The sequence below is a fragment of the Agelaius tricolor genome, unplaced genomic scaffold, assembly GCF_023055355.1.
Source record: "Agelaius tricolor isolate 1412-34295 unplaced genomic scaffold, bAgeTri1.0.p SCAF_1, whole genome shotgun sequence".
Classification (NCBI taxonomy): Eukaryota; Metazoa; Chordata; class Aves; order Passeriformes; family Icteridae; genus Agelaius; species Agelaius tricolor.
Genome location: NW_027269261.1, coordinates 62,339,964 through 62,447,820, shown reverse-complemented (window position 1 = coordinate 62,447,820; position 107,857 = coordinate 62,339,964). Strand labels below are relative to the sequence as shown.

General features: G+C 41.0%; 2 protein-coding genes across 8 annotated transcripts; both read right to left on the bottom strand.

The window, feature by feature from the left end:
- Positions 1 to 39,122: 39,122 nt before the first annotated feature.
- On the bottom strand, positions 39,123 to 60,896 carry KIAA0408 (KIAA0408 ortholog). Of its 3 annotated transcripts, none has more exons than XM_071437174.1 (7): positions 60,757 to 60,896; positions 54,016 to 54,122; positions 49,869 to 50,104; positions 46,829 to 47,170; positions 46,408 to 46,487; positions 43,840 to 45,214; positions 39,123 to 42,037 (listed from the first exon to the last, which is right to left on the bottom strand). In XM_071437174.1, exons 3-7 carry the CDS (start codon positions 50,001 to 50,003, stop codon positions 41,867 to 41,869), a joined length of 2,103 nt encoding a protein of 700 aa, XP_071293275.1. In that variant the 5' UTR covers positions 50,004 to 50,104; positions 54,016 to 54,122; positions 60,757 to 60,896; the 3' UTR covers positions 39,123 to 41,866. The 3 variants fall into 3 exon arrangements, with proteins under 3 accessions (XP_071293275.1, XP_071293265.1, XP_071293284.1); XM_071437164.1 differs by having other exon boundaries at positions 49,869 to 50,065; XM_071437183.1 differs by lacking the exon at positions 54,016 to 54,122 and having other exon boundaries at positions 49,869 to 50,065; positions 60,757 to 60,895.
- Positions 60,897 to 60,928: 32 nt separating this feature from the next.
- On the bottom strand, positions 60,929 to 92,902 carry MTCL3 (MTCL family member 3). 5 transcript variants are annotated; one of them, XM_071437113.1, is made up of 7 exons: positions 92,420 to 92,902; positions 89,312 to 90,258; positions 88,768 to 88,992; positions 85,258 to 85,416; positions 64,160 to 64,231; positions 62,384 to 63,559; positions 60,929 to 61,093 (listed from the first exon to the last, which is right to left on the bottom strand). In XM_071437113.1, exons 2-7 carry the CDS (start codon positions 90,182 to 90,184, stop codon positions 60,983 to 60,985), a joined length of 2,616 nt encoding a protein of 871 aa, XP_071293214.1. In that variant the 5' UTR covers positions 90,185 to 90,258; positions 92,420 to 92,902; the 3' UTR covers positions 60,929 to 60,982. The 5 variants fall into 5 exon arrangements, with proteins under 5 accessions (XP_071293214.1, XP_071293241.1, XP_071293222.1 ...); XM_071437140.1 differs by having other exon boundaries at positions 62,393 to 63,559; positions 92,420 to 92,548; XM_071437121.1 differs by lacking the exon at positions 92,420 to 92,902 and adding an exon at positions 90,391 to 90,503.
- Between the last annotated feature and the right edge of the window lie 14,955 nt (positions 92,903 to 107,857).

Below are 107,857 nucleotides of genomic sequence, written 5' to 3'. Positions count from 1 at the left end.
TAAGGCAAACGCTCTGTGCTATGACAGCAGCGTGACCTTGTGGTAGGACGTGGCTTGGCTTATGGCTACAGTCAGCAGAAACAAGAAGAAAGCACTCTCCAGCTGTGGGGAATGCAGGTTTATTGGGTCCCACAGGAAGCCAACAAAGAGAAAGAGGGAGGGGTTGCAACAGCTTATAAGGAGGGAGGGACACAGGGGAGGAGTCAGTCCTTGGACGAATAGAGTTTTAGAGGGGAGTGGGATACAAAAGATTGACATAGGGAGAACACCAATGGGGATAACTTGAGGGTGGGGCCCCAGCCCCTGAGCCAATCACTTTACGCTCTAGCTGGAAGTTTCTAGAGAGTTCTAGAGAGAAGGGTGGGAGCAGCGAGTGACGGACAGGGCACTGGGGAGGGATTTGAGAAAGGGTACATTGATCTCCAAAGCAACTGGGGAGGAGTTGGGATAACTGGCAGCACAAGGGAGGGAAGGGAGAACCAGGGCAGAACCATTGCATGATAGGGGGAACAGAACAGTCCAACTTATACAGACACAACACAACAGAAGGGGAATTCATTTGAGTCCACTCAGCTGATTTATCTGAAACTTCCAGGAATCTGAATACCTTTGAGACTTGGAGACCCCATCAGACTTGGCTGACATAAAACAAAGGGTTCAGAAACTGTAAGGGAAGTGACTGATGTGCAGACTGCATAATTTGCAAGATAAAAATCATAGTGAAAAGAAAGGGACGTTCAGACATACATTGTATTTCTTTATCTGGATTCCTCAGATCTGAGGAATTTGGATCACATTTTTAAGAATGCTAAAGGAATAAATTGAACTTTAAAAATTAAAAATTGATAATCTTACATGATTATATGACTTATGTTTGCAAATTTAAACTGACAAAATTTCTGTGTATAAAAAATTTCCTGCTTTCCCTATTCCCCAGTATATCAAAGTCTTTTTGACATTTTATTTGCAGTGTCCTGTCCTGTGCTCGGAGAACCCTTCCCAGGTGCACTCAGTCTGATACATGGAGACTTGTAGCTTGCAGCAGTTCACATCAGGCAAAGCCTCCACTTTTTCCTACATAGGCAGCATTTGTGGTAAATATAGCTGTCCTCTGACACCATGCTTACACACTTAAGGCCTGCACTGCATCAAAGGACTGCACCCATCCCTGTCACCTTGCAAGCAGGATGAGCTCAGAGAAGAAATTTATTGCTGGAACAAGTTCATCTGCCCAAGATATTCAGGACTCCTTGGCAGACTTTCCAGGATATTATAGCTTATATGATATGGGTAGTTTAAGGACTTTAGCTGCCTTTTTTTGCTCCCCTAGAAACACAATATGGTAGCCTACAACCCAGGAACAGTGTAGGTTTCATCCCCATGTAGTAATAATATTTATTTCTTTCAAGGGGGCTGCAACTCCCTTCTTGCCTTATTAAGTCAAAGCAGGAAGGAACAAGGAGCAAGGTATTACTAACAATGGCAAGTTTATACAGTGAAAGCAGAAGGGAAGTGTCAGGAGAGAAAAAAAAAGAAGTTGAGGGGAAGAGGACGGATGAGGTGCTGTGCACAGATTGCTTCCTTCGTCTCACCAAGACTGGAGACAGTCAAATCTATTTGCAAAGATGGTATTGTCTGGTTGACACTTTTGGCACAAAACAAAAGGATCCCTTGCTGTGGCCATGCTTTTTGTGGTCTCTGCTGCAGGACTTGTGCTGACGGGTAGACACTGTCTACATCATATATCAATGCCCAAGTGTCATCCTGTCTATGACAGCTGTAGGACAGATGTCATAATCCATTTACTGAGGCTTGGCTGAGAAAACCAAGATTAATTTCTCTAGCATGTAACACTTCACAGTCACCCAGCTGGACAAGAAAGAAAGCAAAAGATAGATAGATAGATAGATAGATAGATAGATAGATAGATAGAGGTGTATGCCAACAAATTATATTGGCCCAGTTTGACCTCCCATGCTCATTGAAATATTGTCATATTTTCATAATCTTGAGGTACCTACTCTACATAGCCTTGCCTCAGCATAAAACAAGAATGGCAGCTTTAGCAACAAGACCACCTTAGCCTGAGACTCTCTTGAGTTAAGGGTGGGTGCTGAGAGTAGACACAGAATTACTGTTCAGGCACATCCTTTAGCCTCACATTCAGGTGCTGCTCTGATTTTCTAGAGGAAAATGCAATGAGAGTCTGTTCTTATTCCCAGAAACTTGAAAGTCATGGAAACAGTGTGATTCACAGAAACATGTACTGTGTGATTTAGCCTACATTTGCCCCAGAACAGAGGTGAAATTGCCCTTTCTTTCCCAGCAAGAGCCACTGCAGCCATGGCAGATTGGGTGTGAGCTTCCGGTATGACTACCCACAGCTCATGAGGGCCAGAAACAGAGGCTGCAGGCTCTGGTACTCCTGCTGTTTTGTCTGGGACTATCATGGCCTGGGTCTGGGACAATCATGGGTTTTGCTTTCAAAGAAATAATGAAGGAACTTCTAGTCATCTCAGCATTTCTTTCAGATAAAACAGTATTATTAATCATCATTAGTAGTTATATGCACTCCCAAAGTAACTGTGAGTGATACTTTAGCAAAACAAAGCAGAAATACAGTATTTCTACAATAATAAGCCAGTTGAAATTCCCTGTAGGGTCAGACAAATGGGGAAACCCAATTTTTGCAGCAGGATGGAGGAACATAGGACATCATAGCTGACACTGTGTTGATGTTTGTGATACAGCTTCAGGTAAGAAAACACATTGATCAAAAGTGATTTTAGTTTAGCCTGGTATTCCCAGGACAGGCTTTACTTCAAGAAGTAAATAGCATGAAGCCTTGTACCTGAAGCTTGCCTCAGAGTGGAGACTTCTGGAGTTGCAGCTTCTTGATAGGAAGAGACCCCACCTCCTTGCTTACTGCTGCCTTCACCTGTCTGTGAGGGGTGTCCACCCTTTCTGCAGCAGAGATGCCAGAGCAGTTGCACTGACAGGCAGGTCCCTGGGGACAGCTGGTGCTGAACAGGCAAGGCAGGCAGCCCATGCCAGCAGCAGGGGAGTCACATAGAAGCCAGGCTGAGGCTTGTGCATCACCTATGCCTTGGCTCAGTTCTGTCATCCTCATGCCTGCACCAGGAGGAGGTACCAGCTTCCTTTGTGCCTGCAGAAAAAAAGTCATGGTGTGAACTAATATGAACCAGTTAATATCATGTGAAAAATCCTTCATGTTTTAAGGTGAAAAAATAGACATCATTTTTTTAAGCACAGGGGTGGAGTGAGGAATTAGCTGTGGGAATAAATGCCAAGAGAACCAGTGAGGTTTTTATCTCTTCATGTACATTTCATTCACATATCTTCCAAACAAGTTCTCAAATAGCTACACTCAGTGCAGGGATAAGAGGGTGAAATGCAAGTTTTGTTTGGTCAGGTGGTCAGATGAGCCCTTTGTCCTGGGCTCAGAGTTTATAAATCAGTGTCCAGTACCAAGTGCCTTCTTGAGTACACTGTGCTACAGAAGGATAAAACCAAGCACTTGAAAGCATATCACTGTGAGCAAGGAATGTGTGATGCTCTACCCTAAACTTCAGTCAATGGTGTCCCAAACTGCAAACTGTGACTGCCCTACAAAGCCTGTGTACAGCTGTAGCTGCCAGAACAGCACCTGCCAGTTGTATCTCTGCAGTCCAATAATCCAGTATCACCCCCACAGCTGGCTTGCCTTCACTCACACCATCACAGACAGGCAACAGAAGCTACATCACCCTAATTATGAAAAGGCATGGACACAGTCATCAGATAGAAGCAGATATGTCTCCATCTTACTGGAGATATGATATTCCAACACATGTTCCATGAAATGTGTTTTCAGCTGTCTTGCAGGAGACTATTTCCAAGTCCAGTTGGGGGAAGGAATCAGCTGCCTGCTGGCCATGAACTGCTCTTCCAAGGTAATATATAGAAGGTGACCAACTTTGATCAATAGCACAGGGAAACTGGTGCTATATAACCCTGAAAAAGTTGACTTCTATGAGGGATTTGCAAAATGAGCAGCTGCTTCCACCTCCCTGAACTGCACTGCCTCATCCCAGCCTTGGCTTTTCTCTTAGTGATCCACCTCCTCGCTATGCCTAGTGATTTGACCATAAAAGGTGACCAAAAATGCCAATTTTCTAACATTTTTGTGTAGAACCCATATGTCTGTCATTTTAAGGTGAGATTTTCCAAGCTGCAATGTTGGGGCCAGTTCCTCTGTGTCCTCAGCTGTACTCAGTTAATGAGCTGAGACTTCCACCAACACATAGCAGCTACAAAATGCATTTTAGGCTTATGGACACTGTATTTGTGGTGCTGCAAAACAGCAGACCAGTGGATCTGACCAACATAGTAATCAAAGACATGGGAACCTGTATGGGAACAAATAGGATAGTGTAAGAAAACTTGATTATGGGCAGGGATTTTTGAGAGAAGTAAGGAAAAAATATTCTGCAATGGTGAAAACAGATGATATTTTGAAATTGCTCATAATGAAATTCAGTTCTTGCTCTGCAGATCTATGCCAGGGAATACTCTACTCTCTTCCATACAGTTACTAGGGAAATTAAATAGGGGGTTGTTGCTATTTTAAGACTCAGAACGAAAAATAAAAGCGCTGGTTTACTGCAGCACAAATTTGTAGGGACTCTCCAGGCCAGGCTTTTGAAACAGACTGAGAAGCGGAGGGGGTTTTGTTGTTTTGGGTGGGGGTTTTTTTGTTTGTTTTCTTTGGGGTTGTTTTTTTGTTTTCATGTCAAAAGTACACTTAGGCTCTGATTTTCTGAGGAGGAAAAATTGTAGTGGAAATGTGTGCCCCTTACCTTGTCTGCAGTGTGAAGTGAAAGAAAAATGTGCAGATGCTATTCAGCTCTGCCTTAGTTAAAGGTGTTGCAAAGACTTTGATGGCAGGAGTACTTTCCTGCTGTTAAATTACTCAATGCCCCATTTGTAACACCCGGTAGTTACTCTGACAGCTACACACTGATATAGTGAAGTCTTCAAGAGAGGTTTACAGCAGCTCACAAGGCTCAAGGATGGGCTGGGGCTGAAGGATCAGAGCTTCAAACAGGAGTTTCTGTGACATGAACCAAGAGCAATTCCTCTCCTTCTTTCCAGGAAGTCTGTTTTCTTTTTCATTACAAACCTAAAAGAAGCTCAACTCTTTCTTAAAAGCAAGATATTGGGGCAGGGATCTGGCATTAAATAATGAGGATAAATGTGGAGAAGCAGACCTATTTGCTATACAGACACATTGCTCCAAGTTCCTACAGGAAAAGCAGTGGTGAGCAAAACCCTTCCCCAAGTTATATTTTGATAACTTCGTAAAATGAATGACACAGTATTATATCCTGAAATTCACTTGCAGTTTCTCTGAAACTTGTTCTCTGCACTGCAATGGCACATTGAAAGCATCATCCTCTGCCATTACTGCTCCAAGTCACAGGAGTTCATGATCTCCTGTGGGGATGTAGTGGGATAGGATATAAGTAAATAAAGGTGGTATAGAATGTGATTTTACCCCCTAAAGAATTGCAGCTGGGTTAATTATTAAAGATTAGGAGCAGGCCTGATTTTAACAGGCCACAGCTGTAGCCAATCAGAAGAGTGTTATAAAAGAGTGGATTGGTCGGTTGAGGGGAACTGGAGTCAGTGGCTACAGTGAGGATAAGGAAGAGTCAGTGCCTAGAGGAGCTGCCTACAAGAAACTTCAAGGAGGTATGAAACTCTTGCAATAAGGAACTCTTGCAATGTCATGACAATAGAACTCTTACACTATAATGATAACGTGGGGAGCCAAACCCCCACTGCTTTGCCAGTCTATCAAATGGCAGAAGTCCTTGGTGGGTTGTGTTTAAATGAGTGTCGAGGGATGAGGGTAAGAAGAGCACGTTGTTTCTCAGGGACTGCTGAGGAGTGGCTCTTCTCTGCAGGGATGTACTACCTTGGCTGATTCCAGCCATCACTGGGACAGCATGGAGTTAGCCAAATGGTATCACTGGTAGAGCATGAGTCCTTTGGGAACAGAAGAGCCACTCAGCAGAGCCACACACTGCCCACCAGGCCATGCACTGCCCAGCGGCTGGTGTAGCCAGGCACTGCCATACCTGAGGTGGAGCACTGCTGTGCCCTGAACGTGTGTCAAAAGTGACTCAAGTCATCTTCAAATTCTGCCTCAGACCTCTGCTGTCCTCCTCTCTCTCCCTGCCTGTAGCTACAAATGTAACACAAGGGCTTGTGCCTGTCAGCTTTGCAAAATATTTACCATAAACATCTCAAATTGTGATTCTTGCTAGAAATGCCACAAGGGGGAAGAATTGGGTTATTTACAGGGCAGCATTTACTTAAAACATTTGGTTTGTTCAGTTGAATTAAGACTGAGACTGCTCTTCAAACCATTTGTTGGGAGAGGTAGGGAAGGAAAGAGGAGAAGGGATAGCATGAAACTAAAATCCAAGGAAAACTCAGTTAAAAAATTCTGGGTTTGTGTCTAGATGGGGCATACTGAAGTTTTACATTGTATTGGTTAAAAAAAATTTGGCCCTTGCCAAATCAATCCCTTTCAAAAGGGCTCTTGAGCAAACTATTTTTCATTAAGCTTTCCATTAATTTGTTCAGCAATAGGTTTAACAGACTGCCCAGCTCTACACCTGACTGTGCTTCCTCTGGCTTTAATAATAAACCACTGAAACCAGCCACAGTAAAATTGTGTCATGGCAGCACAGCTAATCAAAGTGCCTGCAGATTCACTGGGTTTAATTCTTGTTTAAAAAGTTTTTATCCTCATCACTCTAATGGCATGTAAGCGCCTTGGTGGAAAATGAAAATCCCAGTCACCCATTTCAGGTTCATTTCAAGGCAGCAGTACTTGCTTTGCCAGCAGAGCTGTGCCTTGTGCTAACACTGTGCTCCAGAGCACATCCATGTCATGATGTAGTGCTGGGTTTTTACAGAAAGGAAGCAGAGGCCAAAACAACCTGCTTCAGATTAGCACATTGACTTTGCAACCACAAAGCCATAAGTGCTAGCAATGTGTGTGTATGTGAGCACTGTTGTGCTTATGGGTTGACAGAATGAAGACAGGCTTCCATGACGGTGTCATTTGGATGCTCTTGGAAATCTGAGCAGTTCAGGGAGACAGTATAATGAAATACAGAGTGCAAATTGCTTTTAAATAACCTTGGATGTTCCCAAATTTTTGCCTGAGTGGTTTGGAAAAAAAAAAAAAGAGAAGTACTGAACCAGCATTCCTAGGAAATGAATAAACTGTTGCAGCCCAACAAGGAAGGCAAACATAACATTTTCTCTCCTCGGGAAGTAACGAAAACTGACTTCATACTGCAAAACATAACGAGGGGTGTTTGTCATAAGTAAAAAAAATCAATGAACTCCAGCTGTTCCCCTAGTCCTGGAAGCTTCATTCTTCAATGAAGGAATATTTTTCTTACAGGACCATTCCAGAAAACAGACTTCACCTTCAGTGACAGTTGTGGAAAGTCAAATTGGATGGAGCATAACTTTCCAAGCTAGTAGACAGGCTTTCTGATGAGCCCTTAAAATAAATTGCTATATGAGAATTTAGCCTAATTTTTGCAATTAGAAAATTAGCAAATGACAGTTTCCTCCTCTTCTGAACAGAGGTTCAGCCTCTATTTCAGATGCTGTCTTCTGGTTTGCCAAGGAGCACTTTCTCTCATCAATGCATCATGCTGAAATATGCAGGAGACAAATCAACCTCTGGCTTGAACCATACTGCCTTAGGGTGTTTATCAAGTAAAGCATTTACTTATCTAACCAGGAAAGTATCTCACTAACCAGAACAGATGGAACATTACAGGATTTGGCTTCTCCATCTTCTAGTCTGGATCTGCATCCTCTTTATCTCTCAAGAAAGTCTTCTGGTCAAGTGTCTTTCCTCTGTCCCCTTTGAACAGGAAGAGTTGCCTTATCTCTCTTAAGGCATGTTAGGGCTCTGGATCTCCAGTTCTGCTGTTTATTCCTATGGACATTGCAATAAACTTGTGTGATGGTGAAGACTAGAAATGAAATACAATCTGGGCACCCAAGCAGTCAATCTGACAGAATTCTATTTACTGTTGGAAAAATGTCCCGTGTTGAGCTGGTTTGGGTAGAAATGAAATGATTTAATAGTTTTTGGAGTTCCTCATTCCTATTTATGTCAATGTCTCCCAAGGAAAAAAAATATCAACATTCTAGTGAGATTTTTAAAATGGAGTTGGAGTCAGCCAGCCATCAGAAACAATCATGTCACTCCTGAGAGCAAGCACAGCAAGAAGCAGTGTGAGGGAGAATGGCTTCTGTGCCCAGCTCTAATAATGCCAGCTCATGGGACTTTAGCAAAGGAACACAGTAGGACTGTGACACAAAGGACTTTAGACTTTGACTTTAGCAAAGGAACACAGTAGTAGAAACTCACCTATACTGCAGCAAATAAAAATCAAATTCATAGAGCAGTTTGGTTGCTAGCAGTTATTCACACATTGTGAGTAAATGATTGTGTCAACAGGAAAGAAGACAAGGGAAGTTACAGTTAGATCTCATTTTCACTTTTTTTTTTTTGAGAAATGTAAACCCAGAATAATTTTTAAGGACTATTCCTGAAATTTCCTGAAATATTCCTAAGACTTCCATCTATCTAGCATTTATGCAAAGAATCCACAACTGCAAATTTGAGCCATGACTTCCCAGCAGTATAAGTCTCATAACAAATTAAAATGCAATGTTTCACAAGTTTTATCTTCTTCTAATGGTGGTGCAACCAAAGGATTACATGATTTCAGCTACAGTGCTGAATTTAGGTACCACATTATCTGTATTAAAGGGTAAGTGTAAATTCAGTGCATTGATTTGCATGGTAAAGCTATTAAAAATGGAAGAGGGTTTTTTCCCCTCAGTTTCCTTAAGCTGCACCTTTTTTGTAAAGTTTATTCTTGTCACAAACTGCAGTAATAAGCAGCACTTGCCTACAAATACATTTTTCTGATGTCATGGATTTGGATTTAGCGGTCCTGCTTTGGAATATGCTACTACAACTGAATTAAATTTAGGAAACTAATTAAGCTGACTATTTTTAAACTGTAACCAGTGCTCCTCAACAAAGCACAACAATTTTGCAATCAACATATGCACAAAATGTTCCAGAAAATAATAAAATAAAGGATATTTTTTTTTAAAGCCTCAAGTAGGATTGTAATCATCCAAACATGCATTACAGCCTGGATCTTGACAGCTTTCCTCCAGGAGTCATAGAAAGAAAAAGCAACAGAAGATCAATGGCCTTCTGTCAGTATCTCTAAGTCATGGCATACTTGAGAAAATCCCGAATCTGGAATTTTCTTCTGTGTTATTTAAGCATAACACAGAAGAAGATTCAAATAATTCAAATAATGATGTCACATTTAATGTGGTATGTGTGGGTGGTGTCAAGTCATGAAAAATATTTAGTGTAGGAAAGCCCTGATTTCACCCACTGAAGAGTTTAGTTGATAAAAAGAAGCTTGCACATATGGAGTCTTAGATTCATGGATTCATTAGGTCAGAAATGGCCTTTAAGTTTATCAAGTCCAACTGTAAACCCAGCACTGGGGTTTGTGCCTAGTCCAGCACAAAACCATGTCCCTAAGTGTCACATAGAATGATGCAATCATTTGGGTTGGAAGATTGGGTTAAAGATCACCTAATTCCAGTCCCCCTGCCATGGCAGGGCTGCCCCCCACTAGACAAGGTTGCTCCAAGCTGCATCCAACTTGGCACTGAACTCTCCAAACATGGGGCATCCACAACTTCTCTGGGAAACCTGTCCCGGTGCCTCGCCACCCTCAAAGTAAAGAATGTCTTCCTATTATCAAACCTAACTCTACTCCCAGTTTGAAGCCATTTCCCCTTGTCCTATCACTAGGGGACAGTCCTTGGGGATAGCCTCTGTCCATCTCTCTTGTAGCCCCCTTTAGGTACTGCAAGGCTGCTATAAGGTCTCCCCGGAGCCTTCTCTTCTCCAGGCTGAATAACCCAAACTGTTCCAGCCTCTGATTATCTTTGTGGCCCTCTTCTGGGCTTGTTCCAACAGGTCCACCTCCTTCTTATGTTGAGGGCCCCAGAACTGCAGACAGTACTCCTGGTGGAGTCTCACAAGAGTAGAGTAAAAGGAGAGAATCACCTCTTTTGAGCTGCTGGGCATGCTGCTTTTGATGAGACAAGATGAAAGAAATCAATCAGAAGATCATGCTAAGATTGGTAAGCATAATGATCTTGACCTCTTGGTAAACTGGAACTATTCACTGAAAATAGCCTCAACACAAAGCTTCAAAGTTCCTCTTTAAGAAAGAAGAGATACAAGCTAGGAACTGTGCTAGGGAACAAACAAAAAAAACAAGCAAGCAGTTAAAATGACCTGATGAGTTCAATCATGACAAAAAGGTTGTCATGGTTTCATGGTGACACTTCGTGAGAAAATACATCAGGTTTGAATTACCTCTCGTTGTGTAGACATAGTGCTACAGTAACAGTGGCTGGAAAATGAAGCCAAAGTAATTGATGTGAGAAATCAGATCTATACCTGTAACCTGCCTTTGTGTATGTGCATGTGTGTGTGTTTGTGCAGATACCAACAGAAACCAAACAATCCTGAACACACTGAGAGGTAAGGCAGGTTCTCCATCTCTGTGGTCTTTAGTTTCTTTCAGAAGCCTGATGTAAACACATTACTTTTGCATCAGAAATTAGGTATTGCATTCAGTACAGGAATAGTGGATGAGGTGTAATGGCCTGTTGTTTTACAATAAGCCAGGTTTGAAGATCTAATAGCTCCTTTAAATCACCAAAGCAAAAAATTAGCCCTGTAAGCAGGAGTATCAGCAACCATTATTCAAAAAACTGATCCCAAGCTAAATATTCAGCCAGCATAAATGGATGCCCAAAAATTGTTCCCTGGAAGCACCATGATATGGGAAATTGTGGTCACATGTTTAGAGACTCTCAGTTCCTCTGTGCCCAGTGAGAGATTAACTCATGGATCTACCTTATTTTTTTTTTGTGTGTGTGTCTTTTTACCCTGTGGCTTATGAAATAGCTTAGCTAGGTAGTGTGTACTGAGTCAGGGACTGCCCACTGCATTGCAGAAGGCTGCACAAGCTTTTTGCAAGAGTTAGTTTCTTATAGATTTTATTTGCACATATTGATTCAATGAGAAAAATTATTTGTGAAAATCACAAATGCAATTTGTCAAATCTAAACAGGTTTTCCATTTAAATGGACAAGCAGCAGAGATGTGGAGAAAGGCAAAAGATAAAAATCAGAGGAGATAGGCTGTAAACTGTGTCATCCTCAGTGTGTTGCTAAACAATCCTGTCAGGGTTCTTCCTGACAGGATTATTACCTATTACCTTAATGTCTTGCAACAGTAACAGTAATCCTTCAGAATATAAATCTTTATTATATATACTAAAGAGCTGACAGAGAAAGGCAAAATATAAGCACTAGGAAATCGCAGGTGCAGAATGAGATCAGAATTTTTCTTCATGTAGGCAACATGATTGTAACTGCAGCAGCTGGCATCCTCTAAAAATCCAGGCCATCGTGCACTCTGATATCTGCTTAGGTCTTCAAATATTGCCTCAACACTGCTTTAGGTTTGGCAGTGCTAGAGGGGTCTGGTTTGATGGGAGTACCCAGAGTATGATATCACCATTTTAAAGAAGACTTTCACAGGGTAGGAAGTTAATAGAAGCTCAGGGCTGAAGCTGGGTTTCCCAGGCAGATAGTGAAACCCAGCAGCCAGGAGATGGAGCAAGTTCAGAGCCCATTTCCTCCTGCTCCTGTTTTCCTGATTGCTGGCTGTAATAGAAATGCTAGTGAGGAAATTGATCCAGACATTCAGGGCAGAATAGAGCAATTTGGACTGTGATGCAGCACAGGTGCATAGTAAAACTCTCAAACTCCACTGAGCTATCCCCTCTTCACTGGGTCCCACTTATTTTTATTTTTTATTTTGCAGACCACACAAGTTCACTATCATTTTACAAACTTTTTATTTCAAAAAGCTTCTCTCCTATGAGGTCATTTTATTCAGTCAATGTAAATGTCAGCTACCAGTTGTAAGTATTATTATGTATATGGGTCTGTCAAGGAGTGAGGGGGAAATGATGCAGGCAGCTCACTTCTGTCTTACCTCCTAGGAAAGGAGCCTTTCAAAGAGGGCTGTCAAAGCCAAACTGTCTTTCAAAATCCATTCTGTAGAAACAGTGCAAGAAAGCACATGCTTTAAAGCCAGCCAAGGTAGGGCTGATATGACTGATTTCTTTTTCTGATGTCAAAAAGCTCCATTAGTGACTACTAGTGGTGCAAGAACCCAAGGCAGCCAGAGAATGGACAGAGCTCACGCCAGTAATTGCATCCAGCTGCATTTTGTTTGCTTTGGGGATTGAATTTTTTAGCCTTCTGTTTGACCTAACCTACATCTGAGCAAATTTCTTCCTCTGATGAACATCCCCACATACCCCCATTTCACATCCTTCCTGAGTTGCCAGGACATGGAGTGGTTCTCACACCACAACCTGGATGGGAACAGAGGAAGATCAGGATGTACAGCCTACAGCTTTAAGACTGAGGGGTAGATTTTGTCCTGGCAAGCTTGGCAAAGGAATATGGCATGAATCCAAGACAGATTATAGCACTCGGTTGTTGAGAGATTGACCAGAAATTTTATAAGTGCAAAAAGGAGATCTCTTCACAGAGGTTTGTCTCAAATCTCCAAAATACCTAGGTGCCTAATTCCTGAGGATATCAATAGCAATTAAATAGTTAAATGTTCTGCCAATTACATAAAAGAAGCTGAAGGAAATTACATTAGCTCTCCTATAGGAATTGCTCATGCAGTTCTGTGAAAATCTCCCTAGGGGATAGGATTAAAGGAGGAAAGGCAAATTCCAGATGAATGCCATGAAAACATTCTAGGTATCCAGAAGTACTTTCTCATGAACATCCCAGTCCAGAAATGCTCTGTTTCAAGCATGGTGAATTCCAGATTAATAATTCCATCTTCCATTTTTTTTTATGTCACCCAATTAAAACAACAAATCAGGAAACATCTCCCTGAAGACATCTAAAAGTGACAAGAGACCCCCTTACTACTGCTGCTACATAATACTTCAAGGAAACACAAATGAGCAGGGCTTTATGATCTCTGTCCACATCAGTATTTACTGCTCTGTCCCCTCCTTAGCCAGAACTGCATCATTTAAGAAATGGGCTCTGTCCCCAGCAGGATATGAGTGAAATCATATAGGAAGAGTGAGTCCCTCCCTCCTGCTCCTAGTTTTTTGGTCTGAGGGGAATGCTGAGCCAGACAGCATGGTTACAGAACCTTGTCCCTTTACCATGCCTATTTTTAATTTATTGGTGTGCTCAGCTGTTCTTTTTCCCCTTAACTCATGACACACTGGCATCTCAGTTTCTGAGTCCTGTCTACAAAATTCAGACAGAAAATACTGAGACAAAGACGTGCTAATTGAAAAGTTTCATATGAATTTTAGGCATGTGTTGCTATGGGACAAAATCTTAAGGAACAATGTGAGGTATTTAACTTGGAGATGGAAGAGTTTGTTTTCACTGCTGTTTCTGATTCTGCCATAGGAGGTCCTCAGGAGCAGAAGTATGTGAAGAAAGACAAAAGACTACTGCCAGAACACATTTTGGATGAAGTTATCGTATCTCGGAAAGTTTGTGGCTTGTTTACCCATAAAGCTGTTTACCCTTTGACACAGATTTTGTCTTTGCTAGCATATATTGAAAGCTGGGAAGACTTGCTGGAAGCTGTGCTTATGAGGGAGAAGAAATGCTGATTCTTTGGTTCCTCAATGCTTTGCCCTCAGCTGTGCCACCTCTGGCCACCCCAGCAAGCTGGACATCTTCCTGCAAGAAGCAGAAGCTGGTCACCATGGCTCCTCATCTTCCATCTGGAAAGGGAACCCCTGCAAGGGCTTGAGAGAACTACCTAGAATTTGCCAGGGTTTCCTGCAAGGTGCAGGACAACTCCACCACCCACCTGTGCCAATCTTCACCTCTTCACCCATAAAATGGGACGAGGAGCATTTATCCACCTCATACCCCAACTCTTTTTAAGTCATCCTTGTGTAGGATGTACTTTAGCTTAAGGGTTCAAGTATCAAGTCCTATCCTTTCCCCTTACCATGCCTGTTTTGGATACTTATCCCCAAATAATTTTATCTGAAATTTAGTGGTCCTCTGCTTTACTTATTCTCTGAGAATGTAGAGCATTTTTATTTTCTCTGTTCCTCTCCTTTTTATTTTTTATTCCCTCATTCTCCCTTTCTATGATCTTGGGCTCTTAGTCTCCAGTCACAGCTCTTGGCTTCTCTCAAAACTGAGGTTTCATGATAATTAGTACCAGACCTGGACACTACATGTTCAAAAAGGACAAATGAGATCAAACATTCCTGCCAAATTAGCCCAAGCCTATAGCAATGGTTTCTGGCAGCCTGAAGCTTTCACATGAACTTCATATGAGGGAGAACAGGCAGTACCTGAAGGTGAAATTAAAACAGCCGGTAAAAGCTGAACCTGTCAATGTCCTTTGAATGAATGCATAATGGAGAGATTTTTACTCTCAGATTGGTTTCAGGGAGCTGGAGAGAGCTTTTGATCCAGTGCTAGAATCCCAAACTTTCCTAATCTTAAAAGTTTTCTGCAGACGTATCCATGTAAACTCACCAGTTCCTTCCTTCTCCCTGCCTCTTTCCACTGGTGAGCTGCACCCTTTCCCACATCCCTACCTGGCACTGCTGCTGTGGGGGTGAGAATGGGTGATGAAGAAAAGCAATGCAGGGCAGAGAGCAATGAAAAGGCTTTCACTGATAGTGCAACATCTGAAATTTTATTTAGCTATTGCTCCCTCTATAATTAAGAAATAAATAAAAAGGATCAGGACATTGAATCGAACGGCACTGGTCAAAGCAAGCACTGTTGTGGTTCATGGAGGTTAGTGCATAAAAGTCCTTGCCAACCCTGGGACACTGCTTTTGTAACTAAAAGGAAAACCAAAATTGCACAACCCTACAGCTCTGATTTATTGTAAAGATGGATTTTTAGAATAAAAAAAAAAAAAGAATTTGGGTGAAAGAGTTATTACCAAGAGAAAATTTTCATATAGATTAGTTCTGTGGGCAATTTAGTAAGCTTGTTTAAGAAAGGAAATTAATCCATTTAAGATGCCCACTCAGCCCTTTCTTACAAATAAAATAAAGCATCCAATCACATTTTGACAGTAGGAAACACTATGTGTGTTGCAAGTTGGTCTGGCTGAGACCAAGTTAATTTTTTAGCTATTCCTATGTCTTTCAGATGTTCTGATACACTTACCACAGGGAAATCACTGCAGACCACCCTTTTATGATAATCCAGGAGAACAAGCCACCACTTTACCTGGTCCTGTGTGCTGTCTCCCCATTTCCCTGACCTTGAAAGTTGCTTTGCAATCTTTTTGCAAAGAATCCAAAAGCCAGCAAAAATGTGGATTGCCTTGCTAGAGGCTCTGCAGTGTGTGGGGGTGTGTGTGCTTGCACAGAGAATATCCTGAGCAGGCAGTTTTTTATGTCTTTCTGGCTCTGACTGTGCTCTGACAGCATTGATGGTGTAAATGCAGTAAATAATTCTGAGCAAAGGTCTTGTCTAAATTTTGTGCAGGATCTTTCTACAGCAGGAATCCTTCTGACCATCATTTTCTGCAGAGAGCAAACCAACATGGACAGGATTACCATGGAGTAGGATCTTTGGTGTGTAGGCCAGGTAGACATGAAAGCAAAAGCTGTGGGGAGAAAGGGAAAAAACAATTCTCCATGACAATAACAGGTAAGACAGGAAGTATTTAAAAGAAGTTCAATATTAGATGTCTTGTTTAGCCTTTGAAGAACAGTGTCCCAATATCAGGGATAACAAAGCATGGAAAAGGAGCTCTCTGAGGCAGTTCAAGTTTAGCTGATCTTGCCTCAATATTTGAGATTCTTCCTGAAGCTGCTCCCATCTCTATTTCCTATGATTTTATGAACTGCAGAATGCAAGTAGTTTTCCTAGTATTAAACTAGCCAGAGCAGCAAAGCTATCCTCTGTTTCAGGCCTTGTGCCATGCAAATAGAATTTTTCTTTTATTCAACCTCAGAGCAACAGGGAATTTCCCAGGCTGTTCCATGGGCAAATAGTTTTTGTGTCATTCACTTATGCCTGTACTTCCCAGGGAACTCCTGGCTTGGCAGCTAGTCATGTATTAACTAACAGGCAAAAGTGCACAGGAAGTATAGCTAAGGGTCCATGTCACCTGTGTATGGCCACGTACTCATACAAGCTATTAAGCTAATAAGGGAAACAATGACAGCTCTGTAGCACACTGACAAAGCCACAAGGATGGCTCACAGGCATTCCTTCAGAAAAGAAGCTGAGCTAGCCCAATGCTTCCCAAGTTACTTTGTGTTCAGAGCACCAGGTATTTCTTACAGTAGAAGATCTTTTTTTCTCACTTTTGTTTGCTTTCTTTTCCTTCTGTGAACCCCTCAAGAATGATGTACACAGTTGACCCTAGATGCTGCCATGGGAGACACCTAGTTCAGATTACATTTATGAGCTAATTGGAGATCCCAGGATGCAGAAGGAGGGGATGGGCTAGCAGTTTCCATGGCAATTCCCTAGTCTATTAAAAATAATCAATATAACTATAGTAACAAATAGCAACTTGTTAGCACAGAGCAGTGAAGCAGGGAGCAGGTTCATTCTGTCCACAGTACACCAACGGGGTGTTCTTGAGATACTGAAATGGAAACAGCAAAACAGAAAACTGCATTTGACCTGATTTTTAATTTTAAAAATGTTTCTGCTTCCAGAAACATTCCTGACATGAGCAGGAATTGCTTGTTATCAGCATCTCTGAAAAACAAGTTCCTGACAAGCATGTGCATGAACAGAGTATCAGGACATGGGCAAAGATGCAGCCTGGTCGTGCACAGGGTGCACAGTCTGCCTCAGTCACTACATCTCCATCTCTAATGAGATGCCAGAGCTCAGACTGTCTTCCAAGAACACTTACATCAGTAAGGAAAGACCAATAAAACCAGATTAATATCTCAGGAAGTTTGTTTTATGGCATTATAACCTTGACAGTTATGAAGTAAACAAAGCTGTTTTCACATCTGTAAGCAGAGATTTTCAAGAGCTAAATATGCTGAGAATTTTTACTCTTAGTATTCATACTATTTTTTTCTTGTTCCATAGAGCTCATTAGATCCATGCTTTGTTTTAATGTTGTTAAGTGGTTTTCATTACGTCTTCATGGAACAAATGCCTTTTCTTCCTGCTGGATATCCAAAAGAGCTTGCTGCTCGGGTTGTCTGATTTTTACAGAATTTTACTTTCCTCCTGTCTTTAAAGGAGTCACTGCTGTGAGCAAATGCCTCCCCATGCAGCACCACAGGCAGGTTTTTACCACCCCCCTAGTATGTTTGCAGGGCTACCACATTCTCACCAGATACTGGCATATATACCTCTTTGAACATGACATCAAAATGTGTCTTTTTAATGTCACATGCAGTAAACAAGTTATTTAAAATGCAGGGAGAGAGTACTTAGTTGCTGTATTTCCTAATGCTTTTTAAAGAGTTCAACACATTTTAGAACAGAGAAATTCCTTAGGAGGAGAGCTGCAGTGTGTGGTGTCAGCCTGTGCCATCTGCTGAACTGTACTCTGGGGTGCTAAAACAAGCAGCTTTTGTCAGGGATGTGCATCCCCATGGGCAGAAGCAGAAAGGCACTGGCACAGCTGCTGGTGGCTTTCCCTACCAGACAGGGAAGGGTTTGTCCAGCCTGTGGTCAGCCACACTCACTGCATGTCCTTGGTATACATTTCAGGGCAGATGTCCTCCCAGTGATGGGGTGGGGCCACAGAGAAGGGGGTTTGCAGGGCATGGGGTGGAAGCATACATGGCACTGACTGATGCCACTGGCAGAGCCCCTGCAGTCCATCAGGCTGACTTGCCTCTGCACTGCAGCCATGGCTGTGCCCTCCTGCCACCCACCTTCTCCCATCTGGGCTTCAGCTGAGAGCCTCCAGGGACAGCAGCTGCAGGAATGAGCCAAAAAACCCCACCAAAAATGTCACGTGCATCTCTTTTATATGCAGCCTTTCCTTCCCTGTGTGAGGAATGGCACAAACTGTGAACTGGAGAGCTGGAATTCAAACACCTGGCATAAGGAGCATATAAGAGATTAAAAGCAGTGTCATGCCATCAGGTGAAGCTCATGCCAGCAACTCACATGATGGAAAAACTTCCTCCCAATGTCAGCCTTGCTCTCACTGCTTGCATGCAATAAAGTGTCTGCTCTGTGAATTTGGCAGTGGTGGTGGACACAGAGTTGGCTGCTTTAGGGGCTCAATTCCCTTGCCTTGGTTCAGCCTGTGAGGCAGGAGAAGCCAAGCCAGTGGGAAGTGGCTGGAAACCATTCCCCTATTCCAGCTGGCCCGTGCCTGGCAGAGACCTCTGGTCACCCAAGCAGGGTGGGGAGACATTGTTCCCATCCCAGGAGGGAGTCTGCTCCTCCCCTCAGCTGCCCCTCTGGGAGTGCAGCCCATCCAGGAGCACTGCAACACCAGGCTGGCTAAATCCACTGCAGAAACTGCTCCTTGGCTCCCTGCCTGCTACCCAGTGATGTACAGCACAGGCATGGATGTACAGCATCCCAGTGCTACTCCATCCATCAGCAGGCAGCACTGCAAACACAGCTTGGTTAATTCCTTATCACACTTACTACCCTTATCCTCCCCAGTGACAGTTAATAAACAAAAAATACTAGAGTGATCCTTTAAAAATAGTTCTGCTCTAAGAGCATGTGGTTGTAATTACTGAATTTATGGACATGTCTATTCTTTTTCTTTCCTTCCATCTCTGTGTAATAGGAAATGTGCCAGTTTTCAAACATTCTGCTTCATTACTATTAGAAAGAAGTTTCCAAAATTCAGAGTTTGTTTAACACGGGTTCCTGATTTCATCCTGAGGGTCACCCTCAAAAGCTGGGCTGGAACAGATTTGCATGAACTGAAATTTCTGAAAGTCCTGGGCAGTTCCTTGCCTCTTCACTTTCCTTCTTTATCTATCTTTATTACACTAATTTGCTGCACACTTTCTTTCCCTTTTTCTTTTTCTGATTCTTCTTATGCAAAGTCCAGTGTCCCTTCTCCTTGTCCCCATTACCTTTTCTCTTTTGCCCACAATTTTCCTGTCAGTCCTCATGCTGTCTCCACTGCTGGTCTGCTCCCCAGGTACCTCTCTCACCCCAGACAATTCCTTTCCTTTCTCAGCACCCCTTCTGGGTGTTTGAAATCATCCTCTCCCTTTTTTTCCCCTCTTTTGTCCCCCTTTCCATAGTTTTCCATGTCACCATCTTTTCCCCTTCCTATCCTCTTCTTTACCGTGTCCTCCACTCTCCATCCCTCAGTGGGATGCCCTCCAGCATCCCACTTCATGCCTTTTCATCTTCCTGGGGCCTTTCTTTGTGGAGGTCACCCTCTCACTCCCCACTTCCTTCACCCAAACTTTCAGCCCTCTCTTGTGCCTTCTTCGGTTGCTTGCAGAGCTGGGTTCCCATCCAGCTGGGCTCTATGACTCTCATCAAAGCATTAGCTCATGCTTTGAGGGGCTGGCACCCATGTGGCAGAGGATGTGAGACCTGTGAGATCTGAGTGGCTTTCTGGGGGGCTGCTGCTGTGCTGGAGTGTTGGCACTCACTTCCCACCCCCACCCTGACACAGGAAATCATTGTCAGAGCCAACAGGCACAAGGCAGCACAGGCTCCAGATCTACTGGGAGAGGTTTGTTTGTAATGGAAGTAATCCTGGTGGATTAAGGGAAGCTGTCTCTTCCAAAAACCACACAATATTTCAATATTAGATGGGGAGAAGTGGCCAAAGGAACATGACCCACGAAATACCTTTGAACTTTTAAGGTTTTAGCACAATGGCAGTGGGCACAATGTTGCATTCAGCCACCTCACCAGTCCCTCTTGCATGGCTAAAAATCACTGCTGCTGCTGCTGCTAGGGGTAACCACAGAGCCCTGCCTCCTGCCAGAAAATTTCAGAGTGCAATGCAAATAATTAATGAATTATCACAACACTTGGGACAGATATATGCTTTTATTATTCTGTCACATACAGGGATTCCAATCAGGCATAGTATGTTTTTCCAGTGGCACTCACTGCCTTCATTACGACATCACTTTTTTACAAGGTAGTCTAGCAGGTTAGCTTGAGGCTTGACAATCTAGGAGAGGGGAATGCTGGGCAGGCACAGGAGAACACAGAAAACTAAAATGCTTTTTCTGTAGCAGTATTTTTTGTTTAGAGATTTGGGGATGATGATGATGATGATTATTATTATTATTATTATTACTACTACTACTACTACTACTATTATTTTTGTTTTGACTGACAAAACCTGAAAATGCAAATGTCTGTATTTAGGATATTTTTATGTTCAAGAACTCAACCATTTTTAGGGGAAATCTCACCTGATACAATGCAAGACTTGCATCTGCCACCTTTGGTGAAAGCACATTGTCACATGGCTGTCACATGCATAGATACGTGCACACACTGTCAGAGTGCCCCGCTCAGGTAATGCAGTCAGTGCAGCCCATGAAATTAATTCCTAGTATTTGCAGGGCCAGAACTGATCATTAATTCATTTAAGACATTTATGTCTTTCTAGAAGAGAGTAGGAAAAATTGAAAGCAAATGGAAAATATTGGAAGAGGAAATGTACATGCTTCTAAATTTCCAATATTATTTTCTTTATTGACATAATTTATTATCAAAAACTGTTGGCTCAAAATGGTTTGAATTTCTGGGAAGTTCTCTGGCCTCTGACTGACCATTACTGGCACTCTCCATTCTGTGCGTGTACTGACATTCCAAGTGTGAGCACAGTTTTGCTGCAGTTCAAAACAGCTTCAAGAAACTGGGCAACCCCAGGGCCAAGGCAGTAACAAATGAATGGGCATGCAGGGAGAGGGGTATGAAGGGCTGCACGTGGAAACAGCAATGGGAGCAATAGGAAATGACACATCCCCGGTAGACAAAAGCACAATGGAAAGAAACAAAGTGTAGTGTAATGAGAAAATTATTTGACCAGGCATGTACAAATGAAAAAGAAAACCAGAATACCAAAGCTTGAAGAGCAGAAAAAATACACAAATACAAATAAATACAAGTACTAACCACAGGGATGCTCAGAGCAGACATGAGGTACTTATCACAAACATGCTTGTTGAGTTAGAACCAATTGCTGCCTTTTATACGAGAGGGAGAGAGGACTGCTCCCCCTCCCATCACAAGGTGCTGCAGGGATTAAACATCAGGAAATCAGCCTCTGGAAGATCTGTCTTTGAGAGTGCATGAGTCGTGACAGTTTTGACCATCTGCTACAAGACATGCATGAGAGACATGACTGCAAAGCAGAGATGTGGCGGGCACTTCTCCTGACTCAACAGGAGCAGACACCAGCTGCCATTAGCAAAACCTCATGAAAACAAGAGAGGCAACCAGGGAAGGCTGCACAGCATGTTGTGGTGCTGAAGTCTGCCGAGTCACAAGCTTTGGATGAGCATATGAGCTAAAGACAAGTGTATGTTGACAGCAAAAACCAAAGAGAAAGGATGATGGGTCTTCTCAGGAGGCACAGAAGCTGGGCAAAGAGCTTGCTGGTGTGGCAAGCCACAAAACTAATACTTATTTCTATTTCAGTCTAAAAGAACAGTCCAGAAAAACAGTCTCCTTGAAACAAACCCTTGAATGCTGGCCTAAGTCTGACTTGTATGACCCAGTCTGGGATTTCATGTGCACAGATCTAATTTCACACTGTCACCAAAAGGGACAAGACTGGCCCCGCTGCACATGTCGAAAGCCTCCCTTGCACTGTCACCAGCAGAAGTAGAGACCCGTGGCAAGCTGAGTCAGGGAGTGTCTCAGGCTGAACATGAGTCATTATTTTTCATTTGGGTTGGTTTTCACCTGCACCTTTCCCCAGATCCTGCCTGCTGAGCAGGGACACAAGCATTAGCCCTAGGAATGCGTGGCTGGCAGTGAAGTCCCCTTTGGCAGCAGCACCAGCTGCAGCCTGAGTCAGCAGCACCACCTGATACTGGTGGCATCGCAGGGCAACGCGAGTCCGAGGCACCTGGGGACGTGTGTGCCTGGGCTGAGCATGTGCCTGTGTGTGTGTGACCTGCCCATGGGTAGGTCCTTTCTCACAGACAGCAGAGCTGTCCCTGCAAGCATGGAAACTGGCACACACGTGACTTTTGTCCTGACTTGGCAAAGTTTCCCCATCCTGCTGCCATTAGTGCATTTTTTTCCTTTCAGTGGTCCAGCCCTGGAGACCACCCTGAGCTTTTCATGGGATATGTTTGGCAGCTACAATGTTTTGCATGCCAGCTGGATTATATTTTCTATATCAGCAGCCTTGCCTGGAGCAGTGCCTGATCTTCTGGCTTCCTTTTGTGGTGATCTCCTCTTTCGTTCAACGTCTGTGTGCTCTGATGCCCATCAGCCTGTTGTGTGCCAGGGAAGCAGCAGCACGACAGAAATCCCCTAAGGATTTTTGTTTTCCCTTTTCACATGAATTCAGGCACAAGGAGGTTCTTGAGGAGGCCTTTATGAACAATTCAGCACTTGTTAGACAATGTCCTCCAAGTCATGCAGTGGGCCAGCACCGGTACAGAACCACATGTTCTCCTGAGGCCCATAGGAATCTGATATGAGGTAATCCATCATGCTCTACCCGTTCCTTCACCCCCTCCTGCACTTTTCCCTGGGCACTGGGAGCAATATGCATTCTTTCCTCTAGATATACAATTTACTTATAGTCTGGAGGTACCTGAGACACCTTAGCAACTAGAAGCTCATGGGGGACCACTGCCACTAAAAGTGTGGGATGGAAGTTTTGCAGGGAAGAGGCAGGAGCACGGCTGCACCGCTCCATGGTCTGTTCACAGGCACCACTGAGGCTGCAGGGAACCGAGGCAGTCAAACACATCATTGAGAAATGCATTTGCCTTTGGCACATTCTACCCAAAGCAGAAAGTGTGAAACACCTTGAAGCAGTCATAAATTCTGTTTCAGCTTGATTGGTGTTTTTACTGCCCATTTTGCTCAAAATGACAGCCAGGCCTGTCCTGTTGTGCCATACCATGAAGGACAAATAAAAGATCTAGTCTTGCAAAAAACATTTAATACATTCGGAAGAATCTCAACCAACCTTCAGTGGCTCTTTATAACAGGTGCCCCTTGCTTTGCAGTGCTCTGAGGTCTGGGGTCTGCTCTAGCAGAACCTGAGCAAGCTGTATTTGTTCATAGATAGTAACCAGCAGTATTTATTGTAGGTCTTCTTCCACTGCTGTTTGCTACTCACTTTAAAATACTACTCACCTTCTTTGCCAGAAAACTACACAATAAGTACCAGCAATTACTACAAGCAATCCCAAGAAGTTACACTTCTAAGACAATTTCCACTAAAATGGAGACCCCTCCAGGGTGAATTGCTCCAACACATCATGGATGTGCTAGGCTGCAAGCAGGGGAAAAAAAGAAAGACTATACTGGAGTATAGGAATTTGTTAGGATTGTCATGTTTCTAGCCACATGCTGCTTTTTTTTCCCCCTGCTTTTTCAGTGGAATGTTCCCTTGCTATCACCTTTTCCAACCTTTGGCTCCAGTTCAGTGAACTAGTTGGGCACATATTTAACTTCAAGCAGTTAGTCATGTGCTTATGTGCTTTGCCCTGTTGGGACTCTGGTTGTTAACTAGCTGCTTCCTATCAGGAAGGAGGGCTCTGTATGACAGCAACCTCATCCTTGGGGCTGTGGGAGATTACTCCATACCTTAGACCAAAGGGACTTGTTCAAGAGCACTATGATTGCTATTTTTCCTGGGAACACATCATGCTGTCACACCATCAGTCTTAGCCTATATAAACCTCATTCTTGAGATGGTCACTTTCTGTGCCCCTGCAGAAAGCAGACTTTAAATCAGAGGCTTCCTGTGCTCCTGCACTATTACCAGCCTCCAGCAACAGCTCTGAAGGCAGCAGTCTCAAACTTGAGCCCTCTATGGCACTCAAAGCAAGGGGTAGGAAGAGTATTTTGCTAGCACAGTAGTTTTTCTCTAGTTCTGCATGCAGCTGCACTGCATCAACCTAAAGGTACTTTCCTGGTTACGTGCCTGCTAGCTTGCACCTCGTTGAGCTGACTACAGTTTAAAATGAATTTGGCCTGGCAGAGCATAAGCCTTGCTTTCCACTGCAAGCCTCTTTACTGAAGGCTCTCCTGGGACTGCAGATTCCTGGAGGGAGTAGAAGAAAAGCTGCAGAGCTGGGCACAGAGCCACTTTTGCAGGGAGAAAATACTGACATAGTGCCATCTGCCCTGTAAAAGTTGTTGGCACTGTAAACATGCATACCACATCTTCAACGTGTAGAATGCCCCATAGAAAGAAAGTTAACATCCCTTGCTAAATCACACCCCTTTTCCTTTGGATTTCACTCTGCTTGCTTAGATTCTTACAGAAATGCTTAATATTATGTTGTCTGGCTGACTTTACCCCCTGTCACTTTTGACAGGCTCAAGTTAGGGGGCTAACTGGAATGCATGTTTAATGCTTTGTTCATGATTGTGCAATGAGGATGGAAAAGCTGTAATGACTGTTCCATGATGCAGGGCCTATAAATAGAGTGCATGGAAAAGGGTGCTCTCTAATGCATTATGTTCTAATCAATAACAAGCTGACTCCAATTATATTTTATTGTCTCTGAGAAAAGTATTTACATGGCATAACAGCTGTGAGTCACAGCAGTGGTTTAGTTAGGAGTCAGATTCACTTAGAAATACTTGAGGCTGATTTTGTTTTCTGCACTCAGGCACTGCACAATGGACTGCTCTTGCTGCAGTTAATATTTAATCCCTTCACTGAACTTGCACTACTTACCTCTAGGTGTGCCTCACAAGAGTACCCTCTAAGGCCATAGGAATGAAAAGGTTTCTAGCTGGAAATGAAAACCCCAACAATCTTATTAATTCTTTGTATGGAGAAGGTGTAGAGATATCAAGTACATAAGATCCTTCAAGTAAATGAGAAAGAGAATAAAAGTAAAAGTGAAGAAAGAAAGAAAGATGACGGGTCAAAGTCACTTGTCCAAAGTTGCACAGCAGACGATTGGCAGAGAGGGGAGAACAACCCAAACTCCCTAAGCTCTGCATTGTTAGGTCTGGCTGTAGACCTTGGGTTTCATTTTTTGTTTTCTCTGTGGTCTGAGTTGTTTTTGCATTACTTTGTGGCTGTTGAAGACTCACAACAGGTACATAAAGGTCCACTAGAGATACACAGGTGTTGTGAGTCACACGGCAAGTAACCAGAATTCAGTCATATGGCACAGATCTTATGTACATAGGAGCTTGAGGAAAACCTTCACAAATCAATCAGTAGACTTCAGATACTCAGAACATGAAGAAATCCAAATACTGTGTACTTAATGAGAACTGGACCAGGGAGAAGCACATATTTTCAACTTTCAGCCATTTTTCCTCTTCAGAAATGACAAACACTGTGAAAAGATCTTTTGTATCTGTTTCCCAACAGATATAAATCATACCAAAAAAGAAAGAAACCTTCAATATATATACTGCAATATGGTAAGTACAATGGTAATTATTTTAATTTGATGGATCTAATTTTCAAGTGGCATTTACATCCCTGGTTTCTTCAGAACACTTAATGCTTTCTGACAGCCAGTGAGGATGATATCTTGAAAGATGGAAAGCTGGGAGGCAGAACAACTTTGGTGTTCCAGGACATCATCTATGTGGAGGTAGCCTAATAGCAACTAATAGTATGAGGTTCCTTTTGTCTCACAAAAGGAAACATTTTGGGAAACTTGCTTGTGCTTTCTTGCTTTTTTTTTTTTAACTGCCAGAGAAACATGAGAAGAGATAGACTGAGATTCAGTGGGAGTAATAGGTAGCAGTCAAGACCAAAAATATAAAGTAACCCCAGAGATAAAGCAGAGTCATTTATCTCTTGGACACAACTATCCTTTGGTGAGAGGAAGCACGTTGCTGTCAGTGAGTTACAGACATCAGAAGCCAGGGCCCAGAAATACCCATTAGCACATTATTGTAAGGCTGGATCTCAATGTAGCTCTGCCTTTGAGAAAGGTGAGGTTGTCTTGCTCTTGTCTGTGCCTCTTGGCTGTTGAGATTTTGGACTCTGACAGTGTCCTGGGAAGTTGCTAATGTCTGGAGCCTGATTTCCAGAGAAACTGCATTATAGGCATGTATGTTTTGCCAAAAGTTGTATCTTCCCTTTTGTAATGTCTTTGTATTGCTCAAGTAGCCCGAGCAAGCACCAGGTACCAAGTTACACTTGTGCTTGGATGGTCCAGTGGTTATTCTGACACAAAATGGGAATTCACATTAATCAAATCACTGCTTGCTCAATGCTTTGGGGATGTAACATTTTGCATAGCATCAGTACTTGACTCTCATGGTCAGTTGGTCACATCCTTCTCCTCCATTTCTGACAAAGCTATCCAGTTTCACAGGCCAAACTGAGGGCCATAGAGATGGAATGACCACTGCTGTGTAAATAGAATCACCAGGGTAAATCTGTAAACATGCAATGTTAGGAGGTTGTCAGATCTGATACTTCCAATACCAGACCATAGTTAGTACCTCTGCTATGATCTAGGCATGCAGAAATGAGTCATTGCTGACCTTGAACTTGGTAAGTCCATGAGCTCACAGGAAAGAAGATTTATCTCACTTTGCACTAAAAACTTTCTCAATATTTGCAGTCACATGAAATGCAGGGTGTGGGATGCCTCTTGGTGTGATAAATTGCTCTGGAGCATTTGAAGATTCAGTAGTTACACTTTTGATTATAATAATTCCATGCACTCAAATTATAATCATTGTGTTTGTCTGACACAATGCAGTCCAAATCTTTCCTGATGCCTCCAAAAAGTACTCAACCTCATTTGTGTTTCTAACATCAAAATGCATGTGTATTTCAATGTTTTTAAACAATTACCCAGGAAATTATTACCCTCCTACTTTATTTCATCTACCCTATTTTACAGGGCATCTCTTTTGGAACCCTGCCTTGGCAGAATACAAAATACACTCTGGTAATCGAAGACAACAGTTCACTTCCTGAAACAAATTTATCCACTTAAACACTTCTCAAACAAATCCAGGAATCAGGAGCACTAAAGAGGATAAAGGCCTAAGCAATAGGATTCTGTGTACTGCATTTGCATTCTTTAATTATCATCTCCTTTAAAGGGAGAGAAGGTCTTATTTTGCTAGACAAGATAGCTGCCAACCTTAATGAAAGTGTACTATACTAATTTCCAAACAGTTTGGAGGCTGCTCCTGAGCAGATGTGCAAGTCCAGCCAGTGACCTTCTTATGAGCAGGACTTTTACATATATGTCTCAAGAACAGCTTTCAGCTATTTTTTTCCCTCTGATATTGTTGTGCTCTTTGTTTGACCCTAAGGAACCGCTAGTATTTCCACTAGTCATTGGCAAAACTCCCACAGACTTCAATGCAAGTTAAATTTGTCTGCAGAAAGAGACATGTCATTTAGTCTGTGGTTTGGTCTCACATTAACATGTGCTGCCCATTGCTATGCAAAACAAAATAACAAGCTTCTAAAAGGAAAGTTTATTCTTTTGCATATGTGCTTTCTAACCACATAAGAAACAAATAAAGATGGTAATTTCACTGGCTGCAAGTAAATGTCTGGAGCTTCTTGAAAATGGTATTTCAGAGGGACCACATGAACCTGTAGGGCTCACTCAGACGCAGGTGCTAATTCCATGACTAAGCTGTGTTGAAGTGACTTGAAGACAACTGCAAAGTGACATTCAATGGCTTACCATCTCTCAGGTCAGTGACTGCCCCAGTTCCTCTTTGTTGGGTGGATGTGCCCCAGGGCAACTGTAATCCATGTTAGGAATTAACTTGGTGTTGGTTTAGGGTACCACAAAAAAAAAAAAAAAAAAAAGACTGCCCAGTCTGCAGTGGTGATGACAAGAGCTGATTTTTGTCAGAATACAAAAAGAAGGTGATGGAGAATAGTATGAAATATGCTCTGTGTCATTTCATAATTCAGGGAAAGGTTCTTGTGCAAAACATATTTTTAATCCTACTCTGAGAGAGCAGAATGGTACTGGAGACAATTCCAAAGCATAGCTAGGGGCAAAGCAAAATTACCCTTAATGGATGCTTGAAAAGTGTGGGATATAAAATGTTTGGGAACAAAAAAAAAAACTAAATAAAAATAAACAAGACTGAAAGCATATAAAATGATGCAGACAGAAGTTAATCAGGAAGACAATGAAGGCAACTTCTTGAAAGGAAGTTTTTAACCTTTTTTTTTTTTCCTAAATGAAAGAAAAGCAGGTAAAAAAAAGTATATTTTCACCATATGCACAGCTAACCTATTTTTCTATTAAAAGAGACTCCTCTTAATGCAGAAAGGCAAGTTAAGTGTATTTACAGCTTAAAGCAGTGTCCAGAGTTGTAACAGGACAAGCATGCAGGGCTCCAATCCCAGTCTTGGTGGGAATGCAGATATAATGGGGGATGTGAGAGGTGTAGGTTCAATTTCCTTCTCCACCATGCAATCTCAGTTTGGCCAGGGAGGGATGAAAGACAGTAGCTGGGCAGATGTTGAAACTTGGTTTGGAGACCAGAATCCCACACAAATTCTCTGGAATTACATAGCTCAATGCCTTTTGAACATTGGTCTCTCAGTGCCTCTGCTCTCCAGCTGCAAAGTGGAAACAATGTCTCTGCATCCCAACCAAAACATATGAAAGAGACAACCCATCAATGTGCACAGATACATACTCCTGAGACTGACAATCAGAGAAACATTATCTCCAGAATGAATTAACTCATGTTCCTACTTCTAGGGATTATTGTTGTTATTTGGTTGTGTTGTTTTCCTTTGTTTTTTTCCTCTCCCTCCCACAAAGTACATGAAGCTGCTGACTGCTGCCAAGGTCAAGCTGGGCTTGTAGTGCAGCTGCAGCCCTACTCCTGGAGGAGTTTAGTCAGATGCCAGAGTGTCAGGAGGGCAGGAGCAGAGCTTGATGATTCTTGCCTGCACCTCAGCATTCTTCTCTTCTGCCTCTATTTTTTAAACTCTGGTCATTGAACCCATTCTTTTTTTCCAACAAGGGCCTTCATTGACAAAGCATCAGACAGGGCAGCAAAAGTGACCTCAGAGTGAATCTAAGTATGAACTATTGTCAACAATGTGTCATTCTTTTACTCCCATATACTGTTACAGTCATGAAACTACAATTCCCAGTGTGCAATAGCACAACTTTATCAAAATGGACTATTGGTTGCCTAGCAATTAAAAATATTGGCATCAAAATATCTATGCTTAGGGCTACAGAAGCAAACATTATCTGATTTGGTATTGTTTCCCACTCCAAACTGTGTTTTATATAGCAGTACAGCAAAATTCAGAAGTCAGAAGGTTCAGAGCACAAAAACTACTAGATTCACAGCAGAGGAGACACAAAAGGGATGCAGCACTTTTTGACTGTATCCTGCAGTATATACTGATATATAAATCACACAGCAAATATCAGAAGATGCAGTTTGGCATTATGTCCGACCATGCTTGAATAATCAGGTCAGTTTTATTTGTTACTGCTCCAATCTCTCCCAAATACTAGCTTCCTTGTTTTATTCTGATTCACACAGGCCCCACAACCATCTGTGATTTGGCAGCTTCTACTGAGTCAGAAAATGTCAGCAGGAAAGGGGAGGGGTGATTAAAGAGAAGAGACAGAAACTTTTCCAGCCCTCTGCTTGCCTGCCTTTTTAGCATTCTCTGTGTGAGCTCTGCTGGCAACACCTACAGTTCCTTTCTTTCATTAGAACATCTGATTGTGCTAACAGGGGCTGCCCAGCACTTGATTAAAGATGTGTTCTTAACCAAGAACAGTGCAATTAAATGTGAGAGTTGTATGGATCCAAGACCTTAATCAGGGGCAGGAGAATAAAGTATTGCAGATTTAGAACCTGATGCATGGAATCTGTTAAATCATACTGACAGTCACAGACCAGTCCAGCTTGTAATCCAATATGCCTTATATGGTAAATTCAGCAACATTTTAATAACTATCCACTAGCTTGGTAGTAAGTTCTTTTCATGACAGTGCAAGTGCAGTTCTTTTCATGCACTGTCAGAGCCAACCTTTGGGACACTCTCCTTTTCCCCAGAACTAGGATTAACACTCAGGAAATTTTGCCAAAGTGTAATTGGGTGATATTTGTTAGTCAAACGAAATAATTCCGTTTTTGTCTGTTCAGGTCCTTCTTTCATGGCTTGTCTCTCACAAATTTAGTGATAGGACATGCTAGGTAAAAGATTGATCTTAAACACATACAGCATATCCAAGATAGAAACGACTTCTAATGATCTCAGTGGACTTTGGATTTGTTACTGTTCTTTCTGGGCCAAAAAGAAGTTCCTGTTGTCTCTCTTCTATGTCTGCAGAGTGAGTAACATAACCTAAAGAGAACAGTCAGCCAAAGAAAGCATTACTATAACCATTGTTTTGCACAAGAGGAACACAAGCTGAGGCCCACAGAACCATGAAAGTGCCTCACTCACTCCAGCAGAAATAAGCAAGCCCTAGGTCCCTATTTGAGAATCTCACCCAGTGGTTTGAGCCAGATCAGGTCCTGGTAGATCAAAAAGATGACAACAGGTCCCCAGAGTCACAGTCCCATAATCCATTTTGTTACTGTTTCTGTTCTCTGGTTTAAAGCAGGAAACTTACTGTAACATGCAGTCATTAGACCAGACATATACGTATGAGGAGGTGCTGCAGGAGAGCATACATCCATTTTGAAAAAAGACTCTTAAGATTGTAAATAAATATTTATAGAACTATTTGCCCAATTGCTACACAGTTTGAAATGTAGAATAAGCTTGACAGAGTTATCAAATTACTTGGGATAATGACCAAATCTCTAAAAAATTATTTCCTTGCAAATCTATGAAAGCAAATACAGGCTGTACACAACCAGTAAATTACTCCCTGTGAACTGACTCTAGGCAGAACAAAAGGTACCTCCTCAGTCTTCAATGAGATCTACTGCTAATGCAATGTAGTCCTGATATTTCATGCTGGGGAGGGAAGAGAGAGAGGCCTAAGAGTCTGAGGTCCCCCATGGAGAAGCAGGATGCAAAGCCCAGGCAAAAGGTCCTGTCTTCTCAGCACCTGAGCCAAAGATGTGCCACTGGCCCTTGGCTAGGCTGGTACAGCTCACTGGGAACTGGTTTCTGACCTCACCTGCCTGTTCTGCCTTAGACTGTGACAAACCAGCCTGCTGCAGTGTGTGCCCAGGAACACCTTCTGTGCTGTTTCAGGCCAGGATAGTCTGAAATGGGGATGGATTGTTAGATTTGACCAATTTTGCTGGGCAGTGGTGACAGAAAGTCTTCTGCACCACAACAAAGGCATGTTAATGGCAGAGTAATATCCTTGGACTGGAGCAATGTTGTGAGCTCCAGTGAGCACAATTGTTCTGGCTCAGTAGCACAGATCACTTCTCACCAATTGCTTCCTTTGACACTGCAGAAGGCATTTACTTTCCCAGGATGAGCCTCTGGAATGAACCATAGAAGTTCCTCACCCAATTCAATGCAAAATCAGCTGGGTTTTCCCTTCCTCAGAATCAGGTGGGTTTACATCTGTCAGAGTGTTTGGCCTGTAAGGTGGGAGCAGGTTTCACCCTTTCCCTCTTCAAAGAGCAGTAGAAAAGAGCACAGACCATCTTACATTGCTACAGCTGTGTCTGCTTCACTTCCTTCCTCCTTCTTACCCCCAGAAAGTCAAGAGTTCCTTGCTATTTCTTTTTCAGCTTCATTTTTCTGCACTTCAAAACTAGGATTGTTTATGCTTGCTCCACAGGACTGCAGAAAACACTAAAACAGTGCAATGCTCTAACATCTCATATCCAGCATGCTCTCACACTGTAAGCTACTTGCAAAGAGAAGAGTGGTCTTCCCAACCTCCAAATTTATTACTTAGCTGGATCACAATCTTTTATTCTACTTCCAAAGTGTAGTGATCAGAAGTACTTCTTGTGTGATAGCATTAAAGAATTTTGCAGATCAAAGCCTGTCTGAAGTGATGGAGATGGTGACTACCCCCCTCCTCTAGATCCAACTTAAAAATAAAAGCTGTGTGTGTAATGCAAACCAAATTGTCTGTGTCTCTGCCAAAGAAATAAGAAAAACCAGAGTGGCATTTCCTTACTCCGGACCTGTGGCAGCTGGCCTCTCTTGTAATATGGAAATTCAGTGGTGGGTAATATCAGAGTCATGGAAAACAGTTTTAGTCAGCAGTGAGTGGGTGTGTACACTGTTTCAGAAAGAGAAGTTAGCTGTTGGACTCTTTACGGTGTTTAGGACAAGTAACATTGTGAGCTTTAACCTCAAACAAGCCTAAACTTGCTGTGGGTGTCAACAAGACCCTTCTTCCTGCTGCCTTTCTTGGTTAGTAGCAGCAGCAAGCAGTCCTGCAGCAAAGATGATAGCTAATGATATCAGTACCCACTTATGGCACAAGAGCTGACTTCAATTCAGCTCTGACACTTGTTGCTCACTCAGGAAAGTCAGTGCAAACCTGTGAATCCAGCTATGAGCACAGAGAAGTTCATCTATTGCTCCTCTATACAGGAGGAAGAGACCACTCCTTTTTTATATCCTTCTATAGCAGTAAATCATCAGAGCTAAAGCCTGTGCAGCAAAGCTGGTGGTATCTGCTTCCTTGTTTTAGTAGAGATGTTCCACATGTGGCTTTTTTATGCAAGGTTTTTTTTTGTTTTGTTTTGTTTTGGTGTTTTGGGTTGGTTTTTTTGTTTTGTTTTGGTTTTTTGGGTTTTATTGTTGGGTTTTTTTTTGGTGTTTTTTGTTATAGTTTCCCCTGTGGGTTCATGGCTTTTACACAGTTGTTTTTACAGGCTAGTGATCACCAGTGTGAAACAGCAGGAAATTTTGAGCCCGCATGAAGTGCTGTGAGATTTATTACTGTACACTGCTAATACTTATACATGCATGTAAAATTTGAAGTTTCTTCAGTCATTTCAATGTCAAACTCTGTGGGAAGCATCAGGACTGGCAGATTAATCTGAGATTTGATTTTGGATTTTAGGGAGGTTCAAGTAGCAATTAAAATAAACCAAAAGTCTGAATTTGAAGATTCAGTTCCTCTCTGATTTCAATACATTCCTGTCAGACACACTTTACGTTTGACCCCTGTGTGCCAAGTGAATGAATTCAATCCAATCTTCCTGAATTGGGGAAATCTTCACTGTTAATCAAAATCCTTTTGATGCCTTGAGAGGGTAACTAGAACAGAGGCCAGACAGAGTTAAAGGAATAAAGGATGTATTTATTAAAAGGCCTTCAAAGTTCACACCTTGAGCAGTAGAATGTAGGGACTTAGAATATAAGTAAATAAAGGTAGTATAGAAAGTAATCTTACCCCTAAAGAGTTGCAGCTGGGCTAATTATTAAAGATTAGGAGCAGGCCTGACTTTAACAGGCCACAGCTGTAGCCAATAAGAAGAAGAAGAGTGCTCTAAAAGAGTGGATTGGTTGGTTGAGGGGAACTGGAGCCCATTGGCTGCTGCAAGAAGAAGGAAGAGTTAGTGCCTAGAGGAGCTGCCTATGGGAAACATCAAGGAGGTATGGAACTCTTGTAATAAGGAGACAACAATACGGAAGTTTTGCAATTTAATGACAACAGTAGAAGAGCCTGGCCAAGGCTATACCCAAGACAGATGGTGTGTCACAAGTTTTCATGCTTTTATAAGTTTTGGTCCATTTACATATTGGGGTTGATTTTCCAATTACAGCTTCAGGTAATGAAGTCCCATCCTCCTGGTTTCCTCTCTTCAATTAGCTGTTGTTTACACTTTTTGGGCCTGAAGCTGTAACGGTGGCCTTGGTTCTCAAACTAGAAAAGGATTCCTTTGTCTAACTAAACTGTGAAGAGAACTTGCTAACACTTTATATGAAGTTCAGAGTTATATACTAATGCACTATAGAATCTGGAAAATATGAAAGCTAAAACTTAAGGCATCATTTTATCTACAGCCTGTCTTTCTTCAAATCACAGGACAATGTAGGTAGGGGTAATATGTATATATTCACACAAATATATATATTCACACTAGTCCTGTAAAGGCAGAAGCAAACCTATAATGTTTGAAAAAAATATAAAGGATTAGGACTGCTTTAGCTGAAAAAATGATAAATTACTTGATTCAACTTCCTACCCTAAAATGTCACAATACTTCCTTTCATTGGATTTTGGTTGTGATTCCAAGTCCAGCATAACACCCTTGCTTGTTCTGTTTTAGCTAAGACTGACTATAAAACCATGTACAGGCCCCACTATTGCTTCCCTACAGTGCAAAAACAAGAAGGAAGCAAAAAAATAAAAATTGATCAGTGTATATATCCATGTGATGTTTACATATCTGTGTGTATAGAGACATAAAAGGAAAGCAGGCACTTGGAATTAGTGAGCTCTGATTTTCTCAAATGTTTCTTGAATGATGACAGAGGTGATGGCTCCAGCATTATAGAAGCCTCGGTCTCCCAGACATATCTAAATGTATACAACCTATGAGACAGCAGTCTAGGCCAAAATACATGCAGGCTGGCACTAAATGGCATTGAAGGAAAAACAGAATATCTAACACATAACTCATAGGAGGCTTTGCAAGCAGCATAATGCTACTTAAATCATCAGACCACTGTTATCTTAATTTCTGAATGTTGCAAATTACTTTCATCATCCACTCTCCACTCACTACAGGAGAAAGAAACTGGAGCCAAGCTTGAAGAGACAGTTCACTTCTAAAAACCTTGGTGGGCTGACTGCAGATCACTTTGGCAAGAGATTTTTAAACAGTCTTAAATTTGTCTTGGCCTTTTGTGCATCTAGTTCAGCTTTTTTGGCAAAACTCCAGTAGTAAATGAGGTTTTCTTCACTTTCTGTCCCAACTGCTGTGAAATTTTGCTGTAAAATGAATTAAAATTGCAGAAATCCATCCAAAAGGTGGTTGAAGGGAATACAGACTCCTGCACAGAAAAGGAAAAAGCTTTTTCCTCCCTACAGAAGAAAAAAGGACACATGAAACTATTCAGCCCCAACCTGGCTTATGCAGTGCCTGTTGCAGAAAGATAACTAAAGCCATCTTTGTTTTCTCTCATCTGGTCTGTAGAAACATCATGTGTTTTGCAGGTCTGGAGGGCTGTGGAAGAGAAGCTGGAAAGTGAAAAGAAGCCTCCATAGAACTATTTTTACCAGGCCTATTTCTCTTCTAAAGTGGTTGAATGGTCCCCTTCTGATGGGAGGAGAGGGAAGGAAAGAATAAAACTGCAGAGAAGAGAAATGGAAGATCTTTGCACGGAAAACACTGTTAATCTTAAACTGACAAAGTCTCATCCATGTACTGGGAGACCAGTACAGCCATTTTTCTGTGCCTAAGCTTGAGAATTTTCCTTATTATCTCTATTTTCACTTCCTTTCTTTCTTTTTTTTCCCCCCGTAGTACAAGAGGCAAAATCATGATCAGAGCTGTAAGGTAGGCTTATAATATTTTGAAGGAAAACATGACATGCATAAGCACATTTCTTTCATTAAAAGATTTGATTGCATTTACTTACATGAAATTGGGCTTTCAGAAACTGCTGGATCCCATTAAGTCACATGCTATTTTTATGTAAAAATTTCAGTGCCATTCTTTGGGAGGAGTCTGTTTACATACAATATTAGACATCATTTCTCTGTATGTACTACGTATCTGACTGTGCTGCTCATATATGCAGTAAAGTGTCTTACAGCAAAAAGCAGCTTCACTGGACACTGTGGGACTTCCTGGAAGAAAAGTTCCTAAGATGTGCATGGATGTGCAAGTGTTTGTGTGTGTGTACACAAAGATTTAAGAGTGAATGAGCCAGTTTGTGAACTGGCTTGTTCAACTTACATCTCACCATCTTACCTCCTTTGGTAGCCAGCTACTCTCTGAGTAGATATTTTGGCCTCAGAAAAACTCCTATGAAACTGCTTACCAGAAACAGCATGGGTAGGTCAAGTGTCTTCAGCTGAATTTGGAAAAAAAAAATAAATCCCAAACTCCCAAAACAATCAGAATATCTTTGTGGAAACTAGAAAGATCCTGCAAAGAAACAAGCACACCATATGCACACACATATCTGGCTGTGGTGATCTTCCAACAACATCTTAAGCAGCTCTACATCACATATGGTACCAGAACAGCTGACCTGCTGCAGATATCTTGTGATAGGGAAGAAAAATTCAGTATGATTTTCTGTGTCACCATGCCAGCTGGCAGTGTCATGGTTGCAGAGTTCACATATGACTGCAATTTTCTGTAATGACAGTCCTTTCCTACTGTGAATATGATTTAGAAATTATTCTAGCTGCAGTAAACTCATTTAGGGAAATTTGAGGGGCACTGGCAGAAGTGCAGGCACATCTGCCACAACCAGTGGCCTCCTTCCATGTGTAGGGCCAGTCAAAATCAGACTCCTCAGCATTACAATCCCTGTGGTACATTAGCAGATTAGTAGAAGTCTATGCATTCACTGAGATCTAATATTAAAGAATCTCTGGCTTTAATGAGTTGACTAGTCAAGGGATTAAACTCAGCCAGTAATATCAGCCAGCAAAGCTTGCTTACTTGTGTTACATACCTTAGACATACCTGTGCAGGGCCTGCTGTCTTCCCATTGTTCATTTTGGGATTGCATCTACTCCATAGTAAAGGGAAAAATTATCTCATGTGACAGACCAGTATATTTTGGGCTCACACTTTAGATAATCTGATTTGAAGATATAACATGTATGGACTCCCCTACAGTGTCATTTTTTAGTGAATCTTGGCCATACATACAAACATGCACCATTAGGAGGAAACAAATTCCAGACCCTTTAACAGAAACATTGCTGACAGCAGGTACTAGAGAAGAGGCATTAACAACACATTCACTTTGATCATGTTGATGGTTCAATCTCTCTTATCCCATGGAAACTGTAGTACAATTCTTTCTAGAGCAACATAGTTAGCAAGGCACCCTTAGGTATGAGCTGTCACGGCCACACAGCAACTGGAACAACTGGACACATCAGAAACACATCTCCACTGATACAAGAACTTTGACCAAGAAGAGGTCTGAGGGAGAGGGGTAGAACCAAAGTGCAAAAGCAGATGAATTGTCATTTCAAAAAGCAAAAGCACAAATTCTGTATAATGTATGCCATTAACAGTGAAGAAAGTGCATTTTCAGTGATGCAAAACAATAGGTCAAGTTCTAATATATTTGTGAATAGCAATAGTAATATCAGCACTTTTTAGAACAGCCTGCCCAAAAAATATTTTGGCTGCAGTACAGGTAGAAAGTCCTATGGAATGGCATATACATACAGACCAACAGCAATAAACCACATAAAAGTACACACTAAGAATCAAAGAGGGGTGGGAAGGCCAGAGGCAACATGGGGCTTTGATTCTGTGCATTTAGAGCACCTTCCAGTGTAAAGACATGTACACAACTAAAGACACCATTACAAATGAGAATACCATTACTGAAAATATCAGCATGAAATGGCTAGAGTTGTATATTACAGATCTCAAAGCCAAAGAAATCCTTTGCATAGCAGCACGGTGAGAATTGTGTAAGTTCTTGGGCCTGCCTTCTGGATTGCTGTAGATCTTTGCTAAAATGCTGTTGAAGACATTTGGATACAAAATCCCTATTTAAAACCTCAATTTTTAAAATAGACAACTGGAGAAATAAACTGGTGGTCTGAATGCTCTGGAAAATTCTATTACACTGATTGCAAATCCTTTCCTACATATAACAGCCAACTCCCTTACAGTGTGTGTAATAGTGAGGGACAATTGTGTCATTACTGGAAAACAAAGTTCATTCCTTCAGCAACATTTTAAAGATACATAAGTCTGTCACTTACATTGTAAAGAAAAATCACCTAATGGAATTGTACTCTGAGTTTGAGGAATGGTATGCAGAGGTTTTGAAGGGAATTATTCTCCTCTACTCCTTCTGCCTCCAGGAGAGGGTCTGAGTCAGGCCAATTTTCTAACCTCCAGGTGGCCTGCTCTATCACACATTCAAGTAAGATGTGAGTGATTCTCCTCTGTGTGCTTCTACCCTGCCACGATCCTCCATAAAAAAGTCTGGTAAGATTATGGCTGTATGTCCTGGCACGAGGGGGAATGATGCTTTTTGTTAATAAGTACCAGACATCTGATTCCTAGTGACATCTCCATTTCAATGGGCAGCTGACTCTGTGTCTCCAGGGACTTACTAAGATATGCAATAAAGAGAGACTAATTCAGAGTGCAAGTAAGAATAACATATATCTGCATTGAGACTTCAGACAGGGTATGGAGGAGTAAAATTATTAAAACCTATTTCAGAAACAGGCTTACAACGCTCACCACCTCCATTGGTGACACTAGGATTAATAGGAGGGTCAAGTAATGCTTAGATCATTTGTGTTTCTTGCACAAGCATGTGTATATGTGTAGATTTCCTTGTCAGAAACAACACAGGGGAACTTGAAAGCCCAAAGGAGCTTTTCCCTCTATAGCAAATAAGTGAATAAAGCCTTTAGTGTGATTCAATAACCACAGTTATGTGGTTCAATAACCACAGTTTTCTAGTTATGGAAACTAGAAAAATCACCACAATCACCACAATATTTGAAGAGAATATTTAAACAGTGACAGTGGCAATTTTCTAAAGTTAGGCTTTCCAACTAGCCGTCTGCAGACCAAAATCACCAGTTTTGATACTTTTAGGCATCAGAACCAATGTCTAAAATTAGACTGACACAGAAAATCTTGACAAAATGGACTCATCCTTGACCTATTCCTTTATTTCAAAAACCTTCTGTTCATTTAACTTACATACATCAGGGAATGTTGTTGGTATTTGATCCTTTCTCTGTGATTCAACAATGTGGTCTATGTCAAAGGCAACCAAAGAAACTGAAGGAAACTAAAGAAACACCTTCACTGTCTAATCAAGGGAAATGCTTTTGGAGTTACATACTTCAAACAAAAGTGCATCACAATTTCTCAGAACAAAACTGCTTAACTTCACCATAAAGGTAATTTAAACAAGTGTTTTTGCAGTCAACAGTGACTGAAGTTAAGAACCACATTTTTTTACAATTCTCTCATGTTACCCTTTCCCCAGCATTAGGCATTCAAAGCTGGTCAGCTGCTTAGGCGTTTAAAAGGTCAATTTGCAAGGTATTTTGGTTTGTTAATTTCCACAGTTAGATAGAATATTAAACCATGTTCCAAATTTACCATGAATCATGTCTAATTTTGCTAGTGCTGAGGAAGCTAATGGAGTGCAATTTCTAAATTAGGGCAAACAGTCAAATTTATAGAACCCTTGATTTTTCACTTGAGCACACAGATTTTTGTCTCTAACCAAACCGTATGAATTTTCTTCAAGATTTTCTGTCCTTGTATCTTTTCCAGCAATAACTTTGCAATGATGTCTGAGTAAGTTTTGATGAATTGTTGATTTGCTTGAAATCTTCATGAATTGTGCAATAGACCTAAAAAGGACCAGAAGTTTGGATAGAGCAAATTATTGTGAGTGTATTTTTAGCCAAGCAGACAGCCACAATGGCATGATAAACTGGGATTTATGGCTCTAATGCCTGCTCACTCCAATATTCGCAAGCCTGAACTGTTACCAATACTACCACACAGGCTATTGCTCAGAACACAGGGCCTCCTGTTTTCTCTCTCTTCAAAAACAAAGTCGTGCAGAGGAAAGAAGAATAAGGTCCTTAAAGGAAGGAAAAAAGTGTGAATTCTCAACATGACTGGAATAGAACAACAGATCACTACAAATTAAGCACATTAAATTTTCCCTATATTGCCACATATACAATTCACTAGGACAAAAGCCTATACTCTCTCTGAAATCCTTTTTACATTCACATAAGAAGATGTGCACATTAATGGATCCTGGGATGATTTTTGAAATTCCTTTGAACACACTATATTTCTCCAGAAGAAGAAGGAAAGTTGCCAGACAAGATCAGGCTGATGTTGAAGAAGTGCCTTTTTACACCTTCTGACCTAGACATACTCTTTAAAGGTAACATTTATCATCATTACTGCACTGTGTACCCAGCAACAGCCTAACGAAAGGTGCAAAAATTCCAGGATGAAGAAGGACATTGTCTTTCTGAAAGTTCAGAGCCTGGACTTCTTTCCATACTTCTTTCGCTCTGTGAGAAGGAACAAGCCAGGCTCTCTGTACATGTCATTCAGATGGCAAATAATACCAAGTCAAGTGGTGGCAACACCAGAGTCGCAATGCCATGTGTCAGGATTTCGGGCATCATTGATCATATCTCGATGCAATATTTCCCTACTAGATGCAGCTTGTTGCCAGAGTGCAAGTAAACTTCATAAGTGACTGCCACGAGTCAGTCCAGGAGCAGGGAATTGGCAAGTGGCTCAGGCACTCTAGTCTAGGAGAAGAGTAAAAAAGGAGTGTGGCTGCAGCACTGGGAGCAGTGGTGCTTGTTCTCCTGCCTTGAGTGAAAGTAAACAAGTCCATTGTTATCTGACTTTGCCAAACCTCAAAGTATAATGCTAGAAGGAAAAATAAGCTTTACAGAATTGAGCATATACAACTCTTTTCTTCCCTTCATAAATTTTATGTTAGAGTAGCTGAATCTACCAAAGTGTTTACAGTATGCTATATATATAATGGCACATATAAGCTTTGTAAAGGGTTTGGAACATTTCAGAAATGTCTCTGGTGCTGAAAAAGGCTAATGTATTACAAATCATATAATATTTTAATTCAGAAAAAATATGTTTAGGAATTTTGACCTAGCATTAGAGTTAGGAAACTGAACGAGGATGCCATGAAGCGTGACTGACAAATCAGTCAAGCTAGTCTGCTTCAGATACATATTGTGCAAGGCATTATCACTGCGATCAGTCACAAAAAATGCATATTTAGTTTTTTTACATTAAATACTACACCTGTGAACCTATGTAAAAGATATACAAAATATAAATGTCATTGGGACTGTATATTTCAAACTTTTTAAAATAAACACAAAGTATATTTATATATATATATGTAGGCATATAGGTTGTAATTTCAATGTCAACACTAGCACAGTTTGTCTCTTCTAAATACAGGCCAGTATACTTCCTAGTCCAACACATGCACCTACAAACACATGATCATGCATACAGCTTTACGTTCTGCTGTTTGCAGAAAAGTCAGAATATACAGCACTATACATTGTTTCAACTCAAAATTGATCAACAAATTCAGAAAGATGCCGTTCAAAAGAAATTCCTTGTGAACTATTAAAAAAAAAAAACCCCAAAACCCAGAGAAAACCAGGGATATCTCTATTTCATCTCAATAAAAACACTGAAGACCATGGTGATGATGACCTAAGATTCAGAATGCTTTGTCCAGCATGTGGTGGGGGTCACTCTTGGACAAAACACAACAGTGTGGAACTGGTTGCTATGACACATACCAAACACAGTCATAGTGAGGCATAGAGCTTTCACAACACTATCCAACCCAGCTCTGGGTTCAGACTACTGAGGTCTCTGACCGAAAGGAGACAGAGTTGTACACTGTTCTTCTCACAGCAGGCGGTGCTGATGGGGATCTGGATGCCCATCTGGAAGGCAGGCGTCGATTTGCTGGCCGAGCGGGACGGGAGAAGCCCTTCTCACTGGAACATTTCACTGGCACACATATCTAGAACACAAAGGCAAGTCCTTGCTTTAACAAGTTGCAGCTTTTGTGGAATGCAGCGGGAATGCAGGAGGACATTTGCGGTGACCTCAGAACAGGTGGTTGGAAGCTATTAAAAGGAGCACAGCAATGCACAGAATGCAAAAGAACAGCTATTTCTATGTACAGGGATTCTCACATCAGTTGTTGTTTAAAATACATGAAGACAAGTGTCAGACACAAGGAAATGTATAAAGTGATAATGCAAGATAAAATTGACATTTCCTCTTATCTTTTAGTTTCTGTAAGTTTTTTTGTCAATTAATGCTGTAAAATATTCCAAGTGTAGAACTCAGAATACCATCTGATATTACTGGAGTAGGATCTACATGCTTCTCAGGTATTTTTTGATAGATCCTATTTCAGGAAACTCTGTTTCCATTAGTTCAGTGTGAAGCTGTTTAACTTGGTAACTAATTCAGAATGGTTATGTGCTAATACAGTGTCATGTCTACCAGCAGAGCCATAGAGATGCAGAGGAAACTCAACAGATTTTGATCATAGCTACATTGATGTAAATTTGAAATAATGAAAATAAACCCAGTGCCTCAAGCCACATGTAGTTCTTTACATCTCTATGACATTAATTCTGCTGGACATAAAATGGTAACTCCTGGTCAGGCAGTATTCCACACTTAGTTTCTACAGATAGAAATGACAATATAAAATGTGAGCCTGTGAAAAAAGTCATTATTCCTTTTCTCCATATTAATTGATGAAAATTTGTTTGCCTGTCAAAAGTTTATTGGATGAAAAAGAAATCAGAAGCTTCACAGCTTTTTTTATTTCTGTGCTGAAGGAAAGATGTGCCTGTTAAGCAAGCCATTGCATCACAGCAAGGCTGTCAGAAAGACATGCAGAAGAATATCTGCATGGTCAGATTCTCAGCTGCTTAAATCTATATAGCTCCACTGAAGTCTGTGAATTTGTGCCAGTTTAAGGCATACCAGCTGACAGCCTGAACCCATTTAAGTTTCCTAGCTCAAAACACACCTGCCTTATCTTTTTTGAGATTCCAAGAGGCATATCTCTTTGTGTTCTTTGTGGACTTTACAGAACCTGCAACTCACATGTTTTCAAACCATCTGTTTGTCTTTTCATTAAGAAAGAATGTTGGCAAAGGCAATATTTCTAAACTTCTGAAAATAAACTTCAACCAAACATAAATTAATTAGTCATGCCATGCTCTTCTGTTTCTGTGAGCCTATGCTTGAATATATAGGAGAAGTTGGAACTGAGACATGAGTAAGAGAAGGTTACTTTATTACTGGAAACTTTATGGAGTCACAATATTCCATGTCATAGGTAGTTCCAAGGAAAACCTGATCCAAGCAGCACCCTGGATACTGAAAAATGTTATCTAAGACCTCTAAGATTTGGGGCATGGCCAAGTCTGCTTAAGCCCTATGGGAAGTCTTATGACATAACACATCAGCTAAAGGAAGGAGAGAGGGTGTTAAAACCTGGTTGAAGCTCTCACTAGCACAATCTTAGCGTAACTGCACTATAGTAAAAAACTAGCTTTGCAGAACACCAGCAGGGATAAGAATCTGGCACGTCTTCACTGCTCATTCTTACTTACATGCTTCTGCCCTCCCACAGCTCTTAATCTGCAGAGGAAATGCTCCTGATTCATCCAGATCCTGGCCTAAAGTATCTATTTTTACATAATTAGTTACAATATAATATTAGTCTGCCCCATTTAAGAGTCTGAGGCTTGCTATGAAATGGAATTGTTTTACTTTTGTCATTCCTATGAACCTTACCTCTGGTAACTTCTGTCTCTCTTTTCCTTGCTTGAGTTGCTGCCCAATATGCCTGGCTGAATTCCTCGGAAAGTCTTGTTTTTCTTGCTCAATCTGGAGCATTTCTAAATACTGACTCAGTGTCTCGCAACCCCCATTGGTGAATTCAGAATTTGCCTGTGTCCTCTTATCTTTGCAGCATTTTGCATTACACGGAGAAGTCACAGTTGATTTTTCATAGGTTTTCAAAAGCTTTTCAACAACACCATAGTTGGACCTTGAGTCAGCTGAGCGCGGGCGGCCAGATAAGTTACTTGGTCTCCAGTCATGCTCGAGAAGCATGTGCCTATAACCACTGGTATTTGGAAGTCCATTCATGTGTTTTTGCTGCCCTGCTGTCCTGACAGCTTTGCTGGGGTTGTTAGTTTCTTGCTCCTTTGCTGCAGAGAGCTTGGGATTTGAAACACAAGGCGTATTTACAGTTTCTGCCCTGCTAGCAGCAGAGTCACATGGCGGACCACAGGGTTTGTGATCTTCTGAGGCTGTTGGAGGCACCTGATTTTCCTGCAGAGCATTGTTACGTTTATCTGTGTGAAATACAGTCCGATTAAACTCATCAATCTTTGCTGCTAGCGTTTCATTTCTTTGGGTCTTTCCCAAAGGATACCTGGTGTCTTCCAAAAGATCATTGTGCGAGGTAGCAGGGGCATAAAAGTCATTGCTGTAAAAAGGGCTGCTGTGAGACTTGGTGTTTTGTTTCTGATGCATCTTGTTGCTTTGGGCCATATTTCCATCTGAACAACTCTTTTGGGCTGACAGTGGGGAAGGCTCATTTTTATTGTCTTTTCCAAGCTTGCCCATATCATATGCCCATGTGTTGTGGCAGAAATTTGTTGGAACATTGCACTCATTTTTGGTTACAGGTATTGAAGCAGTTACCATCACAGGAACTTTCACAGCCTGCCCTTCATTTGCACAGGCTACTGCAGATTTATTTTTGTTTGCAGGTGAAGGATTCCTCAGTTTCCCCCCATTCCAACAATCCTGAGCCTTGCAGTTGCTTTTGATGCCTGGATCTCTTATGGGTGCTTCTGAAAGCTGTATGACTGCAGAAAGTGAGTTTGTTAGGTGCCGAGAAGTGCTCCGTGGAGGAACTGGTGGAGCTTCTTTCTTTTGCCAAGGTCTGAAATCTGTTCCTATGTCACCAGTAAGACTACCATAAGAAATGTCCTTCAAAGCCTTGGTGGAGCTCATCAGATTCTTCCTATTATTATGTTGCTCTGTTTCAAAAGCAACTGAAGTCTGTGAATCATTGCTGGACACATGGTTCATCTCAGGCAGGATAACTGTGTTTTGGGTTTCCTTAAATTCCCCCAGGAAAGGAAGTGACTTCATTCTGCAAGTAACAGAAGAGGTGTTTTAGGGATGAGCAATAAGGAACATTCCAGAGAACCTCAGCATGGATTAATTCTCCCCAGAAGCAGGTGTTTTAACACTGGCTACTTCAAAAGGTTTGGGAGCAGTTTTGCTGCAGCTGGTATACCCAGCACAACCGAAACACACACAAAAACTTGAGGAAAGGTCAACAAAAGGAATTTGCATTCCTTTGCTTTGATACTAAAATTCTTTTTCTAAGTTTCTTAGATGATGACTGTTTTCTTGTCTCTGCTACAGTAAGTACAGTAGGATCTTGTTCTAATGACTCCTAGGAGTCTACCTATGAACTGAATGAAGAAAGCTGTAGGACAGTGTATCCCTTGTTTAGATTCATAACCTTACACATGAGATCTGCCTTTTGATATATGATAAAAAAGCATCTTTAAAAGTTATGCATCAGCTATGAATCCATTTGCTCTAAAGATAAAAAGAGTAGCTAAAATAATGAATTAGTGACAGACTTTTAACTGATCACATGGTGGAGTGTGAGAAATCCCTCTGACTTTTGGGAGCATCTGAGAAGGTTCAGTTTTACCTGAGAATTTCTGCACAACTCAAGATGCAGTCTGGTGTTTAGCTTCCTAGAGAAAACAATGAACACTGAATTTTTAACAGATGGTGGAATGTTCACTTGCCTTACTTTTCAGGGTCTGACTTGACATCTTTCCATTAGTACAGATGTATGGTGGTTCTTCCCTCTCCTGCTTTCTTTCTGCTCTTGGGTCATCAGTTCCTGACACATTCCCCATGCTTAAGGCTAGATTTGGGCTTTAAGTAAGAAATTTCCAGCCTGACAAACCCACACAGTGTTGTATAAAACTACATGGCAATGGGGCCAGAGTAGACAGAAATACCTGTTCACTTTCCCAATCCTCTGTACAGCCATTAGAAACAAATACAATTTCATCTCATATAAATACTAATCTGAATTTGTATGTTCTGTATATAAAACCCATTTTGCCAGTAAAACCTGCCTTTGTATCATATTTCAGCATATTTCATTTGAATATTTTATGCTGAGCACTGAAACACTAGGAGGGTAAGAACTGCCCAACTAATAAATCCAAAAGCAAACCTGCCTTCAAAGTGAAAAGCATAAGGAGAATTATTCATTTCCTTTCTCTAACATAAGAAGACTAAAGATGTTTTTACCTTCTGTGATTAGACTTCTTTCGAATTTCCTCTTGATAGCTGCATAATTCTTCACTGACTCTGGCAAGTTCTTTAAGAGCCTTTATAAATGTAAAAACAGGCCTTTAATATATACATTTAAAATGGTATCTCCAGAATTAATTTGAAACTTGTGGTCATTTGCATTTAAGAATCAAAGCAGAGGGAAGTAGTAGGAGAAAAGATACAAAAATGCCCCCACCTTATGAACACAGGTAAAGAGCATGCTGTTAACACATTCAAACAGTGAGAAGACACTCATTGATAGCAAACCTAGGAGCAAGTAGAGACAATGACTTGTGGAAAGCTAAAATCAGGGAGATCAGTCCTTTAGCTTAACCTGGCAGGCCAAAGTCCTCAGTGCTTTCCTCCCCCTTGTAACTGCAACATGCTCATTACTTACTACATTGAGATCACCAATATAATTCCTGGTATTTTGCTCAGAAGTTTTAATGGTGAGGCTGTCTTCAGGTTCTTCGTGGTTCTCAAAGGCCAGATTGTCCATTAACAGAATATTGTTTCTGCTCTTGTTTCTGGGCTCCTTCCATTCGTGTCCTGTTACACCAAGCAGACTCCCTTTCTCCATTCTGTCGTTTGCCACATTGTGTTGATGGTTCAGCTCTGCTGTGTCACTCTCTTGCAAAGTAGGACAATGCATGGACAGTTGCAGCATCTTGCTCTGAATGGCCTTGCTATCATGGATGGTCATATTGCTTTCCCTTCTAAGTTTTACTTCCTGGTAAAGCTGAAAAGGCAATAAAACCTTCTATTAATTATGGTATTGTAATGAGCTTTATGGCAAGGCCCCCATATTTATCTTCTGTTTTGAATGATGCTTACTCAGCAGCACTGTTAGAAAGATTCTGGATGTGTTAGGAAAGTGCTGAGTTATCAAGTGTGACAATTCAAACACCAGGATTGCCACAGGATAAGGCTGTTACCATTCTCAAACTCTCTGCCATAATTTTAATGTATGGCTTCCACCTCTGGCTGGGTCTGGAAGAGATCTCACAAGATAACTGGCCCTGCCTTGAGCCAAAAGATGCAGGGTTGTTTTCCAAGTAATATCAGCACACTCTGTGGTGGACACAACTGTTATCTGATGGACAGGGAATGTGGGGGAATGTGACAGAGAGAGAGTGTTCTGGCTATGCTACAGCCTATTAAAGCATATTATTTGAAAGAGAGGAAGTGAATTCTCATAAAATACAGTGCCATCTGCACTAGAGCAGACTCCTTCAGTTCTCAGACAAGTGGAATTCTTCCCTATGACTTGAGTGATAAATGAGTACTGCAGAATGGTATTATTTGGCAATGTGCTGTCACCTTCTTCTTTCATGTTATCTGCTGAGATCCAGTGACTTCATTAGTAAATGGTGTTAATTCTGGTCACCCAGCACATTCAAACTAGGAACTGTGGTAAATTATAAATTAGAAAAAATGGTAACATCATAAAAATCTCTTCTACTTACAGTATAATTTCCAGTACCAAGAATCCTACAGTTCTGTATAAACATTCGTTCTTAACTTGCTCTCTTGAAGAAAGCACACAGGCACCTCTGAGCAGCCATCTGCCTGCCCTCTCCCAGTGCACAAAGCCATCACAACAGCTTTTGGAAGGACAGTGGAAAAGAATAACAACATGCAGAACATGTGGCCATTTCATGGGCAGTGCTGTGGGTTAGAAGAATTCTCACGTTCAGGGACTTAACACTTGACCTCATCCTGGGTTTTCAGATTTCACTCCCAAAGCCCAGCTGCTCATGGAAACTGAGGGCTGAACTTTGCCATTTCCAAGAAATAAGAGCCCCATATGGATTCAGCATACCAGTAACAAGAAAGGATACTACCCCATTATATCTCCTAAACCCTACCAGTCTTTCTGGAGGAATTAAGTTAGGTTTGGTGGGCTAGAGAAAACTGCCAAATTAAAATACAAGCTGAAAAGTAAGCACAAGTTTTATTGAGGAAATCCTTCTACAGATAATGGCATTTAAAAGGTATCTATCTCTCCTTTTCTCCAGCCATGTGGCTTGTGGAGAAGAAATGTCAGGCATCTGAAATCAGCAGCAGCTATAGTCACAGCTTAAGAGGGGACCTTAGGATTCCAATAACCTTGAGGTATAATCTGTAGTTTTGTTTGGCCCTGCCATAGCCAGCAAATTGCTTCATTCTTTTCCTTTCAGCCCTGTTCCACTCTTTATCTCTTTCGTTTGCTTTCCTAATCTCTGTGCTAATAAAGAACATGATGAAAACAGTCCTTACTGACATTGTCAGTTCTACTAATAGCCAGAATACCTTTTCATTACTGTCATTCCAAATCAGCTCTTATACCTAAGAAAATGAAATTCAACTACACATACAGATCACATTACTAACTTTTGAAGCATTCTCAGCTTGGCAGTGAAATTAGGGAAGACTGCACAGAAAAGTCCTAACACAAAAGACAAAATGTGGCAAAGACCATCATACAAAAGTCTGAAAGAATTGTGGGTAAATTATAAGAGAGTTGACATTATGGAGCTCTGCTGCAGGCTGGTTTAATGGGCAGTGTATGGCTGCAGTTCCTTTGGCTTTGACCACTTTCCTTCTCAGTTTCATGTGAGCAATCTCTGCCATACATTCCTGTGCTGCTCAGCCACACAACAGTGCTGGCAGAGAGCAAGTGAAACTACTCCATGTGTATATTAGATGAAAAATGTGGAAAGCTCACTAATGAAAAAACTTGCCTCCACAGGCTGCCAAGCAGACTCAGTTAATGCATTAGAGAGTGTCAGAGGGTTTGGCTGCAGGGACAATTTGGGGATAAAAGAATAATAAATAATTGCTGTGACTATTTCTGGAAGGAGATGCACTGCAAATAGCAAGGACTGTTTGCTAGTATCTGTAAACACAAGTGGTTTCAGAACTTTCATGCTATTTGCTGTACCTGTTTTCTCTCCCAAGAGTCATCCATAAAAGGAACAGGTTCTAGCCAGAAAAATTCTGTGTCATGCAGTATTTCATATATATATTATTTTTAATATTACCATTTGCCCCAGCAGACCTGTGCCATCTAAAGCCTTTTTGCTAGAGAATTATGATACCTAAATTTTTGTTACAAAATATGCATTTTCTAAACCACATATTGTTCAGTGTTTACTTGAAAAAAGCATGTATAATACAGGCAACGTGGCTCATGCCCATGACTGAATTGTTAGCAGTAAGTACAGGCAATAATCTCATAGCTCACAAAGCCACATTCACCTCCTACCTTATTCATGACTATTAAATGAGCAATTGCAAATACTGCTTAATCCTAGGATTTTCATCCTTCTATCAGCTGTTAGAAACTTCCAGTGACACATAAGAAATAGGGTAAAATACAGAAAAAAAACTTGAAGCGATTCAATGTCACTTCAGGCCAAGTGAAAATGGTAGTCTGGATTTTTCTTTAAAAGTACCTCTTCTATTTTCTTCTGCATGACCTTCCATTGACATTCCCATTCTTTCCTTTCATTGTCAAATCTCTCCAGCAGTTCCATTTTTTCTTTATTCCAGTTCCTCTCAGTATTCTCCAGTTGTTCACGCAGGTCCATGGCTAAAGTCTGTGCAACAGCAAAGACAGCTCTCCTTTTTTTCTTTCTTCCCTGAATGTTTCCTGGAAGTTTAAGAGAATAAGTCTTCCTTATGTTTTATTCTAGCTTTCAGGGAACAAAGACAATCAAGAAAATTCCCAAAATTAATAACTGAAAGGAGCTTGCAGGAGACAGTATTATTAATTTGATATTTGTTTGGAGTGTGACTCAAATGTGGAAGAACTAAGCATTATAGGACATAAACCCAAAGGCAGAGATGCCCAGTCTGGAGAGGGGAGGTGGAACACATTCAGCATCACAGAATTCAGTAATAACATCTGCCACAGCAGGCTCTGTATCATGATCACTTTGCATCTTTGCCATTACTCTTTGCTATAAATGTGTTTTCCATGAACTTGGGTCTGTACAATATTGAATGGCACTTCAGGACCTTGGGATCCTGCAACATCTGCCCTTGAGGGTGAAAGCTATTTTTATATTTGTTCAAAAGACAACTGTAAAAGTATCACGTTTGCTCACGCACTCCCTGCACACATGCAAGGAGCACGACAAGGACTAGTACATTCTTTTGGCAATTGAGGACTGCAAAGTTAATATACTCAGGGAATTCTCATGGCTACATGAATGCTTTGGAATTCATGAAGGAAGATAGGACAGGAAAGTTAGTAACAGGTACAAACACATAAACAGTAGAAATCAGTTATATAGGAGGGACAGAAGGTCGCCAGAAAGGATTCAAGAATTTTGGATTTACAGATCTAGATCTATAAATGTTAGTTTCAGGATCAGTATGGGGAGAACTAGAAAATATTCTTCAACAGCACTAACTCCAATCTAGTTCAAAACCTTTCTCAGAATATTTGACTAATTAGTGCTTCAGTTTCTTCTTTCCCTTTAGAAGTCCTTAGCAAAAACTTTAGCCAAAGACAGTCTTTAGCCTTTAGTGTCTGTAAATGAAAAAAATATTAATTGAACCACTAAATTGGCAAGCTTTAAGGGAAATATTTTAGATCTGCTAATCTGATTTTGGAGCAAAGAAGTTACAAATCTTATGGGCCTGGTGATCCTCATGCTTCCTCTTGCTTTCTTAGGTTTTACACTGGAAAGCCCATTACCATCAGCACATTTACTATGCCAGCAAGATTGAAATAACACTCATTAATTCAGTTATGATGGCTTCTGTGATATAATGTCTGGTACAGAGGCATTGATACTTGAGTTTGCTAACTTCAGCTCTCAAAGCCAGTTGTTATGTTACCAGGGTGGTCATGGAATCTAGTTCTAGTAATAAAATGCCTCTGCATTGCTTTCTGCTCCTGTCAGAAATCAAATACATAGGAGATTGAATTATCACAGAGTTAACTAGGAGTAAGCCTTTCTGCAATTTGTTCATTTCCCTGACTGATGATCAGTGATTGTCAACTCACAGGAACTGCTGATTTTACTGCCCACATTTCCTATGATATAGTAAAAATTCATTCCTGAGCCAAGTTCTTCCCCATCCCTTATGTTACTGGCACCTCTTGTTGATTTAGCTGTGGTTACCATGTAACCACCATTTACTGTGTCTGCTTTATTTCAGCTGACTGGGAAGACAATGTCAAACTTGCAGTCAGCTGCTTTCACGTACAAGTAAGCAGAAGAGCTCAGATGAAACCAAACAGGTTACTAAGGTCTTTGGGTCATAGGAATTCCTCCCACAGGATCTCCCAAGCCATCACAGGCCCAGCCCTAACTCAGGGCTTGCAGAACAGTTTGCCCCAAGTGCCTGCCTTGGAGCTCTGAAATGACAATCTGTCCCTCAATTACCTACAAATAGATTTCAAACCCTTCCTTTTTCCCCTGCCTAAAAACATACAGAGCAACTTCATAAAACCATAAACCACCTTGAAACTAGGAGCTGCTGAAAGACAGCACAGAATTCTCATCAAAAAAGAAGCCAAGTACTGGTTTGCTCACGGCCTCTTAGGGAATGCAGCCAGGCTACAGAGACTGCACCTCTCCAGGCCAGTGTTTCAGCTTTGTGCCAGACTCCAGTAAGCGTTGACCAAAAACAACTTGCAAAAAAATTCTATTACACTTAAGATCCATTGCAATCTAAACATCTATTGCTAATGAACTTTAGGAATATTGCAGTACTTTCTCACCTTGCTAATTCAAAGGTTGCAATCTTTAGTACCGCCATTTGATTTTTTTTTCTACGTTTATGTCTTTATAAACTTTCAGGATACCTCTGAGAAATAAACAAAAGCCAACTCTCCACTCCACTATAATCCTTACACAAATACATGTCAGAAAAAAAAAAAAGAAAAACCCCTATGTGTAAATGCTGCACAGTCATGAACAAGACAGGCAGACATAATCTGTCAACAACTTGCACAAATGGTGATTTTGCTAGTGCACTATTAGCAATAATGACCATGCTTTAGTCAGCCACATATTACTAGAAAGGTCAATACTTGTTTTTACACACATAAGAACAGATATAATATGTACTCCTTTTAAGCATGAATATAGCACTGAAAAGGCCTCTGGGGCTTCCTTAGTGCTGGAAACTACTATTGCCGTGTTGGCATTCATCTTAACAATTTTCAAATTGTTTCAAATGGAACTCCAATTATAAAAAAAGACTGAAGACAGTCAGAAGGAAAGCAAGTCTTGAAAGAGGATAGTTACAGAAGTTACAGATGGTCACTTGTAGCTCTAAGATCCACAAAAGGCGTGTATTGTTTCTTAGGCTTCTCTGATTTCCTCTTGACATAAATTCTGAGAAGAAAACTCATGTTTATTGATATTAGCAGCTGGATGACTATACAGCTTTGCTGCACTTTTACAGTGGATCAGTTCCTCAGAAACTTTGACTCCCATTTCTACTTCTCTTCCCCCCCACTTTCTCTTTTTCTTGGTGTTTCCTTTGCATTTGTTTGGGGTTATTTTGGTAGAGAACATTGTGCAGTCCTGGTAATACACCCTCTGTGTGTATAGTGCACTGAGATTTCCCCATGGGTATTTCACATTGCTAAAGCAACCCAAGGCATGTAAAATGTCACATTGTCATTTGCTCTGTGGATCAGAACAATATCTGTGCTCTTGCAGTATTGGCAATTTCTCCATGTCCTAGACAAGGTCAGAAGCTCATTACAGCAATCAAATTAAGCAAATAATCAATTTTGTCTGCATCAGCTGCATTTTGCTTTAACTTTTCCCTTAGCCCTTCCTCCTCTCAAGCAAAAAATGTTTTAAGCCACTATTTGATGTTAGTCATTATTCCCCCATATCTTACCCTTTCTAGCCAGATATTAAAAATGCAAGATAGTTTGCAAACAACCTCTAGCAACTTCTGAAAATAATCAGCTTGACATCAGCTGAGATATTATTTTTCACCAGAGTTTAATCAGATTGGATGTGCATAATCATTCAGATACACAAATCTTCACTTCTTTTTACAGAAAAAAAATGCAATCAAATTATATTTCCAAATAAGTGCTGTATTTTGGATGACTAAGAAAATTGTAAACGTATGTATTTGTTCAATTATAAATGTGTGCCATGTGTCATGACAACATGCACTTTATACATTAAAAGAAAGTACAGTTGAGTGAGAGAAGGGATAGAAAAGAGGGAAAATGAGGAAGAAAGAGAAAGAAAAAAGAAAAGGGAAAAAGAAAAAAGAGAAAGAAAAGGTAAGGAAAGAAAAGAAAAACAGAAAGAAAGAAAGAAAGAAAGAAAGAAAGAAAGAAAGAAAGAAAGAAAGAAAGAAAGAAAGAAAGAAAGAAAGAGGATTCAAGTGCACACAATGCTGTCATCCCTGTTCTGTTAATATATCTCTGCCTGCACTGAAAAAACTAACTGAACTTTAAGAATAAAGACATATAACATATATGAACTTCACCTTACATATAAATAACATCAAGAGGGATGTTTAAATAACTGTTTGCCACATCAGAAATTTGCCTTCTTTTATAATCTTAACTGTTCAAAAACATTGATTTGAAATAAACTGCAACCATACCTTTCATGGAATAAGAAATCCTTTAGGAGTTTTTCAGTCCATTTCCAGGCAGCAGAGAAAGCAATGAAACACACAGCTAGCAGGGATCCTGTTCTGTGAATCTTGATCTTTAAAAGAAGTAAGAAAACTAAGCAAGACACAACCTTTCAACTGGGGCAGCATTTGCAACTCTCTTTGAATAAATGCTCAACTTTTGCAAACTGGAAAACAGTTCCGTTCAGCATCATCCCCGCAGCTGGCTTCCACGTGACGTCAGTGCACGGAGGATGGCTTTAAAGCCATCTCTTCCAACCCCCAGCTTTGTAACTTTATATCTCCTCATATTTTGTGTAAACAACTCCAACTCCGGGACATTTTTAGGCTTTATAGTGCAGTCCAGTCTTTAAAGCTTGCCGAAGCAGCTAGTGTTAATATCAAAGCTGTGACAATAGGCAATTTTCGCTTTCTTTTATTGTTGTCTCTGCTGTAAAGGAAGATTTTTGCTGTCTTCCAGACCCCATTTTCAGGGTTATATTTTTTAGTATGATCATTTTGAGATTTGCAACTTGATCCTCCTTAACTGCTTTGTAAAAGGAGTTTTGTTTAAAGCAGAGGTTTTGTTGGTTAACAGCTATCCTAAAGAGCTAAAAGCAAACCACTCCTCCCTAAAATCCCTTTCTGTATTCTAAATGTGCTCTCAGTTATGAAATGCAGAATTATTGGGCACTGTGTAATCCTACTGTCTTGCATTCTGGGAATGGCAGTAACAGTTTCTTTGGGATACACCCAAATATTCCTGATACTTTATAGTGTTTCTGGATCAGATTCTACAGTCTGTTAATTCACTTTGTATCTCAGCAAAGCAAAACACTTGAAATTGGATGAAGAATCTCTCTTGAACAGGGAAACTCATCTCTGGCACAAGGCTGGTAAAGAAGGTCCAAAAACACCTTGGGCTGGATATAAATCCCTAGGAGTGTCCACAGCAAGTGTTGGCATGGGATGAGGGAAGGGAGCGTGACAAAAGCGTCCAGCAAGCAAAAGTCCACAGGAGACCCCGAAGCCAGAGCAGCAAAATTCAGCTGCTCCCCCTGCTGAGCCGCAGGCAGGAGGAGCCCAGCTCACTCCTCAGGTCTCTGACCACCACGATAACTCCCCTGCTGCCCCCTGGGTTAAACTGCTCCCATTTTTTGGCAGCCCGAGAGAGACCCCCGGGGGAAAGCCTCGCACACACCACCCTGCTGGGCACTGGTGATTGGGTGTGTCTGCAGGCAGCAACTGAGACAGGCAGCAAATTCACCTTTCAGGGAACATTTTGCCCCATACGTGCCTGGGGAAGGGCCACAAAATACTTGATTGAGGCAGCACAAAAGTGGACAAATCGCGCTGTCAGACGGATGTCTTGGAATGCCCTAAGCAGGAACATATTTCTGTGGGCAGTGCAGTTTATGACAAGAGGATCAGTGAGAAAAAGGGCACAATATGAGGATTCACACATCCTTTGCTTAGTCAGCACTCTCCTCGTTAGAACAGCAAGTTTTTATCTGACAAAATCCATTATAAAATCCAGTATAAAAATTTTAACTCTGGGTGCATTTTATAGTAAATACCAAACCAGGTTTCAGGGAATACACATTTTTTCTCCTTATATGGTCTAGCTGTAAGTCTCAGCGAGAACATTAATTGGGTGCTTATTCTGCTCACATGTAACTTAAATAATGGGACTTGGGCTATTTGTGAAAATTGTAAAGATGATCTAAAAATTGAACAAATAATACCCCAAGTACACAACTGAATGTTTCTGAAGAAAATCCTCAGAGTCTAAACTCTGAGGATTTAAATCTAAAGAAACAGTATGACTTTCTTTTGTGAGGTTAGGTCTCAAGTGCCAGCTGACATGGTTGGAAGTGAAGCTGGAGTGCTTGGGAGCAGAGCTGAGCCCACAGCTGGAGGCCAGGCATCAGCGCACTGCCTCCTCCCTGAAGCCAGCACAGCTGCACTACTGCACATGGAGGCAGACTCTCCAGACATGTTTTTTTACTCTATTCCATCAACAGAGGCTATTATTCTTGTGTCTTTAATATTGCTAACTCCATGCCTCTTGTCTTGCTACGTGCACTCTTTGAAGTAAAAACAGTAAAAATAAATAAAACAATGGGCTAAATCCCAGGCTTGAGTTCTCAGTCAGGCAGAAGGCTTCATTTCTGTCAGTGTGAGGAATTAGAAATGTGTGAGAGACAGGGGCTCATTAGGAGACAAGCACTAGACACACCTCATAGGTCAAAGGAACACATTAACTTCATCCTAATATGGAAAAGGTGAGACAAAGAAAACATGAAGTGAATTGTAAAAACATGGGATCATTGTTCTATATACCCTTAAATGTAGCAGTAGAGAATTCTGCTTTTGAGGCTAAGAAATTATTCAAGAGAGACTGTCCCTACTGCCCCTTCTCCAGCATCAGCAGACAAAGCAGCAAATGTAGCTTCTTGGTATCTGGCACAGATAAAATAAGCAGGAAGACTACTGTAGGCTTATTACATCCAACATATTGTTTCCACAGGAAAAGTATATTTTGTCCATATCTGGTACCATCACTGCTTGAGTCAAAAGTCAGCACCTCAACAAAAAAAAGCTGCAAGGGCATTTTAAACAAGACCTCTGCTAAATTTCTCTTCATCATGCAAGACTGGAGACAAAGCAGCATGAGTTTCAGCATGAGCTATAATCTGATCATATACTCAGGGCAGTGGCTAATAAAATCTACTGAAGACTACTTCACAGCATCTTTGGCTGTGCTGCCCCAGCTTGGTTATGGCACACCCATTCTGCTGTGGCCACAAAAGCTAGTGACAAAAAGGAAGAACAGCACTGCTGCCACTGCAATCAATCCAACCTCACCAGTAGATTCCTGAATGATGTACACCTTGATAATCCTGGTATATACACCTCGGGAGTGGCTATATACAATGGGAAATGGGCAGAAGGGAATGCAAACTCTGTCTCCTCTTACTCCTATTGCTTCTCCAATAGGATATAACTTAGTGGAGAGGCAGAGCCAGCTAAGTGTTATGTCATGTTGCTGCTCCAAGGTTACATTGGAAATCGGTGGCAGATACTTTAGATGTTTACTTTAAATAGAGCCACCGTAATTTTCCCCATAGGCAACTGCATGTGTAATGGCAAAAGTTGGATTTGAATATCACTTCCCCTGGCATTAAATCAGAGACAGAAATGTAAGCCAATGGGAACTACATCCCTGATACTGATGCCTTTAGAAGTCTCCTACTCACCTATCAGATTCCGGGGTGACTAAGGAGAAGGGCATGTAATACCCTGAAGCTCTGCTTGTTTTCGTAAACAACTCCTGAAGTTCATGTGCAGTTCATCTCTTTTTATAACACATATCTAGACAGCCACGTTTTTGGCAATTTTCTATTTTCCAACTGCCAGGCATATTTCTGCACTATAGCACCTGCTCTCTTCGAGTTTTGATTCTGAAGCACTGGTGACATGTGTCAGCAGACACTTATTCTATCTCTCAACTGGAGCTTCAGGCATGGATATTTTTGGTTGAAAGAAGTATTTCCGAGCCTGGAGAAAATGGTCATTCTAACATAATGGGAATTTTTCAGTAGCAGTAAGAGAGAATATCTGTAGAGGGATTTTGTCAGGGCATTCAGAGCCAGCTCTAAACAGGAAACTAATTTAATTGAATTTTTCTGGTAGCATTAAAGGAAAAAATGCACCTATTCCCTAAATTACATAAAAATTCACTGGAGATAGTGCCAATTTCCACAAGTGAAACAATATCATAATTAGATCTACAGAAGGAAGATCTTTTCCTTTTGAAAGAATACTGAATAAATCCCCTGGGAACATAGGAAACAGAAATTTAATATACCAGGGAAGTGCTAAATTAAGGCAATTTCACGGTTCAAATTCAATGGCTTTTTTCCCCTGGAACATTAATACTTCACCGGAATATTCCAAAATGAGAGCTGTAAATCTGCTAAATGAGATTTCAACTGATAGGTAACCTGGCATATCCAGCTCCTTGCCACATGCAAACAAAACCTGTATTCTTCTTACTGTTTGTCCTCAGAACTCCGAGCGGCGCAGCCAGAGGAATCAGTGAATCAGCAGTGCCCTGCCTGACTCCAATGCACTCCTGCTAGAGGATGCTGATGTGTTCAGCTGCATTTGCTCACTCACCTGTGAGATGGTCTTCACCCACCAGGCCAGTTACTGAGTGGGGAGAATCTGCTTTCTTTCTTGGCAAGTATAATTACTGCATTTCGTAATATCAAGTTATTTCAATTTAGCAAGACATAGAACACATATTTCTTTGGCTAGATCTTATCTTCTGGCTATGGATAAATGGCCATACTCATTCTGTTAGCTTTCTCAGCATCTTTTAAAGTTGTGCAATATCTGGCAAACAGATCAGCAGCTCAAATCACTCCCTTCAACCTGAATGCAAAAGGACAAGAAATACACATCTCATTTCTCACTGAGATTTCTCTGTGAGGCTCCTCGCCATTCTCCTTGCTCATGAGAGATTCAAAGACTGTCTGGAGCTTCTAAAATAATTTTGTATGCTTTAGTGTGCTTTAATTTCAGACTGCTGGTTGTGCAATAGCTCCCTAAATGTCCCAAAAGGTCTCAGCTTTGATTTTGCTTTGTTGATGCCTGATAGAAATCTCCAGCTTTTATGCAAGAAAAAATACAGTGAGAAATCAATGGGGATGTAATTGCCAGTGCTGTGCAGAGATTATCCCCACCTTTCATCAGTAATTCATTCTTACCTTTTCTGATTTCTGAGAAAGAAACAAATCTTTCCCAATTAATTTACAATGTATGAATTCAGTGTGTTACTACATTAGAGTGTTACTGATACACTCTTTGTAAATCAAACCTTCTCCACTCATTTTTATTACATACAACACCAAGAAAGGTATAAGCAAGTGTGGGTTAAAAACTGGAAGCCCAGAACTTCAGATCTTAGATTAAGTATGACTTTTTCTCTCTTAGGGAAATTGAGTCAGTAATATTTAAGAAAACACAAATGATTGGTTTTTCCTCCACAGGAGATACTAAAGCAGAAAGAAACTGTAAAAGTCAATCTTGTGCAAAGATTTGGTATGACAAGTTTAAGCCTCAAATTGTTGTATTTTTAATGTGCAAATTGCAAATCCATGGGGGGAAAAAAAACCCTCTAGTATTTCCAGCAGCTGCTGAAAAACAAAAGGCCTTTTCCAGTTATGGAAATTCACTGTGAATTATGGCTTGATCATATCTTGCCATAATAGTTTTTAATATGTGGAATTTAATTTTAGGTAACTGCATAAATTATAGCATCTTAGAAACTCCTCAGAATTACTTTGGGCCTGACTTTATCCTTTGCTGGGAAAGTAGTCAAAGCTATCTATTAATCTCACATATATTGATTATAATTTCCTTTATACATCTCCCTAACTATAACATGGATAATGATGACAACACCCTAGTAGGAATAAGTATTTGGATTAAATCAAGGAGTTGAGTGATTTAGCTGATCAAGGTTACTGCACCTGCAGAGGGTGTTGAGGGAAAGCTAGACAAAGAGAAAAATACTGTACTTTTTAATAATGAAGATTTTTACTATTTTTTTTCACTCATGTGACAAAAATTTTATTGCCCCACCTCTTGCTGCTCTCTGAGGATTTTCCCTCAAAAATGGTGTCTCAGCTATTTCAAGTAGCAGAGCATAACCTAGGCATGGAGATGAACTGTTCTCACTGGGGAATGCATTAAGTGAACAGAGAGCTAACATGATAAATCAATGGTAATCCTTACCACTAGCTAGAAAAACAGCTACTTTATTTATTACCACTCTTTACCACTACATTATTCAACATGGAAACTGCAGAAAAAGAAGTGTCATTAATACACACACTTGTTCACCTTTCGAGAATTCATATTTGTGGGACTCAATGGTTTCAGCATGGGTTGAATGAAACAGAAAAGTGAGCTCCATTGGGCATTTCAGATGAGGTTTTCATAGTGGGAGATCTACTGCTTGTAGGAACTGCTATGTAAGTGTGAAAGAAAGAAATTAGTCAACTGTACTCTTACTTCAGCCTCTCCCAGGCGAGAAAGCAATATTCAGCGACTACTGATGCACACCCATGTACAGAAGCTTCCCTCACCATGGGCACTGGCTACCAATGGCACGGTTAGACAGGGGTCACTCAGCAAACCAAGAGTTGCCACGTCCATTTAAAAATCCTGCTCAAATCTGGGGATGTAGCATGGCCATTTTTCTAGAGCACAGAGAGAATGCAGCCAGCCTCTATCTCTCAGAAGACTCCTCAGCTACTCTGATATCTTCTCCTCATGCTTCTCATTCTCAGAGGCTCCAGCTCCTGGCCACCATTGCAGATATAGTGCTCTATACACCAACTATTTTGATTGGGACCTAATGCACATAATGGAGTGCTGAAAAACATTATCATCACCATTATGCAAAATATACATACAAGCTCTGATATAAAACTGCAGAATACACACACAAAGTGGCATTACCATTCATATGTGGCTAGAATACAAATTCTTTTTCTAGGAGTGGGGAGAGGAAAGTAACAGAGTCCTCACACCCGCACTGCATTTTTTTGTTTTGGTGCAAATTAAGGAATATTAAATTGGTTCACTCCTCAGGAAATTTTTATTCAAAAATTATAAAACCAGACAAAGTAAAAAACTAATTTTTTGCTTGCTTACCTGGAATACCACAGTGGGCAGGTTTCCTATTCAACTGGGTAACTTTTTGGTATGTTTTTTTTCAGTTCTTTTGGTTTGGCTTTGGTTTTGGCAAACAAGTAGTCTTCAGTGTTTTTACAGCAGTGGATATTACAGAAACTATGTCTCTTGCACTTCTTATCTTGGAGGGTGGACAAAATAAACAAACTGAAAATAACACTACAATGAACAGTAAATGATGAATGACTTACAGTACAAAAAACAGTGTAAAAAGGAAGACAAGTTTAAATATTGTTGTGTATGAAAGGGATGAAAATAATACAAGGATGAGAATAAGTAAAATGATAGGCTGGAACATCTGGGAAAGTAAATACAAAGACAAAGAGAACAGTCAATTAATGGAATAGCAAGTCCAAAGTTTCAACAAAATAAATAGTGAATCAGAATATGCTTGTGGAGGGACCAAGTGCCCATCTCCCATTTACTTCAGTAGGAGTTCTGCATGGTCAAGCCCTGAAATGTCCAATTGTTAAATGTTCAATTTTATTATTTGTTTAGAGAAAATACTAATTAGTTTGTTTTAAATTTGTGTAGGTCCATGCAGTGCTCTGCCTTTAAGCCAATGGGAGCTCTACAAGCTCAGAACTGGTGCTAGATCAGAAAGTGAGCATGCTAAATGCCATCTCTGTTTGATTTCATGCAATACATGTATAGTAATTGATTAGCTTTAAACTCACTGCGTCTGTGACTTTCTGATACAAGGAAACAAAAGACTAATTAGTCAGCATAGGAATAAGAATAGCTTTCAGCTTCACCTGGCAACTACTTCAACTGTAAACTAGCAAGACAGCACAAAGTAAATTAACACAGCAAGAGACTTACAAAACATTGGATAACTTCATTAGCAATAACAAGATATGCCAACTATAGGATTGCATGATAAGATAAGGGTAGGTAATTTTCATTTTTCATGGCAAAAGATCTTGAGTCAGCAAGGAGTTTGCTCCCCAAAACCTCTCTGAAACAATTCTGTACAAAAACAAACCACAACAAAGACGCTTGTTACTGCTGCATGCAAGCAGTGATTAACAGGCCTTCAACAAGATGCAATCTATTACAGCAACTACAATATTCACATTACTGTGTGGCTCTGTGACTCCATAAAGTAGTTGTGCATGGTTTCTTTTAATCTGTGGTTTGCCATATTCTCTACAGTTTTTGAAATTTAGTATTCCCTCCTGCTTAAAATTAACAAAATTTCCCTTTTGTCCATTTAATAGCAACCCGTCCACTAAGAAAACAATCATGTTCATATGTACCAAAAATACCGTTTGCACTGCCTTTAGTGGCAATGAAGGCCCAACTCTGTCACATGCAATTGCAAAGCCGAAAAGGAGTAAAATGTTCTGTCTCCTAGAACATAATTTTAATTTTCAGGAGACCAGATTTATTTACTGTTCAGAAACAACTCTATTGGTAGAGTCTGTTTTCATATGGCCAAATAAGAACTTGAAGTAATATAAGAAACAGTGATTTTTGTTCACTGCCTAGAATAAAGAATTTTCTTTTTGTGCCATAGATCGAATTTGAGGTTTAATTTGCTTGGCAGAGCCTTTTTACCTGTAGGCCGTAATAAGTAAAAGTCTACCTGACTCACTGACAAAGGTTCATCTGCACTTCGATCGTCCGAAGACTTAGGAACTTCCAGTCTGTCGATGAAAGCCTGGAGCTCCTTCCTGAAGGCCTTCATCTGCGCATTGATGCGGTACAGGAGCTCGTGCTCACGTATCCTGCTGCCATCGTCCTCCTCGTCCATCAGCCCAAAGAGGTCCCCGTTGGCCACATAAATTCTTGCCTCTGTGATGATGGTGCTCGTGTCGGAAATGAGGCGATCTATTGTCTTGCCCAGCCGCTCGGCTTCGGAGCGAATGTCCTTCATCTGCTGCCTGTCAGTGAAGCTTTTCTGCCACCCTGACGGTGTTGGATAAAAAGACCTGGTGGGCGTCAGGCACCGAATGTTGCGCACCTCTTCGGAGTCGCTTTCCCCACCGATGGGACCTTCCCTTTTGCGGTGAGGGGGGCGGGAATCATCATCGCTCTCCTTTTTTCCCGCATCGCTTTCCGCATCGCTGTCTCTGGGGCTGCCGCGGATCCCCAGGTGAGAGGCCAAGTCGTAGCGCTGCATGTTGGACATCAGGACTCTGTTTTCATACTGGAGCTGCATGACTTTGCCACTCAGCTCGTTGATCTGCATTCGTGCAGCTTTTAGCTCCTCCTGTAACGCTTCTGTCTTGGCATTGTCATGGTGCCTAGAGCTCTCATGGGCCCCAGACTTGTACTTGTATTTGTTCAGCTCAGCTGTTATGCGTTTGTTTTGTTCTTCTAAATCAGCTACATTTCTCCTCAGCAATTCTGTTTCATCTTCTACTAGCTGCAAATGCTGTCGTAATTCTGACAGGGATTCATTCTGCTCTCCCAGGAGTGGGTTCGTGGTCCCTGAGAAATCATCTCCTCTTAAATCATCGAGTTCTGCTTTCAGTCCTCTATTTTCTACTTCTAGTTCCACTATTTTCCTCCCAAGAATGTTAGCTTCCTCCTCCACAAGCCTCAATCGAAGCTTGAGCTCAGCTTCTCTTGTGGTAGGTGGCCCACCTGCTTCACCTTTTGGCAAGGGACTGTCCAAATCCCCATAAAATGATCTGTATTTTTGCAGCTCATGTTCAAATCTGTCTTTCTCTTTATCAATTTTAGCCATTTTCTTCCTCATCAAGGCTGCTTCTTCTTTGACAAACTGTAACTGGCATTTCAGGTCTTCATTGTCATCCTTAGGAAAAAAAGCAATATTTGAACAAACTTGAAATCAAACAGGAGACCTCCAGTGGGATTGTCTTAATTTACAAGATTATCACAGGTACATGGCTTTAGATACTAAGATATTTTTCTGCAATATTTTTTCACTGATCAATAACTTAAAAAGAGGGAAAAATACTATTTTACTTGTGACTAAAATTTGCACAGTCCCCAGAAGTACCTTGGGGGGTGGGAAAAGGGGGCTTGTAAAAAACCTTATATTTTCTATGCTTGCAACATTATCAGACTTTACAGTGTTCAAAAATCCTGGAGTCAGCACAAATAGAGCCTATAAATCTTGTTTCACTGTTGCTGCCATTTACTTTGCCTAAAATACAGAGTAGGTGAAAGCTGGTGGGTTCTGTTGCAGCACCAAGTTTGTTTAGGGAGTCCTTGAGATTAATGGTGTCTGACTGCAGATCTGGGTAAGAGCTCATCCATTTCACAGCATACAGGAAAACAAAGGGCAAAGCAAAAAGCAAGCCAAGTGCAAATATATAAACCATGTACCCCATTTCCACAGCTCCCTGAAGTCTCCACATAGGAATCAAGGCTACAGTTACTTGCAACATACCTCTGTTGGTGTCTGCTGTGACTTTTTTTCTGATTTTGGTAGGTCTTTGCTTCCTCTCCTCTTCAGTGATTGCTGCAATTACAACAAAAGGACATGCACTGAATTTTTCTAAAGGTACACTGAAGATGTATATAAATTGTATATAATTAATTTTAAAAGAAAGCAAATCAAATGCAACTATAAAGGAATTAATTTCTTGTAATTTTTGAGATACTAAATACAGAGGAAAGATGCCATAGCCCAAGAATGAAACAGCAATGGCACACAAATAAGGTTTTAGTTTAATCAGTCTTAACTTTTTTATTCAACACATTTTGAGACTCGTGCATTATGAATGCTTAATGAACGACAAGAGTGGTAAGAAAACAGGCATCCCAAGTGGTAACTGTCAGATGGGAAAGCTGAGACAAGCAGTGAAACCCAGCTCCCCCATTTGATATTAACCCTGGTGGGGCCAGGGCACTTAAAAAAGCCTTCATCTTAGACAGCAACACAAAACAGTGTCACTGAGATCTGTAGCTGACTCCAGTGTGCATCTACAAGCACACCTTTCTCTGTGTCCCCCCCTCAGGCTTCAACCTTGCAGTGCACTGCAGTCACACTTCCTTAAGTGTACACTAGGGACAAACTCACACATAGCTCTGGTCACTATGTTTGTTCTGTTTCCAGATCATATTCAAGTAAATGCCATTTAAAACTGCTTGGACTACAAAATTCTAAAGAGAAACAAATCATACCAGCTCAAGGACAGAAATACACAAAACACACAAACACAGGTCTGCCCCACCATATGAGTGAGATTCTTTGGTGTCCTCTCATCTGCTATGTAGCCCAAGAGAGTAAAAAAGAAACTCCTGCTTTTAAAGCAGGATGCACTGGGATTGAAGCTAGCTAGTGTATCTAGCAAAAATCTTGTGGCTGCTGACAGCAGAAAACTTGGTTATGGAAAAGCAGCAGCAGTGGAAAACAACTGCCACCATCCCACTGGCATCACTCAATACTGATCATCAGGAAAACACAAATGAGAGGATATGTTAATACATAACGCCCCACTTGCAGCTGTTCCCAGTTTTTGTGTTCCCCAGGTAAACTGTAGCCCCCAAGGCAGGACAGTGATAACCAATACCATCTCCTTCTGAGACTGTGCTCTGGTAGAAACATCCTGTGAGAAACATACTCTTCCCTGCACCAGCGGGGGCAGAATCCATCTCCATCTAAAAGCTGTCCAGTTCCACAGACTGAGAATTAAAATATGTTCATAATTCTCAAGAAACAGAGTATAGTGGGTGAGTATGCTGCACAAAACAATCCTGTGCACTATTTGCCTGCTGGTACTAATCATCCTCTTTCTTCTGCAGATCAACTCCATTAAAAATTCCTACACTCGTGGACTGCTCACTAAAAAGGAAAAGTTAATGCCACAGAAAGACTCACATGTAAATCAAATTTTTATGTCTCTTGCGGAAATATTGAATGCTCTCAGTAGACCAAACAATAAAACAAATCAAAGATCATAGCTAGATAGCTGTAAAACACAGGCTTCTAATGCAATCCAGAAAAGACATGAAAATAGTTCAATTAACTCATTTATCCCTTTCAGTATAAACCCAGCAAATTTGGAATCCAGTCTATTAACAAAATGGTTCTTTTCCAGAGTCACCCACAAGTTATCCTGTTGTAGAAATGGTACATGCATTTTTGAAAGGGTTGTTTTGTTGTTTTCTTTTAGAATTGGCAAGTTTATGAAGCCCTAAACTTCCAAAGGAGTAGGTTCCTCCTCTGTGTTACCATTAACTACTGTGTATCACCACTTTGAAAAAACCCTTTTCAAATCAGTTTACACTGCAAGCTTTTCCTTGCCCTGTATTTAAGCCAATATCATCATGACAATAATAATATCAAATAAATAAATAAATAAGCTATAGCTAAACTATATTTCTGCTCTATTACCTAAATGCCTTTTGCTCACCCTGTTGAGCTCAGCATCTCTCCAGAAATAATGAAGTTCTGGAATGCTGGGATGAAACTTCTTTTGTACCCAATGACTTCTCAGAAGATAAGAGATAAGAAAAAGTACTTTTATAGGTATAATGTGCAACACAACCCCCTTGTTCTTCTCCTTTCTTGCTCTATTTTTTGTAGTAGTCAGGATAGCAACATTCAAATTACAACAGTAGTTGTGGCCATGTAATGATTAAGCACTACTTTCTGTTCTGCTCTATTTGAATTACAACTAACTCTCCAGAGCTTGTATTGTTCACCAACAAAATCCCAGCATTCACCAAAAATTTTATAGCAGAAAGCAATGAAGAACATGCACAATTCAATTAGCAGGATGATGTGGGTAAGCAGATTAGGCCCAGCTGGAATTGGTGTGATCTCTTTTCATATGAAAAACACCATGAGACAACTTCTGATCACTATGATCTCACACATCTCAGCTGACAGAAAATATCCTCACAATCACAGTGTCCTACAACATCACATCAGGGTACTGAGGCAATGGCAATATCACACTAAACAAAGAATGCCACATATCAAGAAGTATATTCTGCTATAAATATTAAATTTTCGCTATAAATACTAAATTTTTTGAGCCTTTCTTCCAGATGTGCATTTCACAATTTACAGTAGCTACTCTTTCTATCAGTTCTCTCAAGCCTTGTACTACTGAAGTCTTCCAGTTCGATTTTCAACATGAAAAAAATTATTGATGCTAATGAGATAAGCAATGAAATTCATCACAGCAAAATGGAAAAAAGAAAAAAAATGTTCAAACTAACATATGGCAGAATGAAAAAATAGCAACTCAGACTCCTGCATGCAAATCTTCATACTAAACTGAGACTGGACATTACTAAAATTTTCTGCACATTGCTTGTCACTAAAAGCCACCTCTTCTTCTTTCTCAACTGTAGCAAAAAATCTGCCCTTCATATGCTAGAATTGTTGTTGTGAAGGAAAGTTTGTGGGCTCAGATAATTTTTTTTCCATATAATTAAAAAAATCCTATTCAGAAGTGTCCACAGCCAAGATAAGACTGCAGATGATGTTTGTATTAGATGCAAACCAGATCACACGCAAAGGGCAATTCTGCTGTGGTGCTCAGTAGCATCAATTCTCCAGTGACCTTCACTGGAGTTTATCCAATGCCTTGCTGGATATGCTAAGCACTTCTCAAGATGGCATAATCCTTCTCTTGCCAGCCCTAAATTGCAAGCCAAATGTGCAGCCCTAACATCACCTGTCATGCTCCCTGCTTCTCAGGTGGAAAGAGACCTGAAATCTACTCAGAATAACACAATATGGAGATAATTTCATCACACTCTTAGTAGTAAAGCTATAAAATGAACTCAAATTCTTCCTGCCTTATTCTAAGCTACAATAAATATTTCAAAAATTAATAAAGAATCCTTAAGTAAAACCTACCAAGATTTTTCAAGATGCTTAGGTTTGATTTTTTCAAGCCTGATCTAGGGGTATATTATCTAAAAGTCACAGTAGGCAACCACGGGAGGAATTCCTGACACATCAAGGGATTTATGCATGCACTGAGTCCCCAAACAGCCTTTATCCCTCCTCACAGAACAAGGCAAAGGGTGTGCAGCTCCTTGAATTTCCACAGCTACCACAAACCTTCTCATCTGCACAAAACTGTGCTGTACTTGGCTATGGTAAGCTGACTCCCAACTGCTGTGACACACCTGCAGTGCTTTTGAAAATCAGAGTAAACACAACACTTTACACTTTACAGTCTTGAAAAGTTGATGGATATTGAACAATTTTTGGGCTGCATAAACTTGCCTCTTTGTGGCACAGAGTGACTATGACCAGGGAAATGTAAATTTGCCCTAAGCCTCTCTCTGCACTTTCCCTTTAATCAATATGGCTGTGTAAACCATGGAACTGGATCAAATCAGACACCAAACTGATTTTTCAGTTTTCTGCCACTGGGTCTAAGGTAATAAAAACTAAATTGACACTCTCTTTGTTGGCAAATTGAAAATTTATATTCTCCAAAAACAACAAAAAAAATCTTTGTTTTTAAAATGTCCTCCTTATTCTGCAAGTCTTAGTGCAATTTGCCAGCAATTTGCCAGCTCAAGGCCCTGGTTTTGTCTGTCATTAGCACAAGCACACAGAATGATACTTTACTCCTTCCACCACCATTCAAGAGCAGAAGTCTTGAATATTTTTGTACTCTACTTGCTAGCAAAATTAAACCACAAATGAAAAAGCAGAGGATAACTGAAATGGAAAAAGCGCAGCCTACCTGTCCACAAAGCAAGCACTAAGCATATCCCTATTAGCTGTACCAACACTCTCTTCATATTTAAACTGGCTTGTTTAAAAAACACTGCTGAGGACCAATACAAAATGAAAAATATATTTACTACTTCACTAGAGAAAGAAAAATAGTTCTCATGTAGTTGAATGACTCCATACTGTAGAAAAGAGAAGCTCACCTCCAATATTTGTATTATTTCATTTGCATTTATTTAGGAGTTATCTCAGTTATCACTTTCAGATCCTTTACATTATTTATTTATCAATTAAATAAGAAAAAATACAAAAGAAGGGAAAAATATATGTAATATTTGCACCTTATCTAGAGAAATGTTTTGCAGTTTGAACTAAAACCATATTGTTAGAGCATATCATAATAACTATTATAGTATAACTAGGTAGAAGAATTCTTTGCAGTGCATAACTGAAGCAGCATATTTATGCTTCCATGACATTTGCTTCCTTCTTTTCCTTAGTCAAAAAAATAACATTAGATGAAAGCCACCTTTTCAAAGCTCCCACTACATCCTGGTCAAAGAGCCATCCAAACTGATACTTTGCTTTCTGTGATTACACACTCCTTCATCCACCAGGATATCACAAAACAGTGAAAGCAATTTCTCTGAGGAGGAAGAGGTCTTGTGCCATTTGAACCTTTCAAAGCATGGAAGAGCTAGACATGGTTATTTCCCCAGTGCTATCCAGCTAGGCTTTGTTATGGATGCAGAAATCACAATCATCTTACACTTGGCTCCCTAATCCTGAAATGCAAACGAAGATCTCAGAACATCATGAATATTTTGAAGCACAAGTGCAGGAATAAGTTATTGTGCTGCATACTGATGACAGCTACACTTTTCCTCGGGCTTCCTAAGTTGTTGTTTATTTGCCAATTCTGCAATTCATTGTTGTTTATTTGCCAGCTCTATCTATTCTGAGAGAAGAGATTCAGTCTTTTTGACAGGGTTTGCACAAAGCCTAGTACAATGCACTGCTCCAGCCTTTATCTGGGACTGACAGCACGACAGACAGCACATCAACATAGTTAAAACCACTACCACGTAACAACAGCAATATTCACAGGCACAGATATGTATGTGGCAATTATAAATTAAATACATAAGAGATTTCATCAAATGTAGAGTGTTTTTTCTCACACCTAGTACCACATGCATTGTTTTTCAGTCTTCTTAGAAGGATATCTCAGAAGAGATTCCAAATAGATTTTCATGAGAACAGGAAAGTGCCAGCAACCAGATGAGGTTCATTGCCTTGGTTACACAAATGCATATATATTAACCAAAGTGTAGTTACACTATCCCAACAGAAAAGATTTGTGTCAAAAATGAAAAGAAGTGAGAAGGAAAATAAGAATGATTCTGCATGTAGTGTGTACCTCTACACTGCTCACTGGAAATATATAGAGAAGGCAGTTCTGCAAAACTGTGGGCTGATCACACATGTCCATTGGTGTCCATGCTCATTTGATACTCAAGAGTTGCATTAAATGCACAGACAACACTTAGAGTCCCTCACCTGGATTCACAGGACAGCATCAAGCACAGGCACATCCAGGTGCATCTGTAGGCGCACAGCAGAGAAAGGAGCTTTGAAGCTCACCCTCTTAGACTGTGCTCTTCTGACAACTTCCACTTACAGGAACATCTCACCAAAAAATCAGATTTTAGAGTTCATTTGAAAAGATGCAAAAATTGAAGATGAATTCTTCTGTTACTCTTGGTCTCTTCTTTTGTCTGTGTTTACTTGGGGAAGTGCTTTTGTAAAGCTAACTCTTTGTAAATTGTCTTAAAAGTATTTTCTGTAATACAACATATGGGCAAGTTTCAAAGGTGTTAGGAAAGTTTGGTCATTGAAAACAGAGGATCAAACTGCAGTGCTCTGAAGTTATGCCAGTGTGATCCAACCACAAACTAAACACATTTTGATGAGCAGCTCATATAAAGAAGGTGCCCTAGAAAAAATAAACCATGCAGACTAAGAGCTGAAATGGAAGGAAGGTGTTTTATAAGTTTGGATGGCCCCACACCTGCTTTTCTCACTCTGGTACCAGTCTGATTTGAGATAACCTTAACCTGCATCCCATACTTTTCCTGGTATTTCAGCAATGGATGGAGATGAGGGGAAGGAGGACCTTGCAGCCCTGGCTAGAGCAGAGTGTCCAGCTCCCTCACTAACTTCTAGAAACTGTAGGACCTGACACTTGATCCCCATGTCCTGCCCTCCTAAATAATGACTCTTCCCCCTAACTGAAACTTGCTCTGGTTCTTATGGGAAATGCTTACTCCCAGAAAGGGAATGGGCTGTGACTCAGGCTGACTTAAAACCTTCATATAGAGGTTGACCTAAAACTATTATTTAAATGTTCCCTTTGCTAGAAGTGTGAAAATCTCATTTTGAAAAGAAGCTTGACAGTCTTCCACTCATTATAAATATTTGATCACTGGAATGTATTTTTAATTAGCTATCATGAACAAATATTTGACTCTTCAGCATTTATCATAAATGTCACTGAACCAGCAAATCACCTGCAAATTAATACCACAGCAGCCCTAATGGGGTCATGCAAGAATCAATTCTAGGTCCTACTCTAATTAACATTTTTTTCTCACTAACTGGAAAGAAGGCCCATAAAATAACATTGGATAAAGACTGCAGGGTAAAGGTTGGAGAAACACTAAATATTGAAAAGGAAGGTCACTGATACAAACCTTTATGCAATGTAATAAAATCTGTTTTAATATGACTAAATATGAAGATACAGATGTAAGAACACGGAATAAAAGTTATGCTAAGACAACAGGAGAACTGCCTAGAGAATAGAGAAGATCTTTTGAAAAGCCACATCTCTGAAAAAACCTGTAGGCTCATAGAAAATAATCAGCTGAAATTATATTGAGGTGTAATTTTGTGACCAAAAGGTTTACTAATGTGGGATGTAGGTATCAAAACTGGGGTTTGCTGTGCAGTAACTAGAAAGGGTTTGCCTCTCCACAGAATCAAACCAGCCTCAGGCAAGTGAAAAAATTCACTTCCAAGTAGTGTCTACCTTTCTCCTTTGAGAGAGGTCAAATTCCTAACCTAGGTTAAATGCTTAGTTTTCACATGGGTAAATGATATCAACCTTAGGCATGAAGATTTTACACAAAGAAAAAAACAAACACCAAAACATTGATGCCAGACTCTTGAATTTAGCAAGGCAGAAAGAAAGTGTTTCCTGCCTGGTAACTGAGTTTCAGCAAATTCAGATGAGAAGGGAGGTGCAAATTTTTACCTGTTCCTGGGACAGTTCACAAAGAACTGTGGTAGACTGTTCTCAGCTGTTAATTTTTAGCACAGACTGGAACCCTTTTCTGAAAAGTAGGCATCAGCTTGAATAAAATATCCTGGGGTATTTTATGACCTGTGTTATTCAGAAGACCAGACTGGTTTACTGTTTAAGACAGTTCTGTCCTCATAACTTCTGAACACATGAAACTTGACCAAAATTTGGAAACTGAGCAACAATACTCCTGGAAGCCCATCACAAGAAAAATAAATCTCTGCATGTATTTATATGTATCAGCAAGGCAATATTCCATTTCAAAAGTCATTCTGGAGGACTGTTACTGGTGCTTCTAATTAATCATTTAATCAAAGATTTAAACTGCTAGCATCTGTAAATTTAAAATAATTTAGACCAGCCTGTAATTTAAAAGACTGATGATAATCAGGGCAGTTGGATGTCATCATCTGTCATGCTTTGCAGGGAGGTAAAGTCCTCTCATTACAGACAACACTGATGGAAACAGATTTATGGCAAAGACCTTCTAAGTGCAAGTACTCATCTGTGACCTCAGCAAAGGGCTTTGCTGTTATCCTAACCTGGATTCATTGCTAAGCTAAGCCAAAGTCAATTAAAACAATCATGCAATCAGGATCAAGCAAAGCAACACAGACTTGATACCTGCAGGTTTTATTCTACACATCTTGATCTATGCAGTTGTTAATACTAGCAATGAGGGGGAAAGGGGGGAAATCACACATATATCAAAAAATCTAAGCAGAAACAAAGACTTCAAAAAAGCACACCTGCACATCTAAGAGGTTAATCCATTCCCTTTTACTTCAAAATAAGAAATGCAATACTTGGAACTCTTAGCTATGGAACATTATCAAAATCTGAATTTCTCTAATGTCAGAAGGTTGCATTTCTTGATACTATGACCACTGAAGTAAGTGAAAAGAAAACCAAAAACCCAAAACATCAAAAGCCTGGTGCTCTTGCTCCTGGCTAGCATTAATTCCACATGATTCAGAAGAGCTGCTGAGCTGATCCCAGAACCCAGCAAACCTATAGCTGGGTGTTCCCTCAAGTGACACATATTATATAGCTATATATAATAGCTATAAATGTGTGCGAATGGGAGGGTCTAAAAGATGGTAGGGTCTAAAAGAAGAGGGTCAGAACATGCCATTCTGCTTCCTGAAGTGTCATATTCTTCCAGGGCAGTTCAGAGGTAAAGCACAGCCAGCACACTGCCAGTTTATGACGAATCAGCTGGCTGCCTTGAACAATGGCACACAGAAGCCATTTGCAGGGCAGTGTTCCCCACCACTGAACGCGTACAACACCTCCCTTGTCTCACTTTGTTCTTCCTCCCTCGCTCCTGCACTGCACGTGAGGTGTGTGCCTGATGGAGAGCTCAGTGCTGTGCACACAGACACACACGTGCACAGCTGCATGACACAGAGCACAAGCAGAGGCACAAACCTCTGTGCAATATCAGTGTCACTGGGAACATGCCCTTCTTGGTAGCATGTAGCTGCCTCAGATCTCCTGCTCATTTGCTGTGTTTTCCCTTGGGAAAAAAGTCTGCTTGGACAGACCCTGAGCTCTCCTGTTTAGCAGAAGTAACCTGGAAACCATTTCCTTTCTCCCTATCCAGAAGTGACCTTCTCTACCCCTCGTATGCTCCACTGCAAAATGGGAAAATAGATTCTGCTTGTTACTAACAAGAACAGATCAGAAGAGTGGAGGCTGAAAGAGACCTCTGTTATGACCAGCCCCCACAACTGGCCTCAGCAAAGCACCCTGGCGCCTCCACAAATGGACAAATGTTTTGAGTCATTACTCATTTAATAGCCCAGTCTCTCACCACCTCTGAAGATCTAGTCCAGTGCCCCCTGCTCAGAGCACAGACAGCTGAAGCAGGCTTCTCAGGGCTGTGTCCTGTGTGGTCTTGAATTTCTCCAGAGGTGGAATCTCCTTCCTCTATAGGCAATGAGTTCAGTGTTTGAGCACCTTCACACTGAAGTTTGTTCTTGTCCTGTCACTGAACACCACTGAAAAGAGTCTACCTCCTTCTTCTTTCCATCCTATCAGATATTTCATAGAAACACAGATCTGGGGGCCTCCCCAGATACCCTGCCCCCAGGCCCAGGAGCCCCATTTCAGCTGAGCCCATGCTTCAGGTCCTGCTTGAGCTGTGTGAGATGCAGCGAGTCTGTCATTAGCTCACCACAGTTGCTCCTGTCACTGGTCATGGACTTTGTTGATACACCTGTGTACTGGTTTTCCAGCTGAACCTTAGACCTGATTCATCACCTTGAACCTGACTCATAATCTGGACTTCATAAGCTTTCATTTCTAAGTGGACTGCAGGCAAACACAAATGACATTATAAAGCACTGGCAGCAAAACATTAAGTTGGGCTGATTTTTGGGGGGATTGAGTGGGCGTGAGGGCAGGGAAAAGGACATGGGAAGATAGTTTTAAAGGAGAAGGACCAAACTCCATCAAAAGGCTGGAGTATCACACTACATCTTTTGCATCCTACTGTGCGCCATTAGGATCCTAATTAACAAACAGTATCGCTTTTCCTTCAGGCACTGCAGACAAGTCAGAGCAGCATACTCTGGTATACTTGCTTCACTAGGCTTTTCTGATTCTGAATGTACTGGGTAATTTATGCCAGTCACCTAAATTCTCAGAACCATCATTCTGAAAAAAGTGATGAACAATTACTACTGAATAGTAAATTTAGAAATTCTTGTGATAGCTTTATTGTACATGTCTCTGCTGTCCATGTTCCATTTGAGGTCGTGCCAAGTTGTTTCACCTGTTTTTACACTGGAAACTGCACTGAGGTCACACCCTGAGGGCCCATGACACGTTCCAGAACAGCCATCTGTACTGTGACAGGACAAGGTTCCCTTCCTTACACCAACAGCTGAGTTCAGCCAAGATGCAGAGCAGCACGAACCTCCATGGTGCTACTTCCTATTTATTCTCCTAAAGCCAGGACAAACTACCTACAGCTGTGAGGATCTCCCAAACTCCTGTCAGGAGCATCTGAAAGATGCATTGGGAAATTCCATGTACAGAATAACTGAAAAATCTATCAGTCTGCAGAGTTCTCTGGAGGTTTTTGAAACTGTAGATTTGCTAGAACTTCCGGAGGATGTAAAGACAGAAATATCTTTCATAAGGGGTTTCTGAAAAGCTCAGTTTAATATGTGAGATAGCCCTGAAACCAGCAATGACTACATACACTAAAACAATAACAGAGCTATGGCAATTTCTTTTTCAATCTAAAACAAGCTCATATTTGACCTGTATCAGCACATTGCAAATACTCTGTTATTTCAGCTGTTTCTTTGAAGGGACAGGTGCACTTAAGCAGGACTAAGTACAGTGGTACAAGGGACAGAAAGCATGTATACCTATTACTCATCAAAGCCTTGGAGGTACTTCCAGTAATATGATGACATTTGGTGTACATTGATTCCATACAAAAACATGTATCTAGAACTCTGGTTCAGCACCTAGAAAATGTCTGTTCTGCCTCTATAAAGCCTTCCAAGTAATAGAAAGCAATTTTGACAAGTCATATGGATTTCCTCTAAATCCAGATAATCCTAGCCTACATGTATTTTCCCGTTCATGTTTTTGTACCAGCACAAAGATACTGAATTTGTCCTCTATATCATGCAATCTCTTTCTTTAAGATCTAAAGTAATCATACATAATGTCTTATAGCAAGAAAAAATTTTCCACCTGCCAAAAATGAAAAAAACGAGCAAAAATAAAATGTGAGGTGGAATTTGAAAAGCACAACATATTATTAAACAAAACAAACAAAAAAAAAAAAAAAAAAAAAACCAAACAACAAAACCAACTTAGGCAAAACAACAACTAAAGAACCAGGGTAGATTATATGCTGTCTCTGATACTGTGAAAAGTAACATAATAGAGCTATTTAAGAATCCCCTAAACAAGGGAGCTCATTTTTACACTTCTGAGTGACCTGGCAACTTTTTGTTTCAATTGAGCAGTCCAGTTGGTACCCTTATGTCTCAATTGTATATAGGGACACTTGAATCTCCATTTGAGTAAAGCAATACTGAAATTGAGAAGTACAAAAATAATTTTTTTTTTCTGTGACTGAGGACCATTAGAGAGCCTTCTAATATTTTATTTCCCAGACTTTTCTCTGTTTGTTAATGTGGTATAATATTTTGGCAGCCTTAGTCAGTAGTGAGGCTGCCTACTCAGCAAAGACATAAAGAAGGTTTTCTTTCTCCTTTATATCTTGAGGAAGTCATACTCTAAAATCTGTACTAAGATAAATACATCTTTTACTGCCTGCTCTATGGTGAGTTCATGCTTACAAACCATTTTCTCTGATAACCAGATACCACCCAATCCACAGCTCCCACCCTGTCCATTACTTCCACGGACCGGGCATGGCAAGTGATTGCCCCTTGCCAAGTAATTCCCAGCAGGACGAAATCACATGGCAGCAACAGACTGGACTTGCTGTTCTGCATCTCATTTGCCATCTCATCTGGCTCCACACCAAGTCACAGAACCTTTGCCTGGTTTTTGCACTAATAAATGAAATGGTCAGAGACTGTTCTCAGGACCCAATGCCAACTGGCTCTTCACAATTCAGTCTCCTTTCAGCTGTGATGACAATACAGCTGAACTTCCCTACAGCTTCCTTTCAAACAAACAGGAGCACATCCAAATTGTCAATCAGTAACAAGCTCTGACCCAGGCTAGACCCCAAATCGTGCCCAAGCACTGAAGCAGTAGCAGCTGACCCAGGTCAAAACCATCTAAGGGATATGTTAGCAACTGCTTGTTCAGTGTGTGGGCCCTTCCTTAGCCTGATTTACTTTACATATATAGTTTTTGACTGCTGGAAGCAATTCTGTAGCAAAAAACAACTTTGAAAAGAATTATCCAAGAAAAAAAAAAAAAGGGTTTCAGGTGCTTGAGACCAGAATGTTTGGACTAATGTCCTTTCTGTAAAATATAGCTTGTATATTTTTGGAAGCTCAGGTTTTATTCTATGCTTCATTTCAGTTAGGTTTTTTGTGGGTTTTTTTAAGATGGTTATTACTGTTTTTTTTTTTCCTTTAAAATACACCTTACTGCAAAGAGACTCTAATTTTACCTGGAGGCTGTATATAATATCAGTAACTCCTTTGACAAAAGAGCTTGCAAATCTAAGGCTGCTGCTATCTACCACAGAGATGAAGGAAAATAAAATAAGATTCTGACACAAGGAAAGAATTCTCACGTTCCCATGAAATCAGAGTAGCAGCATTATGTTTCAATCAACAGATTCAAAAGAACTGATCAGTCTTTATTTTGTGATGGCTAAATTAGTTTCTGTTTTAAATCTATTCCATTTATACTCTTTTTTACAACAGCTGCCACTCCTTCATTATTACTTCCTAATCAGCCATCAATCCTGCCACTTCTTTTACACATCTTAATCAATTTTCAGAATCAAAATTCACAAAGCAGCACACCAACTTCAAAGACTAAAAATATCCTTCCAGGCATCTTTACCCACAAAATCTCTCCAAAATAATATGTTTATGGAGCTTTATTCCTTTGAAATAATTCCCTATTTACTACATATGTTTTGGAATACATTATTATTGACCATCAGGCTGTTTATATTCAATTTTGAGTAACTCTTTTGAAGCAAATGGCTCATGTGAATTGCTGATGGCTGATAGATAATTAAAATCTAATTTTACAAAGTTTAAGCATCAGCTGCATCTCAAATGCACTTTTTTCCCCTGCTCATGGCATGACATTTTCAGAGAATTACTACAACAGATTCTGTTACAGAGATTAATTTCTTACTCCATTATGATTCTTTTCTCATATTCAAAGAACAAAACTGAAGCAAACTCTGCTTATCCCAGTCCCTGTGAAGTCACAGTGTGCTCTGAGCAAGTGTGTCAGAATCACACCCTCACAGGTTATGCATAGCATCCCTGCTGAGTACTGTTTTTAAAGGATCAAAATACTTGGGGCAAGACACCAAAGGTAACAGAATACCATACAAGCAATTCTGACTGGGGGTTACACATCTGCTGGGATGGGGTGCTTAGAAATCACTGAGCTGTGCTTGGAGATAGAGGACTTATTCTCTTTTTCCTGTACAAACCCAGGCAGACATTTGTTTCTCATCTCTTTTTGAAAAGTCTTATAAGTACCCTGTTGTTCTTTTCATCAAAACTAGTTGCCTTTATTTGAGACAACAAACCAAAATTCCAGATCACAGAAACCCTCTGCTTAAAGGTACTGTTGGTAAAAGTGTTGCTGATAGACTTAGTATTGGATATTCCAAAAGACACAGGAAGGAACTGGTCTTGTGAGAGCCCTATTAAATCCTCCCCTGCTGCCATCTGCTGCCAGGAGTAAGTAAATTACTGTAACTCTCCAAAGAGTTCCACTTACTGCACTGAGCCTGTGAGGATGAGCAGCTACAGCAGCCTCTCATCTCACTCTGCTTAACCTTGCTCCCTCCATTACCAGCTGTTTGAAATGAGGCTCTAACTCTGAGGAAAAATGAAAATATGAGATGCAATTATGATGTGCTTGGGAGACAGCATGATGGAGGAGACTTAATCTTTCTCATTCAAGTATCAATCTCCAGTGATTCATATGCATGCAGCACAGGCAACAAACAGAAGCTAGAAATCCATGAACATCCACATAGTTATGACCTCACTGGAATCACAGAGACCAGTCAGGATAGCTCACATGCCTGGAGTGCAGCAATGGATTGATGAAAACTCTAAAGGTGAGGAAGAAGGGTTTGGCTCCACACAAAAGAGCAGTTCAATTGCATTTGGTGCTGTCCTGTGACAGGTGATGATGGGCCAGCTGTGAGCTACAGGCAACAATCAGAGGACAGAGGAGCATCCTCTGAAGTGTCTCCTGATCATCTGATGCACAAGGGAAAATAGATGAAGCATTTTCAGACAACTAACAGTCACATGATTTCTGCAATGGATTGAAGACAATTTTTGCCACAGGTGATGAATAAGTCAGCTGTAGCAATTACTTTGATGGACCTCTTGCAAACAAGGAATCAGAGGTTTAATGGTCAGTGGCAGCACTGGCAGCACTGACTGTGAGATGGTGAAGTTTAAGGTCCTGAGAGAAGGGATCAAGACGAGTACCAGGCAAGGAAGTTCTGAAAGCATCCAAATATGTAATGTTACTGTTGGATATGGCTGCCTTGCCTGTTGGAAATGCTGCAAACCACCACTCTTTATGAGACTTGGTTCCAATTTCTTGCAACCTCATTACATTTTAAGCATTGCAGATTTTCCACACCAAGCATCTGTCCTGGGATAAGTTACCAACACTGCTAATATTTTGGGAAATTTAAGCAAATTATTCAGCTCTTTTTAAGATGACAATATTCTTGTTTGCTTATAGTAAATTATTCTAGCAACTGTTCTCTTGAGACATCCCAGTATGTCCGTGTTCCAGACCATTTTTGTGTTTATATACAATGTATACCTCATACTTTCCTAACTCATCAAAAGGATGACATAACCTTTTAGAAATTTTCCATTCCTATATATTACCAGGTAATTATTCATTGGAGCTTACCAGTTTGAATTGCTGAAAATTCAGTATTTATAAATTACCTTACCCTCTCCCACTGCCAGCTATCCATCTGCACGTTTTCTCCAGCTGACAGATTATGTTCCAACTCCAGGGCCAGAAGGCAAAGCCAACTAGTCCTGCAATTGTTGTTCCATCAGGGCCTGGATAAAGCTGAAGCCAGGCATTAGAACCAGAAACCTTCATTCAGGTGCTCACAGAGATACAATTGCTGTTTCCTAGCACAGAGAGTGATCCTCCACTGCTCTCAGATCAGATGCAAAAATGATGAGCTAAGGCTTGGAAACAAGGAAAGGAACAGAACAAACCAAGGAAGCTGACAGATTTGCATGAGGGGGCAGAGGAACCAGGGAAAAAGTAAAAATTTCACAGCAGACTGAAGTTGTAGCTAAGAAATGGGGATAATATATTTAAATCAGAATAAGAGCAAAATTAACTAGAAAATTCTTGAAATCCAGAAAGAAGATTGGACACTCATGAAGAGTTGAAAAGATGCAGGGAAGGAAGGAATGGTGGGAGAGAAGGACAAGACTGGGACTTAGAAATCAGAAGACAGCACAACAGCTACTACTATCAGACATAAAAGAAAAAGAGAAAAAGAAAGAAAAGGAGAAAAAGAAAAAGAAAAAGAAAAAGAAAAAGAAAAAGAAAAAGAAAAAGAAAAAGAAAAAGAAAAAGAAAAAGAAAAAGAAAGAAAAAAAAAGAAAAAGAAAAAGAAAAAGAAAAAGAAAAAGAAAAAGAAAAAGAAAAAGAAAAAGAAAAAGAAAAAGAAAAAGAAGAGAAATGGAATCAAGACTGAGTGAAAGAATCTGGAGAATGTGAGACTTTGTGAGTTATAGAGGAAAGACTTGAAATAAGTGCTTGTGGTTAAATGGCAGGAGAAGGGGCTTAAAGAAAGAAAGGGTTATGAGAAAGAAGAGATACTGGATTTTCATCCTAGAAAAGCAAGGCAAGCCAGTATTGTTGATCAAGGGGACTGGGACAGCATCTTACCAGATCTTTTGCAGTGTGTGTTTGTTGGTTTGAGGTGTTTTTTTGGTTGTTTTGGGGTTTTTGTTTTTGCTTGTTTGTTTATTTGTTTTTGGGTTTGGGTTTGGGTTTTTTGTTTGTTTGTTTTGGGGTTTTTGTTTGTTTTTTGTTTTTTTGGGTTTTTTTTTCTTTTTCGGGGGTGGCGGGGTCAAATTTGGAGTTGTTTGGGAGTTTTTTACAGCAGCTTTTTTAGTGAAATTTCCAGCTATCCTTCTGATGTCTATGCAGTCTGAACACTCAGAGGTGTATAAAGAGCTAATCTGTGCTTAAACAGGGCAGGCAAAGGTTGCAAGAGTAAGCAGAACAGTGCAATTATGTTCCTTTGGTCCCACAGCAGGTTAATGTCAAAATAAGGAACAGAATTCAGATTCTTCCTCTAAGCTCCAGTGCCCAGTTCCCCAGATCCTGTTGCCTTCTTCCATTTCCATGCAGTGTATGAACCAGATTGACAAGACAGGCACCACTACAGCAAAACACAGACTCCACTGCCTGCAGTCTGAACTGAAGGCACAAAAGACATCTCTGGTTCAGTGCCATGGTTATCACAGGTTCTGTATCTGAACTACAAGTCTGTGCTCAGAAAAAGAAAATGGTGGCTTGACAACACCACCCTAAAGCAGCTGTAAGAACTGAGCTGCCTTGCATCTGCCCAGCTTGGAGCAGTAGCAGAGCAATCCACACCCATCCAGAGACACATTGTGGGGGTACCAGTTGTTGGTTTCTCTGGGTCTGGATTGAAGGCACTTGAGATAGTATTTCAAGTTTGGACCCAAGTGTTTATTATTTCTTATCAGTAGAATAGTCTCATTACTGTGAGTTTGGCAGCTTTTCATTAGAAGGCACAAAATGGCTAACAATCTCTTGTTACAAGGTCTTTTAAGACTAGACTATCCAATTAAGACCTAGATTATTTTCCCTTTTTAACCCAATAACTGATCCCAAAGAGCCCACTATTGGACTTTTCTGCCCAATTAAAAAATGCAACCCAAACCCATGAAGAAGAAACCCAGGATGACACCCTGTGCCCTCCATCTTGCTTCCGTCCACAACATACTAAAAATCCCAAAACCTAAATTTCTCACCTAAGGGATGCACCTACACTATTCTCTGTAATCTATTTCACACTTTTGTGGATTCTAGTCTATCTTGAAGTCTAGGAAACTTTCTCCATGAAAGAGGGTCAAAGTCAGTGCTGCCCTAGGGGTCAGGGCACTCTAGAGCAGAGAGAGAAATATTCCCAGTGCTCTGGGTTTCCACAACCCATGTCCCCAAAAGACACTGTGCTTCTTGCCATTGCATGTCTGCATTGCAACGAGGATTTGTAGAGCCCAGGGTCCAGTACAACAACCATATTTTCCCCCTATTTCATTTGTTTCACAACAAACCACTAAACATCAGGTAACTGGGTGTTTGCTACATAGCTACAGCAAACAAATTGATTTTTAGTTCATGATAACAGAAAGATCTACAAGCATTATCTAGGCTTTACTTGTTAACAACAAATTAATGAAAGTTAATTAATTAATTAATCCATGAACATGTTCATTATTATTATTAACATGTTAATTTTTTTAATATCTGAAAAGTTACATCTAGCTACTGTTAGTTTCTCTTTCCTGCTAGGAAACAATTCCTCTACTTTGTTTTCAGCTTCCCAAAAAGGATTACAGTTGATAGCAACCAATATTAAAGAAAAAATCAGCAGCAGTTGCTACAAATAAAACCAACACAGATTAAAAATCTTGTGTGTCTGTGTGGATATATGCAGGAATAATTTGCCATCAAATAGCTGCAGTTTGGGGGGCTGAAAGCAAAAGTAACTGATAGAAAATGAATGCATTGTTGGAACACCTTCCAAATCCTGGATGCTTGCAAGCTTTCCTGCCATCAACAACATCTTCAAACTTGTTGTGAAATTTATCATAATTTGTTTTTTCCAAAAGCTCCAAATCAAGAAAGCAAACTGCAATTACATCTTTACATAAATGGACAAATACATTCACATGTCTATATTCACCCAAATGTTCACTGGAGAACTCCAGATTTGACTCTAAACCAACACATCTGCTAGCTTTTATCTTTTCTACATGTTTTCAGTCAAGTATCCATGCTTTTTGAAACAACAGAGAATCCACAAAGAGAAAGCTTTGGCTTTGGTCCTGCCCTAGAGACTACCTAGCAAAACATTATGCTTTCTTTCTTACATTTTCTACTAAGTCATATATTAATTCTATGATATCTCACAGTGTTCATTATTAAAGAACAAGAAATTTCACATGGCAGTTGTACATAAATAGATTTTAAGAATGGAAAGGTTTGGGTTTCTCTAGCACATCTGATGACAAAAGTACAGAAATCAATCATTACATCTCCAAGCATTTTTACTATGTTGTGAAACAAAAATGTTTCTTTGTCTTTAGAGAGATACTTTCCCATTAATTCTAAGCTCAATAAAGCAAAGATCCCAATCCAGACAAAAGGCCTTCCCCGTATTTCAATTTAAGCTGAGTAGAACTCCCTTAAGCAGGAGGTTCCATTGGTTATAATGACTGTATTGAAATGAGAAAGGGTTGTGAATCCATGAAATTAGAGGAAATAACTCATAAACAAACAGAAAATTAACATTGTGACTACCTGACAATGACATTTAAAATGCATGAAACCTTCAATTGCCAGAGAAGAAGAAAAACTATTTGTCACAGAAAAAATTCTAATGCAGACTGCTTTTGGTTGTTTTCATGTTTTTTTTGTATTAACATTTGAATAGCTTCTTCACAGATTCTAAATTTCAATTCTGTAAGATTTACTATTCTTTACAAGCATGTTTCCATGGGTCCCCCAAGTCATGGTATATTAGCCAAGTGCATAATAATAATTTGGCTTTGCTTCAAACTCATTTTTCCTCTTGACTTGCACCTCCTCACCTATCCTCCATCTCTCCCCATGGTGTGCTGAAAGTCCTGGCCTGAAAATCAGCATTCACCTGCTGAAAGCAACTCAGCAGCCTATTTGAAATACATAAATCCTGCCAATTATGATGATACATTTCTGAAGAAGTTCTCCCTTCTTCAGTATAAGGATGTATTTCTGACTGTTTGTCCACTCCACCCCTGCTATGGTGTCAAGGCTGACTTAATGTTTTCATTCTGGCTCAGTGCCTCCATTCTGTGCCACTGGGAAACATCCATCTGCTTCAGCTTCATGAAAACCATTATTGTGTAACAAGAGACCCTAAAGATGACACCATCTCTTCTGGAGCCTCCAGCACCCTTTCATTGATACCAACAGCAAAACCAGAAAGGACTAAACACAAGCCAAAGAAAGGAGTGGAGAGCAGTGCGGGAGCAGCAGAATTGTAACTCCGTGTAGCGGGCCAGAGGGAAGAACCATGATAAGGAGAAAGTGACTAGTGATAACAGGGATGAAGAAGTCAATTAACTGGCTTAATATCAAAGAACACAAACTATTAAATTGCCACCAAACATCACTGTAATCTGAAGATGCTTCAAAAAAGCAAGGCAAAAGGATTTTACAGCAGTATAACCTATTAGAGAGAAGGAGGAACCAGAGATGAGAACCTAGAGAAAGTGGAGTGTGAATGGACAAGAATAACAAAAGCTTTGGAGTAAAGCCAATCTTAAAGACAAGTTACAAGGGTAATTACAGAAATATCATGCTCTTATCAAGAGGAAACCAAGCTCTATTTAATGGCAGTAAGCAGAGAGAAAATAGAAGGGGAAAGTTTCAGGGAGATGAGGGGAAACCTGACTAAAGCTCAGATTTTTTTCATGCCCTTTTAAAATCAGCAGTTATTTGAGAAAGCAGCAGAAGATGGAACAAACCACCTGTTTAACCTCTACTAACATGCTTGAAATTCAGCTCCTGTAAAGAAAAAAATTTAATATTTTTAATACTACATCACTTAAAGGACTCATTTGCAGTTCCTAAAAATGCCCTAACATCATACAAATCAAAATTTCCTTCCCTTTTTGACAACTAAATATGTTTCTCCTGCTTCATACAAGATCAAAGAAGACACTGGTGTTCCTACCAGGGTATATTCCTAAATGTGAAAATTGGGGGCATTCATTGAATTTTAAATGAATTTCTTGAAGAGGAAACAGGAGAGCTGTTTTTAGGGACTTCTGATAAGTCATTCTTAGTCAACAGTTTCTCCTTTTACTGCTGCTTTGTTATCTCTGTCAGCCTGGCTAATACTGCTGTAATGCAATTTTCTGCTTACTTAATGGCACAGTATCTTGCATCTATATAATGGCAGCTGGAGTAATTTTGAAGATTAATTAGATACAATGAAAAATTATGCTTAGATTGAAAAGCCAGGTAGAGTCTCTCACTTCCCAGTACTCCAAAGAGCATGACTGAACAAGATGGGGAGGTGGCTAGATCCCCAGTCTCAGTGTGCCTGCTAGTCCCCAGGTGTAGTTAGCAAGGGAAGAACTACTGGTCTTTGTAAAAACCTGTGGGAAACATCATCTGTAAAGTTAGATGCCTCTGGCACACTTCAGCACACTTCCTACATGAATATTTATGTAGGTACAATGTATCAAAGCATCTGACACTAACTTCACATTTCCCTCCTAGTAGAGAGAGAAAAGAAGGCACCACTTGGTTCCTGTTTTGCTAAAACCCACCAAATATTTTAGTTTCTTCTCAGCTTCGCAACCATCAAGTTGTACTTTAGCACTCCTTGCAACTTTCAACTTTTGAGTGCCATATTGTTTGCCCCCAAACCAAGTTGTAGAAGAAAAACACTTCATCAGGAAGAATCTAAGCTCTTCAAATAATTGGAGTAGAAGTAAATAGCAATACTAACCTCTTTCATTTTTTCCAGTTCATTCTGTAGTGCTTGTTTGGCAATTTCAACTTCTATAAGCTGCTGTCTTAATTTTTCATTTTCATCTTCTGTTATAGTACGTTTTTCTTCCACATTTTCTAACTCGTGATGAAGTCTCACTGATACATCTTTTGCAACCTAAATGAAATGGTATATCAAAAGAAGGGTTAAAAAAAAATTAACTGCTGCAGTGCTTAATGCCTAAGCAACCATTTAAAAGTTAATTCTGGGTGTTTTGATGGAAGAGGTATGTAAGGAAACAGGTAGACAAGGACACCCACAGACAGAATTCTAAATAATTCCAAATTCAAGCCAATTCCTTCCAAAAAATTATACATTATCCCTATGGACTTCACTGGAAACCACATCAGACATTAAACCCCAACTCCTTCTTAGGTTCTGTCACATCAACAGTTAAACAGGACCTTCACTATTCCTGGAGACAGTGCATCATCTATTTTCTCTCAACCACAGCTAGCTTATGCTTTTCAATGCCTAAAACCACACACCCTTCAAATACTTGACACACAAGAGCACCTAAAAGCAGGGCCCATCTTCTCCAGGCCTTCCCTACCTGTGTCTACTTGTGACTGCAAATGGACACATTTATTTTGACTCTGCTAGTTTCTCTCTCCTTGGTGGACAATTAATGAAAATATTTACTACCATTGGCTCATTTTTAAGATCAAAATACAAACAAACAACATTTTTACTGAGGTTGTGTTCACACAAATTATATCCGATATTTTCAATGGAAATTAACACTAAGGTTTGTGGTTGTTTGGGGGATTTTTAATGCATTTTCATAGGAATAGAGTTATAAGGCATATGACAAGATTTAATTCCTCCTCCTCAGGAAAAGTAATGAGAATCTTACCCTGCAAGCCACTTGCACTATATTTTTGAAACTACCAGAAATTATAATCACACATCAAAAATATTTAAATATACACTAATCACTGTGTTGATGGTGATTTAGACGCACAGAAATATAGTTTGAAAAGCCTAATTTCCTGCTTTTTTTAGAACACTGGCAAGCATAATTAATCCAACTTAGCATTAGCTAGGGGAGTTCAGCGAGCTGTCCTTCATGGCTTTCACTCAAACCACCTTTATGTTAGTATGTCAGAAGTTCTTTGACATACTAAAACTCTAGAGAAGAAATTCTAATGGTAAGTAAGCATCTAGAAAGATCCAATGTTTCAGAAATCAGCAGCAGCTAGTGACTCAGCCTCCCCTGACAAGAAACCCAGTGTGTGTGAATTACAGATACAACACTGCAGTGTAGCACAAGATCATTCAATAACCTCCCCCACTGCACACGCACTCAAGACACATAATGCCCAACAGAAAGAGTGAGTGGAGGGGAATTTCAATTATAACCATAGCCCAAAGAGACTGCAGAATGAGCTGAGAAACACACCACAGGGCTTCAGCTTGATGCCTTTTCCTATACTTAGTATTAAAGTGCTCATCTGGTTGTCCAACCAAAGTAAATGGAAAATCATGGGGGATATTTAAAACAGCACCTTAGTAGAACCTATAGTCTATAGATACAGTCTGGATCAGTAAATAAAACCAAATTGTAATGCAATTAGTGGTAACTAATTTTTTGACACAAAAATTGGTGGAATAGCTGTTAATGCAGGAAAAAAAACCAAAACAGAGCATTCTAGATCACACGGGAAATGGAACTCACTTATGCAAGATACATTTTAATCCAGGCGTATGTAAGATACAGTCTTGCAGATAGCTGTATTAAAATGTATCTCTGAAGGATCAAGTTCCCTAATATACTGCAAAATGAACAATGTCAATTTGGATAGTCTTTCTTCAGAAGAGGACTTGAAAACACTACCTAAAACCACACAAGTTATAATTATGGTTAGCCAGCACCCAGAACTCTATAAGGCAGAAATTTGGCATTAGGCATTCATCCCTGCTCCAAAGCAGAGCACATTCATGAACAGTGAGAACACTCTGCAAGAACACTGCTCCTTTCCAATGAGTCAGTCACACTGGGAAACACATGGGAGAAATGCTAATTAAATCAAGCTCTTTGTCCAGCTAAATCCAAGGCCTTAGCTTCTATCTCCTATATTGGCAGACAAGCACCTCAGCAGAAGTGCCCTCAACAATTCCCTCCCCAGCCTGCATGTGTATGACTTGCTAATAAAAGTAACACTGAGCCAACAAAGAAGCCAACTATAATCACAATTCACTTGAGATATGAAGGCCCACCTTTCAAATTCTGCCTGCAAATGTGTGTGTCTCAACTGATCACCTAAGCATCATCCCTTGTTTCAAACAGAAATCCCCAGGAGAAGGGGGTGATTTTGCTTCTGATCAGGAAGACTCTATTTTGCCAAGAACCACATGGACAGCTGTATTTATAGAACTGTCACAGCCACAACAGAAAACGTGGGTTTTGAATACTCACAGAAAAGGAATATCAAATAGAAATTTTAATAATAGTGATGACAAGCTTGAAAACTTTCAGAAAAGATGATCCAAACCAGGTTTGAGAATAACATATTTATCCATCATATCCATCCATCATATTTATCAGAAAGAAGTTAAAAAATAACCTTGTTTGTAATCATGTATTAAATTCACATTATAAACTGCAGCCCACAGAGCCCATGTGCCATGGGTATCTAGGCAGAAGTGTGGCCAACAAGCTCACATTTGCTATAGAGAGGTCTGCACTTCCATGAGAAAAGGTCAGTTAAGTGGGAGATCAGTCAATTGAAAAATGTTTAGGTGTCTTGATTCAGCAGGAGTCCTTCAATATCTAGTGAATGGAAGCAGAAATTAAACTTCCAACTGTGTCAAGAAAGGTTTTTTTCTCTGTAATTGGACCAATCTAGAATGGAGATGATGGGTATTTTACCAATGACAATCTTTAAACAAGGACTGAAACTTTTCCTTAGCAAGAGGCTGTGGTTGATTCAGATCTTATGGATGAAATGCAGTTGATGACACACTGAAATTTGATGGGTTTTGTCTACGCTTTCCGGTGGATGTGCAAAACCCCGGATTCATTGACTATGACAGCAGTTTTTTTACTGATGGAGACAGAGTAAGGATTTAGTGTTGTGACTGCAAGTATTCAATCTGCTTACCCCCTAAAATCTTTCACTTAAGAGTAACAAAATCCCCTCAAAGTCAATGGGGCTGTTTGGTGAGGTTGGTTTAATTCTGCAGTGGAAGGGTATGTTTTGCACTCATCATAAAGAGCCCAAAACCTTTCACTTCTAATTTGCTTTTGAGTAACTCCTTGCACATTACCTTTATAAGAAATGATAGCAAGGGCTACATACAGCAAGGGCCTCCTATTACCAAGAAGAGCTTGGCCATTGCTATTTCACGAACTGCACTGGGTGCACAGTGGAACGGATGGAAACGCCTGAGTCATGAGGACCAAGAGCATGGTTGTGTCTCCATCTGAGACGCTCCCTTTCCCTCGACACCTGCCCGTGTCTGTACCTTGAGGTCCTGCTCCATGCTGCGTATGAGCTCGTTGTCGATCTCACCAGTCTGGGCGTAGCGGAGCCTTTTGCGCTCGGCCTTGCGCAGCCGGTACTGAAGGATCCGGCAATTCTTGTTGGCTCGCTCCAGTTCATGGCGCATTTCTTGAAGCTGACAAGCATCCTCCTCAAAGAAACTGTCCCTCATCTCGTCCATCTCTGTCCTCAGCTCGTCTATTTCGTTCTGGCACCGGGGGCAAGAAGGGGACAGGGACGCAACAGGTGGGTCAAAAGCACAAATGTCAGCACACATAGGGAAAGGCAGCCAAAATGGAACTCCGCCCCGCAGGGAGGGCAAGTAAATACAATCCAGCTCATTATAGGCACCGCAACGAAGCAGGGAAGTGGCACTGCCCGCACACCCCACAACAGAGCCATCTTAACGATGCTTCCAGCGCTCCTGCTGCAAGAGGGAGGCCGGGAAGGTCCTCCCGTCGGGAGGCAACCCTGTCCACGCCCGGCCCTGGTTCTCCCCCACCCCCGTCACCGCCCCGGCCCCTCACCTTGAGGCTCTCGTTCTCCTCCCGCAGTTTCTCCATCTCCTCCTGCATCTCCTCCTGCAGGTGGGGGCTCAGGGCGACTTCGGGGCCGCAGCTCCTGCCGTCGCCTTCTGCCTCGCCCTGCCGCAGCCCCTCCGCCCCGGCCGCCGCCATGGCAGCGGGCGAGGAGGCGGAGGCGGCCGGGGGAGGCTCGGCCGGGGCGGCGGCCGCGGAGGCGGCGGAGGCAGCGCTGCCGCTGCTGCTGCTGTGGTTGCTGCCCTTGGTTTGCATCTGGGCGGCCGCCGCCAGCCCTTTCCTGAGATGGAACTGGATGAGCTCACTTTGCAGGCATCCCTCCTTCCAGTACCCGCCGCCGCCCGCCGCCGCACCGCGGCCCTTCCCCGCGCCCGAGGAAGATGGAGGCGCCGGGGCCGCCTCCCCCGCGCCCTTCAGCGGGGACCGCCCCGCTTTCCCCCGCCACTGCTTGGGCGGCGGCGCCACCGCCCCCTCCCGCTCGCCCCCGCCGGCCCCTGCAGGGGGCGCCTCCTCGGCGGCGCCCGGCGGCGGCAGCGGCTCCTCGGCGGCGGCAGCGGCGGCTCCTCCTCTCCCGGCGGCGGCGTTGGGCGGCGGTTCAGCACCGGCGCCGGGCTGGACAGCTCCCCGCGCCGGCTTCTCGGCGGCGCGGCCGCGGGCGGCTCGGGGGGCCTGGCCGGGCGGCGGCCGCGCCGAGGCGGCTTTGGCGGCGCTGGGCGCGGCTTTGGCGGCGCTGGGCGGCGGGCGCGGGGCGGCGTCGCGGGCCCGGGCCGGCGAGGCTGCCCGCGGCTGCTTCCTGCCGCTGCTGCCCTCGGGATGCAGGCGCGGCTCGGCGGCGGCGCCCCCTGCAGGCGGCTGGCTCATGGCGGCGGCTATCTCGGGGACGCGTCCATCACCGGCCGGCTCCTCCGCCTCCTCCGCCGCCGCCGCCCCGAGAGCTGGGGGAGGAGAACCGGAGAAGCGGTCGGGGTGGGCACGGGGAGGACGGGGAGACGGGCTTTCCGGCCACGGCGGCCGCCAGCCTGCCCCCTCCCCGCCGTCGCGGCGCCCCGCCGGCCCCCGGCCCTCACCCGCGCCCACCGGAGCGGTCCCTCGGAGCGGCCGGGGAGAATCCGACCGAGGCCGCAGCCCAGAGCCAACCGGAGCGGCTCAAGGAAGGGCCCGAAGGGCTCGGCTGAGGCTGAGACCTGTTCCCGCTCCGCCTGCACCTAGGGGCGTTTCCCCAGCCCCGATGCTGAACCTTCCCCCGCCGGACCGCCACACCGGGGATGGATTTCCTCCCACACACAAACTTCCCTCTCCCTTGTCCTCACCACCAAGCCTGCGTTGCTAATGCACCTGTCTGCCTGCTAAAAGGCCTCGTTCCAGTGTCTATCACAGCCGAATAGGGGAAAGCTACTGTACAAAGGGCTGCACACGTGGAAGCAACTACAGATTTCCCTTCAGCTTTGACAGCGACTCTTCCGGGGCAAGGTGACTCGGGAATCGAGGGTCATAAAGGAAAGGGCTTTTGCAGTCAGCTTCTAAACACACATTTGCCCCAGTTTTTTATCCAGAGGTGCTGTCAGGACCGATTCATATTTGTTACCAGTTATGCATATCAATAAGTTATATAGGACTCAGACATAATCACTCCAGCAGATTTTCAAAACAGAAGAAGCAAGGAATACACTGTCACCCGGAATAAAATGTTATATGTCATTCTCTGAAGGATGCTCACTTGACAATTTGCCTCTATAATGACACAACCAGAGTTTTCATGACCAAAACAGATTATGAAAAAGGGCTGTTAAAAACCACATCATGCTGCTAATGCCCCCAATATATTCTGAAAGTAATGGCTATGATCCACAAACTGTTTTCACACAGCCTTTATTCAACTCCCCTTAGGGAGAAAACATCGGCAACATCAGAAATGACAGCATTCCTAACATGGCCTGCCCATTCCCTCCTAGAACATACCTTAACCATTCCCTGCTAGAACAGGGGATAAAGAAAGAAGCACGACTGGGCAAAATCAATGTAGAGACTATACCGTGCCCTGACAATTGGTTTACTCCCTCGAACATACTAGACAATGAGGCTGTGTTTGCTCTGCTGTCACTGGCAGGAGGACATCATTTCCTCTCAAATGCACTGTCATTAATAACCAGATTTAAGCCAATATTCTGGAAATTAATCCTCAAAATGACATAATTTGGCAGACACTTCCCAAGCATTAATTATTAAAAAAAAAAGCATGGGCGTATAGAGCTATAAAACTTGTATGACAACACTTTATAAAAGATTTCCTTGCATTTCTGTTAGCCACCACAAACAGAATTCCCACCCTACCATTGTTTGGAGCTATACAGTATGAAATATAAGAAACGTCATTCAAATTAATCATCGGGAACCCTATGCTATACCTGGATCTTTTAGGGAACTTTCACAGCAACTAAGACATCGGACTCAACTGCGACCTCCCAGAACACAATCCCTTACCCTGCATGCCCCAAAATCCAAGATCTGCTACCTCTTAGGGTTAAGCTGGCTAATTTTATATATACATATACATATATGTATTCATATACATTTTTAACTAGCACAACGAAAGCCCCGTTTGAGATCAAGTCTGAAACCTCTGTCCTCACAAAACTCCGCAGCTCGACCTTCTCCCCAGAGACAAACCCACGTGGCGCCGGGACGTGGCGTCTCCGCAGGTTTTCCTGTCGGGAACAGCTGTCCAGGCGGAAAAAGGGGTAAATAAATGGAAGCAACAAAAGGGAGCAGTCCGGTGGCTCCACCGGCCAGCACGGGACTCTCCCGTGCCCCGAACTTCGGGCAGAGCATCCACCTGTCCCTGGCCTTTTCGTCCTACCGGGCATCCGCCTCTGCCCTGGCGAGAATTCGCAAACGCGGCTTAATATTTGGGAGCGCTTCTGCCTTTTGTCCTGGTTTAAAGGAGCAGAGGGGATTTTTGAAAGTCCCCCCCTCATACCTGGCGGGTTTGTTACATCTGCATTAGGAATAATATTTCCTTTTTGGGGAGAAAGAGAAAAAAAAAAAAAAGTAGAAGGAAAAGAAAAGGCTTGTATCTAAAGCATCTGCATTACTCACCACCACTTTGTCCGCTGCCCGGCTGGCGAAATGCATGCACGGAGAGCCGGGCACCGCACACGAGGTACCCGCCGCTGCCAGAGCCTCTCAGGAAAATGAAGCAATATTCATGAGCTGACCTCACTGGGCCTGGGAGACGGAAGGGGTGGGGGGGACCGGGGGGGGAAGGGAAGAAAGCAGCGAAGGGAAGAGAAAGGAAAAGATTAAACGGCGAGAACCCCGCCCAGGCCTGAAGGCTGAATTACGTCCCTTCATCTATCTGCACATGGTGGAATAGGATTACAGCGCAAATGGGGGAAGGAGCGGGCTGCAAGCAAGGGATGCGCCCGCTCTGGCTTCCCAATGCATGCGGGCAATCGATGGTGATCAATTATTTAGCGTCCCCTTCAGGGGAGCCTGCTCGGGCCGGGCAGGGGTGCCGGGCATCTCCTGTACGGGCAGGGCTGCGGTGACAGAGCTTTCTTCCTTTGTTCGCCGCCCTCCGCTGCGCCCCTTCGGCAAGAGCCCGCAGCCGCCCGGAGGGGCAGAGACAAAGGCAGCGCCGTCTCTGGGCTGGTGGAGATCATTCTCTGGGGTTATTTACGCGCCTCAACACGGGGACCAACGGGTCACTGACCCTTTCTTTACTCGTGTCGCGGGCAAATCTGTTTTACCTCTCTGTTCTATCGTGAGGTGAATTTACCTTTGCTCTGAAGCACCTCAGGAGGCTCTTAAGACTTTGCGCTTGAAGTCTTTCTCAATTACAAACAAAGAAAACTGCGGAAAGGCTTGCTTTCGTTCCCCTCGCCACGTGATGGTGTGGGAGTGTCCCGGACCCACCTGTGTCTATGTGAACACCCGGCAAGAATAGCCTCAGGGGCAGCGACGCTCAGTTTGGGGTCCCTCTCCCTCCTCCTGCAGCCGCTCGGAGGTCGGGGCAGCTCCTGGGCTCTGCCTCAACCCCGGCAGCGCCTTGGCCGCGGGAGGGGCGGCGGACGCTTCCCTCCAGCCGTGGGGAGAATGAGTTCGGGAGGGCTGGAAACTCCTCCCGAAGGATAATTAAGTGATGGTTTCGTGCCCATAGGTATACCAGCATATACATGCATGCATACATCTATATATAAACTGTATATACGCATATACACTGTGCATAAATATGTACACAGATGTGTGTGCATACGCATGTGCTAGCACGCCTACAAAATATACAAACATATGCATGGGTTGGTACATTGCATGTACATATATACTTATCTCTGAGGTTCGTGTTTTACTTATCTCTGAGGTCCTTGTGCAGTCCTTGGGCGATGGCAAGGGGGAGATGGGCTGCCCTCCTTCCAGCTCCCCCCCTCCTGACAGTCATCTCCACCTCTCCTGATATGCCATGCAGGACTCAACACATCTAAACCATCATATGTGGCATGAAGAAAGATACTCCCCCCATGCAGGTGCATGTCCTCCAGACTCAAGCCCTGGGACTGCATGAACGGGATATAGATAGACGTGCTGAGTTGAGGGCAATCAGAAAATAGGAAATGGAACATTAATGCTGAATAAGAAAATCACTGGGACGATGAAAAGCTACTTTTAAAATTATTAATATTTAATGATTTTTTTTTTGGGTCTTTGAAACTCATAAAAAACAACTGCAATCATACCAAGTAAAGAGAATAATTGATTGAAAACCTGAGGAATGAAAATAAAAATATTTCTGGAGTAGGAGTTGGGAAAATTTCATATGAAAACGCTAGATAGATTCTGCTAGAACATCTAGGTCCTGATCTCAGTGAATAAACAGAATACAAGTATTAAGGACATCACAACAACATAACATTTCATTTACACAATATCATTCAGAAGGACAGGCACAACAGTCCCTACTTTTAAGCACTGGACATTATTTACCATCTTTTCTGCCCCCTTGGTGGGTGAGTTGCTTGGATGAACTTTCTACAGAAAACAATTATGCAATGTGATGGCATCTCATACCACCTACGACAAGTTTGATCATGCTTTTGGAAAGGTACAGATTCTTATTTTGTCACAGTGGTGGCCAAATGAAAACCAGGTCATCAGATTATCTTCACCTACATTGTCATAGGCCATATGTCTGACAGTAAAGATCAATCTTATGGTGGTAAAAAATGCCAGTTTCTCAGTGTGGTTTGGTATGGTTGACTTAATTCTCAAAAATTTCCATTTTGTCTAAACATCAGTACTGACAGAGTTATAAAAATTGACATGGGCACAAAAATATTCTACTCATATAATTTACTTTTCTGGGGAAAATGGATAAAATGAATGTAAGTTAAAGTACTCTTTTACTAATATAAGATGTATTTCCACAAGGAAATTTTCTGCCAGATCTCTGTGGGCATTTTCTATTACTAACAGATCATGATATAAAAGATACAATAATTATATCTACCCTTGAGTAAGTGCAGTATGAAGAGACCCATATATACAAATTAATACAGTAAAAAATTCCATTTATGAGCAGATTTTATTGTAGAGTCTCTAAAAACCTGTGGATTGAAATAATATACAGAAGGAAAGGTATTAACTTCACACAGAAAACAAGGGGATCTCAGCTGACTATTGTCATTCAGAAATGAAACACTGACATGGTGCAGAACAGTTGTACAAATACACTGGCTCAAATGTCAGGGAAAACAATGGAAATAGAATACCAGAAATTATTTAGTGAGAAGTAGAGAACAAACCAGAAAATATAATTACTGGTCCTTATAATTCCCTGCTGCCGAGAGATTTTGATTACCGAGAACAGTTCTGGTTCCCCGTCTCAAACCAGGCATGGTGGAAAGGAGTAAGGTTCAGAGGAGGATGGCCAGAGCCTGAAGTGTCTCTGCTTAAGGAATGATGAGATATGGTAGGATTTTTCAGACTGGAGAAAGGGTGGCTGAGGACAAATGTGATGCAAGTCCCTACAATCTTTAGTAAGGAAGGTAAACAAGTGTAAAAGGTTCACCATTACTCACAGTATCTACCCACACAAATGGTGCAGAGATGCAAACAGGAAAGAAAGAAACAAACAGGTGATGCATTCCAAAAACCTAGAAGACAGTCCTTGTGGTTAAGCTATTCACACCCTGACACGGAGTGTTGGGAATATAAGGAACTGCCTGAGTTTAAAAAGTGATTGAAGAAAGTAATGGAAGAAAAATCAGTTGGCGACAAAAAAGGACGAACATGCTCAAAACCCACCTCTTCTCTGACTATTTTTTTGATCTGAGAGATGGTCTGGGAGAGGTATTAATATGTGTTTTTGCATTCTCTTCCAGCATCTACTATTGACCACAGCTGGACACCTATCAGTAAGATAAAAAATCTTGGGTCTGGCTGTGTATGACAATTCTTATCCTGTTAGTATCACACTCTAGCTTCACCCCCTTTCTCTTTTCCACATTATTTTGTTTTCTTTGTTTCTATTTCATTCTTCCACCTTAGATTTATTTTTCTGCAGAGCATTGGCAACCTGCTGCACCCTGATAGAGCATACCTATGACTTTTTCATTACTTTTCTGCTTTCAATAGCTAGAATTGTTTTGACTCAAATTAGAGTCAACAAGAGAAAACAAGATTTTGTTTTCTAGTTTTCTAGTTGTTTTCTAGTCCCATTATTGCTTGCTCATGTAGAGACACATTTTTCAGCCTATAACTGTGTTAAGTTGTATGCAGTTGAGCAAGAGATGAAAGTAGAGGAAGATAAAGGAAAGGAAGAATTTCTCCTCCAAGCAGAGTTTAGCTTAAGTCATATAAGTTTCTTTTCCTAAGTTGAGAAGAGAATCCCTTTACATAACACCCTAAAAGTGTGACCAAAGCACAACCTCCTAGCTTTCAGTAGAGAATACTTTAATAACAGATTTCAGGAGTGGCTTGCAGAGGATGCTTTTCCAGGAAAATGCCTGGGTGGCTCACAATTGCTGTACTTTCTCCACTTGCTTACTCACCTCCTCTGCCCTCTTGGGAATATGCTGGGTTATGCTTGTTCAGACAGAGAAGCTTCTGGAGCATGCTGTGCTAATTCATGGTGCTGGCACTACCCCAGCTGGCAGAGGCTGCAGTTTATCTCCCTGCCCAGGAGGATGTGCTGGACACAACTAATTCTACCCCAGGCCAAGGCCTGTTTTCTCTGTCCATACAGAAAAAAAAAAAAAAAAAAAAAAGAAAAAAAAAAGATAACTTTGAGACTTTAATTCACCTATTTCTAATATGTTGACTAAGCACCACAAGAGGTAATTTGAGAATAAACAATGAATACATTACAACTTTTCTATTTTCTTATATACTTGTAAATGTAAAAGCTTTCCAGAGGTACTGCATAGCAGAATTGTACAGCACCAAATCATCACACTTCAAGAAGAAGAAAAAACCTTGAAGCCTTGATGTTAGATAGGAATAACACTTGGCTGAAAAAACAAAGCTAAACCCCATATATTTTAAGTTCATACAACTCAGTAGAACAGAAATAACAGCACCAAATAATTTGTTAAAGACACATAGTTTGGCATACCTGTTTAGCCAGATCATTATGTAAAATCATGGTGGTCTGATTGCCATTTCTCCTTCCTATATTTCCTTTTCCTCCTCCTCCTTAACAGCTGCTTCTCAGCCAGAGACAGCTATAGCATGGCACACTGAGGCTGCACCTTCTGTTCATCAGCAGACCCTACCTACCAAGGGGGCAGGATGCTCCACCAAAGGTACAGCAATGCCATCTGCACCTTCCCTGGCAAGTCATTCCCATGGGAGAAGTAGGTCATGTTGCTTTTCACTGTTATGTAAAGGAAGCAGCTTCAGCTACCATACCTGTGAGGGATCACCTGTATCCTAGTTCTGGAAGTCTGGATCTCATGCACTCTGTCATAATTCTCTTGGTTTAACCCTTGCATTCAAGCACCTCACTGGATTCTCAGACTCACAAGATTGTGAGAAGACACAAAAAATTTAAATTGTAATAAAAATTAGAGGCATCTTTTGTTCCACCAATGGAGAATAAAACTAGATGGAGTTAGGTCTGTTGCTTTTAATAACTAAATTCTTTTAAAATAAAGGCTTAGTTCTAATTTTGTTCTAACACATTTCATTCAGCCCTCCCAAAGGCTTCAGGAAGTTTCATAATCCTGTTTTTTTTTTTTTTTTTTCTACAGCAATCAATTCTACTTATTGTTCAGAGATAATAACGGAATTGAACATGCCATGAAACAGGCCAGTTCTGCTCAACCATTTCTAATGATAAAAAAATTTCTATCAGTCTCTCTCTGTCTCTTCTGGAATTGCTATATCTTATGTTACTAGAATGATTTAAAAAAGTATCAATTTTGAATTGAAGACACTGAAAAAGGTCTCTGTATTGCTGTGTTTGCTGCCATTCTACTTTCTCATACTCTTTTCAGAGGATAAGATTACAGCAGACTTGCATAAATGCAATCATGCATGCATATATCTGAATAGTCTATATATTGCATTAGGATCTAAACCTCATTGATTATTTAATAAGGCTAATGGTAGAGGAACAGTAGAGAAAATTTTATAGCTAAGACTGTGGGAATGAAAGCCAAAATATGGAATTCCTGTAGATTTATCAGTCTCATTGCATTTTGTATAACATGCTTACTGGCTGCTGAAGGTAAACAATATTCCTTTGGACACTAACACAGTACCAGTATGTTCAAACAGCTTTTCCAAGAAGAGATTTCAAATAGAAAGGATTTTTGTTGCAGATGATCAGTTGCAGGTGATCTCAGACTTAAAATGACTGGTGTTAAAAGAGATTAGTCATGAGCCAGCTGTACTCTGGGGTCTGCCTGCTTCTTTCCGACAGGGAGGCTGTGCCACAACCTGTGCATCTCACTGAGAGGTGGCCCACAACCAGAATGAAGCTCTTACTGTCTATCTTAATCTTTAAAGTCCTCATTGCGGCTTTCCTGAGCAGACTGCAGAACTTCTTACCCCATGGTGTCCACCACAGCTTGAAGCAAGTGAAAACAGTGGTTCTAGCATCCCAGGGGGGTTGCAGACTCCTTCCTCTGTGCCTAAGGAGAGTTTGGGAGATGCAAGGCCATCCTAGTCTCACACATCTGGTGATCAAGAAAACACAGTACTTTTCAGGGGTCTCCACAGTAGGTGATTTTTCTTCATTTATTTCTAGGCACTAGAATGCCCAATTCCCTTTGAATTCTAGAGGACTTAGGTCCTTAGCTTGGAAAGACAGGGAAGACGTGAGGAAACAGGTGAATAAACAGTCTACATTTTGTTAGCTGAGAGGTTTGAAAGTGTTTTATGTTTTTATTTATTCCTCATTTAATGTTAATTAAATTTTTATTTCCTCCCTGTTAATTTGTTATGCTTGCTTTGATAACTTATGGATGTGTATAATTGTTTAGGCTGGGACTGTATCTTCCTACTCTGACTTCCAGGTGGCATCACATTACCATATACATAAACTTCCAGATGAAAATTCCACCTAGATTTTCCAACACCTGATGTTAGATAATTAGTTTCTTTTCCACCTGTGATACCTCCTGAAATATTCTCTGCCTTTTTGTCCTCCTCTTATGGATAATCTCTCTCTTTATTTTTTCTTTGGTTTCTCTGTTATTTTTTCACTATAACCTGCATTTTAGGATCAGTGGATTTTTGTATATATCATTTCTAAGCTTAATGCAATTTTCAGAGGTAAGTCTTGGACTAGAAACATTTGAAAATGCTGTCAAATTTATCTCTGTTCCTTTTTTGTCCTAAACACCTGTGAGACCTCAACATAAGTAATCCTGAAAATAAGTTTTTTTCATTTCTATGTCTTACTGGACTTTGTGTATGATGGCTGGACATTTTGGTTGTTAATTCACACTTACAAATCCTATAAAAAATCACAGTATTTAGGCAAGCTGCTGATTAATAAATCAACAGTGAATGAGATCCTTTGTTCAACAATTTGCTGGGCTTTTTATCAGGCCTGTTATGCTGTTATCTACATCCTGGATCATATCCAAGCTTCTTACATAATGCCCTAGTACTTTCAGAGAAATTAGAGGACTCTGGCACACATTAAGACAATAAAATCAGGATATCAGGTTTTCCAGCTGGTGCATGTGCACAGAAAAAGCTCTGTAGGTGTATTGAGAAGTACACACGGCAGATTTGTTGCAAGGCGTTTGACTCAGGGACCGAATTTTGATTCTGATTTAAAGAGCAAGGGAGAAAATGATTTTCTCCAGATCTGCTGCCTTGTGTTGGCTGATATTGCTATAGATGGTTTTAGATGGCAGACAGAGGATCAGCTGTGGCTGTAGCACAGCAGCTTTGTGCTCTCCGTGGGCTGCGGGGGAGCCGCTCGCTTGCAGTGCGGATGAGGCCAGAGCCCCGGTTTCTATGGTGACTTTACCTGCTGCCACCTCATCAGGCAGCCCCTCTTCCGTTCCGTGGAGATGGTGCAGGGGAGGGAGAGGAGGGGGAGGCAAGGATGGAGTATTTCCAAGGAGGAGCCTGAGAAATCAGTATTGGTGTGTTGTAGTGTCAGAGTGTCAGGGAATGGACAGAGGCAATCCCTGCAGGGCAGGTTCCAGGGACATGCTGGGCTCCTCCATGCTAACCCACTCCTGCACTCCTTGCATCTCACAGAAAACATAATGGTGATGGTCTGATCTCGTTTGGAGTCCCTGTAGAGAAATGTTTTTCACATCTACCCTGGTGTAATTCTATTATGGGCAAAACAACAATTGAGCTTTGTGAAGTAAGGACAGTCCCAGAGACACTGGAGTCCTGCAACAAGGCTCTGGGTCACATTGCCATAGCAATGTGTAAACCCTGGACAGCTGATGCTGCTGCCCACAGAGAATCAGGTTGTTGCAGGACAGATCTGAGATAATCCTTTATTGATCTGAGGTGCAAGAGACCATAATTGAAGCATAATTGACCCTTAAGGTAATGCCTTTGTGTTGAAAAGGGTGCTGCAGAATTAGTCTTTCTGCTCCTCCTGTTCTGAGTCTGAATGTGAGGTTAACTTGGTATCTATCCCAACAAAGTCAGCAGTAAATCCAAGTGTTCCTGTTTGGCCAAGTTAATCAGTTATTAATGAGATATATATACAGGAGAGGATACCCTACAGGTTTCATTCATTATTGAGGAAGGAAGCCCAAGGAAGGCACATAAACTTACCCTGCCATGCAGTCATAGTTGCTCAAAAGAGCTGTGATCCACTCTTTTCAAACCCACCTGCTTTTCCCACAGTCCAAGTTATCTTGTAATTGTAGAAGAGGCATGTATAGGAAGCAACAAATCTTCAATATACAGAGATATTCCTTTAAATCTTCGGGGGTTAAATCTTGGCTCCATTAAGGTCAGTAGCTAATCTCACACTCTTGTCAAAATGACCATCCCCAATGTTAGGAGTTCTTGGACATTTTGGTCATTGTCTCCTCTAAGCTGGCACAGGATTCTTCATGCTGATTTAAGTACTGACAGATTTAATTTAGAAGCTTTACTAAACCAACTGCTAAAAGGTAAATATATATTTTCAAATCACTGATTGTTTCTGTCTTGACTAGAAAAAAACAATGTTCTGATCACTTGAAATACTTCATATAACCTGAGAACTTCTGTGAATAATAATAATGAATTGTAGTAATGGATTTTATTAAAATATCAATTGTCTTTGCATTTACAAAATTTTTGTATGACTTAAAAAGTATAAGGAAAATAAAAATCATTTAATACAGCAACGTAAATGTTCCTAGTTTTATAATGAAGTTTTTCTTTCAAAAGGAAATCTGTAGTTACTGGAAAGGAAGGCTCTCTCTTCTGAGCTGGAGCTGCTGATGCTCAGGCACAGAACCAGGCAGTGCATCCCATCTCCTGTTTGATGCAGGCCATGTACCTTATGACTTCCAGTTACAGTCCCCCAAAGCCATGATAATATTTGCTGCCATGTCTTCCTCACCACCCCTCCAGATCTAGTTCTGGAATGAGACAACTAACTCAGGGAAGTTAAGTCCTTTTTCTGAAAGATGACTGGGTTAATTTCTTTTAAGGAAAAAATCCTAAAAAATCCTAAAATGTTTTTACCCACTTTTCATTTGCATGCACTTTCCATTAATCCATCATAATTTTAAAGATGCTTAACTGAGGTGAAGCAAAAATTCAGCTTTCATTTTGTTTACCATACTTTTAATAGCTTTAATACCAGAAACTCTAGTTCTGTAGGCTTCTCTACCATTATAGCCCACAAAAAGACACGTGAGAAAACTTTCCTTGAGCCCTCTTTAAAGAATAAATGTCTTCTTCAATGACTGTTGTGGTGACACTCTCTCTCATTGCAGGATGTTCTGTGCACCATTGGAAGTCTGTGTGCATCTTGTAATTACTATCAAAGCTTTGGCAAAGGGTCAAACTATTTCTTCAAGCAGATTTAAAGTGTAACTCAAGCCCATGTGCTCTCATCAACTACCTTTCCAAACAGCCTGATTGAAGCCACTGAGGTAATGGTGACTGCACCACTGATGTGAAATGGGCACGACACAGAGTTATTTCTGCCTGGTGAGCACATTAGTGCATGGGCACTGCCCCCCGATGAAGGAGTTCTGGAAACTGCACAGATCAAAACCTCTCTGGGGCAGAAGCAGCTGCTAGTCCACTTCCCAGACAGTAACATTTGAGATTCTCCCATTCAATATTTCTGCAAATTATGAAAGTCTCACCATGTCTGGACATGTTTGTGTCTGTAACTATGTCCCCCCTGAGACATGGATTCACCACTTGGTTAGTGTTTGAACTGTGTCATAAGGACATCACACACATGAAGGTCATAGGGATCAGAGGAGCTGTTTCTTACAGGAAAGACAGAAGCCACAATGGCTCCAAAGCCTTTCCTCTGAGCCAAAGCCATTTTTTGTATACTACATGTTAACTCATAGCACAAGTTTCATCTGGACCAAAACCAAGCTAACTTAGTCCAAGTACAGCATGTGATCTTTATGCCAGTTTAAGGAATTATCCTGACTGCAGCAAAAGAGTTGATACCTGGTCCAGTATAAAAACTGCTGGACAAAGAGGTTTTTTTGCCAAATCATTTGGAAAGCATTGTTGTTATTAAGTGTTTGTTTAATATCCTTCTGTAGCACATTGCCACAATGTCTGGCACAAGTAGCCCTAAAATTAGATGTACCCTCTCCTTGCACCTGTCAATTGAGATGGAGACAGCTGACTAGGAGAGAAATATAGATTTTTTTTTTATAGATTTTAGTGATATGATTTGGCATATGTGCATACTTGCCAACATATTAAAAACATGTTTGAGTCCAGTCTTCTGATTCTGTATAATTTTTATTTCAGTTACATGTGAAAGTGATAGGGAGATTGAAAAGTTGTATAGCATCATCTAGTGTTCATAAACAAATTTACAGGAGCCTGCAGTTTCACCACCCTCAATTATTCAGATTAACTGGCACTCGTGTTGACTCCAAAGGAAAATGTGAGATCAATTCCTTATTTACAGCTGTTGGCCTGTAGACTCTAAGGAGAGAAAAAAAAAAAAGAAAAAACAGAGCTGTGCTATGCCCATACTGTTAGCATTCACAGGAGTGGGACAAGAATATTAAGTATTTTTTGCAAGTATTTTCGCAGATAAGGCTAAGCCAAGGAATTTTGGTGTGTGATTTTAAGGATGGTAGAAGACCAGGATCAGAGCCTACTGTACCCACTCTAATTTGACAAAATAAATTAGAATTCTTTATTTTTTAAGAACTTGTTAAAAAAAAAACCAGTCTGAACATGAATCCAAATATTCTGTCTCCAAGGCTAAGCATTTTAAATTAAATTACTTTGAAGGAAATGCAATAGAAATCCAGGAGGATATAACATAGTTCAGAAACCTACCTTCTATGAAGCATGTCTGCTTATGTTCACTTTTCTGGAAGGGTTGTCTTCTCCTTCTTAAAAGCTTAATATTTCAAAATTTTAAATTGATTTTTCTTAACTGTGCACTGTGTTTTTATGTGTAGAATAGCCAGCATAGAGATCTATGCTAATACAAAAAGAGAGAAAAAAAAAAAAAAGAAGGGAAAAAAATACTGATGTCTCAGGTTTTAGCTTTTATATTTTTCAGATTCTGTGCTGCTTTTGTGTGTATTTCTGAGCTTCATATTAAGGGATAGTAAGTTCTCTTCACAGAGTAGGTCGACAAAATAATTCCTTCTCTAGCTGAGGACCACAGACAAATGATCCAAATCTCAGGCCCAAGAGCATGAACACTGTGGACTGAAGAGAGAAAAAGAAGGATGGGATTTCAAAACCTAAAGCTATAACTGGACAATTAACCCCAATATGCAAATGGACCAGAACTTATAAAAGTGTGAGATCTCATGACTGGTCATGCATTTTGTGACCATTTTGGGTTTATCCTCTTGTGCTGCCCAAAGTGTATCCATTGAGGCCTCCTAATAAATCTGTGCTTTATTCTTTAGCTCCATCTAGCCTCTGTTCTAGGGCAGCCTTGACAAGGCATCAGTACCCCTGGCCTTTCATTTAAATCTAGGCTACAGCCTAAGACTTTCTTGTATCTGTGTCAATGACACTCCTAAGCATCTCCAACAGGTCTTATCACTCTGGAAAAGGCAACCTCTGTTTCTAGGGAGCACAGCAGCTTCCTTCACCACCCAAACAGCAGGTCACATCTCCCCAGGCTCTTCTGCTGGATGGTTTCCCATGGTGTGCCATCCCCTGCAAGTAAGGATCATATTGTGGCTCCCTGCAGGGACCACAGAGCATGGCCCAAGTGCTGGTGCAGGCAGGGAGGAGACAAAAACAGGTTATACTGGAAAACAGCACAGGAGCAGGACAGCCAGACAGATGGGTGGCTGAGGGAGGCATACTTTACAACCAAAAAAGCTATTCTTGTCTTCTTTATGAGAATTAAATTGGACCATTAAGTGTGACTCCATATGAGTAAGGTCACGTGGCACACACATTTGAGGAAATGTCACTTCAGAACAGGCCAGGAATATTTGGGAAGCTGGACATTTTTTCTAGTGAAATCAGGGAGTCCTCAGAGGTTCTTGTTTGATAGGAACACCTGGGGGCTAAATGAATTCCTTTCAAACCTATTTAAAACTAAACACGTGTTTCACTTGCATCCCTTTGACAATCCAAGGCCTAATTTTTTGATGACTTGGGACAACAGACTAGAAATTCCTGTCCTACAATAACTGCCCAGCTGTGTGTCTGAGGGATTTTTTTTGGGTCCCCAACTTGGTGGCCTTTGTGGAGCTTAGTCATATTTATGTTTGCTGTGCATCAGCAGGTGGCAGTCAGATAGGAAATGAATTTCACATGAGTCTTTATGCAGTGGACACTTGCATTATGGAATTGATATTGGTATGTATGAAGTCATGCCATGTGAGAAATCTCAGAAGCAGAGTTCTCAGGAGCACACAGGTACTGGAGTTTGGGGTGTGTTCTAAAAAGAAATAGAAATTAAGGGAAAGTTAATTAAAAACTGGGCAATGGAATTATTTATCATGTTTTCCAGAAAAAAGTACTCTGTTTGAAAAAATGTTTGTTTTCTGTCATCTCTCAGCTTGGTGATGTGACATCTCTCCATATACTATCATTAGGTCTCATTTCAATGTTAGCTTTGTTGTGCAAGCATCTGTGAATACCCAGTCATTTCTGTCTTTTAACACCTATCCATGCACATGTTTGCTCCTTACACACCTTTTCTGGGTTTATAGTACCTTAACTATGTTTCAAAATGACTGATTTGGTTTAGCAATTATATGTTGAATATACATTTTAGTTTAATCAAACAGGCTTGGAATTTGTTTTTCATGAGTTATTCAGACATCTCTAAACGAGGCTGAAATCTGCTTTTCTTGAAAATCACCCTTATTTTCTCTCTCATTACAAATGAACAGCAGAACTAAAATAGTGTGTTGTATACCAACACAGAATATCAATTAGAAACAACAAGAGTGTTATTCTTTCCCATGACAGAAGCAAAATTAGGCAATAAATGTGAGGCTACTTTATACCTCATGTTTTATTTTACAGCATTTCTTTCCAGTTGTCTTGTACTAAAATTTATTTTTCCTCCTTACACAATGAAGAGTAATCTATTTCTTTGAGAAATTTTTTGTTAGCTCTCCTTTCCCTTTTTGCAAGAAAGCTTCTCCCCTCCCCCTCCTTTTTATTTTTCAGTCTGAGGAAAATGGCTGCAGCTGGAAGAAGATGGTTGACAGTCTCCTTAAATTTTCTCTGCAGTCTCTGAGTTTCAAGAGCTGATTTTAATTCCTGAAATAATTGTTTACTCCTTCCAAATGGCAAAAAAAGAAGCTGTTTTGGTCCAAGTTTCTAACTGATGCAGTTGTTTTGTATACTTCACATCAGTAAATCTGGGCATTAGCATCTAGCCACAGATTTAATGCTTTAGATACTTGTGTCTTTCTTTTAATGAATCTTTTCCATTATGCTGATTTTTTTCTAATTAGTTATTCTCATTTTCATCTAACTAAAATTATAAGTGAAGATTCAGTTTATTTGTCTTATAAATGAATCCATAATTAATGACATTGAAAAATAAACCCAACTCACAATGTGATTCTAGTAATTTTTGCTGCAGTTTACTCTTTCCCTGGTGACATATAAACAGACAGCCAAAAGATTTCCTTGGCTTCATAAGCAGTCTTAGGGCTGTATTTGACAACAATTTCTAAGAAAAAATAGACATATCCTATTAAAAATTTACTATCATCTTCCTACATTAAACACCTAAAGGTGTTTACAACTCAGATGCATTCAGGAGTATCTATTTTGGTTATATCAACTTTTAAGTATGTATTTCAGTGAGTGGAGCTTTTGTATAGTCTGACTCAGGGGAATGAATTCCATCACACTGTGAAAATAAGGCTGAAGTATTTTATGGTAGGTGCTGAAGAGGTGACGCTGAAGACCACGCTGTAGATGCTAAATTCTACAGATACCTGACTCCATGATCAGCATCACCTTCAAGCTGAAGATAAAAAAGCAGTGAAGATTATGGTATAATCTGAACTAACCTCTAAGCTAAATATGCCTCCATAATTATAAAAATGAAAATTTTAGGTTAATTCAAATTTTTTCAAATTTTTTTGTTTTGAGTCTGATAAATATTTTTATTGGCTGGTTTCTTTCATATATATATATATATATATATATATATATATATATTTATTTATTTATTTATTTATTTATTTATAATATTAACATTGGTCCTGCAAGCAAGCCTATTCAGGAAATTTGAGGATGGTCTTGACTCCTTTGACTCCTCTGGAGCACTGTGGTCTGGGAAGTACACCTAGGACACCACCAGGTGTCCTAGGACACCACCACCCATTACACACCTTGTGTGTAGCTTGCTCCTCAATCCATATTTTTACCTTGGTGATAATTAATCTTCTTTTGCTATTATGAATTGAAGCTCTGGAAACATGTTGGATTTACACCTGCCTTTGTAGCCATTTGTCCAGCCAGACTTCCACCCAGCCAGCCTCATGGAAAGAATACTGCTTTGTCTGGGAAAGAAAAACTGCATGTGGTAAAATCCCACCACAGATATGAACCTGACATTTCTCTGTGTGCTGATTAATTACAATTTATAGTCTGAATTGTCAGGATCTTCAGTGCAGGTTACTCTGTTTAGTGAGGCAAAATCAGCTGGGAACACAGGAAGACTTTTGCAGAGGGGAGAATGGGATTCATAGACAACACAAGAATGATGTTTTCCAAAGAAGGAGAAATGTTAGCTTCAAGGATGGAGAAAGGAGCCAGGATATGATGATGCAGCACCTCCTGCTATATCCACTACACACACAGTGTAATTTCCCCTCAGATGCCTGATGCTCCTACCACAGCGTGTCTTACTGCATTAGTGGTTGCACTTATGTGACCACAGGGTTTGGCTGATGACCTTTACTCACAGAAGCACCAGTAGCAATTTATAAACCCTTTTACAACCCTGTTAAAGGGTTTTGCTGGAGGATTCTGCAGCCAGAGAGATCCTCCCTGCCAAGTACTAAAGGCCTGTGACAAAAAGAAGTTAGAAAGCCTGTTCCAGACAATAGCTGTGAACAATAACAACAGAGATTAGTAAGAAACTTAAATATAGCCACTGCTTTTAGCTTATTCAGTGAATTACATGAAGAATACTTTTAGCTACAGTGTAGTCATTTTTCCCTGAAACAGATCACAGACAAAGGGCACCCACAATTTCTGGTGCGAGTGTCAGGGCATGAAACAAAGTGCCATGCGATAGGGAGGTTCATAGCAATAGCCCATACAAATGAAAACAGATTATTCTTCCTCTTAGGACTGTTACCCTAAAATGAAGTGGGCAAACCCTTCCTTTCAGTGCTATTTTATGTGGCTGAAGGATAATGAGATCCCCATTTACCTAAAGATTTCTCA

Coding starts and splice junctions, on each gene's coding strand:
- KIAA0408 (XM_071437164.1), bottom strand. Junction 47,171..49,868: donor TGCAGAAGAAAATAGAAGAG/GTACTTTTAAAG, acceptor TTGCCTTTTCAG/CTTTACCAGGAAGTAAAACT. Junction 45,215..46,407: donor AAGAAGTCTAATCACAGAAG/GTAAAAACATCT, acceptor TGTTACTTGCAG/AATGAAGTCACTTCCTTTCC.
- MTCL3 (XM_071437113.1), bottom strand. CDS start 90,184: ATGAGCCAGCCGCCTGCAGGGGGCGCCGCCGCCGAGCCGCGCCTGCAT. Junction 64,232..85,257: donor AACTGGAAAAAATGAAAGAG/GTTAGTATTGCT, acceptor TTGTAATTGCAG/CAATCACTGAAGAGGAGAGG. Junction 61,094..62,383: donor AACCTTTGTCAGTGAGTCAG/GTAGACTTTTAC, acceptor TTACTTTCCCAG/ATGTTCCAGCCTATCATTTT.